Source organism: Lactuca serriola, chromosome 4, assembly GCF_051521515.1.
Source record: "Lactuca serriola cultivar US96UC23 chromosome 4, Lser_US96UC23_V15, whole genome shotgun sequence".
Lineage (NCBI taxonomy): Eukaryota > Viridiplantae > Streptophyta > Magnoliopsida > Asterales > Asteraceae > Lactuca > Lactuca serriola.
Window position 1 is genome coordinate 7,689,120 of NC_136411.1, and position 144,179 is coordinate 7,833,298.

The 144,179-nt window shown below is 36.6% G+C and overlaps 1 long non-coding RNA gene across 1 annotated transcript; it reads left to right on the forward strand.

The window, feature by feature from the left end:
- The first annotated feature begins 117,334 nt into the window (after positions 1–117,334).
- Positions 117,335–118,604, forward strand: LOC145099928 (uncharacterized). Its single transcript, XR_013704699.1, has 3 exons — positions 117,335–117,935; positions 118,050–118,408; positions 118,500–118,604. It is a non-coding gene; the product is annotated as an uncharacterized LOC145099928 (long non-coding RNA).
- The last annotated feature ends 25,575 nt before the right edge of the window (positions 118,605–144,179 follow it).

A 144,179-nucleotide genomic window follows, 5' to 3' on the forward strand; every position in this document is an offset into this window, starting at 1 on the left:
GGAATGTTCTTTGAATCTGAGACTTCATTTCCATGGAATTGTCTTGTAACAATCTCCAAAGGAACATATTGTAAAATCATTGGTCAATTCTCTGTGACTTATGGTACCTAGACATTATTGAAGAATCATTGCATGATAGTTTAGAATCTAACACTTCCTAGCAGTGACAAGAATTTGAAATTCTTACACTTGCAATAAAGATTTGGAAATTGTGAAATGAGCATCATTGAAATGTTTTCCAATTGATCTATTTCACAAAATCAAGACCATAGACAAACATAGTGTGCATGCTTGGAGCATGGCATAGCTATTGTTCTAATTCAAGTATTAACTTGATTATTCGAAACATTAGACAATGAATAATAAGTAATCAATATGACACTCAAAGGTTTTGGGGCCATATAGGATTAGTATTATTCTTGTGTTTCACTTTGCTTGTTTTGACTTCCCGAATAACTAGGTTATTCAAACCATCCACAGTCGATCATACTTTGGAAGTAGCTATTGAGGTAAGACTGTCGTGAATGGGTCTGTAGATTGTCTAAAGGCGTTTAGACATAGCACAAGTTTGCTACAGTGTTCATGAGTACTCCTGGAATAAGATTCGAGTATTAGATTCAACCCACGCTCATTTGAATCACTTCATGGATTTTATCATGAGTGATCATGAGACGATAATATTTTATATTCTTGAAACCAAGACGTGTGAGTTGTAGTTGCAATTCTGTTGCACATTGACATATGTAAACGCACCAGTAACTTGGTGTTATAAAACATATTGTTGTGTGTAATTTGATGAGTAAGTACAAGAAATCATTTGGGTCGAAGTTTATGCGTTCCTTTTACCCCATGTGGATAAAAGCGATATATGTGGGCTCCTCGATGATTTAGTGATGACACCCGAAGTGCTTGCCCAAGCCTGAACTGATTTTATTTGTTCAATTAGTCGGTCGTCATAAATCGGAAATCGGGAAACAAAAGATGGACAGACAAAATGATTATATTCCATGTCTCAGTCCATATGATATCTAGAATGGAGGAATATATGATCCCTTATCTAATGGACGCATCATTGACTATGTCAGAGTTCAACATCGGCTTTTAAGAGCTACGATTTCTAGTCGAGTTGTGGAGTCGTACTAGCAATAATAGTTATTAGACTTATCCAAGTGGGAGACTGTTGGATTAGGTGTCTAAGCCCATAACTATAATTAGTATGTACCTGACCCGAGAGTAGCATGATCTATTTGGGTTGCATATCACCAGGACAATTTGATAGGTTGGACTTTTGAGAAGAGGTTATTTATGATTTGCTAATATATTATAAGTTCTAATATATTAATATGAAATCATATTATTTAATTAGTATTGATCAAGAATTAGTTTGGAATTAATTTTGTGACCAAAAGAGACTTATTAAATATAAGGGGTTGATTTGGTAAATCATTCATTCTTATGGTGTAGGCCAATGATCCATGATTCCTTAGGTTGGGCTAAACCCATGTGACAATCCATGGATGATCCATAGAGGTTTAAACCCATGGAGCCTAAGTAATATGGAAGGTCACGCCCATTAGGGTTTACATGGTGTAACCCTAATCATGCCACACTATATAAGAAGTCCCTTAGTATCCATAATAAAACACTAGTGTTCTTGGAGTCACTATAGCTGATTTGAATGGAAGAAACTCTCTCAAAATTCATCCTTTGTCCTAGGTGTGTTGTGATTCCATTTGAGGTGCAACACTTGGGGTACTAAGTTCTTAAAGGCCAAACTCAAGAAGTTATACAAGCTACAACAAAGAGGTAATTCTACAACTCAATTCCATGTTGATCATATCATTTGCATGATAGTTGTAGGCTTAATGCTTTGGAAACAATATTGCATGTATAATTAGAGAAAACATAGATCCAAAGCATTTAGGGTTGTATGTTCACCATAGGAAGTTGTAGTATACTAAAACTCATCACCTATATCTGAAACACATGGGATACGATTCATAATGTCTTACATAAAGACACTTGCGAGGTGAGTCTTCTCACTATACATACCTTGAGTGGTGATTTGTGTGACCGGAGGGTATTATGTGCTTATATTGAGTATTGTGATATCCTGCATTATGTCTTTGTGATTTATGTTGTGTGTTATGCTGAGCTTTATTGAGTTAGGACTGGAGGGTCCACCCGATTTGTGGGACCGGAGGGTCCTACTGAGACACATTGACCGGAGGGTATTATCTGAGTTATAGCCATGAGATGCTAATGGGATATGTGTGGTATTTTGGGGAACTCACTAAGCTTCGTGCTTACCGTGTTATGTGTTATGTGTTTCAGGTTCTTATCAGGATCGCGGGAAGGCGCCGACTTGATTGTACACACATTTGAGTTGGAGATATGTCTTTGGAGGATCCTGGAGTTGTGATAAACAATTTTGAAATGTGTTGATAATTTGATACTTGTGATTTTGAGAAAATGTGACATGTGGTTTATTGTGTTTTAAAATGAAAATTTTGGTTTGAAATTTACGGTGTACAAGTTGGTATCAGAGCCTCGGATTGAGGGATTCGGATACACCTTCGGGTATGTCTGGACTCAAACTAAGGATTTGAGAAAGATTTTCAAAAGAGATAATTTTTTCTAAAATGAGAAAGAGTTAAGAGAAAACGAGTTGGAGCAATGTGTACAATCAGCCAGAGCCCGAACGGTGATTTCCCAAAATACCATTACTTTTGTGCTATGAGGTATTTATGATATATTATGCATGCAAGAGATAGGCTAGGTATTTCATATTTTAGGACTAGAGTTGCCTGATTTGTGATGCCTTAGCCTAGGAGTTGCTGCTATCTGTGATGTGCTTTTGAGTATGTGATGAGTAAGAGTATCTAGCAGGAATCACCTAGAGAGAGAGAGAGTTTTGAGTCGAGAGATAATCTAGGAGAGATACCTAGATGATCATTTAAGGAGTCTACAGAGAAGAGTAGTTAGATACCTCAAGATGTAGGATTTCCTGAGTCAGCGATGTCTTTTGAGTTGTGAATAGAGCAAGAGGAGTTATATGCCAGATTGGTCTTTTGTTTTAGTGGAGGTTATTCGATGCCTGAATGTTGCTTGATTCGTGCTTTGTGGAAATCTTGATGATGGGAGTCAGCTACTAACTGGATATGACGATATTAATTAGGTAGATGGTTGGCATCATGAGCAGTTCCTCAGTAGCTGATGGCAGAGGAGTGTGAGAACCTAGGAAGAGCCTAGGGAGTGACTTTAGTCAGATGAGTACGCTGATAAGAGGGGAGTTTTCGCTGGAGAGCGACCAAGTATAACGGGATTAGTGATCGGGAAGGTTAATCAACTACTTAGGAAATCTGGGACGATCTGTGTGGAAAGTATGGATAGATATGGCAGGTAGTATGGGTCCGTACTACTGAAAGCAAAGGACCAATACTCAATATAAGGAGAATGCTAGAGGTTCTAAGTAGCAGATTGGGAAGAGAGATAACATGGTTCGAGTACCATGATTCGTAGCAGATTGAGAGGAGATAACATGGTTTGGTTACCATGATTCGTAGCAGATTGAGAGTTGATCACATGGTTCGAGTACCATGATTTGTGGCGGTTAGTGCTTCTGGTTTTACCAGCTATCCTGTTGTGATTTATTAGACCGAGATCAGATGTGATAGCGTGTGGGGCCCGAGGGCCATGACGAGCGAGTTTTTAATGGAGCCTACCTTGAGAGGGAAATCGAGTTAATTTTTGGAAGATTTAATTGGTGAGATGCCAGTTGGAGTCGCAAAACTCAGGGATAAGTAGGGGTGATGCTTATTGGAGGATCGCGGTCTGAGTTGAGCAATCGACCGATAGATGAGACGTCACCTTCTGAGACAAGAGTTGCGTTGTCTCCATTTCTGGGAGAAGCAAAGGAGATAAGAGTTTCCGGTTTCAGGGTTGGTGGTAAACCCCGTGGGGTAGCATAAGGTTGCAACCTTTCACCAGAGTATTTGGGCAGTATGTTTGTTGCGAGGTAGTCCTTAGGCCACGAGAGAACTATTAGTGGAGACTTAGATGAGGACAAAGAGATCCCTCGTCGTTATGTTGTGTATCGGCCGTGAGAGTGAGGTCTCGTGCTTTGATGATGATTCTCGTATTAGGAGGCTGGTCGAGGAGTCAGATATGAGGTGGGTAATAGTGCATTATTTCCGGACCGAGAGTGAGGATTATTTCGGAACAGTTTGGGTATCCGGCTGTGTGTCGGTCTGAGGCTTTGAGATGACTAGAGACAGTCACATCGAGAGGATTCTAAGATTTTTATCTGAGTTACGGGATATTTGGAGTTGCTTGGTTTCCATCGGGAAGATCATTGATGTGACTACGTGGTACGTTCCAAGAGTTAAGTATGATGTACCCGGTGAGACAGTCTGTGGAATAGACTGTTGGTATGCCAATTGGTGATGGTTCAAACCCTGAGTGGGGAGAACTGAATACTTTATTGAGAGTATCAAAGATTTTTTCAAGAGCAGTTAGAGGACTGGATATTGTGACCTACGGTATGGATACACGAGATCAGGGTTATTAGTGGTCGAGGCGAGGTGCAGAGCGAGATAATGCATGTTGTACGTGTTCAGGAAGGGATGAGTGTCTCCACGGAAGGTGGCCGTTGGTCAAAAACCTTGTGGAGGTTATGGATTCTTCAAGGTTGTAATGGTAAATTCGAGGTGGTTGGCTCGTAAGGATAGTTTCAGCATTTGCGAATTTTCGGTTCAATGTATGGGTTGTGATTGGACAGCCAAATTCAGGGTCAGTATGTGTATTCTTGCATGGGTTTTGAGCAATAGAGGAGGGAGTTTCGGATTTTCGTCAACATGTTCTGAGTCATTGACGATTCCTCCGTGTTTCAATTGAGAGTCGGAATAATCCGAAGTTACGAGTTGTGCGAGAGGAAGGTCGGTGGTGGAGTCGAGATATTGTGAGATTCTGGATGGATACATTGTGGTATCCGAGTATGATGCCATGGGTGGTGGATCAGTGGTTGAGGAAAGACATCGTGAGATGCTGTGATGGTGTACCGAGGTACCTGAGTGATTTATTGTTCCAGTGGGAACCCAACAGTTAATTGCCGTCGGAGTAGGACTGTCTAAGGGTGTATATGTGCTGGGAAGAGTGCCTTGCCTACGAGAACTTACATCAGGAGTGGTGGTGCATAAACTGAGTGGGTGTGTGCACTTATCTATGTTGGGTTGTGAGGCATGACATAGTGAACTCAGTGTTGTGATGACTTGATGATGAGATTTTGAGGTGATAAGAGAACGAGTGGATCCGAGTGGGGGGAGGGGTAGTCACTTAGGATTATCGGGGAAAACCATGGAGTGAGCCCATGGCGATTCAATGACTAAGAGAGTGTTGTAAGTCTACGGGGAGCCGTAACATCCATGAGTCAGTGAGAGAAAGAGTATTATGTGACTGCGGAGAGCCGCAACATACATGAGTCAGAGAGAGGGGTATCGTAATACTGCGAGGAGCCGTGGTATTCACTAGCCAGCGAGAGAGTATCGTGATACTGCAGGGAGCCGTGGTATTCACTAGTCAGCGGGAGAGTGTCGTGATACTGCGGGGGGCGTAGTATTCACTGGTTAAAGGGAGAGTGTTGTGATACTGCGGGGAGCCGTAGTATTCACGAGTCAGTGAGAAAGTGTCATAGGCCTGCGGGGAGCCGTAGTATTCACGGGATAGTGAGAAGGAATGTTATCATACTACGGGGAGTCGTATTATTTGCTAGTCAGAGTATGACGCAGAAAAGTTTTAAGCTTGGGTAGCCTTATCTTTGAGTTTTAGGAAACCTGGAGGTCAAACCAGGGTCGAGACTGGGGTCTCCATATATTTCGGGAATCGTTATATTCTGAATTGAGTTGTGGTTATCGCAACCAAAGGAAATTGGAGAAGTAGTATACGCGTGAAGTGCTGGTTATGACTCATGAGTTGAGTGATTCATTGGGATGAGTGGTCCCAATTTTGGGTCGGACTAGACTCTTGAGTTTGAGTTTGGCGTTAGTGGTACATCGAGTTAGCGAAATGAGACTCCGGATTCTGAGAGGGGTCCCATTTTGAGGAGTACTGTTTGCCATCCAAAGTTTTAGACCTGAGTGGGGTCAATTCGTTGGTGCGGGAGGTACCACGAGGTGCATGGATCTAATGAGTAGTAGACGACGGAGGTCGAGGGTGAAACAAATTCCGTATTCGCTTGAGGTAAAGAGAAATTCGTGACTTGTATGTCACACTGGGCCGAGATAGTTGTTGTGAGAAGAAAGTCAGTGACACGCAATGGGTAACCTTTGGAGGTTCAACCGCTGGGTCGGGAGATGACCTGCTGCTCAGTCTTGAAAGGTATGTTGAGAAGGGAGCCGAGATTTATGTTTGTTAGACGTCGGAGGACGCTTCTGAACAAGCATGATCATTTTCCGTGCCTGAGGTCGGAGTATTGAGGGTTCGTTGTTCATATGGGTTTTGATTTCAGTACAGTGGATGGGTCCCTAGTGTGATGTGATCCTTTCATCCCTTAGTATATGATCTGGATTGTTTATTATATCTAGGATGAGTGATCGGTAGCTAGTTTTGGGCATGAACTTGTTTTATCGGCCCCAACTAGAGAATCAGAGGGGCAGTGAGTTATCGGGGTTTGTTATTCGAGGAGCGAATAACGTGGCGATATCTTGAGAGGGCGGTCTGGCTATGTGGCAGGCCACTAGAGTTCCCAGATTCTGGAGAGTCAGAAGGGGTAGCGTAGCGGCGGATGGGTATGTCCTCTTCTAGGTTTGGGAGTTCACGTTAGTTTCAGGTGTCTATGGAGGAATTTAGTTGTGTGGCATGAGATACTTCGGTAGTACTTTTTGGGTTGTTGGGTTCAACCTATTTGGCATTGAGAAGCGATTTCGAGGGTGGAATCTAATTCAAGTGGGGGAGAATTGTAACATCCGCATTTTCAGGGATATTATTGTATATGTTAACCTTGAGGTTGAAGAAGAGACTCGACGAGTTAAGGGTCCAACTCGCCGAGTCGAGTCGAGATTGCCCGCGTGGATTTAATGAGTGGACTCGACGAGTTAGAGGAGGGACTCGCCGAGTAGGCGCTGGGTAGAGAAACCCTAATTTTCCAGACTTGTGACCTATTTAAATGGTCCTAAGCCCTTATTTCCGCCTCCTTATCTCCAGAGAGCCCTGTGGGAAACCCTAGATCCGTTCCATCCATTGTGAGAGAGAGAGAGAGGGAGGCTAAATTGGGTGTTCTTGTGCAATTTTGAGAGGGGTTTGGAGAGCATCTTGGCTTGGATCAAGAGAAGGCTTTGGATCAAGAGATTCTTCAGAGTTCTACTTCAGTTGGAGGTAAAAAGATGCTATCTTGATCATTTCATTATGAGATCTTGTTTTAAGGGAACTTTTAGGGCTTTCTTCCATTTATCTTGTGTCATGGAGTGATTAGTGTATGGTTTGAGGTTGGGACCTCAGATCTAGACTATGAGTGGCCTTGTGAGTCTAGAAACCCGAGCTTTATTAAGTTGGAAGCAAGCTCTTGTACATCTAGCCCTTATTAGAGCATGTTTTCGCATTATGAGCCTTATATGCCATGCATGAATGTAAAGCTTCAGCTTTACGTGCTATTTGAGCCTTAGAATAGTAGATCTAGTGGTTGGAGTGATAGATCTGCCTTAAATCGTCTGAATGAGAAATTAGATCAAAGGGACTCGCCGAGTCCTTGAACTGACTCGACAAGTCGGCGAGGGTTTGTCCCGATGGATTGATTGTGTGATAACTCGTTGAGTTGAGGGTCAACTCGACGAGTTAAGTTGGGCTTTTGAGACTTCTGAGGATATGAGGGGACTCGACGAGTCGCAGGAGTGCACTCGACGAGTCGGGTCAAACATGGACTGTTGACTCGAGTTGACTTCTGTTGACTTTGGGGTTTTCGTCAACATGAGTAATAGAGATCATGGAGGGGTAAAATGGTCTTTTATCCACTTCAAAAGAGGATTAATTAGAGATATCCATCCTTTGTATTAGGCGGATGCTAGTTCGAGATCTGAGTGCGAGGTTACCTGCTCACCTACTTGCGTGGTGAGTCTTTTCACTATACATACATTGATTGGTGATTTGTGTGACCGGAGGGTCTTATGTGCTTATATTGAGTATTCTAATATCATGCATTATGTCTTTGTGGTTTATGATGTGTTTTACATTGAGCTTTATTGAGTTAGGACCGGAGGGTCCACCCGAGTTGTGGGACCGGAGGGTCCCACTGAGACACATTGACCGGAGGGTCTTATCTGAGTTATAGCCATGAGAAGCTAATGAGATATGTGTGGTATTTTGGGAAACTCACTAAGCTTCATGCTTACCGTGTTAAGTGTTATCTGTTTCAGGTTCTGATCAGGATCGCGGGAAGGCGTCGGCTTGATTGTACACACATCTGAGTTGGAGATATGTCTTTGGAGGATCCTGGAGTTGTGATAAACAATTTTGAAATGTGTTGATAATTTGATACTTTTGATTTTGAGAAAATGTGACATGTGGTTTATTGTGTTTTAAAATGAAAATTTTGGTTTTAAATTCACGGTGTTACACTGAACTTGTTCAATCTTAATTTATTGTCATCTAGTAGCACAAGGGCCTACCATTGCTTCCAAGTTGTTGTGTAGCTCACCCTTATCAATCAATGTACTTTCATTGACCAAGGTTCTTTGCCTTATGCAATCAAATGAGAACTCGTAGAACTCACATGACTAGTCAACTCAACTGGAATAGCACATAAACAAGAATATGTCAACACGATAGGTTGCAAACTTCAAGTTGTGTGCTAGTGATAAACAATAGGTTTTTTTTTCTTGATTGGTTCTTGAAACTTCTCAAGATATTTTAAGACTCCCACTGACCTCTTGACATATGAGATTCTTTTTTCAAGAAACGCTCTTAGACAAACAAATATTCAAGAGTCAGTGTGGGTTCTTATCAAGACAAACACTACATATAATTGGTCTTAGTTGGTCTTTGTCTTATCCAATACATCACAACTTACCAATTCCAAATGTACATGAGTAAGAAAACTTTTCTACTCTACATTTTATGATGTGTTTATAAACCTACTTAGGATATGCCACTCAAGATACAATCTCTGAGTATGACTCTAAGACTTGATTTTGGAATGAAGTATGACTCATCTTCTTGATTTAACCATTTCAACAATTCCCGATTCCTCTTCTTAGCCATACAAGTGCACTAAGGTGTCCTTAGAGGATCAATTGTGATATGGTTTCATAATGACTAAGATGGTCATAAAACACAACACTAAAGTACTCTCCTTGCCTTTCAGATTGGAGAAACTTTTATCTGTCTACCTAATTGATTCTTCTTATTCGTTCTCTATACTTTGAAACTTTTCAAGGTATTAGAATTATACTTAATCTTTTAAGTATAACCATATTTACTAAACTTTTAGTAAATCATGACGAATAGTTTTATCGTTCTTTGTGGTGGATCTGACCAGTTCGCATCAATGTGTACTAGATCTTTTAGTCCTTCACATACATATGCGAACAGGGAATTAGTCTCAATTTTCCCAAGTACCAAGATTTTCATACATCATATCATTCAAGTCACATGATTCCAAGTTTCTATGCAATTGAAACTTGGGCGATGTGAATCTTTCTTTACTTAGAAAATTTCGACGCTACCACAATCGATATAACTAAGAATCAAACATTCTCAACATTGCTATAAATAGAAACATACAAACAACAATTTTTATAAATGTGGCAAGGTAATATAAAATAAGACAAAATCAAAATTTTCTTTTATTTATAAAATGCAGAAAGCTTGTCCTTACAATGCAAACACATATGAAAACTATGTTTCTAAATATTCCTAAGCAATCTATCATAACTCTTAAGTAGTAGCTTCAAAAATCTGATCATCGAACCATGCGATCGAAATCCATCTCTTCGCGACCAGACTCAACTTGCTCTTCCATTAAGCTTCCATTCTCTTCTTTGATCCTACAAAACATCAAACTGCAATCTTATCACATCATGTATTAATAATCTATAAATAGGAACTTAATAGAGTTAGATAGTGGACTTACCTGAAGAGGAACCGTACAGTTAGATCTTACCATCTCTTAGATCTGTCAGGTAGTCAAGGCAGTTTCGCTTCCAATGTCCTTTCAAATAGCAGTAGAAACAAGTGGACTTTTTGGCATTCGCACATGGAGTTATCTCAGTCTCAGAGCTAGCTTTTCTCTTATGGTCAAACCTTTTGACCATGGCCAATTCCCTTCCCATAGGAGAAGGGATTATTTCTGGACTATCTATGTCATTGCCTATGTCCATGGCAGCTTGGGAATTAGATCTTCCAATCAATTTTTCTTTACCATTGCGCCAAATCATTTCTGATTCAGCAGTAATTAGCAAATAGGTAAGATCGATAAGGGTCACGTCGTGATCTTTCATATAGTAATCTTTAATGAACTCACTATATATCTCTGGAAGTGACTGAAGAACCAAGTCAACAACTAGCTTCCTTGGGAAAATGACACCCAACATTCCTAGTCTATCAATATGTAACTTCATCTCCAAGACGTAAGCACATACAGACTTTCCATCTTCGTGTTTACTTGCCAATAGGGCTTGAGTGATCTTGAACTTTTCAATTCGACGAACATGTGGGCCAGGGAGAATTATTGGAGGACGTAGAGGAAGTGAAGTTCCACCAACACACAAGGAAGGGATTGATCTTTCACCTTGATCGTCACGTGGAAAATCATCTTCATTAGGAAAGCTTTTTCGAAAAGATTCGGAAAGACCATAGTTGTTAGAATTAGACATCTACAAGGGAGAAATTTAAGTTAGTTGATTCAATCCTTAATATAACACCCAAATGAAATATTAAGGCTAGGACCCAACACAATATTCTGCAATTCGGAAGAGGGATGTCGTAATCCAATTGATAAATATTTGAAGGTAGGTAAATGACGATTTACCAATTTCACCATGAAAAACGAAAACGAACATTAGGTTTTAAATGAATTCAAATTCCTAGATTCTTTGAGATTCATTGAACTTTTCAATGGCATGTTTAATCTCGATTATGCCTTCAAGTTTGTGACTGGGATACCAAGGATCACAAACAAGGAGTGAATAACCATGCAAATTAGTTTGGTACTATCAAAGTCATTTATCACCTAATCAATGTGTCGGTTAGCCACACACGCTCTATTAGTCTATGATAACCTACGAGCTACCCATTTCCATCCTTAATTAGTCTCATATTAGTGTGCCAAATAACCACACACGCTCCACTAACGACCAATAAGGTGCAATGTGCAATTTCATGGGTTAGCATCAAATTCACATTTTTTTCTTAAGTAACTAAGATTGGGAATTTATAAGAGGTTTAGTTACTTGTATTTTCATTATACTTATTAATGAGAATGTCCTATCCTACCTGTTCGGCTAACGGCCATCCACTAGTCAAGAGTGCGGTGGGTAAGAGTGTATACCCATTAGCGGTCATTTTACAGGCAGCTTCCTTAAACACCCCTTATAGACTAGTTTCGTGAATGAGGCCTACTAACGGTAAGACGGACCTTTTACTTATACATATATAATATATTAAACATTTAATTTTATATAGTATAAAGGTGTATTTTTCACTTTTAAAATACTAGGTGGTTTAATATATTAATAAATCAGACTTTTAATTTAATTAAATTTAAACCATATAATTATGGGTTTATTAATTCTCTCTTTTAATTAAACACTTAATTAATTTAATAAAATCCATAAGGGTGTAATTTAAACTATTCAAAATATCAAGGTTGTAAATTTAAGACTTCAAAATTAAAGCTATTTAATCAAATCTTAAATTTCAAAACCATGAGGTGCATTGTTGAGACTTTTCAAATTACTAGGGTTTACGATTTAATGTTTCATAAATGAGACTTTTCAAATCCCAAAATTTGAGGGCAAGTTTTGAAACTTTTCAAAACCTCTTAGATCAATTTGAAAAAAAAATAATTTAATTAATCATATAGTTAACTATATCACAAAATTAACATAGTCTAATTTCATATATTAAAATGATTCAAATCAAATTTTACAAATAATTAGTTTTTCACAAAATCAAGTAATTATCTTAAAATATGACAATCATCATTCAATTGGATGAGAATAATCATTACCACATCATACAAATCGAATTTTAACAGTCAAAAAAGTTTGTGGTAATGATCCTAATCCAAAACTGGCCAAAAAACTCGAAAAACTGCAAGCAGACGATCCTACTCATCGAGTTCATGGCATGGACTCAACGAGTTCATCACATATGATCTAACTCGTCAAGTTCCCATATGGGACTCGACGAGTCTAGCAGTCAGTAGCCAAAAATGACATTTTTTCAGCTTTGAAAATCAAACAATTGTGTCAATATAACAGAAAACACCCTAGGATCTGATACCACTAATGGGTTTTAAGCACTATAACAATCCTATGGTGCACATACAACCCTAAATGCTTTGGATCTAAGTTTTCTCAAGTTATACATGCAATTTCATTTTTATCCAAAACATATACCCTCGCTAGCATGCAATTAGAGATATACAACATAAAAACTAATTAGATGAATACCTCTTGGTGTAGCATGTAATCCATGGCCTTTCAAGAGCTTAGTACCTCAAGTGTGATACCTCTAATAAGTTACAAACACCATAAGCAAACGGAGGATTATAAGAGAGAGAGGCTACAAGGCACCAAAAACGGCTATGGTTCTTATTGGAACTCTTGGGGGGGGGGGGATTTTGGTGATGCTAGGGGTTACATTTGTAGTGTGGAATTCATAGGGTTTTACTTGGAAATCCTAATTCACTTCCTTGGGATTTTAATCCAATAATCCATATGATAGACCCTTTAGACTAACTCTTCATGGACTCTCACATAGATTTAGTACATCCCTAATCAACATGGATCAATAGCCCAAACTATAAGTATTACTGAATTACTTAATCAGTCCCCGTTAATTTAATCAGTCTCTTTTGATCACTAAATTAATTCCAAATTATTTCTTGATCAATACCAATTAAATAATATGATTTCTAAATTAATATATTATTCATATAACATATTATTAAATCACAAATAACCTCTTTCTCAAATATCCATCCTGTCAAATTGCTCCGGTGAAGGCAACCCAAAAGGACCATGCTACTATCGGGTTAAGTACATGCCAATTATAGTTATGGGCTTAGACACCTAATCCAGCAGATCATTATAGCATTAGATCCTCTTTTCTTGGGTATTGGGGCCATTCCTAGTATATTGGTGAAGCATTTCGGGATGTTGGGTAAGATCTGGAGTTGCAACTTCAGATCTGGACTCCTCTAAGTCCTTGAAGTTATAAAGTTGCTGAATTTATCAAGCTTGGTCCTTTTCTTTGACTAAAACCCCTCTCTTAGCTTGGTTTTGGAAATTAAGAGCTTGCATGCGCGTAAAGTTTGCAACTTTACGTGGAAACTGTGCCTTAGGAGGCTAGATCTACAATCTGGATCTTCGGAGTAGCTTAAAAACGTCTGAACAAGAAAAGGACTGTAGGAACTCGTTAAGTCCCTTAGTCGACTCGATGATTCGGGTAGGATTTACCCGTTTTCGAGATTCAGAATGAGTAAAGTGAAGGATTAGAGTTTTGGCCGCATGAACTTTTGCTCTTCTGGACATTTGATGAACTCGACGAGTCACTTAGTGACTCGGCGAGTTGACTCGAGATTTAGTGGAATGGACTCGGGAGGAATTCGACAAGTTACATAGGTAACTCGGCGAGCTGACGAGTTATTCAGTTAACTCGACGAGTTGTTGGATGCACTCGATGAGTTGAGGTCAACATGGACTGTTGACCTTGACTTTGACCACGGTTGACTTTGAGGATAATTATGGTATTTCGGGATTTTGACAAGTTAATCACATGATTATAGGCAGTTGATTTGGAGCAGCGCACGGGAATTATCTGATCTTAGCTTGTCAGTTCAGCATTCGAGAGGTGAGTCTTCTCATCATACCAATGGGTCTAAGGCACCAAGGCCGGCCCATTTTATGATATGTGGATTGTCGATTGATTATGCGTTTTGTTAGTATGACATTTGCATGGAAGACCCCGGGGGGTTCTCGTGGCAGTAGATTGAGACCACATGGGGGTTCCCGTGGCATTGGGTGTAATACCTAGGAGGGTTTCCATGGCATCCTAGTATATTTGCATGTTTAGTTTGTATGATATTTGCTTGGTAGTGAAGATCATGTAGGGGTTCCCATAGCAGTTAGAGAAGACCATGTGGGGGTTCCCATGGCAGGAAGACCATGTGGGGGGTTCTTATGGCATGTACATAAGACCACGTGGATGTTCAAGTGGCACTAGGTGTAAGACCCTAGGGGGTTTGCATGGCTTCCTTATCTATTTGTATGCATGGCTTATGTGATATATGTAGCTTCTATAGCTAATATGATATGTTTTATGTGGATTGTGTATGGGGTATGCTCTGGGGGACTTGCTAAGCATTAGCTTATAGTTTGTGGATTTGTTTCAGGTACATCTGACCCTAATGGCAAGGGCAAGGTCTGATGATGCGGCGTGCACTCTCTCTCAGGTGTTTTTATGGGACACTGATGATTTGAAATAAAATTGTTATTGTTATGAATTTGAAAACAATTGTATTTGGGATTTCATGGTTTGTGGAAAATATTTTGGTTAACTAAAACTGAAAATTTTCTTTCAAAAAATGGGTCGTTACACTTTAATGATCGACATGCAATAGACAAGAGTCGTGAAAATAACTTGACCCATAAGCTTGTAGAGGGTGTGTTTGGTTCTTTTTAAAAGGTATGATAACTAGTCCCCAAAACATCATTATTATTACTTCATGGCTTGTAGAGGGCATGTTTGGTTCTTTTCATTTGTTGTATTTTCAGATTTTAAGGTTGTTGATTACGTGATTAATATTTTTTTTTGTTTCAGCTAATGCTTCAAGCCCTTACTTGCCATCCACGCTCGGTGGACAACTGCCCATGACACCAAGTTCAACATTTTTTACCTGGTGTACCAGGTGGCAAACCAATCACATAAAGGATTTACATGATATGTGAAACAAGAAGGTGTCCCTTAATAGCAATGTAGTATCAGGTTATATAGTTAGGGAAAACCCCTTAATAACAATGTACTATCTGATCACCTTAATATCAGTGTATTACAATTTTTTGATAACTTAATTGACTTGATATTGGATGAAATTGATTGTTGTGGTATATATTTGTTTCCATATTTTTGTATTATGTGTAAATGAATATCGTAAAGGCACTTCGTAAATGGTTGCTGAATTTTATGACACGCAAATGTGTGTCATCTTCATTTATGACAGGGGGTTTAATGATACGCAATGCCTGTCGTAAATATGTCTCGTAAGATTATGACATGCAAATGTGTGTCATCTTCTGTTGGGATTAAAACCCTAATTGAGATTTGATGAACAAGATGCGGAAAATAAGAACAAACACAAATATGAAGATTATGTCGAATGATCACTCGATTTATTCAAATATGATGAATAAATTACACTTTCAGTATAGACTAAAGAATCTAACACTACTTAAGAAACCTCACGTGGCGGCTACATTTTGCCTCCCTCTTAACCCTAATTGTGAATAATATATGACTATTTATAGGGAAAAGACAAGTCTTGGGCTTTTAACCTAGAATTCATCAAAGGGGCCCATTGTCATCATCCATGGAGTGCTTTGAAACCCTACAATCTCCCCCTCAAAGTATGGAATGGATGACAATGCTTTAACTTCCAAAACAAGCATCTAGCAAATTAAAAGATCTGCAACGAGGAACATATGAAGCAATCCACGAATCTTGATTCTTCAATAGTCTTTAAACACGGGCTCTAGGATATATAAACCAAGCACTGAAGTAATGTCTTTAAACTTCATTTTCGAATGTAATCCCAAAGAATCTTCATGAAAACCAAACCTGCCATAAAAACCCATTTCAGAACAAAGAAACCGAATCACTTCTTGTCTTTGAAGAGCTCCCCCTCCAAGTCACAATAATCTTCAAATAAGCTAATGATATAAGCCATCAAAAAAATATCATGTAACAACCCAAACTTTAAGATTCGTAACGCCACTTGATCAAGAAAATATTAGAAGTCGGAGATATAACAAGTCCTTAGCAGAGCTCGATAAAGAACTTCCGCTGTAAAGGATACTTCTCTGTAAAAGCTTTAGCAGAGCTCGATGAAGAACTTCCACTATAAAAGCTACCTTCATAATTCTACCACAAGCTTTATAAAAAATCTTCAACTTTGAAAAGTCACAAATCCAATTTCGAATGACCAAACCAAATTCTCCCCCGATTTATAATCAAAAACATGATTATAAAGCCTTTAAATGGTCATGAGAATGATCTTGAATGGATACAAATTTACTAAGCTCCCCCGTGACAAAATGATATTAACGATGAAGTATAAAATCCGAAAAAGTCGTGAAAACTTGACGTTATCACGAAAAACGACTTTCCGAACCGCCAAGACTTGATGGAATCTATAATTTTCTGTTCACGAAAAAATATGAGCGTTGAAAAATCCAAAACTGTTCACCGGCCCTCAAAGTAGTAAACTTTTCTGAATATTGGGCCGAAACTGTCACTTGCTAAAAGACAGGGGTTGAATGGTAATTCTGCATCAATATACCCCTTTATTTGTAACAATTTCTGAGATTGGTCCAAAAATATTAAACTATGAAAAAAACAGGGACCAAAAGTGTCAATTTGCTGAAGCTACAGGGAGTAAAAATGAAACTTTACTATCTTCTTCCCAATTTGTTTGATGAACGTGAGACACGACAAAAGTTTCAGTACCGATTCCTTCATTTTGATTCAAAACAGATCATTCGAAAAGTCATGCCAAAAGTTCCGATTACGAAACCAAATAATTTCGATTGCGAGCCCCATTACATTCGTTCTGATTGTAATTACCAAATCACGATTCCAATTCCGAGCGGCAATTCTAATTCTGAAATCATGTGCGAAGATTGATTCTGTACAAGATCAGATTAATTCCTTCTATTCCGATCAATACCAAACACGATTCAAGATCCGACTTTGATGCCTTATTTCCTTAGATCTGATTTCTATTCCAACGAAGTGATTTTACACTTCCAATTTCAACTTTAAACCTTTTGATCTGATTTTGACTTTCGGTTTTGACCAGCCAAATCGAGATTCAATTATTTTCATCTGTTCATCATCGGTTCTTTAAACTCAAATAATCAATTTATCAATGAGAATCCCCAATTAACATCGAATAACAATTATGTACCCAAAATCACAATTGAACATAATGATAACAAGAGATGATTCACTTTCAAAAAAATCATTATCAATCTTCAATTAAAAACGATGTTAAGAACAAAACGCGAGAACAAGAACAAAAAGAGAATCAAACAGAAATCGAGAATAATGAAATCCAACAGCACTTAAGAACGCATAATCGACATGAATTGAATGCTTAATTTGAACGAAAGACTTTGACTTACGATGAACAGGAAACGAACACAATGGGCAGCGAATGAACAGTAATCAATAAAAGATGGGCAGAATCAATAGTGATTAAAAAAATAAGATTCGATGATTTGGCTTAGAGTTCCAAAACAAATCAGATCCAAAAACAAATAATAAATAAAAAGAGAATAGGATCGAAATCACCATGATGAACAGTAACAAAATATATAAGTCTTTATGAACAATTGCTTGAACAGAATTTTGATTCCAATGCGCCAAAACACCAATAATCTTCAATAACTTGTGCAGAAAATCATCAAATCAAGAACCGATATTTCAAAAATCAATAGATCTTTAAAGACCCGCTCTGATACCACTTGTTGGGATTAAAACCCTAATTGAGATTTGATGAACAAGATGCGGAAAATAAGAACAAACACAAATATGAAGATTATGTCGAATGATCACTCGATTTATTCAAATATGAGGAATAAATTACACTTTCAGTATAGACTAAAGAATCTAACACTACTTAAGAAACCTCACGTGGCGGCTACATTTTGCCTCCCTCTTAACCCTAATTGTGAATAATACATGACTATTTATAGGGAAAAGACAAGTCTTGGGCTTTTAACCTAGAATTCATCAAAGGGGCCCATTGTCATCATCCATGGAGTGCTTTGAAACCCTACATCTTCCTTTATGACAGGGCCTTCCTTGACACACAATGTGTGTCGTAAATAAGTGTCGTAAATGCGCATCGTAAGTTTACGACACGCAAAAGCGTGTCATCTTCCTTTATGACAGGGCCTTCCTTGACATGCATTTGCGTGTCATCTATGGCTTTTACGACACACAATGTGTGTCATTAAAATGAGATGATTTTTGAAAACAGAATCTAAAATGGAAGGTTTTTCAAAGCAAAATGCACAGACGAGAAAAAAAAAGTTTGATGTTTCAATGATGTTACATATAGAAAAAGTTAAAGTACAGTGCTAAAAATGGGATGATTTATGAAATATGAATGTAAAATGGAAGTTTTTCAAAGTACAATGTTTTAATTGTATGTTTTTTCAAAGTAAAATGCATATATAAAGAAAAAGTTGAAGTGCAATGCTAAAAATGAGATGATTTTTGAAAATTGAATGTAAAATAAAGAAAGAGTTAAAGTACAATGATAAAAATGTGATGATTTTTGAAAATTAAATGTAAAATGGAAGTTTTGAAAGAAGAATGTTTTAATTGGAAATTTTTTTAAAGTAAAATGCATAGATGAAAAAAATAAGTTTGAAGTTTCAATGAGGTTACATACAGAAAAAGTTAAAGTGTAATGGTAAAAATGGGATGATTTTTTAAAATTTTAATGTAAAATTGAAGTTTTTGAAAGAAGAATGTTTTAATTGGAAATTTTTTTAATGTAAAATGCATAGATGAAAAAAAGAAGTTTGAAGTTTCAATGAGGTTACATACAGAAAAAGTTAAAGTGCAATGGTAAAAATGGGACGATTTTTTAAAATTTGAATGTAAAATGGCAGTTTTTGAAAGTACAATGCTTTAATTGTAAGTTTTTTCAAAGAAAAATGCATATATGAGAAAAGGTTAACATACAATGCTAAAAAATATCATGATTTTTGAACATTAAATATGCTAACAATAACATAAAGAAAATTTTTAAGTGCAATGCAAAAAATGGGATGATTTTTTAAAATTGAATATAAGTTGGAAGTTTTTTGAAAGTAGAATGCTTTAATTGTAGGTTTTGTGTTGGATTAGTGTCTAAGTCCATAACTATTTTGGTATGTACTTGACTCGATTGTGCATGGTCCTTTTGGGTTGCCTTCACCAAAGCAACTTGATAGGATGAATTATGGAGAGAAAGGATTAAATATGATTTATTAATATATTATGAGAATAATATATTAAAGGAGAAATCATATTGTTTAAATTAATATTAGTCAAGAATTAATTGGTAATTAGTTTTGTAACTAAAAGAGATTAATTAAACTTAAGGGACTGGAATTGTATTTATAAGATAATTTCAATTTGGGCTATGGATTGCCTTATATTAAGGAGTGGACGAATTCTATGGGAAAGCCAATGAGGAAATCGTCCAAGGCCTTAAGGAAAGGAATCTATGGGTTCCTTAGGGCTTAAGCATCCAATTTAGGGTTTCCTTGTTAGATAACCCTAATAGCCTCCTATATATATAGATCCCTTATGACCCAAAAACATGGCTAAGCATCCTTCTAGGGTTTCACACGTTTTAGGGCAGCCTCCATCCTCTTTCTCTTGGTGTTTGTGAACCATTAGAGGAGTGACATTTGTGACTCTAAGCTTTCTAAAGTCAATACAAGGAGGAATTGGATTGTTATTGCTACATAACAATCAAGGTAATGTCTTAAACTCATTCTTATGTTAATATGATTACTTGTATGCTAGAATTAGGGTTTATAGTCTTGGATAACTTGCATGTACAATAGAGAAACCTAGATCCAAGCATTAGGGTTTGTATGAGCACATAGGATGTTCTTATGACTAAAACCCATCAGTGGTATCAGAGCCTAGATTGGTTTCTATTGTATTGATGCCTTGTATGTTGAAAAAAAATTCGATTTTTGTGGTTCTGCATCATGGACTCGGTGAGTCCCACTATGGACTCGGTGAGTTACCCCCTACTCGGCGAGTCCATGGGAGTACTCGGCGAGTTCGAGCGTCAGATGGAGCTATTTTCGGGATTTCTTGCTGTTTATCTTTGAGATACTTGCCTTTATCATATTAGACCAATATAAATCCGATTTTATGATATATATGAGTATATTCTTGATCTAATTGAAGATATTTATCAATTAATAAAATATTTATTTCCTTATGTGATAATTGATTAATTATTTTGATTAAATTGGTAAATTGTTTTGCAAGAAATCATTAAATAAATCAAATATGGATAATTATGTGATTAAATGTTAATTTAGATTATTTGTTATTTGATCCTTGTTGTTATGAAAAATTTCATATTTTCCCCTTTAGGTTTTATAGTTTAAATTTGAACCCAAAAGTTTTGTTGTTTTAAAATTTAAATAGTTGAAACCCTAATGTTTTGAAAAAGGTTTCAAAACTTGCCCTCAAGTTTTGGAATTTAAATTTTGATTAATAGTTTAATTTTGATGAATATTTAAATTCTAAACCCTTATGTTTTGAAATGTTTCAAAACTTGCCCTAAAGTTTTGGAATTTAAAAGTTGATTAAAAGTTTAATTAGGAATGTTAAATTCTAAGACCCTAGTATTGTTTTGAAAAAGTTCAAATCACACCCTTATTGTTTTATTAATTAATTAAGGAGTATAATTAAAAGAGGTTTAATAAATCCATAATAGTTTTGGTTTACAATTTAATTGAATTAAAGGTATAATTATTAAATTTGACCACCTAGTATTTTCAAAGTGTAAAATACACCCTATACTATATATAACATTAAAAGTCTAACATTATATATATATATATATATATATATATATATATATATATATGAGTAAAAGTCAGTCTTACCTTTAGTAGGCCTCATTCACGAAGCTGGTCTATAAGGGGTGTTTAAGGAAATTGCCTATAAAATGGTGATTGAATGGGTATCCACTCTTACCCACCGCACTCTTGACTAGTGGAGGGTCATTAGCTGAACGGGTATGATAGGACGAAACCTTCCATTATAAGTATAATGAAATACAAAAGTAACTAAATGCTTCACAAATCCCCAATCTTAGTTACTTAGGCAAAGTGAATTGATGCAATTCCATGAAATTACACTTTGTGCCCTTGCGAAGACGTTAGTGGAGCGTGTGTGGTTTACCGGCACACTAAATGGCTCTAAGCAAAGGTAGCAAAGGGTGACTCAATGTTTGTCATAGTTCGGTGGAGCGTGTGTGGTTTACCGACACATCGAATAGGTGATTGTAACATGTGAGGGCACCATGTAAGTTTGCATGGTTATTCACACCCGCTTTGTGATCCTCGGCATCCCAGTCACAAACAAGAGGGGCATATCAAGATTTAAACATGCCATTGAAATGTTCAATGAATCTCAAAGGATCTAGTAATTTTCATAAATTTAAAACTTAAATTTGTTTTTCGTTTTTTTGTGGTGGAAATTAGTGAATCGTCATTCACTTACCTTCAAATGTTCTGCAATTTGGGTTACGACATCCCTCTCCCGAGTTGTAGAATATTGTGTTGGGTCCTAGCCTTAGTATCTTATTTGGGTGATTTACTAAGGACTCAATCAATCAACTAACTTGAATTTGTTTCTCCCGTTTTGTAGATGTCTAAGTTCGACAACTATGGTCTTCTCAAATCCTGTGGAACAAGCATTCCACGTGAAGATGGTATTCCACGATTCGATCGAGGAACAAGAAATCATGCTTCACTTCCTCCACCTCCTCCAATTGTTCTCCCTAACCCACAAGATCGAAGAATTGAAAGGTTCAATATCACTAAAGCCCTATTGGAAATGAAACATGAAGATGGTAAACCCGTGTGTGCCCACGTTCTAGGAATGAAATCACACATTGATAGGTTGATAATGGTGGGTGTGTCATTCCCAGATGAGTTGGTTGTGAATTGGGTTTTGCAGTCACTTCCTGAATCATATAATGAGTTTAAAAGAAAGTATTATATGATGGATCATGACGACAACCTCATTGACCTAACTTACATGCTCATTGCTGCTGAATTAGAAATGATTTAGCGAAGCAATGGAGCGTATTTGTTGGGAAAGTCAACCGACCATGCTTCCGAGGACGTTCTAGGAGAACCGACCTGCGTTTGCTGCCAAAAGAAAGGGCATTGGATACAAGTCTGCCCAAAGAGCCTAAAGAGTCCAGAAGATGGGAGAGTCAAAGAGTATGGCTGCGCTTCAGGTAAAATCCACTATCTAACTTCGTTAAGTTCCTATTCATTGATTCTTAATACATGATGTGATAAGATTACATTTGAATGTTTTGCAGGATCGGTGAAAAGAAAGGAAGCTTGGTGATAGAGCAAAATGAATCTAATCACAAGGAATGGATCGTGATCGCATGGACTTGAAGATTAGATTTTGAGCTTAGATAGTTATGATAGAGTTGTTGGAAATTTTCCTTTTGAAATACATAGTTTTCAATGGATTTTGCATTGTAAGGACAAATGTCTTCCGCTGCTTTTATAAATAATATAAATTTTCGTTTATTTCCATGCAATGAAATCGTTATGAAAATTTGTGTTTGCATATCTCTACAACAAATGGATATGATTCTTATTTATGGTGTTTATGGAAAAGTCGAGAATTTACCAAATAGGGAGAGTTTCTCATCGCCCAAGTTTCAATTGGACAGAAATTTGGAATCATGCAACATGGTTGCACGATGAATGAGAAATTTCATATTTGGAAATTAGACTAATTCGTTGACAAAATGTCAAGTGAAGGACTAGGAGATCAAGTACACAAAGTTGTGTGTTGATTAAGTCCACCATAAGAGTAACAAGATATTCGTCATGGTTTACTAAAAGTTTAGTAAATATGATTATACTCATAAGATTAAGTGTAATTCTGAATTGATTGAAAAAGTTTAAATCAATAGCAAAATGAATAAGAAGAATCAAGTAGGCAGAAAGATAAAAGTTTTTCCATTCTAAGAAGAAGGGAGAGTACCTTTTATGCTTTATGATAGGTCTAAATGATTAAGAACCATATCTCAATTGATCCTCTAAGTGAGTCTTAGTACAATTGTATGTCTAAGAAGAGGTATCAAGAATTGAAGAAATTGTTAAATCAAAAAGTCAATCGTACTTCGTTCCAATAACAAGTCTTAAAGTTAAGATTGTGGCAATAAGTGACAAGTATTAAGAAGGTATTTAACATTCATCAAATGTTGAAAGTTGTGATGCCTTGAATAAGACAAAGACCAACTAGGACCATTTTATGAAGTGTTATGTTTTGATAAAAACTACACTAACTCTTGAATATTTGGTTGTCAAGAAATGTTTATTGACAAGAGAATCTTATATGTCAAGGAGTTAGTGGGAGTCTTAATGGTCTTGAAAGGTTTCAAGAACAAATCAAATAAACTTTATCGATCATCACTAGCACACGAGTTGAGGTTTACAACCTATCGTGTTGACACTATTTTGTTTTCTATGCCATTCCAATTGAGTTAATTGTGCATATGAGTCCTATGAGTTCTCGTTTAAATGCATAAAAGGCAAGGACCTTGATCAATGGAAAGTACTTTGATAGGCAAAGGTGAACTGCTTAACTAATTGGAAGACATGGTGGGCAGCTGTGCTACCATAAGGTAGGAAATCAAGATTAAGGAAGTTCGGTCCATATGAGTTTGAATTTGTCGTAAACTTTTGTTTTGATAAATTCACATGGATAAGAACACATACACCATTAAAATCTAAGTGTCATAAGATTCCATCCTTCATGAAAATGACTGTGAGGAAATGCTTTCACTAAGAAAGATTTTAAAAGGATAGTGATTGTAAAATTGCATTCTTAAATTCGATTATGGTTACGGTATCCCTTTCCATGATTTGAGTTGTGAGGTTTGGCAATTAGTCTTAATTGTTTAGACACACATATGAACTATCTAAGGCAAAGGTGTATAAGTTCAAGAAGCTTTGATAAAAGATTATCAAAGCACTAAGTATTAGAAACATGGACTTAAGAAATTCAATAGGTATTGTTTTTCTGAAAGTTAAGATGTTTATGAATACATGTCGAAGCTAGTGGGAGCATAAGTGTTATGTTTTATAATAATCATCATGATAGTGGGAGCATAAATGTTATGATTGTATGATTATTAAGGAAAGTATTGCAAGTTGGCAATATTAATTATAGAAAACAAGAGTCATTCTTTGCAAAGTTGTAAGGATGGAATAGTTGTTTTGCTATAATTAAGGGAGAGAATATTATGCTTCATTTCAAATATAAAGGCTTAGGTTGTGGAATGTTAATAAATTTAGTCAAAAGTACATAGTGTGTTCTTAAAATTTCGATTATGATTGCGGCATTCCTCTTCACAATTCGAATTTTGAGAACATAGCAAATAAAACATTATGGCAAAAGATTGATAAAGTATCAAATCTTTATGTAAGACATTTTGCATCGTGTCCCATACGCTTCGGGTACAGGATCGATTGCAAATGCTATAATATTTGACCATTCTAAAATTTTCCAAATGTTTAGCGCATTTAGGGGGAAAAAGGACTAGAATCGGTTTTTGACCAAAATAATTAAACAACTATCAAAGGACAATCCAAAGTTCGTCGAGGATTGATCGCTTGTGAGTAGTTGGAAGTATAGTATTGGAAAATATGGAAATGTTTCCATATTGGATGGACCATATCGACATTATTATGAATAGATAAGATTCTATTAAGAATGAGTTGTCATATGGAAAATATGGAAACATGTCCATATTGGGAATTGAATATTGAAAATCTATATCTAGATTAGAAACTTTTATGCAAAAGGATGTTCAAAGGAATGTACTTTGAGTGAGAGACATCACATCTATGGAATTGTCTTGTAACAATCTCCGATAGAGGACTTTGTAATTTCATTGGCAATAGTCTTTGTGACTTTGGTGCAGTGATATTACAAAAGGATCGTTGCATAAAATGTTAGAATCTAGCATATTCTATAAATTGATATTCTTACATTTATAAAATGGATTAGGGGTTATGAAATGAGAATGATTGGAAATGTGTTCAATTTGATCTATTTCACAAAGTAAGAACCATAAGTAAACATTGTGTGCATGCTAAGAGCATGGGACAAGTGTGATAATTCAAGTAAGAAGTTGATTACCCGAAACGACAAATAATGAGTAATCGATATGGTGATAAATAAAAGGTGTTTTATTTATGCTCAAAGGGTTGAGGCCATATGGGATTAGTATTATTCTTGTGTTTCACTTTGCATGTTTGACTTCCTGAATAATTTAATTAATTAAGAACAGTCAAATTATTCGAACGGGCCACAGTCTTTCATATGTTGGAAGTAGGTATGAGTGAAGACTGTCGTGAATTGGTGTGTGGATTGTATAAAAGAGTATTAGACATAAGCAAATGTTTGCTGCAACGTTCATGAGTGCTTATGAATATGAATTTGAGCATTGGATCAAACCCACGCTTACTTGGATCACTCCATGGATTGTATCACGAGTGATTGGCGAGAGGATAACATCTTATATTCTTGAAACCGAGATGTGTGAGTTGTATCTTGTTAATCGGTTGCAAATTGATAATATGAAAACGCACTAGTAACTTGGTGTCATAAAACATATTGTTGTGTGTGATTCGGTGAGTGAGTGCAAGCGAACATTGAATCAAAGTTTATCCGTTCCTTTTATTCAAAGTAGGATAAAAGCGATATCTTTGGGCCCCTCGATGATTTAGTGATGACAAACGTAAGTGTTCGGCCGGGCTAGGGCTAATTTGATTTGTTCAATTAGTCAGTCGTCATAAATCGGAAGTCGAGAAATAATACAAAGAGAATGATTTGAAATCATATCTCATACGATATCTAGAATGGAGGAATATATGATCCCTTATCTAAAGGACACGCGTATCTGATAGGATCAGAGTTGACGGCGGCTTTGGAAAGCTACGATTGCAGATCAGGATCTGAAGTCATACACATAATAGTTATTAGACTTATCCAAGTGGGAGACTGTTGGATTAGTGTCTAAGTCCCTAACTATTTTGGTGTGTACTTGACCCGATTGTGCATGGTCCTTTTGGGTTGTCTTCACCAAAGCAACTTGATAGGATGAATTATAGAGAGAAAGGATTAAATATGATTTATTAATATATTATGAGAATAATATATTAAAGGAGAAATCATATTGTTTAAATTAATATTAGTCAAGAATTAATTGGTAATTAGTTTTGTGACTAAAACAAATTAATTAAACTTAAGGGACTGGAATTGTATTTATAAGATAATTGCAATTTGGGCTATGGATAGCCTTATATTAAGGAGTGGACGAATTCTATGAGAAAGCCCATGAGGAAATCGTCCACGGCCTTAAGGAAAGGAATCTATGGGTTGCTTAGGGCTTAAGCATCCAATTTAGGGTTTCCTTGTTAGATAACCCTAATAGCCTCCTATACATATAGATCCCTTATGACCCAAAAACGTGGCTAAGCATCCTTCTAGGGTTTCACACGTTTTAGGGCAGCCTTCATCCTCTCTCTCTTCATCCTCTTGCTCTTGGTGTTTGTGAACCATTAAAGGAGTGACATTAGGGTTTGTATGAGCACATAGGATGTTCTTATGACTAAAACACATCATTTTGTTCAAAGTAAAATGCATATATGATAAAAAAAATTTGATGTTTCAATGATGTTATAGAAAGATAAAGTTAAAGTGCAATGCTAAAACTGGGATGATTTATGAAAATTGAATGTAAAATGGAGGTTTTTTAAAGTACATTGCTTTAATTGTAAGTTTTTTTCAAAATAAAATGTTTACATGAGAAAAAAGCTAAAGTGCAATTCTAAAAATGGGACGATTTTTTGAAAACTGAATATAACATGGAAATTTTTTAAAATAAAATGCTTTGATTTTTTTTAAAAGTAAAAAATGCATAGATGAGAAATGAAACGTTTGATGTTTCAATGATGTTACATAAAAAGAAAGTTCAAGTGCAAGGCTAAAATTTAGATAATTTTTGAAAATTGAATGTAAAATGGAAGTTTTTCAAAGTAAAATGCATAGTTGAGAAAAAAAAGGCCTAGACAATGTAGCATATTGACTTTCCATGTTTAATCTAAGTACAATAGAGTTCCTAAGTTACAGCTACTTATAGTGCGGATAAAAGGGTGGAAAATGTAACATCCTATTTCGAGAAATTTCTTATTTCGGGATTGTGGACAATAAATGGGTCAAGTAAAGGCATTAGGCTTCAAGGGAATAGGGTTTAGACCGTATTCGATGTTCATAATATTGGTTATGCGATCCAAGCCCTTGGTTTGTGTTGAAGTCAAAGGGGCAAAATGGGAAAAATGATGTTTCAGACTTCTTGCATGAAATTGTTAGGGTGCAAAGTCATGCTTGGATGTAGTGTTTTAGGCTTTCCTCTTTGTATGTGTAAATGGGTTGAATCTTTCCTATAAATAGGAAGTGAGTGACTCCCATTATGTAAGAGTCCATTTTGGAGTGTTAGACTAGAGAGAGAAATTGTATACAAACCCATTTGTATAATCTTTCTAGATCTAATAAGAGCTTTGTAACAACGGAAATTTTAAAACAAAATTTTCATTTCTAAAAATGTATTTCATCCAAAACAAGGCATAAATATCCAACGTATCATGTCATAATAAAAATCATAAAAATCCCAAGATCATAAGTCCTCCATCAGTGTGTACGGATCACGCCGACGCCTTCCCACGATCCTCGCTAGTACCTGACACATACACAATAACTGTAAGCATAAATGCTTAGTGAGTTCCCCAAAATACAACTTACGCACATACGCCTTTCCAGGCCCTGACCTTCCGGTCCATGTGTCTCAGGGGACTTCCGTCCCAGCTGGGTAAACCTTCCGGTCCTACCCACGCCAACCTTACGGTCTACATTACAACGCCTTCCGGCCCATAACATATTCGCCTTCCGGCCCATAACATAATACCTTCCGGCCCATATCAAGCATTTCATACATAGCACATATAGCAATTAACTTATCACATGTAGCACATATGTCTCATACCATATCTGACCTTCCGGTCACACAGTCAAAACCCTTCCGGGTACAGTATAGTGAGAAGACTCACCTCGTGAATATCGATAGCTAGCAAATCGCGGAATCACTCGTGCTCGATCCTCCGAGCTACAATCCCCCTATAACATCATACGTCTCTTATTAACACTTTTACCACTAAGGTTGACTACCCTTTTCAAGTCAACACTAGTCAACTCTTGGTCAACGGTCAACTTTGACCGGACTCGGCGAGTGCACTAGGGCGACTCGGCGAGTCTAGACGTTTTCACCAACTCTCTAGGATTCTCTTTTGACACATCGAGTACTCCCCCTGACTCGACGAGTTCCACCTGGAAGAATCGGGGGGCCACCCCGACTTAACTCGCCGAGTCTCAAGAACAACTCGGCGAGTCCCAGTTCGACTCAGTCCCCCTGTCAACCCTCTCTAACTTGCCCTGACTCACTGAGTCAACCTATAAATCGGCAGGAACACTCACTGAGCGATCTAAGGGCAATCTTCAAGCTACTCGCCGAGTCTGTTCGTCGGACTCGGCGAGTCCATGCCATGCAACCACTCAAACTTGCTTCTAATGTCAGATCTGCTCCAACAATTCATAGATCTGGCCTTCCTAGACTGATTCATCACGTAAAGTCCTTATCTTGGTGTTCATAACACACCTCATGGCTCATAAATGGTATTTTGACCTAAGGCATAAGGATTCCAATCCAAAACCTCCATTGATTCACAAAAAGCTTGGGCAAAGGGACACTTTGGACCTCCAAGGGTCCAGATCTATAATCTAAATCGCTTAAGGGACCAAGGAGGCACTAGATCTAGCCACAAAAAGGTCCTATAAACCCTAAATCAATATAAACATCAACATAGCAGAGGATAGCTCGAAGATAGTACCTCAAATGTGATGTTCTGGACTCCAAACTCTCAGAAAGTGGCTCCTCTTGCTTTCCCTTAGTTGATCCTCCCTTTCCCTTGCAAGATGACACTTCCAAGATCAATAATGGCCTCCTTCTTTGCTCCAAATGCTCACACTCGATTAGGGTTTCACTCAAGGGACTGGTGAGTACAAATGACGACCATAAGGCCCTTTAAATAGGTCCTAAACCCGAGAAATTAGGGTTTCATTAAACAGCGCGGACTCGCCGAGTCCAGGCGCGAACCCGCGTCCAGAATCGCGATCCTACTCGGCGAGTCTGAGCTCCAACTCGCCGAGTCCCCTCACAAAACATCAAAATTTAAAAGCATAAAAATACCTGGAAATCCGGGCTGCTACAACTCTCCCCCACTAGAACTAGACTTCGCCCTCGAAGTCTCGCTCTAAAAATAGCTCCGGATGTTGCTCACGCATCTCACGCTCCGGCTCCCAGGTCATCTCTGATCCCTTCCGATGTTGCCACTGAACCAACACCAAGGGTACCTCCTTGTTCCTCAGAACCTTGATCTTCCGATCTCTGATGGCCAGCGGCCTCTCAGGATAATTCAGGCTCGCATCCACCTAAATATCCTCTAATGGAACCACTGCCGACTCATCGGCTATACACTTCCTCAGCTGCGGCACATGAAAAGTGTCGTGAATCTGCCCCAACTCTGCTGGCAAATCCAAACGATAGGCTACCCGGCCTACCCTCGCAACCACACGGAATGGACCAATATATCGGGGCCCCAATTTGCCCCTCTTCCTGAATCGAATCACTCCTTTTCAAGGAGAGACCTTTAGGAGAACGAGATCGCCGACCTGAAACTCAAGCTCGGATCGACGTCTGTCCGCATAACTCTTATGTCGGCTCTGGGCGGTCAACAACCTCTGTCTGACCTACTGAATCTGCTCTGTCGTCTAAAGCACAATCTTTGTACCGCCCATCACTCTCTGCCCAACCTCTCCCCAGCAAATGGGGGTCCGACACCTCCTCCCATACAACAGTTCAAAGGGTGGCATACCAATGCTCGAATGATGGCTGTTGTTGTAGGAAAACTCTGCCAAGTGTAAATACGCATCCCAACTACCCCCGAAGTCCAATACACATGCGCGGAGCATGTCCTCAAGCGTCTGAATCGTGCGCTCACTCTGACCGTCCGTCTGGGGATGATATGCGGTACAAAAATGCAGTTTAGTACCCAACTCCTCATGAAATTTCTTCCAGAATCTGGAAGTGAAACGCACATCACAGTCCGAAACAATCGAGATCGGCACCCCATGCCGAGATACCACTTCTCTCACATACACCTCCGCTAATTTCTCCGCTGAAGAACTCTCACTGATGGCAAGGAAGTGAGCGCTCTTCGCCAACCTGTCCACAATCACCCAAATTGCATCAACTCCTCTGGCAGTCCTCGGCAATTTGGTGATGAAATCCATAGTGATATGTTCCCACTTCCACTCGGAAACCTCCAATGGCTGCAACTTGCCATGCGGCCTCTGGTGCTCGGCCTTAACCCTACGGCAGGTCAAGCACCTCTCAACAAACCATGCGACGTCTCTCTTCATACAGGGCCACCAATACTCCTTTCTCAAATCCAAATACATCTTCATAGCCCCGGGATGAATCGAGAACTTTGATCGATGTGCTTCCTCCTTCAAAATAGTACGCGTACCGCCCACAAACGGTACCCAAATCCTACCCTGAAAAGTCATCAGCCCTCTACCATCCGTAACGAATCCGGATACCAAACCAACGACCCGTTCCTTCTTCTGCATCTCTGGTTGCACAGCCTCGGCCTGTGCCCCACGAATGGCATCCAATACCGGAGTCATCACGGTCAATCTCAAACATACATCCCGCAGTGGAGTGCTCTCCGCCCTGCGGCTCAACGCATCGGCTACCACATTAGCCTTGCCTGGGTGGTACAGGATCTCACAATCATAATCCTTGACCACATCCAACCATCTCCTCTGCCGCATATTTAGGTTGGGCTGATCCATCAAGTACCTCAAACTCTTATGGTCCGTGTATATCGTACACCGAACCCCATACAAGTAGTGACGCCAAATCTTGAGGGCGAACACTACTGCCCCCAACTCTAGATCATGGGTGGGATATATCGTCTCATGAGGCTTCAGCTGCCTCGATGCATATGTTACCACATGCCCCCTCTGCATCAGCACCGCACCCAGCCCCAAAATCGATGCATCACAATATACTACAAAATCCTCCATCCCTTCCGGGAGAGCTAATACCGGGGCTTCGCACAACCTTTGGCGAAGTGTCTCAAAGGAGGTCTGCTGCTCGGGACCCCATGAAAAAACACCCTTCCGGGTCAATCTGGTGAGTGGCACTGCGATCTTGGAGAAATCCTTGATAAATCTCCGATAATACCCTGCCAACCCAAGGAAACTCCTGATCTCAGAGGGTAACTTCGGCACCTCCCAACTCATCACCGCCTCAACCTTGGCCGGATCGACCAATATCCCTTCCTGGTTAACAAGATGTCCTAAGAACTAGACCTCCCGCAACCAGAAATCACACTTGGAGAACTTTGCATAAAGCTTCTCCGATCTCAGGACCTCAAGGACCTCCCTCAAATGCTCCTCATGCTGCTCTCTAGATCTCAAATATATCAGAATGTTGTCGATAAATACAATCACTGACCGATCCAACATCGGTCTACATACACGGTTCATGAGATCCATGAACACAGCCGGGGGATTGGTGAGCCCAAAAGGCATCACCACAACCTCATAATGCCCATAACGCGTCCTGAACGCTGTCTTCTAGACGTCCTCATCCCGCACTCACCTGATGGTATCCAGACCTCAAATCGATCTTGAAGAACCAAGATGCTCCCTGTAACTGATCGAACAAATCGTCGATCCTCGGTAATGGGTAACGGTTCTTGACCGTCAGCTTGTTCAACTCCCGGTAATCAATGCACATCCGGTGTGAACCATCCTTCTTCTTGACGAACAGGATAGGCGCTCCCCACAGTGAGCTGCTCGGCCGAATAAACCCCTTCCGCAGCAGCTCCTGAAGCTGCGAGGATAACTCTTGCATCTCTGGAGGTGCAAGACGATAAGGCACCTTAGCGATAGGCGTGGCCCCCGGAACCAAATCAATACTGAACTCCACTTGCCTCACAGGAGGCACACCCGGTAACTCCTCGGGAAAAACATCTGGAAACTCACGCACCACCGGAACCTCCTCAACTGAACTCGGTCTCTCAGAAGCCACTCGCGTATCCATCATATACGCCACAAAACCCTTACAGCCCTGCTGTAGACACTGCCTCGCCCTAGCGGCCGAACAAAAAGCCGATCCCGAACGTGTACCCTCGCCGTACACCGAAAGAACTCCCCCACTAGGGTCTCGTATAGTCACCAACTGACGCTCGTAGTTGATAACTGCGCCGAATCTGCTCAACCAGTCCATGCCCACAATGACACAGACATCACCCATCACAATAGGAACCAGATCAATCGGGAACTCAACATCGAAAATCTCTAACACGCATCCCCGAAGAACCTCCGTGGCATAAATCACTCTCTCGTCAGCTATGGAAACTCTCAAGGGCCGACTCAACTCCTCACGACTATCACTGATATGCTGACTAAAAGCCAAAGATACAAAAGACCGACTCGCACCCGAGTCAAATAACACTAAAGTAGGTACAGAGTTCACAAGGAAAGTACCTACGCATAACATAATATAAGCATAATATCTCAACATCAAAATAAATACATGAAAGAAAACATACCCGCCACAACATCGGGCGCAGCGCGGACCTCCTCCGCAGTTAGCTGAAAGGCTCTCCCACGAGCCCTCGGGGCCTCGGCCTTCACTGGTCGAGTCTCAGTTGCCCTGGCAGCAGGTGCAGATCCCTGATGAAGCTGAGGGCACTCGGCCTTCCGATGGCCGGTCTGGTTGCAATGGAAGCAAACCATAAACCCCTTGGGGCAATCCCTAACAATGTGCCCCTCCTTGCCACACTTGTAGCAAGCACCTGATCGACAGGTCCCCTCGTGACCCTTGCCACACTTTCCGCAAGTGCGGCCCTTCGGATCTCCCGTCCTCGAATCGGCGGACTTAGTCCGCTTGGCTGTCGGCTGAGACTGAGCCGGCCGCCGATCCACCCGTTGAGACTCGGCCTCCTCCCTGGCCTGGGTCTCCAACTCGATCTCACGCTTCCTGGCATTCGCCTGAAGCTCAGCGAAGGTATGATATGTTGAGTTCGACACGAACTCCCGGATATCCCTCCTCAACACACCCAAATACTGGCTCATCCGAGCCTGCTCTGTGGACACCTGCTCGGGGCAGAACATCGCCCTCTCATGAAACTTCCACGTGATCACCGTAACTAAATCATTACCCTGCTTGAGGGTCAAGAACTCCTAAACCAACCGTTCCCTCTCCACCAGGGGAACGTACTCGTCTCTGAACATAGAGGTAAACCTCTCCCACGTCACAGCTGAAATCTCTGCCAAAGTGAAGTTCGCCGTCACGAACTTCCACCAATCCTTCGCTCCCAGACGGAGCTGGTTCAAGGCGAACCGTACTCTCAGATGCTCTAGACATGAACAAGTGTGAAAGCATCCCTCGATATCAGCAATCCATCTCATCGTAGCGATCGGATCCTGCGTCCCGTCAAACTCAGGTGGCTTCGTGTTGCTGAACTCCCGAAACAGCAACGAGTCACCTCCTTGTGGTCTGGCAGCGGCCACAGCTGCGGTAGCTGCAGCGGCTGCAGCCTCAGTCAACGCGGCGTACCGCTCATCAAAGGTCTCCATCAAAGTGGTCTTAATAGACCCAAACATCTCCGGAATCTCAGCCCGGATCGCTGCAGCCACCTCCTCATGAATCATCTGACGAATCTCCTCGTCACTCACACTGCTCGTACTAGGTCTGTGGCGTGGTCCAACCATGATGCCTCTGAAATACAACATAGAACTATCAGAGACTCTATCGAGCATAATCGCACTCGATAACACAACCCTACTCAGTCTCCGATACCCATGGATTCTTACTTGGGTCGCCCACTGACCCGGTGTCTTCGGTAGTACGGACCCAATACTACCGACTACACCGCATCAACATTCATCTCAAGTCCTCCTCCCCAAACCCCGGATCCTGAGTACTCTACTCTTGCCATGCATTATCTACCCGCTCGCTCTCAAAGCATCTCATAGCAGCAGATTTCCCTAGACTAAGGCATCACAAATCAGGCCACTCTAGTCCTATTATGAATACCTAGTCTTCTAGCATGCATATCATATCATATCATATCATATCATATCATATCATATCATATCATATCATATCATATCATATCATATCATATCTCTTAACACAACATTGTAAGGGTATTTTGGGGATCTTTACCGTTCGGGCGCTGGCTGATCGTACACACTGCTTCATTCTTGTTTACCACAAAATCCTTTATAAAAATTTTATGCCTTTGTTTTTAAAAGTTTTCCTCAAATCCTAGGTTTGAGTTCAGTTACGCCCGAAGGTGTACCCGAATCCCTCAAACCAAGGCTCTGATACCAAATTGTAACAACGGAAATTTTAAAACAAAATTTTCATTTCTAAAAATGTATTTCATCCAAAACAAGGCATAAATATCCAACGTATCATGTCATAATACAAATCATATAAATCCCAAGATCATAAGTCCTCCATCAGTGTGTACGGATCACGTCGGCGCCTTCCCACGATCCTCGCTAGTACCTGACACATACACAACAACTGTAAGCATAAATGCTTAGTGAGTTCCCCAAAATACAACTTACGCACATACGCCTTTCCAGGCTCTGACCTTCCGGTCCATGTGTCTCAGGGGACTTCCGTCCCAGCTGGGTAAACCTTCCGGTCCTACCCACGCCAACCTTACGGTCCACATTACAACGCCTTCCGGCCCATAACATATTCGCCTTCCGGCCCATAACATAATGCCTTCCGGCCCATATCAAGCATTTCATTCATAGCACATATAGCAATTAACTTATCACATGTAGCACATATGTCTCATACCATATCCGACCTTCCGGTCACACAGTCAAAACCCTTCCGGGTACAGTATAGTGAGAAGACTCACCTCGTGAATATCGATAGCTAGCAAATCCCGGAATCACTCGTGCTCGATCCTCCGAGCTACAATCCCCCTATAACATCATACGTCTCTTATTAACACTTTTACCACTAAGGTTGACTACCCTTTTCAAGTCAACACTAGTCAACTCTTGGTCAACGGTCAACTTTGACCGGACTCGGCGAGTGCACTAGGGCGACTCGGCGAGTCTAGACGTTTTCACCAACTCTCTAGGATTCCCTTTTGACACATCGAGTACTCCCCCTGACTCGACGAGTTCCACCTGGAAGAATCGCGGGGCCACCCCGACTCAACTCGTCGAGTCTCAAGAACAACTCGGCGAGTCCCAGTTCGACTCAGTCCCCCTGCCAACCCTCTCTAACTCGCCCTGACTCACTGAGTCAACCTATAAATCGGCAGGAACACTCACTGAGCGATCTAAGGGCAATCTTCAAGCTACTCGCCGAGTCTGTTCGTCGGACTCGGCGAGTCCATGCCATGCAACCACTCAAACTTGCTTCTAAGGTCAGATCTGCTCCAACAATTCATAGATCTGGCCTTCCTAGACTGATTCATCACGTAAAGTCCTTATCTTGGTGTTCATAACACACCTCATGGCTCATAAATGGTATTTTGACCTAAGGCATAAGGATTCCAATCCAAAACCTCCATTGATTCACAAAAAGCTTGGGCAAAGGGACACTTTGGACCTCCAAGGGTCCAGATCTATAATCTAAATCGCTTAAGGGACCAAGGAGGCACTAGATCTAGCCACAAAAAGGTCCTATAAACCCTAAATCAATATAAACATCAACATAGCAGAGGATAGCTCGAAGATAGTACCTCAAATGTGATGTTCTGGACTCCAAACTCTCAGAAAGTGGCTCCTCTTGCTTTCCCTTAGCTGATCCTCCCTTTCCCTTGCAAGATGACACTTCCAAGATCAATAATGGCCTCCTTTTTTGCTCCAAACGCTCACACTCGATTAGGGTTTCACTCAAGGGACTGGTGAGTACAAATGACGGCCATAAGGCCCTTTAAATAGGTCCCAAACCCGAGAAATTAGGGTTTCATTAAACAGCGCGGACTCGCCGAGTCCATACCTTGGACTCGCCGAGTCCAAGCGCGAACCCGCGTCCAGAATCGCGATCCTACTCGGCGAGTCTGAGCTCCAACTCGCCGAGTCCCCTGACAAAACATCAAAATTTAAAAGCATAAAAGATACCTGGAAATCCGGGCTGTTACAAGCTTACAAAGATTTATTTACTCCACGTGTTCTTGAATTTGTATGATGAATTACTAGATCTTTCTAATTCCGCACATGCCATCATAATCAACACCACATCAATTGGTATCAGAGCGGGTGTTCTTGATTTTCATCAAGAATTGATCCTTGATGGCTATTTTGATTTGGTGATTCTTATTGTTCATTGATCTTCGTGTTTAGAGAGTGTTTTTGTATTCTAGAAGTCGAATTTTTCCTTCATTTGATCCATAATTTGACTTTCTCTCTCTAGAATACTTGTTTGTATCACTTTCTCCTTCTAGAAAACCCATTCAAAATCACTTTCTCTTTCTAGAATTCTTCAAATTTTTGTGATCATGGTGGGTTTGCCATATGATTCTTGGATTGTGATCGTTAAAGATGTGAAATACAAAGTCAATGAAGTTCAATTTTATGGGTTGTTGTTAAGCAAATTGATTTCATGGGGTAATTTGGGTTCTTATGGAGGTTTGAAGGATGATCATGGAAGCTTGGTATTTCAACCAATTTGTAAGATTGCATGGTTGAATAAAATTGTCTTGTCCATATTAGTTCGTAGTAGAAATCAAAAGGAAGGAGAAGAAAGAGATTTGTTCAATAAGAAATATGTTTCTCTTATTGAAGACTCAAATGATCTTCATGATCTTAAGTTTGTTGAAGTTCTTGACAATGGAGTTCAATGTGATGTTTTTGATGTTCAAGAAAAAGGAGTTCAAGTTGATTCTCAAGATGAAAAAGTTTTTTGCTCGATTGGAGTTCAAACCGATGATATTTTGTGTTCTTGTGATTCGTTTGAAGGAATGATTCCTTATCGGAAGTCGGTGGTTCAAGAAATTCACAAATATCAAACTCCAAAAGATTTGATTCAAACTCACAAAGTTGATGTTGTGGAAAGTGGGTTTGTTCATGAGATTAAGTCTTCAAGATGCAAAAAGATGAGAAAGAAAAAGAAGAAGAAGATCAATCGGAAAAATAAGCGGGTTTACTCACAAAAATCGTCAAATGTTGTGAAGCCAAAATCTGTGAAGCAAATTTGGGTTCCAAAGCAACAATCTCCAAAGGTTGCATGGAATTTGAAGTCAAAACCCAAATGTGTTGGTGGTTCTTTTGAAGATGTTCTTGGATCGTTGAAGAACATGAAGAACACGAAGAACGAGTTGTACATCTCGCATGGTGGGTGGTACAATGTTCGATTTGGAGATTTTCTCATTCCGACAAAAGAACCAAGATCTTCCAAATTTGATTTGTTCATTGAAAATGGATCTCGATTCGTGAAAAAGGTAACTCAAATTCTCAAATGGATTCCAAAACGTCCATGATTTCGATTCGCATTTTACGTTTTTCATTGATTGATCCAATTATCTTTTGTTTAGGTCAATTCAAAATCAAAATCTTATTCTAATTTTTTTTACTGTTCATCACGTGCCCAATCAATTTCAATAAATTCATTTTGTTCAATTGATTTACTGTTCATCCGATTAGAAGCCCATTTAATTGAATTGTTACTGTTCATATCGAATCATTGAGCCCAAAAATCATTTACATCGTTCCAGATCTTGTTTCACGCATCAACTACTTGTACCATTGAATCATCGGATATCTTAATCTTCTCTTGATCTTGATGATTTTGATTTGTAAGCCCAGTGTATCAAGTCCAATACACTTCTCGAGTTCATTGTTGAGCCCAAGATTGATTAAATCAGTTTGTTATATAAGCTGCGTCCGTTTTTCATCATACGCACCTTCAACTCATCTGTTGTGTGACTGTTTCTGAATCCTCAATCTTGTTATCTCATTTTTTTTTGTTAATCGGTTGAATGATATTTGTATGTTGATCGAAATCATTTTGGAGGTTTGGTTTGATTTTGAATACGAATCATATTCGGATTGAAGAGCATTAGAGCACAGTTGGTTTAAATTGACTTTTTAAAGTCAAAATCGATGTTCTTAAGAAATCAGAACTGGAATCGATTGAAAATCTAAAATCGCATTCATTTTTCCCTTGAATTTTTGAGTCGCGTTTTCCTCTCATCACTCTAAACAATCGATGAGTTTTGATTTTTGTGATGTTCTTGTGAATCGGTTATGATTTCTTCAATTTCATACCGATGAGGATCAAATTTTGGCTAAGAAATCAACAAACAAATCTTTGATTTTGATGAATGAATCGAGAACAACTGGAATCGAAATGTGATTGTGATTTAAAGTCGATTAATGTCGACTGGTTTCGACCTAATGAAAGAACGACTGGGAATTGGACGCTTTGGAGTCTGGGTTCGATTTTGGATGTTGATAATCGGGTTTGAGATGATATCGATTTATGATGTTGACGTCGTTTTTGATCGATTGTCAAGGATCGATTATGCGAAGTAAAGGCTTAAGAACGAACTGAGATCGATGGTCGATGATTAAGAACTGAAAGGAAAGGCCTTGGAAGTTGATTGATAACAAAGGCTGCGAAAATAATTTCTATAGTTTGAGGATTAGTTCACAAATTATTGATAACGAACAGATGAAGCAAGTTCGATTGTTGAAATGCGAATGAGAAAATTTTATGATTGATTTGTGCAAGTTCACATCTGGGTTTCAGTTCGCATATGAAATTTTGTGGTACACATTCTGTTATGGGTTGGAATGTGTTCGCATCTGGAAATGTAAAGTCTTGGTGAATGAAATGTGAATAATGGAAAATTTTGTGGTTGATGTTCAAGATTCGGATTTGGTTATAGAGATTGTGTTCGCATATTTGGTTACTTGGGATAAAGATGCGAAGTTTTCTTATACATCGTTCGCATTCATGATTCACAAACATGCGAAGAGTTAAAGATGCGAAGTAAGGAACGTGCGAAGTCTTTCACTGCATATGGTGATTTGGGGAAGAACACAAAAAGTTTCAGTTTGCACCCCTGATCTTTTCACAAAATGACAGTTTATACCCAACTTCGCAAAATGGGTAATATAAGCTGAAAAATGCAGAATTTTCAGTTTTGGTCCTTGCAGTTTGTGCGAATTTACGCTTTATGCCCGGTTTCGCAAATCGGCTAGAGTTTCGCATATTTGGTTGTTTTTGGCATAATGGGTCCCTACAAGTTTCAGAAAGTGACAATATCTACCCGGTTTTTGAAAAATCTTGCAACTATCACCCAAAAAGTCAAAATTTTTCATAAATTGGAAATTTTTGTGGCTTTTTCGTGATTGTTTTTCCGTGCAAGATTTTTGGTGATTCATTTTTGGTACACATCAAGGGGGAGTATCGTGAAGTTTGTTCCTCGGGCGCTTCTCATCCTTAGTGGGTTTTATAATCATTTTTTGATTATAAAAAGGGGGATAATGATGGGTATTCAAAGCTTCTCGGGTTTATCAAATATTCATTTGCGGATTTGAAGACCGGTGTTACTTCGAGGGGGAGTTTGGTCTTGATCACGCTAGCTCGTTGGAGATTAAAGTCGGACATCCAATCCTAACTTTGAGGGGGAGAATGTTAAGGTGCAAAGTCATGCTTGGATGTAGTGTTTTAGGCTTTCCTCTTTGTATGTGTAAATGGGTTGAGTCTTTCCTATAAATAGGAAGTGAGTGACTCCCATTATGTAAGAGTCCATTTTGGAGTGTTAGACTAGAGAGAGAAATTGTATACAAACCCATTTCTATAATATTTCTAGATCTAATAAGAACTTACAAAGATTTATTTACTCCATGTGTTCTTGAATTTGTATGATGAATTACTAGATCTTTCTAATTCCGCACATGCCATCATAATCAACACCACATCAAAAATATGTATTTTTGTTCGAGAAGTTTCTAGTACAAGATATTTAGATAATATTGTGGGGCTCCTCAACACGTTTATGTGGATATAAAATCATCGAAATAGGAGATGAAACGAAGAAGTTATGATCATTTGAAGTTAGGACGGTTTTTGGGTTAAGTCGCGTACGTTGGGCGTATAAGGGAAATACATTGGGCGTACTAGGGCATCCCTGAGTACGTTGGGTGAATCAAGAGTACGTTGGGCGTACGCGATCAGTGCCCAAACCCTATTTTTCGTGGTTTGGGCCCTATTTAGTATCCTTAACTTCTCCAAACCCATTCCATTCTTAGCCTCCACCTCTCCAACACCCTCCCTTAAAAACCCTAACCCTAGTTTGAGATTTTTGAGCAAAAGAAGGCGTACTTGAGTGCTTTGGAGTGTTCTTGGTGCATCTTGGAGAAGAAGGATCTCTTTGGAAAAGTTTTGGTTGCATTGGAGCTTGTATATCCAGACTTTGTTCACCTTGATCTTTCTTCTAGAGGTATAAAGTTTGAATCTTGATGATGCATTTGATAGATCTATCTAGTCTTGGGTGTTATGAACTTTTGGTCACTTTAGCGCATAAATTTTAGATCTTGAAAGTTTATGACCTTGTTATGGATAAACTTGAAAACTTTATCCATCTAAACATCATATTGATTTAGATCTACATGCTTGAGACTTGGACTTAATAGATTAAGTTGGAAAAGATGCACTTTTGGTCCCTTTGAGACTTAAAGACTAAATCTTGGTTGGTTGGAACATTCTAATGGATAAAGTTGGAAACTTTATCCATTATCCATTATGGAGTTATTAGGAACCATAAAAATGTAATCTTGGTTCTTATATCCCTTCCATGCAAGAGTCATGATGTCTTAATGGATTATTAAGTTAGTGTAACATGCCTAAAATACGGTCCAAAAATTTCGTTTTTAAATCATTAAATAAACCATAGTTATCAAAATCATCTCATCAAAACATGTCAAGAATCCAAAAACATCACAATCAGTGTATCATATCAAAACACATATCAAAAATATCAGAGTATCATCCCAGGATGAAATGTCATTGTGTGTGCAATGTAGTCATCTCGAGCTCTTCCCCTTGCTACCGGAAGTACTTGAAACCAAAACTGAAAATTGTAAGCACGAATCTTAGTGAGTCTCCCCAAACTACCTCATACCAAACACATAATCACATAATCACATATAAACATAATGTGGGCCTTGCCCCTTCATCGGGCCCCGGCCGCATCGGACAATGTCTGGCATTGGGCCCCACCCGGCATCGAGCAAAGCTCGGTATACATAATAACATATCAACAAATACACATAAAACATTCACATAACATAAACATAATCCGGAACATACTAACATTCCTCGGTCATTGCCCGACATTGGACCGTAATCCGGAAACATACAACTACAGACACAAGCACGAATCACGAAGATATCTAGCATACAAACATTCCTCGGGCATTGCTCGACGTCGAACCATAGTCCGAAAAACATATAAACATTCATCGAGCACCGCCCGACATTGGACCTTAGTTTGGAAAATACTAACATACATATGTCGAATGATAGCTGAAACGTCTCTGTCACATAATCAGCTCTACTCACTCCCTGAATCAAAACAATCCCTTACCTGCCATTTCATACTCATAACTCTTAAGGTCAACCATGGTCAAGGTTAAGTCAAAGTCAACGCTCCGAGTTGACTCAACTCGTAGAGTTTACCCTTCAACTCGCTGAGTTCCCAAAGTCACAAAACTGTGAAATCGCGATCCAACTTGTCGAGTTTTCCTTCAACTCGCCCAATTCTTCCCTTTAACAGAATCGAGATTCCTCAACCCAACTCGTCGAGTTCCTCCATAAACTTCCCGAGTTCTTCGGTCTGTTAGCCTTTCTTAATGCATTAAGCCCTTATTCTCTGGAAAATACTAACATACATATACGGGCCGACATTGATGCCTTCGACCCGTTCCTACAAGAGGAAAACTCACCTCAAATGTCGAATGATAGCTGAAACGTCTCTGTCACATAATCAGCTCTACTCACTCCCTGAATCAAAACAATCCCTTACCTGCCATTTCATACTCATAACTCTTAAGGTCAACCATGGTCAAGGTTAAGTCAAAGTCAACGCTCCGAGTTGACTCAACTCGTAGAGTTTACCCTTCAACTCGCTGAGTTCCCAAAATCACAAAACTGTGAAATCGCGATCCAACTTGTCGAGTTTTCCTTCAACTCGCCCAATTCTTCCCTTTAACAGAATCGAGATTCCTCAACCCAACTCGTCGAGTTCCTCCATAAACTTCCCGAGTTCTTCGGTCTGTTAGCCTTTCTTAATGCATTAAGCCCTTATTCTTTAGATTTACACTCTATACTCCGAATCTAGACTGAAAATCCTTCTAGAAGGATAAAGTTTCCAACTTTACCCATTAATACCTTCCCTAAATGGATTAAGCTCAAACCCTAATCCAAAAAGGCTAAACTCTTAATCAAAACATCACCAAAACTACAAGATAGACCATGGGCTTATAGATTTGGACTTTATGGATAAGAAGATCACATAAAGCTTCAAGCTTTATCCACATGCATAGCCATTTGGAGCTAGAAAGGCTAAAATAGAAGCTTATAGGTTGCATGTGACTTCCATGGCCGTAAAGTTGGCACCTTTATGCCATGAAAACCCCTCAAAACCTTGGATCTGAAGTGTAATCCATTTGGGACGTTCAAGTCCAAAGAATCATAGCATTTGAACCAAAACAAGCAAAATAACCCCAACAAAGAGATCTAATAAACTACAAGGCAAGGTTTAAGCTTTATACCAGCAAAATGTCGTGGATGAAACAGGGTTTCTGGATCTACAAACTCCTTCTTGTGTCCTCAATCTTCTCATTCTTCCAATGGGTTCAAAACACACACTAAAACACTTGAAATAACTCACAACCACTCACAATAGCATTAGGGTTTCGAGATCTAGGGTTTGGGACTTGGAGGCTGGAAATGAGGCCAACATGGAGGGTTTAAGATGCTTAAATAAGGTGCAAACCCCGGAAATTAAGGTTTCTCCTCTGCCAGCCTACTCGTCGAGTTGAGGCCTCTCAACTCGTCGGGTAGGTTACTTAAATCACGCAGCCCATATGATCTCTAATCGACGAATTTGGGGCTTCCAACTCGCCGAGTTTCTCTTATAAATTGAATAGTTACTAAATGAAATACGTACCAGGAACCAGGCGTTACAGTTAGGGTTTTAGATTTTGGGTAGCCATAGAAAGTCATAAAGGTGGAAACTTTATTATTGAGAATGATGTTATGGGTATAGATCTGAGTTTGGACGAGAGGTCTTTAAGGAATAAATCATCGGACTGGATTGCCAATCTGCAACGGGTCCAATTGTAACGTCTGGTTCCTGGTATGTATTTAAAATCATAAATTAGTTACTTTTGTAGAGGAACTCGACGAGTTGGGAGCCCTCGACTCGTCGAGTAGAGATGATTTGGGACGCCGGTTAAGAAACCTACTCGACGAGTTGGGAGGCCTCAACTCGACAAGTAGGCTGGCAGAAGTGAAACCCTAATTTTCAGGATTTTGTACCCTATTTAAAGGCCTTAATGTTTCATTGTGGCCTCCCTCACCATTTGTAACGACCAAAAAATCAAGGGTAAAAATTTCATTTTTAATATAGCCAAAACATAGATATCATTTATTCCAAACATTCCAAAACATCGTTAGTTAAAAAATTTATCAGAGTTCATCCAAAAATCATTCATTGCGGAAAATATGGGTGTGTGCACTGTGATCAAGTCGGGCCCTTTCATTCCGAACTGATGATACCTGAAACAATAAACAAAATTGTAAGTACGAAGCTTAATGAGTTCCCCAGAGCATACCCCACATAGTCCACATAATCACATAATCCATATTAGCTATAAAAGCTACATAAACCATATAAGACATGCATACAACATATAGAGATGTCATGGCTCGTCCCCAGGGTCTTACTCCAGGATGTCATGGGCTCCACACATGGTCTTACACCTAAGTGTCATGGGCTCTCCCATGGTCTTTAATAGGAAAGTCATGGGCTCTCCACATGTCTTACATCCGGGTGCCATGGGCTCTCCCATGGTCTTTGATAGGAAAGCCATGGGCTCTCCACATGGTATTACATCCAGATGCCATGGGCTCCCCCATGGTCTTCCATGCAAGTATCACAAAGACAACTAGCATACCACATAATCACTAGCATACCACCTATACATGCATACAAGACATATCAGTAGCGAATCTACAATAAACACTACAACATAATAGGAAAGCCATGGGCTCTTCACATGGTCTTACATCCAGGTGTCATGGGCTCTCCCATGGTCTTTCATAAAAGCACACTACATATACCACTAGCATACTTCCTAGCACATAACCAGCTAAGATGTCACATAATACAACTTCAGCTAGTATATCACATATCATAAAATGGGTCGGCCTTGGTGCCTTAGACCCATTGGTATGGTGAGGAGACTCACCTCGAATGCAGAAGCTTCCTGAAAGAAATCCTTAACTGCTGTCATGTCCACTTCCTGAGTTATATATCAATACCGATCAATATACCCAATTAGAAATGGGGTCCCATACCATAATCCTTAATCCATGCATTGGGTAAAAAGACCATTCTACCCTTGGCCTAGTATGATCCAAAACTAAGGCCCAAACCCAAACAAAAGCCCAGCACTATAATGTCCATAAATCCATCAATGGCCCAGTTTTCCAAATTGGGCCCAATCTCTACATAGGTCTTGCCATGAGGCCCAATCATTCTTTTCAGTCCAACACACTTAGCATTCCAATGGTCTAATAATAATTCTCCGATGGCCCAAGGACCAATCCTATTGGGCCCACTAAAGATAAACACTCCTACAAGGCCCAATATATGGCCGGATTTCCAATTGGGCCCAATACCTTCACATGGGCCTCAATCTAAGGCCCAATAATGCTTCTTTAGTCCATAATCCTGTTTCGAATAGGCCCAAGAAGGCCCACAACAACCTAGTCCAAGAATTGGCCCAACCCGAGGCCCACAAATGCGAAGTCCATTGCTATATTGGGCTACAAGGCCCAATAGGCCCAACTATTCCAATATTGGCCCAAAGATGCATTCAGGCATAGCTATCAGCAAATCTAAGCCCAAAACCATTAGGGCCCAAAAGTCCTAAGTCCACTAAAGCCCAAGTTCTTCTGAGAGCGTACACCCAGCGTACCTCTTCTGTACGCTTAGCGTACTAAGCGAAAGGTTGTACGTGTAGTATTACATAGTACGCCCAGCGTACAACCAACTTATGCACAAAATCCCTTAAGTGCTTAATACTTGAAGACTTTTCGTCCCAAACTCAGATCTAGGTCGTTTGATGAGCCCTAAGGCCTATAAAGTTGGCAACTTTATGCCTTTGCATGCTCCAAAAAGACTAAATAGCATTCTACTACCATAAGAATGGTCTTAACTCTTGCATGAACCCATTAAGACCTTCAAGATGGCAACTTTCTGTCTTAGGGACTCAATTAGCACAAAGGGTGGCAACCCTAAGCCTAAGAATCGGATTTTAACCATAAAGCTTCATCCTTGGGACCAAAATGAACTAAAACCCACAAATGAGGGATCTAAGATATCAATGGTCAAGTTCAGAGCTTTAAACCTTCATCAAGCTGACAATGAGTCACAAAAGCCAGATCCATAAGCTTCTTCTTGATCTCCATCTTTGCATAAAACTCCACCTTCTTGAAAATGGGCCAAACACTCCAAAAATGGACTCCATAAGCTCAAAATGCCGCCATGAATGGTTAAGGACGATTTCTAGGATTTTAGAGGGTGGAGGATGAAGATATTAGGGTTAGGTTATGAGATAAAGGGAGCTTAAATAGGGTCCAAGACCCTAAAATAAGGTTCTGATCTGACTAGCGTACGCCAAGCGTAAATATGGTACGCCTAACGTACTCCGTAGAACATTCGCGACCATCCTGGTCAATACGCCCAGCGTACTCCAAGGTACGCCCTAGGGATGAGCAAAAGGACCAAACTGGCCGGAACCAGCCCGAACCGGACCGGACCGGGGAACCGGCTTCGGCCAAAATCAAGAACCGAACCGGCCCGGCGGTTCTACCGGTTCCCGGTTCCTACCGGTTCTTGTCGTGTCTTCAAATGTTGGAACCGCTCCTTGAAAAATAGCATCATACGGTTCCGGTTTTTGCCGGTTCTACTGGTTCCGGTTAAATCGGTTCCGGTTCCTACCGGTTCCCGGTTCCAAAAATCTACAAAAATAACGTCCCGGTCCCGGCCCGACCGGTTCCATCGGGTTCCGGTTTCGGTTCCGGTTTCGGTGCCGGTTCCGGTTCCGGTACCGGTTCCAGCCGGTTCTCCGGTCCATATGCTCATCCCTAGTACGCCCCGTGTACTGTCTTTTTCACTAGTACGCCCCGCGTACTCTTTGTGTATGCCCCGTGTACTCGGCTAAGCCTAAAAACCACGAAACTTCCGAAGGCCATAACTTCTTCGTTATAAGCCTGATTCCGACGATCTTTATATCCACAGAAAGGTAACGAGAAGCCCTACACTTCTAACAACTCAAACCTTTCTTAATACCTTCCAAACAAAAATCCATTTTCCACAAAAGCCCAAATTGACACTTCACCGAAATACCCCTACGCTCCAAAATACAAACCGAACACCTGTATCACTTCTAATGCATCACCCGCACCTAAAGGGCCTAGATATTACCTTTTCAAAATCCCTAATCCTTCTGATGACCAATCTTCGGGCCACAACCTTAGACTAGGAATCGATTCGGAACAGGATGTTACAACTCTCCCCCACTTGAATTAGATTTCATCCTCGAAATCTGTCCTTACCTTCCCAACGCATCCAACAATCTGGTCCATATTTCCAAAATCTGGAATAAATACAGCCTTCCCAAGGAAACTTGATACAATCTGGTCCAACTTCTACGTGAAGAAACAGACCTGTTTTCACTGTGGAACACCTGGACACATTGCCAGAAATTGTCCAAATCGTGCATATGTTCCCTACTACGCACAAGGTTGGCAGAACGCGCAAAGAGGGAGACCCTCCAAAAGAAACCCTTCGAGGTTACAATCGAACAATGGTGACTGCAATGCGAAAAAGGCCAAGAATCAAACTCCTAAGGACAAGAAGGGAATGTCTGACAAGATGCCAAGTTCAAGAGATGGTTATGTTAGATCAGATCAGTTAGGTTGAAGTCATCTCAACGATCTGTTTCAGGTTCTAAAGCAAGTGATAAGGCATCCATCCGATCAAACAAGAAATGGGTTAAACCTGATTACAGATAGGTACCAAAGGTTCATACTCCTAAATCATCTAATGATTCTAACATTTTTCATCTTCTGTGTGTGATAAACAAGATATGTCATGGGAGAGAGTACCTTGTGTAGATGATAATGGTCAACCCAGCTTCAAAATGGACTGGGCTCCAAAGACCATTTAATACCGCACTCTGTGTTGGAGCAGCTATGGAGGAATATCAACAGACTTCGGTTTGTTGATAGTGGTTGTTCCAGGCACATGATAAGATACATCTCTCAACTGTATAACATTCAGAACTTAAATTGAGAGAATGTTTCCTTTACGGGAAAGGAAGAAGGAAAGGATCACAAATGGAGATTGTACTTAACGATGTGAAGAATTTTTGAATTTGTTCCGGAATTGAAACACAACTGAGGTTGAACATGTTATTACATCTGCTTGTTGTTCTCAGATCATCTGGATGCGTCTTTAATTGTTGAATTACGGTTTGAATTATTTCGATACTCCTGAGTTTTACACAAATGATTCGTTTCAAAGACAAATTTTTATTTTTGTTTGTTTAAATTTGTGCATTTATTCTATTTCTTCATCATGCATAAATTTAGGGGGAGAAATAAAAAATTTTAAAAAAAATAAAATAAAAAAATAAAAAAAATGTTTTTTTAAGTGTTTGGGAAGTGATGTGAGATTTAGTGGTAAATGACAAGTTAAATTGTCTGACAACTTTGATCCCAAAAGTTCTTGTTTTGTACATTTTGCATTTTATTTCTGATTTTCTTAAATTTGTTCATATTATCTTATATGCACAAATTTAAGGGGAAATTTAAAAAATAAAAAAATCATAAAATTTAAAAATCCAAAAATATATTTATATCAATTTTATTTCCTTTTTCAGAAAAAATCAAAATCCAAAAATATATTATTTTTATTTTGAGTGTATTTTTCATTTTGTTTTTATTTCTTAGTTATTTTTATTGTGTGCTAAGTTTATTTTTACTTTTTTATCTTAAAATTTCTTTTGTCTTGAAATGTGAATTCTTAAGAAAAAGAGACTCAAGGAGATTGTATCGAAATTTTCTGAGGAAGGAGAAGAAACTTGGAAAGTAATTGACGGAGGATTCAGATGCGAGTGGTAGACTCTGTCATATTGAGACATATACCATTCTTCATAGGAGTCTTCACATCAAATGTTAATGATCAACAGTTCACCATGACTAATGTGAAACACTCAACTACTTACTCTTTACCCATATCTAAATTTTCTCCATTTAAACCATTTCCACGTACCGGTACCCCTTGAGGTTCGAGTATAAAACAACTCGGCTGACGGTTACCAAAAATTATGTGTTCATGATCTTAGAAGTCATTGTCACCATGATTCTAAGTGAAACCCAAAATCCTAAATCCATCCATTTCTGAATTGACGGTGAACATTTTAATGTTATAGATATTTTCACCCATGAAGTTGATGGATAATGGTTCATACCTGGTGCGACACTATACAAAATGTCAGTTAGGCAGTTTCTTTATAAGAACTGTCGTATTTAAGGAGTTGAAAGTCTGGAACTGTACAAATTGTCAAATTGGTCTTGTCAGCTTTCTTTACCTAAGAACTGTCACGGTACCAGGGCGATTCACCCAACAGGGAAACAGATATCATTGAACGTCTTGCCAAGGGCCAAGTTAACTTGTTTAAATTGAAAAAAACAACATTTAGATCTTCGATCTAGGATATACAGGGGATGACATCAAAATAGCCATGAGTAGTTCTCCAATACTCAACAAATCGCTATGCGTTCCTCCGTGTTCACACAAATATTGCGACTAGTCTCCTTTTAAGCCAAGGCTGGGTCCTTGAACAACTGTGGTGAGAAGGGTCTTTATAATTCTGTGATCCACAAGGACTTTTTAGTCATGATTACTTTTCAAGGCGCAACGGTGATCGTTAAAGAATACTCATTCGAACGAACAAGAAGTGAATATTATTTTTCAACATTCAATTTTTCAGCCCCAGAAGCAAGGTGAAGCTGTATTTGAAATTATGTGACAGATTGCATTAAAGCCCCCTCAATCAATTTGCTGCTATCTATGAACTTGCTGAAGTGATCCAGAAAAATCGGTCTCTCTGTTATTATCTTTGAAGTATTTCAAAGCTGAAAGTGCTGATTTTTAAGAACATTTACAAGGAGCCTCTACACCCAATGTGCGTTCAAGTTAAAATCTTTGAAGGAAGTCCAATTGTTTAAGATAAAGTCATTAATGCAGAAATTCATATGTTCATCTTGAATTTGTGAAGAAATCGAAGATTAGAGCTAAAAGCCGAAGATCACATGTGACTTTGGTTAGAAATCAAGGACAACTGAAAAGAAAAAAGAGCAATAAACCAAGGGGGAGATTGTTAGGACTAAATTATGGTTTATTGTAAGTGAAAAGAAAGTTTTAAACCAATGGGGAGATTGTTAGGTCATAAATTGTGGTTTATACTTTGCTTTTCATAAGTTATTAGAGTTCTCGGTCTAGAACCGAAAACACCATGTTTTGGTGTTGTTTGGACCAAAATCACATGTGATTTTGGTTAGGCTTAATATTGTTTTGTATGGGTTTTGGGCTTGGGCTTGGTTATTAGGTCTAGGTATAAATAGTGTTATTTTAACCTAGATAGGTGTGTTGGACGTTCTTGGGGGCAGCCACATGTAGAGAACACGTTTTAGAGAAAACTAGAGAGAAAACAAATTGTAATCGAGAATCTTATGTACCCGACTATTCAATAATAGTGTGCATTGAAAATTAATTATCTTGTTCTTATTCATCTTTATCTTGCATTATACACTTTGATTGGGATTTCGCACCATCAAAGTGAATCCAATTGATTCGTAGGAGAATTCGGGACTTACACTCACCGAAACTTCCGTCTAAACTCGAGAATCACACACTCAATGTGAGTCTTTATGGCCCCGTTTTACATTTTTTTCAATTGTCTTGGGGGAGATACATACTTAAGTATTTTGACATAAGTTGATGACTAAAATATTTACATTTTACATGCATGCAAAGTTGATGTCACATACTAAAACTATTTAATAGTTATATATGCTACAAATACTATTTTTACCAATAAAGTTTGTTAAAAATATTGTGATTAGTATTTGATAAACAAAAGAGTTTTATTAAAATGTTAGACATCTTTATAAGTAATTGCGGAAATAAAAATGATAGAAAAGAATAAGTTAATGAAAATAGTGTTATAACACTTGTAGGAACGAATAAAAGTGTCGTTAAGAACTTATGTCGTAATTTTTGATAGTTGAACATTTTATTACCAATATCTTGTCAACTTTATTGATATGATATGTATAATCACATGTATATATAGGGTATAAGCTTAATTGTCATAAAGTCTTAATATGAAAGAGTTAAACGATATATTAAAATAAAAATATAAAAACGAATTATAAACTCTTATCTAGAGTATGAAAATAACCCACAAGTGTGTGTATATATATATATATATATATATATATATATATATATAATGGTAAAATACGAAATCTCGTCGATAAATCATGTGTATGTATTTTTAAGACTAAGCTTACTTACGAACGGAAACATTATATTTTCAACAATAAGTAAAAGTTAAAAATACAATAATAATGGATTTAGGCAACAAACGGTCAACTGACATAATACCGGCATACATGAGTTATTCAACTACGCCAACGGAACATCCTCTTTATCGGATTATAGTATGAAACTGCTCAAGTTATTACCGTCACATTATTTGAATGCTAAGTTAAATTCAATAAGATTTAAAAATCTTAATAATTTAAAATTCGCGTTAGTGATCATCGAAAGTGACGAATTTATGGGCCGAAAATTTGTTGTCATGGAATTTATGGATTTTTTTATCCTGTGTGTATTTGTGTGAGGAATTATCGAAAGGGGTGAAAATGGAATTTTATGATAGGGTATTTTTCTTTTATTAGGATCAAAATCCTAGAATTGAAACCTAGCTCTATAACCGTTAATCTAGGAGGGGTCTTATATTGTAGGTCTATGTACACGACATAGATTTATAATAAAGAACGTTGTGTAGATCTATTTCATAAGGAATAATTTATGCGGGTTGCTCTTTTTCCCCGTCTGTGGTTGCTTGCTACAACTTCTTCTGACGAGGCAGAAGGCGTCAATTGTTTCTTTCTTTGTTACTATACGACTATTTGAAATGTTAGTAATGATCTTGATTCCTCCTTTTTGTTGTGCCTGTGTGGATTGTGGAACGCCTATAATATCGGTTATAAGCTAATTGTTAGAATGAATATTTATATTCGGAGAAGTATAGGTCTAGGATGAATCAATCCTCCCAAATCCTCCCAAATAGGGTCGAAAGTGTAATATTGTTTAGGTTGTTAACTACCTCTCTTTACGACATAACTCTCCGTAAGCGGATACGGTGCAAATAATAAAATCGTCACGAGAATAACTACTCCTTGTAGTTAAAATTATTTGAGTAGTAATAATATGCGTTATAATTTACTGGTCGTTGAAAAATATTTTGAATTATTGAAACGCTCGGAGTCAAAAGAAAACCTTGAAAAATATTTTGAATTATTGAAACGCTCGGAGTCAAAAGAAAACCTATAAAGCACATCAACATTATTGTTGACGTATTTTCAAAATGTATGTATCTCTAGGTGTTCTAAGTGACCAGAAGAACGCTCACCTAATGTGAGAACGAAGAATTGACGTTGGGAATAAATAGACGACTCTATTGTAGCCTTTTGTTCTATTATTATCTTGCAGGATGTTGCATTCCACGTTTATCACTTTTGGGTTTATTAAGCAATGTATTTCTTCGCATTCGAATTTTGGGAGAATGTAATGTTGTGTAAATCATGGTATTATTTCAATATATATTGTTGACTGTGATCCAAAATGTTTAGTCTCAACCCCGACGTTTCCGCTGTTGGTCGGGGTTAGGGCACGGGTCGATGTGTTCGACGGAGACATCGAACCTTATAATGGGGTTGAAGGTGGGTTGCACCTGATCTTACATCGGCTGGGAAAGAGAACTAAACATTCCTTATAAGGGTGTGCCAACCATCCCTATTACAACGTTTTAAAGTCGTGAGGGCGGCAGATCTAAAAAAAAAAAAAAAACTTTGCAGTTAAGCAACAATCCAGTGATGGGTGACCCCCTGGGAAGTTTTCGCGGCGGGAGCTCAAAACGGAAAATATTGTGATACGTGTCAGAGGGGCATGTTACAGTTAACCATAAATAAATGAAGAAGGCTATAATGTGATGATTTTTCCAAAGTAAACTACATAGATGATAAAAAAAAGGCTGATGTTTCAATGTTGCAACAGAAATGAAAGTGAGTAGTAAAATTTAAAAATGAGACGATTTAAAAAAATGCAATGTGCGAAAAAGTATGAAAACTGAAATTACAACGCTAGAAATGGAATGGTTTTTGAAAAGTCAATATGCTAATAATAAGTTGGAATAATATTATAAAAGCCGTAAATTTTTAACCCGTAATTAGAAAAACCCTAATATTTTTTTTATTATTACTATGGCCACAACTTTCTCGCAGAATAATCACTCTAGCCCATTTAACGAGTTTCATGGTGAACTTGGTTAATTTTTTTGCAAAATCAATCCCAAAAGTTCAAATTTGGTCCCTGAGGTTTGCAAAAATTACACCACATTATGTTTTAATTTTATTTTTCGTTTTTTGTACACTTTATTTATTTTCGATTTTTTTATAAATATATATACATTTTTTATTTTCGTTTTTGTATATACTTTATTTATTTTCATTTTTTAACTTTATTTTTTATCAATTTGATTTTTTTTTACCTTTTTTTTTTTCTATTTTATAGTGTATATATATAATATATTAGAGTTTTTTTTCTTAGTTTTTTTTCATATTTCTTTTCGTATTATATTTTAATTTTTTCATCTTTTTTTTATTATTTTTTTTATTTGTTTTCCAATTATTTGTTTTTTTTTTGTATTTTTAACTTTTTGTTGACCATTATCAAAAAATATAAAATGTACAATTTATATAATTTATAGTTTTTGTAAATTTTTTTATTTTTATTCAAGTAAATAAATTTGTTATGTTTATATTTGTAATTTCGGTCCAACTTATTTTCTTTTTACTTTTTTTTTCTTTAGTGCTATTATATTTATGTTATGAAAAAATGAAAATTAAAAAAAAATTAGCTTGTTTATTGAGAATTAGTGTTTCAATGTGTTATATAACTTGGAAATTTAATCATATTTTTATATGTGATATCAATAGTTTAAATTCAATATAATATTTTTCAATTTGATAATAGACTAAAAGAAAATAATAATAATAATAATAATAATAATAATAATAATAATAATAATCGGTCTCTATAAAAAAAACTTGTTATAGTAAATTATATTAAATTCGAGTTCGTTTACTTGAATCAAAATAAATAAAAACATTAGAAAAACCATAAATAACTAAGATAGGAAAAAAAATAGAAAACAAAAGGTATAAAAGATAAAAAAATCAAATTGCTGAAAAATAAAGTTAAAAAATGAAAATAAATAAAGTATATAAAAAAAAGAAAATAAAAAATGTATATATATTTATAAAAAAACCAAAAATAAATAAAGTATACAAAAATAAAAAATAAAGTTAAAAAAACCATGTGGTGTAATTTTTGCAAACGTTAGGGACTAAATTTGAACTTTTTAGGACTGATTTTGGAAAAAAATTTAACTAAGTTAACCATGAAACTCGTTAAGTGGGCTAGAGTAATAATCCTGCGAGAAAGTTGTGGCCATAGCAATAATAAAAAAAATATTAGGGTTTTTTCCAATTAAACCTTAAAATTTTAGGACTTTTATAATATTAGTCCTAATAAGTTTCATAATTGGATGATTTTCAAAGTAAAATACATAGATGAGAAAAAAAAAGTTTCATGTTTCAATATTGTTATAGAAAGTAGCCCTGTCGAAAAATACCCGATACCCGAATTACCCGTTCGATTTTTTCAGGTATCGGGTAAATCGGGTCGGGTAAATCGGGTATTGGGTAAATTTTTCCGGGTAATCGGGTTACCCGATTTTTTTTCGGGTCGGGTAAAGGGTAAATTTTTTGGGTTTCGGGTATACCCGAATTACCCAAATTATATTAAAAATTCCTTTTTTTTAAAAAAAGAGCTTGTACTATATAACAAGTATTTGATCACGCTTAAACTAACTATCATTATTGTAAAACATAAATATATTTATTATGACAATACGACACTAACAATATTAAAAGTAATTTTTATATATCATCACGTTCTTTAAAACTTAACTGTTTTCTAGATTATAGTTTTTATTGCAACTAACAAACTCATTATCTTGACAAAACTTCAGAACATGACAAAACTTATGGCTACATTTATCTTAAACATTTTAAACTTTTAAATTAAGATCTTTAGGTATTTGTTTTTTTTAACATCTTATTAGATTAGATTAAGTTGTTAAAAAATTACTTGATATCTCATGTATTATTGACTAAAAAATCTCAATGTTCAAAGCTTGAGTAACTTCGTTTATATCTCGTTTGTTTATATAAACAAGACTAATAAAGCACGACATATTTATTTCATTAAATTTATTTTCAGGTGAAATTCAAAAAAAAAAATTATATATTTCGGGTAATACCCGAATTACCCAAACCCGACCCGATACCCGAATTACCCAAACCCGAATTACCCGAATTTAGTTTGGGTAGGGTAACGGGTAATTTTTCTAACATGAAAAACCCGAATTACCCGACCCGAATTACCCGAAACCCGAAAAAATTACCCGTTCAACACCCCTAATAGAAAGACTAGCAAAAAGTAAAATGCTAAAAATGGAATGATTTTTCAAAATGCAATATACTAAGAACAAGAAAACCAAAATTCATCATATTCTTAAATCATTACCAGATAAAGTCTAAAATTAACATCTTTTAACCTCATCATACTTGATCATATCCTCAAAGCACATATACATATATGATACAAAAAAATTCAAATGATACTTATTAGTACGTGAATCTATTTACTATGTTTTATCATAATGATAAAACATAATGGAGGGATCATTAAAACATTGATCATTTAACATGTAATAATGATGGAACAAAATCATGAGATCCGTAAAACATAGAACGTGATCATATTTCATCTTTTCATGTCATCATTTCAATCCTAATGTATTCTTCCATTAACGTTATGCTCCTTATTCTTACACTAAAAGTTCACTCATAAAAATTTCTAAATATATATTTAGACCGGTTCATGTTTCTTTCAAGTTAAAGTACATACATGAGAAAAAGAAGTTTGATGTTTCAATGTTGTAACATAAAGAATAGAGAAAGTACAATGCTAAATATTAAATGATTTAAAAAATGCAATGTGAAAATAATAGGAAGATTTTTCAAACTTTGATGTTACAATGTTGTAAAACAAAGAAAAGTAAAAGTACAATGGAGGTTTTTGAAAATTGAATATAAATTGGAAGTTTTTTGAAAGTAAAATGCTTTAATTGTAGGTTTTGTTCAAAGTAAAATGCATAGATGATAAAAAAAAGTTTGATGTTTCAATGATGTTATAGAAAGATAAAGTTAAAGTGCAATGCTAAAACTGGGATGATTTATGAAAATTGAATGTAAAATGGAGGTTTTTTAAACTACATTGCTTTAATTGTAAGTTTTTTTCAAAATAAAATGTTTACATGAGAAAAAAGTTAAAGTGCAATCCTAAAAATGGGACTATTTTTTGAAAATCGAATATAAAATAGAAATTTTTTGAAATAAAATGCTTTGATTGAAAGTTTTTTCAAATTAAAAAATGCATAGATGAGAAATGAGACATTTGATGTTTCAATGATCTTACATAAAAAGAAAGTTCAAGTGCAATGTTAAAAATGAGATGATTTTTGAAAATTTAAAGTAGAATGCTATAACTGGAAGCTTTTTCAAAGTAAAATGCATAGATGAGAGAAAGAGAGGTTTGATGATTTAATGATGTTACATAAAGAAAAAGTTAAATTACAATGCTAAAAATGTGATGATTTTAAAAAACCCAATGTAAAATGGAAAGTTTTTGAAAGTAGAATGCTATAATTGAAAGTTTTTTCAAAGTAAAATGCATAGCTAAGAAAAAAATGAAGTTTGATGTTTCAATGAGGTTGCAAAAAGAAAAAATTAAACTACAATGGTAAAAATGGGATGATTTTTGAAAATCGAATGTAAAATGGAAGTTTTTGAAAATAAAATGCTTTGATTGGAAGTTTTTTCAAAATAAATGCATAGATGAAAAATTAGAAGTTTGATATTTCAAAGATGTTACATAAAAGTTAAAGTGCAATGCAAAAATGGGATGATTTTTGAAAATTGAATGTGAACCGGAGGTTTTGAAAGTGCAATACTTTAGTTGTAAGTTTTTTTCAAAGTAAAATGCATACATGAGAAGAAGTTAAAGTACAATGCGAAAAATGGTATGATTTTTGAAGATGCAATACGCTAATAATAACATAAGGAAAAAGTTTAAGTGCAATGCTAAAAATGGAATATTTTTGAAAATTGAATATAGGATGGAAGTTTTCAATGAGGTTAAAGAAACAAAAGTGAAAGTACAATGCTAAAAATGGAATTATTTTTTAAAATGCATCGTAAAATGAATGTTTTTGAAAGTAGAAGAATGCTTGAATTGGAAGTTTTTCAAAGAAAAATGCGTAGATAAGAAACAGAGAAGTGGGATGATTTATGAAATATGAATGTAAAATGGAAGTTTTTCAAAGTACATTGCTTTAATTGTAAGTTTTTCAAAGTAAAATGCATATATAAAGAAAAAGTTGAAGTGCAATGCTAAAAATGAGATGGTTTTTGAAAACCGAATGTAAAATAAAGAAAGAGTTAAAGTACAATGATAAAAATGTGATGATTTTTGAAAATTAAATGTAAAATGGAAGTTTTTGAAAGAAGAATAATTAATTGGAAATTTTTTTAAAGTAAAATGCATAGATGAAAAAAATAAGTTTGAAGTTACAATGAGGTTACATACAAAAAAAAAAGTTAAAGTGCAATGGTAAAAATGGGATGATTTTTTAAAATTTTAATGTAATATGGAAGTTTTTGAAAGAAGAATGTTTTAATTGGAAAATTTTTTAAAGTAAAATGCATAGATGAAAAAAATAAGTTTGAAGTTTCAATGAGGTTACATACAGAAGAAGTTAAAGTGCAATGGTAAAAATGGGATGATTTTTTAAAATTTGAATGTAAAATGGAAGTTTTTGAAAGTACAATGCTTTAATTGTAAGTTTTTTTCAAAGCAAAATGCATATATTAGAAAAGGTTAACATACAATGCTAAAAATATCATGATTTTTGAAAATGAAATATGCTAATAATAACATAAAGAAAAACTTAAACTGCAATGCAAAAAATGGGATGATTTTTTAAAATTGAATATAAGTTGGAAGTTTTTTGAAAGTAGAATGCTTTAATTGTAGGTTTTGTTCAAAGTAAAATACATAGATGATAAAAAAAAAAGTTTGATGTTTCAATGATGTTATAGAAAGATAAAGTTAAAGTGCAATGCTAAAACTTAGATGATTTATGAAAATTGAATGTAAAATGGAGGTTTTTTAAAGTACATTGCTTTAATTGTAAGTTTTTTCAAAATAAAATGTTTACATGAGAAAAAAGTTAAAGTGCAATCTTAAAATTGGGACGATTTTTTGAAAATCGAATATAAAATGGAAATTTTTTAAAATAAAATGCTTTGATTGAAAGTTTTTCCAAAGTAAAAAATGCATAGATGAGAAATGAGACATTTTATGTTTCAATGATGTTACATAAAAAGAAAGTTCAAGTGCAATGCTAAAAATGAGATGATTTTTGAAATTTTAATGCAAAATGGAAGTTTTTGCAAGTAGAATGCTTTAATTGGAAGTTTTTCAAAGTAAAATGCATAGCTAAGAAAAAAAATATTTAATGTTTCAATGATGTTATATAAAGAACAAGATAAAGTACATTGCTAAAACTAGGATATTTTTGAAAGTAGAATGCTATAATTGGAAGCTTTTTCAAAGTAAAATGCACATATGAGAAAAAAAGAGGTTTGATGATTTAATGATGTTACATAAAGAAAAAAATTAAAGTACAATGCTAAAAATGTGATGATTAAAAAAAACTCAATGTAAAATGGAAAGTTTTTGAAAGTAGAATGCTATAATTGGAAGTTTTTTCAAAGCAAAATGCATAGCTAAGAAAAAAAGAAGTTTGATGTTTCAATGAGGTTACATAAAGAAAAAATTAAACTACAATGGTAAAAATGGAATGATTTTTGAAAATCGAATGTAAAATGGAAGTTTTTTAAAATAAAATGCTTTGATTGGAAGTTTTTTCAAAGTAAAATGCATAGATGAAAAATTAGAAGTTTGATATTTCAAAGATGTTACATAAAAGTTAAACTGCAATGCAAAAAAAGGGATGATTTTTGAAAATTGAATGTGAACCGGAGGTTTTGAAAGTGCAATACTTTAATAGTAAGTTTTTTTCAAAGTAAATTGTATAGATGATAAAAAGTTTAAGTACAACACCAAAATGGGATGGTTTTTGAATAAAATGAAAGTTTTTGAAAATAAAATGCATTGATTGAAAGTTTTTTCAAAGTAAAATGTCTAGATGAGAAATGAAAAGTTTGATGTATCAAAGGTATTACATAAAGAAAAAATTAAAGTGCAATGCTAAAAATGGGATGATCTATGAAACTTGAATTTAAAATGGAGGTTTTTGAAAGTGCATTGCTTTAATTGTAAGTCTTTTTCAAAGTAAAATGCTTACATGAAAAAAGAGTTAAAGTACAATCCTAAAAATGGGAGATTTTTTGAAAATCGAATGTAAAAAGGTAATTTTTGAAAATAAACTGCTTTGATTGGAAGTTTTTAAAAGTAAAATTCGTAGATGAGAAGTTTGATGTTTCAAAGACGTTAAATAAAGAAAAAGTTAAAATGCGATGCTAAAAATGGGATGATTAATGAAAATTGAATGTAAAATGCATAGATGAGAAAAAGTTAAAGTACAATGCTAAAAATGGGATGACTTTTGAAGATGCAATATGCTAATAATAACATAAAGAAAAACTTTTAAGCGTAATTCAAAAAATGGGATGATTTTTGAAAATTGAATAAATGTTAGAAGTTTTTTGAAAGTAGAATGCTTTAATTATAAGTTTTTTCAAAGTAAAATGCATCGATCAAAAGAAAAAAAAAAGTTTGATGTTTCAATGAGGTTACAAAAAAGAAAAAGTTAAAAGTGGAGTGCTAAAAATGGGATGATTTTTGGAAATTGAATGTAAAATGGAGGTTTTTGAAAGTAGATTGCTTTAATTATAAAGTTTTTTCAAAGTAAAATGCATACATGAGAAAAAGTTAAAGTACAATTCTAAAAATGGGATGATTTTTGAAAATCGAATGTAAAATGGACGTTTTTGAAAATAAAATGCTTTGATTGGAAATTTTTCAAATTAAAATGCATAGATGAGAAATTAGAAGTTTGATGTTTCAAAGATGTTACATAATGAAAAAGTTAAAGTGCAGTGCAAAAAATGGGATGATTTTTGAAAATTGAATGTGAAATGGAGGTTTTTGAAAGTGCAATACTTTAATTGTAAGTTTTTTTTTCAAAGTAAAATGCATACATGAGAAAAAGTTAAAGTACAATGCTAAAAATGGTATGATTTTTGAAGATGCAATATGCTAATAATAACATAAAGAAAAAGTTATAGTGCAATGCTAAAAATGGAATTATTATATAAAAAAGCAACGTAAAGTGGAAACTTCTGAAAGTAGAATGTTTTAGTTGGAAATGTTTTCAAAATAAAATGTATAGATGACAAAAAGAGAAGATTGATGTTTCAATGATGTTACAGAAAGAAACAAGTTAGAGCACAATGCTGAAATGGGATGATTTTAGAAAATTCAGTGTAAAATGAAAGTTTTTGAAAGTAGAATACTTAAATTGGAAGTTTTTTCAAAGTAAAATGCATAGATGAGAAAAAGAGAAGTGTGATGTTTCAATGATGTTACATAAAGAAAAAACTAAAATGCAATGCTAAAAATGAGATGATTTTTGAAAATAAAATGTAAAATGGAACTTTTTCAAAGTACCATGCTTTACTTGTATGTTTTTTTCAAAGTAAAATACATAAATGAGAAGACGAAAATGCCCTTACAGATTCAGTCCCTAACGGTTGAATACTAACAGAGTTGGTAATAAGGGCCATTTGTGCAAGTTTTGCAAACCACAAGGACCATTTGCATAAAAAAAAACTAGCAGGGACTGACTTTGTGACTTTTGGCAAACCACAGGAACCATTTTGTAATTTAGGGTTAAAGTACTTTTTAAATTAGCAAGGATTGACTTTGTGACTTTGTGCCTTTTACTTTTTTCAAAGTACAAGGCATACATGAGAAAAAGTTAAAGTACAATGCTAAAAACGGGATGATTTTTGAAAATCGAAAGCAAAATGGAAGTTTTTGAATATAAAATTGCTTTGATTGAAAGTATTTTCAAAGTAAAATGCATAGATGAGAAATGAGAAGTTTGATGTTTCAAAGATGTTAAACAAAGAAAGGGTAAAAGTACAATGATAAAAATGGGATGATTTTTGAAAATTGAATGTAAAATGGAAGTTTTTGAAAGTAGAATGCTTGAATTGGAAGTTTTTTCAAAGTAAAAAAGCATAGATGAGAAAAAAAGAAGTGTAATGTTTCAATGCTGTTACATAAATAAAAAGTTAAAAGTAAAATACTCAAAATGGGATAATTTTTGAAAATTGAATGTAAAATAGATGTTTTTGAAAGTAGAATGCTTTAGTTGTAAGTTTTTTTCAAAGTAAAAATCATACATGAGAAAAAGTTAAAGTACAATGCTAAAATGGGATGATTTTAAAAAAAAAATCGAATGCAAAATGGAAGTTTTTGAAACTAAAATGCTTTAAGTGAAAGCTTTTTCAAAATGAAATGCATAGATGAGAATTGAAAAGTTTGATGTTTCAATGATGTTACTTAAAGAAAAGTTAAAGTGCAATGATAAAAATGGGATGGTTTTTGAAAATTGAATTTGAAATGGAAGTTTTTGAAAGTACAATGCTTTAATTGTAAGTTTTTTTTTTCAAAGTAAACGCATATATGAGAAAAAAAGAAGTTTGATGTTTCAATGATGTTACTTAAAGAAAATTTTAAAAGTAAAATACTAAAAATGGGATAATTTTTTATAATTAAATGTGAAATAGAAGTTTTTGAAATTACAATGGTTTACATGTAAGTTTTTTTTCAACGTAAAATGTATAGATGAGAAGAAGAGAAGTTCGGTGTTTCAATGATGTTATAGAAAGAAAAAGTTAACGCTCAATGTTAAAATGGGATGATTAATGATTTTTGAAAATTCAATGTAAAATTGAAGTTTTTGAATGTAAAATGCTTTAATGAGAAGTTATTACAAAGTAAAATGCATAGATGAAAAAAAAAAAAAAAAAGTTTGATGTTTCAATGATGCTACAAAAAGAAAAGTTTAAGAACAATACTAAATATGAGATGATTTTGGAAACTTCAATATAAATGGAAGTTTTTGAATGTAGAAAGCTTTAATTGGATGTTTTTTCAAAGTAAAATGCATAGATGAGAAAAAGAGAAGTTTGATGGTTCAACGATGTTACAGAAAGAAAAAAGTTAAAATACAATGCTAAAAATGGAATGATTTTTGAAAATTAAATATAAAATGGATGTTTTTGAAGTAGAATTGGAAGTTTTTTCAAAGTAAATGCATATATGAGAAATGAAAAGGTTAGGGTGCGTTTAGTTGCGGAAAAATTTTCCAAGAAAATGAGAATTTGGAAAACGCGTTTAGCTCGTCTATTTTTCACGGAAAATGAAAATTTTCCGTTTTCTAAAATTACAAAGAAGTTGAAAATTTTTGGAAAACCGATAATCATTGTTTTCTACATTTTTCTAATTCAAAAATTTTCTAAAATATAAACACCCACTCCCACCCCATCCACGTCTACCTACCCTCACCTTAACACCCCCAACCCACCACACCCCTACCTACCTACACTCACTCTCAAGCCCACCCCACCCCCACAAACACACACACACATACACCCCCACAAACACACACACACACACCCACAAACAGACACACACACACACACCAACCCCCACAAACACACACACATACCCACACACACCAACCCCCACAAACACACACATACACACACCGACACACACACACACACCAACCCCCACAAACACACACACACACCAACACACGCAGCCACAAACACACACACACCAACCCCCACAAACTCATACCCACCCCCCCCCCCCACACACACACACACCCAACACCACTACCACAATCACCGACCTACCATCACCACCACCACCACCCCATCTCCAGCACCACCACTGCCGCTATCACCACCACTGCCACAATTGTCGCCGCCGCCACCCCCGCTTGTCATCGCCACCACCGTCGCCACCGCCGCCGTTGCCACCCACCTCACCGCTGTCCCCACCACCGCCATCGCCCCCACGCCCTCCCTACCACCGCTACCGTTTTTAAAAATGAAAACCGATAGAAAAATACATATCTAAACACGTTTTCTAATTTTCTAAAATTGAAAATGAAAAATGAATAAGTTTTAACTAAACGCGTTTTCTAAATTTTTCAATGAAAATCGAAAACAGAAAACGGAAAACGAAAACCGAAAAGGGAAAACGAAAAACAGAAAATGAAACTGTTTTTCCATAACTAAACGCAACCTTAATGTTTCAATGATAGGTCGAGGGTTGACCGACGAACCCAACAAAAACAAGTAACCCAACCCAACCAATGAAATAAACTGGTTGGCGGGTCAAAAATCTCAACCCAAACCTGTCTATTTTCGGGTTGGGTTAGTGTTGGGTTACGGGTTAGGTCGAGAGTTGCAACCCCTAATGATGTAACAGAAAGAAAAGTAAAAGTGGAATGCTAAAAATGGGATGATTTTTGAAAATTCAATGTAAAATGAATGATTTTTTAGAGTAGAATGCTTTAATTGGAAATTTTTTCAAAGTAATATGCATAGATGAGAAAATTCTAATTGTAAAAAAGTAATAACAAAATATAGAGTCGTTTAGTGGTGGAACATACCTGGAGTAAGAAATTATAGTATTTTGCTATTTCTGGATATACTTGGATCCCCACTATAAAAGTGAAATTATACAAATGTTTAGTATCAACTCAGATGTAGATGTAATTGTATCAATGAGTAAATGGAAAGTGAAAAAGAATAACAGCAGCAGGACATGACATACCTTGGACTGAATATAAATAAAGAAAGCTTATTCTCTGTCTTTCCCATAACATGTGATGACAGCTCCTAGAAACACATACCACAAAACATATGTCATACATAATCAATGTAATAGCTAAACTTTTTAAAATGAAAATTTTGCAATAAGTAAGAGTTTTGGAAGCAAATAACTTTAATAAGGGAAAAACTAAAAATGTAATGGAATAGTGCAATCTTTTTTCTTGCATATAAACCTAAGAAATTTTATCAAAATTGCTTTCTATGTATTTGGATGTAATTGGTTAACTTTTTTTAAACACCATGATAATGATTCAAGACGTTAACCTTTGGAAATGTTGGTTTCTAGATGAGGTTGGCTTTGAAGGGGCCCATCATGGTTTCAGGTGGCAACATCCTGTAAAAAGAGTAAAATATTAGTTTGTGTTGATGAAAATTAAAAAGGCAGAAACAATCTAGAATTATATTCCATAACCAAATCCCTGATCAAATAAAAAAAAGGTCAAGCCCAATAAAAGTGTAAGTTTAATGAAACGTAGGAACTTCACACCTCTAGTTAAATTAAAACCAAAAGAATTCAAAAATACCTCAAGATTCTGAAATTGGGAAACAAATGGTGGAATCAAACGAGCAAAAAAATTCCACTGTGGACATAGCCAGTGAAAAGTGGAAAGCCAGTCATAGACACCTGGTTTTACATTACAAGAATGAAATTAATAATGATTAGATTGATAAATTAAGGACTTAAAAATGAAGAATATTAAGATGAGAGAAATTATTAGGGGAGTCGGTGAAAGAGTGTTGATTAATGAATTAGTAGCTGTCATGTCAATGGTTCATAATCATCATCCTTGCTGTGCTGGCCACATAACAGGATGTTGTGTCACTCACCAAAGACTTAACAGTTAAACCGGTCAACAAGTGACCTACCTTATTGGAATGTTTTTTTTTCTAGAACATATGTAAAAAAATTATGTTGTTGCCCTTATGTGTCATATATTATAGTTAAAACCATAGTTGTGATGAATGGAATTTTAAATGGAAAAACTTGTACAGCTAAATATATTCAGAACTTCTGTTTTTAGAAGTCCTTAGCACTGATCAGACGATTATAAGCAAAGAGTAAAAGATTATAAGTTACCTACCTTTTGGACATTCATAATTAGCACATGCATCAATCAATATAAACACAGGATGCAATGCATATAACAAGATTAAAAAAAAAAACTCAAGGTTGTCATCAATAACACATTAACACGTTGCATGGCATGTTCAAGGGATTCACTTGCATTATTCAAACCCTGTAGAGATCTTAGTTTCTTATCTGAAAATAATACACAATCAATCACACATGAACAAAACAGAAAATGCTTAACAATGAACCTTGATAGTAATATAAGAGACAGATTTCAAGCTAAGTATGGATATAGTTCTCATCAGAATTTGGAGGATTCAAAAAAAAGAACTAACTTTAAAAGAAGTGTCATTGTTGTTTGAAACACTCTTCTGACAATATTTCATTAATAGCCTTATCCATTACCATTGGAAGCACCCTGAAAAAGTAAATAATATGTTTTTCAGCAAACAGTTTTTAATTATCTAGTTAGCAGTTGCAATCAAAACTGAAAAATAGAAGCATATTCATATCTTCAACATGTAGCATGTTGTCCACCAAAATAAAAGGCAGCAGCAAATCAGATAGTGAAATAGCTTGAATACTCTAAAAACAAAAACATATATAGAAAACAAACCTGGTATATAATATGTGGTAATTCACCTTGATTTACAGTATTTTGTTGAGATGAACCAACAGAAATCAGGGTTTCCTTCAATTTTCCGAACCCTGTCTTCATGTACAAATCAAGATTATTGAACAATATCTAAAAGGAAAAACCAACATGAGAATATGTACAAAATCACAATTGTACATGTGGTACACATACATAGATTCGAACATACTTCAATTGAAGACTTGATAATTGAGATTTGGCATTGCATGTAATTCAGCAAGTAATCCAAGAATCCCCGTATCCCACCTAAGTCAAGAAGATGAAAAGAAACAAAATATACCTCTATAAATAGCAATAAACGCTCTTCAGAACCTATCTGTATGAGCTCAGACCTTGGAAGAACCTATTGCATTCCCAAATAACAAATTAAAACCAACAGGGTTCAAAAATACCTCAAGATTGTGAAATTGGGAAACAAATAGTGGAATCAGACTAACACAAAGAAACCCTCCGTCCACTGTGGCCATCGTCTGCGCAGGAGCCTGTGAGAGGCGTCGATTTGGGTGAAAGCAAAGATGTCGAAGAAAAAAATGGAAAACCACGATGATAATCATTCGTTATTTCTCTGTTTTGCTTCAAGATTCTGGACGTTTGATTAGCTGAGATCAAACCAAAGAATATTTCAAGTCTTCGCTTCAGTGGGAGTGGGGCGTATAAGTTGATATTTGGGGTGAGAGGCTTCGGTTTCATGAAACAGAGGTGGTAGAGGAGAAGTTAAGTGAAGCATTGGATCAAGAAGGGAAAAAGAAGATGGAAGCAGGAGGCTAGGTGGCGTGAGATGTACAGCGAATGTTTATGTACTATTGATCATCGGATGGAAACTATGAGTATGGGTAATGTGGGTTTATACAATGGACAACTGAAGAAAAAATGGAGAGCATGGGAAGGAGAACGCTTGCTCTCTGACATCATCGTCTTCTTCCCGCTGTCACTAATTTCTTGAAATCAATTTATTTTACTCTTGGAGCGCCAAAGGAAAATGGTTAAGATCCTATTAATGTCAACAAAACAAGTGTTCTGAGGAACAAAACTGAAAAATTGGATACAAAGAAGAAAGAAACAAATACGACGAGTTCAGGCACCACTGGCACTCACTTTGTAGTCAAACGAACCGTTTGTGCCCCCAACCGCTTGAAGATCATGAATTTAATTAGAATCTTAAGCATTAATTAATTACCTATTATTAACCAGCCAAGTTAATTTTTTGAATTGTTTTTGATTTACTAATAAATATGCACTGTGGAGGATAGAGTGAAGATCACTGGATTGGAATGGAATTGGAAAAATAGTCTGAACAACACTGACCTTGCAGCTCTCTACTCTTCCTTCCTTGGGTCAATTTCAGCCAACAACAACTGGAGATAAATGGAGTTTCGAATTATCAGGTGACGGCATATATATGATTGATTGGCCTACAAATCTGGTACCTCAAGTTAAAGTTGAATGGATGAAAGAAATTCCTATTAAATTTCTTTCTTTTATATGGAGAGCAAGTCTAGGAAGGATACCGGCAGCCACTGAACTAGCTAAGAGAGGCATAACCGTAGAATCAATCCAATGTGGATATTGTATGGCAATGGATGAAAGCCCAAATCACATCCTACTCAAGTGCACCTTTGCGAAAACTGTATGGGAATGGTGCAACATGCCTCAAATTCAACTTAACACGGTGGGAGAGCCGATCGAATATGCAGCAAAACACGACACATGTAGGAAGAATATGAAGGTTATAATCAACATATGCTACGGTACATTGTGGGAGATTTGGAAGGCTAGGAATGAAAGGATATTCAAAAGACTCATCACTACCCCCACACTGGTGGCTGATAACATCCAAATGACAGTACACACTTGGATGAAATATAAGAGCTCGGCAATAGTTTGTGAGTGGGCCACTTGGTGCTCATGTCCTTTTACTAATTTAAGTCCAATTGTAACGGAATATGATACGAGAATTATGTAAACCAAAACTGTATTGCTCCCTCTAGCTCCTTGCTAGTCGGGGCCTTCTTTATTTTAGTATAATATATTTGCCGGTTTCAAAAAATAATAATAATAAATATTTATATTTAATCATATATTTTTTTCGATGAAACATGTTATTATTTTGTAAGATTATTTTTAAATTAATAATTGTTTTCTATTTTATTTTTTAATAATAAAATTAACTTTTTTGATTTTATACCATACTTGTTTAAAATTATGATATCTTTCATCACCTTGAAATATATTATTTGTGTAGATACATTAGCATAATCAATAGATACAAATATAAATATGTGATTTATAAAAACATAGATATCTTAATAGTAATAAATGATCATACATTCTCATTTAACTCATCAAACCTTAGAAAATATTATTGCCAACTCATTCTTTTTTACTTAAAAAAGTTATTTTTCAAAATATTGTGTAGTGAAAATGAAGTTTAATAGACGTCTATTTATAGTAAACGATGAGTGTAAAATAGATTATTACATAAATTATATACAACTTAAAAGACCATAAAGTAAAAATTATTATATTATTTTGATTTGATTGTAATGATATTCAATGCATACACAACATTCAATAAAAAAAAATTGGAGACGTCCGTATATAGTAAAATGTTGGGTATGAAAATGTTTAATACATAAATTGTATATATTTTAAAGGACCATAAATATAAATATAATTATGTTATTTTCATTTGATCCTATAAGAATTCAATGAACACTCAATAAAGAAATAAAGTTTAGGAGAGACGTCTATTTATAGTAAATAGGTGAATTCTCGTGCATTGCACAGAAACACCAATATAGTTGAAATATTTACAAATGTATGTTTCTTAAATATAACAATAGCGTTGTTGTTAAATTTGATATAATAATTTGTATATTAAGTTGATATAATATATTGATTATCTTGAATTATATGATAATACATACATCTATTAAAACTGTATAATCTCAATCGTTTGAATGACTTCTACCTGTGAGTTACTCATGAATGAAATGGTTTAATGTTATATAGTTATTGTTATTGTTAATTAATTTTAAAAAACTTATTAGCTTAACGTTTTAACTTCTATCATTGTAATTATTTAAAACATCAAACATTGTTTTTAAAAGTAACAATATAATCATTTATCTATAGTTATTTTTAACTATTGTTATTGTAAGTTGTTTAAGCTACTTATTTGAAAACTTTTAATGGTTATAAAAATATCTTTAGCAAATATTTTAGTTAAATTGATATTAGAATTTAGTTTTTGCATTTAGCACTACAATTCATCATTTTTAACTATTCACAAAATATTATTTGGGTTTTTTAAGTGGGACTGAAATTTATATTTAAGTTGACCATATAAAGTTGCATTTAAATTAACAATTTAGATATTTTATCCAAACTGTTCAAAAGTTGTAGCTTTAAACTGATAATGGTTTACATACAACAACATATTAAATCTAATAAATTAAATATAATATGTTAAAAGTGAAAGACATAACTTTATAAGTAGAAATAAATATATTATTTTAATATTGAAATTTAGTTTATTTATAATTGCACTTTAGGTTTTATATTTATTTAACTTTATTAACCAACTTATAATCATTAATAGAAAGACACTATAATTTATCACTTTTAACTATTTACAAAATATTCTTTGGGTTGTTTAAGTTGAACTAAAATGTTGGGTATGAAAAGGTTAGTGCATAAATTATATACAAATTAAAGGACCATAAATATAAATATAGTTATATTATTTTGATTTGATTGTAGTAGGATTCAATGAATACATTGCACTTGTACCACCATAATTTTTAAACACCATTTATTATCAGTGAAAATGTGCTTTTACAAAAACTTTTAAAACATTTATCAGACTTTACAACTTTCAGTGTCGCAAAACATGTCAATAGTTATAACATAAGAGAAAGGATTCTACAACCTTCTCTGATTTCCGTTGCAGTCCTTCTCGTAGCACATTTTATCTTCGCTTCCATACCTAAGTACATAACACAAACTACGTAAGTTCGAAAACTCGTGGGCTACATAGGTTTTGACTCAAACTTTGACAACTTTTAAAATGCTTTTCATAATGCCCCAAAAATTTATAATAAAATTTTCATTTTTTATTTAATCATACCATTCATTCAATTGCTTCAAAAGGAAATCAAGTAATAGTTTTCTCAAACATCAGAGTAAAGATCACAAATAGTCAATGCATAATAAACTCTGGGGGATGCAGTACGATCACGTCAGGCCCTTCCCTCTGGAACTAGAAGTACCTTAAACAATAAACATGAAATCTCAAGCACAAAGCTTAGTGAGTTCCTCAAAATACCTCATACCATACATAACCCCGGGCCCCACCTCATCGACTGGGCCCCATCCAACATATAATCGGGCCTCGCCTAGCGTATATAATAGGCCCCGCCTAACATACATAACGGGCCTCGCCCAACATATACATGTAAGAGTCACAAAGACAGCTAGCATCCTACATAACACAATCTAGAGGCCCTGCCTAACAAGTAAAATGGGCCCGACCCAACATACAATAAAGGGCCCAACTCATAACACACATGCAAGGGTCACAAACATAGCTAGCATCAATTCCAACACAATCCAGTGGGCCGACATTGGTGCCTTCGACCCACGAGTATAGTGAAAGAGACTCACTTAGCTCATAAAGTCGACTAAAACTCAACTCAATGTCGTGCCGACCACGGCTAACAACTCTTACAGCCAAATAATGGGTGCTAAACACCTCCTATCAATCCACATAAGGTAAACCCTAAGTCTACCTTCTAAATCCAACAATCTTGACCAAAAGTCAACCCAGGTCAATAAGTCAACGGTCAAAGTCAAAGTCAACAACCATCAATTTCAACCATCTATCCTCACATCGTGACAAGCCCTTGGTCATGTCATAAGAGTACACTCAATCTGGTTCCAACTTGACTCGCTCTAACTCAGCCAACTCAGTCACGGACAATCCTTTGGGCTAACCTCACGACGTTAACATCCTTCTGTCACGTCGTGAGTCCCATAAAACTCACAGAAACAGGATCTTTCATGGTCACGTTGTGACACACCTTGTGTCATGTCGTGACTATACTTTAAAGCATATATCCAAAATTTAAGTCCTTACATTAAGCCTTTCACTCTAAATTTTCCAGAAGCTAAAGGGGACTCCAAAGGTCCATAAAAAGGATTACTTGATGGAAATGCATGCCTCATGCATGTCCTCCATCCATTATAAGTCAAACATGAAGAAATTGCACCAAGACTCATATGTATGGACCCAACCATCAACCAACTCCTAGATCTGAACATTATAATGCTCAAGGGACCCCTATAGTGCGTAAAGTTTCCAATTTTATAAATTCCTTTCATTCAAACTTGCTCAAACATGAAAGACATGGGACAACCACTTAGATCTAACAACTTTAAGTAATAAAGTTTGAGCGTTTGACACATAAAATGGTCCAGAAACAATATGAGATCATGATAATGTTGTTTCCTTGCAAGCTTCACCAAAAAAACACATTTTTTCCTTCTTCTCTTCTTCTTTAAGCCAACAAATGCTCCAAAAGGCCAAGAATCACCAAGGGAATTAGGGTTAGGGTTTTTTCAGGTAAAAGGGTGTTGGAGGCTGGTAATGAACCTTAAAAATGACTTAGATGTGCTTAACGATGAAGGAAACCCTAAAAGATCATGGGTTTGGGTTGCAACAGGTTTCACGTCGTGAAACCTTGTGCCTCGCGTCGTGAGGATGGTCTGAACATGTTTATCATAGTTTGCCATTATCACATCATGACCATCTAATGGGCATGTCGTGACACTCGATTTTCTCCAAAAGTCAACATTTTGACTCCTTTAAATCCTAAATCGGTCCATCTTGGAAAACGGGTGTTACAACTCTCCCCCACTTAAATTAGATTTCGTCCTCGAAATCATTCCCTACAGCTTCCACTGCCACACCAGTCGACCCTATCCAACTTCCTGAATTTTGATCTTGAATTATCTTGTTGATAACTAGAAAAAAATCCCTGGCCTTTCATTGTTACCGACACCTTTCATTTGCAAACAAAGGGGACTTCCAACTAAAGAGAATTGCTATCGAGATTTAGAAAGTAATCATGATTGTCTGAATGAAAAGTATGAACACAAGAAGTAAATATTAATCAGATCTTATATTGATCAAGAACTGATAACAAAACTAAGCAGAGAAAACTTGCGAATGATGAATCACTCGTTCATCTGTCTTTCTACTTCTAACCTCAGTCCCTATTTATAGGAAACCTGAGTGTACAAAAAATATACTAAGTCCTGAACTATACGCTTCGCACAAAAGAAGACTTAGTAAAATAACTAAAAATGTGAAACTAAAGAAACAAACACTTCGACTTTTTACAACATTTAGACTCTACATTCTCCCCCTTTATAAACAGTCGAAACTATTCAATTTGTAAGATGTTGAATAGCTGAGTGCATTGTTCTTCGAATTTCAGAATACCAAGTGATTATCTTTTTAAGCTCCTTCTTATCTCCTTCATTGTTCTTCACACAGTTATTCATACGAACAATAAAGTTCGTATATTGCGAAGAGGTGTATCTTTCTATTTCTGAGACTTTGAACAAAAATTTCTTGGGCTTCCCTTTCGTATCTTTACCTGCGAAAACCATTCCAAAAGGTTTCAGGCAAATTTCTCCATCTGCATACTTCCTTAACTCTGTTTGAGGCAAAGTCGATTCCCAAGCGACTGTAAATTTTCTTCCAAGACCCACTGCAAGTTCTTCAACAGTTAACGCCAAAAAATCATAGTAGTTATCTATGAATATCTTGATATGTGCGAAACCAAATCTGAACACATTAGTATCATGTCCTTTCAGCTTGTTTTCTTGCATGTCTTTGAGAATGGATGCCACTTGAATGAGATCATTTAGATTCATTAAGGGAAAATCAGCAATGGTGAAGTCGAATGCCTTATTATCTGCTCGAACCACAAAATATTGAAAGTTTTGAAGCATGTCTTCGAACATCACATCCTTCTTAATTGTTAAAACTTTCTTGATCTTCATTAAAGACCACACCTCCTCTTGATCCTTCGCAAGTACAACATGAAATCTTATCTTCAAATAAGTGTATTCATCAACATTATCAAACTTTTCACTTATCTTGTACTGCACCGTAATAAACATCATTTCGTTTATCGGAAAATCAAGTTGGCATCTATCTGAGTTCGCAACATCATAACTCTTCCTTGGCTTTTTTCTTGAACTCATACAAGTGATTCCCCAACACTTTGGATTCAATAGTTTCATACGAATATAACTTCGCAGGATCACCTTTGTTCATTGTTGGTGGGTCACTTGCTCTTTGCCTCATGATACTTTGCACTTGTCTCAATCTTTCCATTTCAGCTTCTGCCTCTGCTTTCTTTTCTTCTTTTAATTTTTCATATACAATCCATTTTCCTTTTCCAATATTCTCAGTTGGAGGTTTCGCACTTGAACTACCTCCATCTTTTGAACCAATTGTGATTCCTTTGGAAATTGGTTTTGTTGTTGTAACTGTTGAAGAAATTGGGTTTGTGAGCACTGGCAAAGATGTTTTGATTTGAGTTGAATGAATCTTCCCAACCGTTTTCGCATCCTCTCATTTACTTCCTTTTATTTCTCCCCCTTGCACCCCTGTGAAAGCAGGTGGGGTATTCTTTGGTAATAGAGAAGTAAAGCTGGTGATTGGAAGCAATGCCTTCTGAATTGCTTGTTCCAGAGTGTTGACTTTGAGAGTTAAGAATTCGGGAGTTAGAATTGATTGATGAGAAGTTTGCAAAACCAAAGTTTTTAATTCAGTCACCAACTGAATTAGTTTATCAAACTGCTCCGTATTTTCCTTTTGTTTGGCTTCGATAACTGGAGCAGGGGATTGATAATCAATGAGAATTTTGTTAAGATCTGTAGCAACCACATCAACCCTCTTTTGCACCTCCAAAGTTTGAGAATTAAGATCTTTAAGCTCTTTCGCAATCTCCTTCTTTAATTCTTCAACCTTAAAATTAACATCTTCTCTGACCTTCTTGACATCCTTTACAAAAAGAACATGATGTTCTTTTGTAACAGTTTTCAATTCCATCAAACGATTTTCCTTGAGCCTGAATGCAAAGCTCATTGTTCTTGTCAGAATGATCAACTTTCTCAATTATTCTCTTCTCAGCAGCTTTGATCATAGATTCAACCTCCAATCCTGATATAGATGACTTTGTACCAGAATCAGCTTGTGACTGAATAATGGCATTCAACTTTCGATTTAGGATTTTGAATTGCTTTCCTGACATAATGTCACACCTCGAAACCGAAGGCGGAAACGTCTCGGGGCGGAGGTGACTTCATGTGAATATCATAACTAATGTACATAGTAAGCGAAGTAAAACACAAAACATTACATTACATATATTTCATTACATCAGTTGAAAAGTAAAGTAGTACAAGTTTCATAGATACATAAGTTTAAAACAAAAGAAAGGTGTGACTTCCATTCGCTCCGTCTTCAGCAAAAGGACGCGGGGTACCTGTCTAAGGAGAACCTGAGAATACAAGCAGTTTGAAAATCAGCATAAAGCTGGTGAGTTCATAAGCGGTTTGTTTTATGAAATGAACGAGTTCCTTTAGTTTCCTGAAAAAGTGGTTATCCAAGAAAATCCCATATTTTCTTAAAAGTTAGTTACCAAATTCGAAAAGTAATGTAAAAGATGTACATTGAAAACATGATTGTTCTTGTGAATTGTAAAGTTTAGTTATCTAAATTGTTACACGCTTCTGGTTACGTACTACTGTTACCTAGGAAAATCCTATATTTTCCTACATGTGTGTGTGTGAATTGTTACCGGTTCTGATTATGTTCAATGTTATCCCCAGGAAAATCCCATATTTTCCTGAATGTGTGTGTGAAGTCTCCTAAAAGTCTGATTATCCTTAAATGTACATTAGTTTTAACACATATATAAAACTAATAAATAAGTGCAAAGTGTTCATAATCTTGATTGCGAGTCCTTAACCATACTTCAGACTAGATATGACTCGGGTCAGGGCCAGTATCCTTTTTATGACTTTCGTCACCCTTGAACCTTTCGGTTTGGCTGTAGCTAGCAGCCAGGTGCGGGATTGTCAGTCCCATATAGATCTATACACTCAAGTCACGTTCTCCCTCCTGGAGATTCTGGTTATAGGGTTAGTCCTCCACTCTCTCGTGCCAAGGAAGTGTTACAGAGGACGTGTCTCCAATCTTTAAGATTACTCTTTACTTCTTGTGCCTAAGGGAAGTAGTATCTATGACTAACTAAGTTCTAATGGTGCATGTACTTTACACTCGAGCCTAGGTGTTTTATTAAGGACATTACAAATGTTTTATGTTTTCTAATGGTGTCTGTCTTTTACACTCGAGCCTAGGGTGTTTTATTACAGACATTACAAATGTTTTATGTTTTCTAACGGTGTCTGTCTTTTACACTTGAGCCTAGGGTGTTTTATTACAGACATTACAAATGTTTTATGATTTCTATCAATATAAGTGTGAACAATCAATTGTGAAGTATACAACATAACAGTATATATATAAGAATTAAAAATCGGTTTGAACAAACAACGTCTGCAAGTTAAAATAGTTTGTTAATAGGTTTTTAATTCTTAAAAGTGTATGAATTATGAAACCATTTAAATGAAACCATGAGTTTAAGTACAAGGTATTCTTGTACTTTTGCTTGTATTCCCCCCCTGAAAACATTGAAAAACCATTGAAAAAGGGTAGGGGTATGAACTCACCGAAAGCGGAATGTGACGACTAGGATGCTAAACGTCGAATCGAGACTTGAATACGAGCGAGGTTCCTATGTAATATTAAATAACACACAAATATATCTAATTAGATTTAAATTCACTAATTAGATACACTTAAAGATTCCAAGACGCGAAAACACTCCATATCGAGTGTTTGGAGTGACCCGGGTGACATTTCTGGACATGAATGGCTAGGATATGGTGTTTACTCTTCAAGAGTAAACTCTAAGGAGTGTTCACAGCCCTAAAAACCACATCCCCATGAGTTTACAGCTGTAAACTCATGGTGGGTGTTCTTATGTGCTAAATGGCCTTAAATCGAATGAGGGGTGTTGCTAGGTTTGGTTCTAGGACATTTGAAGGGGACTAAATCAACCATATGGACTAATTGGCAAGTTCACGGCAATAAACTAAGTGTTTACGGCTGTGAACTCTCACCCACATCATTGTTAAGTGTTTTGAAGGTCAATGATTTATCACAAATGATTCTACTAAATTTTACAAGCCAAGGGGTGAGTTTAGGGCATCAAATGACCCATATTTAGGAGTTTACGGCCCTGGAACATATGTTATGGCCGTAAACTCTCAAATGGAGGGTTTTTGTTATGTTTAAGGTCCCCAAATAATTTTTGGTTGGTTCTAGGATTTATTCCAAGGCTTATGAGGTGTGTAAGTTGCATTTTAACACCCAAAAAGGAGTTTACTACCCATGTATATGAGTTTACGGCCCAAGCATGTTCTTTGGCAGTAAAATCATGTTCACTCCTCAATTGTTGAGTTTAAGGTGTCCTAAGTCCAATCCAATAAGTCCTTAAGGCATATCTAAGCTCCAATGGTGATTTGGATGGGTTTTAAGGCTCAAAAACCCCATTTACATGTGTTCACGGCCTAAGGCTATTCCAGGGCCATAAACACATGTTTATGGTCTTATTCCATGATTTGAACACGAAAATGAAGGCTAAGGATGTTATACTAGGAGCTAGGATGATTACCTTGGTGTTTTGAAGCTTGAAATGGATGATTTTGGATCAACAAGTTGGATTTGAGGAGAAAGGTTAGAGAGAGAGAGTGAAAAGGCTCCAAATGAGTCTTAATTCACCTTAAATATGGTTTGAATTGGATACACGGTGGAATTCTACCCGATACCGACATTAACCGATGCTTTGGGTCGCACCCGATTAAGTTGTCGTTACCCGATATGGTCGAAACTAAAATTTTTCTAATTACTAGTTGGAGACATTTTCACATGTTTCCAACATGTTTGGATACTTACCAGGTCAAAATAAAAGTTTTAACTTAATTGACCTAGTTCAAAGACGAAATCGGAACAACCCGCTTAAGACGAGTTTTATTAACGAAACGGTTACGGCGAGGAAACAAAATTTCGGGTTGTTACACATAAGCATATGATCAGGTATCTCCTCCTCATCTGAATTGAAATGTAAAGCCTCAAACATTCCTCCAAACCCACCTCCTTCGGTTTCATCATCAGACATAGGTTGCGAAGGTTATGGAGTTTCGGGTGATTGTGATGGAAATAAGGTGGTAAATGGATGTTTTAAAGGATGATCAAAAATTGAGGAAGTAGTGATATTAGTGTTTGGAAGAAGAAATGGTGGTAATTAGGTAGATACATTCGCAGAGGAGATGGGTAATGAAGTAGGTACCTCCTCAGAAACTGGTTTGTTAGTGACTACTTTAAGTGGAATAGATGTGGTGGTGGAAATTTGCGAAATGATAGGAAGAGAAACAGTTACCACTGTGGAGATGGAAACAGGTGGAGTCTCCGGAACAACTTCTTCATCTGAGGATTCGTTGCGAATAATCATCTTCCGTTTCTTGTAAAGCTTTTGTGTTATATGCTTCGCAACCTCTTGAGCTCTTTTTCGCTTTGAACCAGGAGAAACAGGAGCCGGAACATTTCTAAACGCTGCCCCCTTACTACTCACCCCAGTTTTGCGAATAGTAGGAGAAGTAGTCGTTGTTTGTGAAGATTTGCGAAGCTTCTTTAATACCCCAGACTTTGAGGGTATAATTTCCTTCTTAGTTTTGTGAGAAAACTCCTCTTTCTCAACCCTTTCAGCTTGTGATACTTTGGAAGACTGAAGTTTTTCTTCCTTTTGAGTTTTCTTCTTCTTCTTTGAGGACTCTCTGCTAACTTCAAGTAACACTCCAGTTTGCACATCAGGATTGAAAGTTTTCATGTATCGAACTAAAACCTTGTGTGTAGAAGACACCTTGCGAAGCATTGCATCAGAAATTCTGGCAACACTTGTAAAAATATTTTCATCATCTTCAACAGCTTTTGGAAACTGATACAAGGAAAATTCTGCAACTTCTCCACCTTCTGGAACTTGAATACCTTCTTTTGCATACACTTTTTCTAGAATTAGACTCCAATACCTTGCACACGAGATCCCCTTCTCAGCATTAGTGTTTTCAAGGCTTTTGAGGAACTCCTTCCACAATTGAGTTCCATAATCAACACTAACATCATAGTATAAACCCATGACCATTGCATAAACTTCCATCCTTCCCCTGTCTAGACCAACAGTTCTTCCTGCTAAACACCGTAGAAAGATTCCAAATAAAAAGTTCCACATGCAAGGTAATCCTGATTTCATGAAATCACTTATCTTTTCAAGAGTGGGTTGATGTCCCATATCATAGAACATGAAGATAATTTGGGAATTGATAGGTTTAAAGAACGGTGGGTTATGGGGTATGTTCAGAAAGTCAATGAACATGTTCTTGGTCAGACGAACCCTTTTGTTGTTCATGAGATTGAAAGTAATGATATCAGTTGAATAGTTGTATGATGCAGTTGATGTCGCCATTGACAACCAGGTCATCGGAATAGGAAAAGAACTGAATATTGTGGTTGATAACGGTGACCTTTTCAATGCAACAATCAACATATTCAGTTCTTCTGGGTAAGATGAGACATTAGGATCAACAAGGTAGTTGGTGCTTTGAATTTTCATTAGAGACTGTGAAATAACTTCTTCGGTGTTGGATTGAGTAGCAGCCATTGTTAGGGTTTGAAGAAGATGAAGATTCAGAGAATTTGAGAATTTTTTAGTTTGATCGCGTAACTATTTAAGATACTCTTGAACCCCCTTTTATATGTAACCCTGAATGATTTGAATTTGAAGCGGGATGCATTTAATGATATCCGATGTGGCACCTTGAAAATCGGACCATTACTGCGAAAAGGTAGCCATGCGTCAAAAAGCAGCTGTCACTTCTCCTAGAAAACCGGGCAGAATACCAGACGTCATGGATACACAGCCTTTCATTATCCCCCTTTATTGAATTGTAACCGTTAGAACCCTTCGCGTGGAGGCTAGGCTCTTTCGCTTTTAGGATGAAAAGCGAAGTCATATGCCAGACTTGCGAAATCTTTAGCCTAAGTTGGTATTACTTAGAACCTCAAGGATTTCTTGAGTGCATGTGAGTCAAAGAAATAAGATGAGAAGCAAGTTAAATTTTTTTTTTGGAATTTTGTGATGTCAAAAATGCAATTTGACACAAAGGCAGGTAAACCCCAGGCAAAGGTTGCTTCATTAATCATCAAGAGAGATGATCAACAACTTGTGTATGTTCCCGTGAATTACAATCGAATACTTTTTGATAAGTATCAAAGGGATTATTTTAAAAGTGATTCTTGGGTTGGTTTAAAATTTCTTTACCTGTCATCCTAAACATAAGGTGATAAATTGTAACAGAAATTGTGTAGTCAATGACAAGTCAGCTTTGAAAATATTTATCATGACTAGGACATTCAAATGAAACTCACACGGAAATCATATTCATGAAAATTTTTATGTACTAGATCTTGTTGGGTAACAAACATCGTGGGTTGCGAATGTTTGATCAAGACCACTCATGCGAATTGAATATGATTTGGAGTTTCAAATTTTTGGTACTGAAACAAAAGTTTCGTCAATATCTGGAACAATGTTCCCCGTCAATTCCTTAATGTTGGAAGATGTTTGGGTTTCACCTTCATCACGGACTCATGATGTAAGATCATAAACACAAAATTTTTTTGTATATCTAAGTCTCGATGGGTTTGATCAGAGACCTCTCGGACATATGTCTTTGTGTGTGATTTGTGTGAAGAATTTTGTGATGAAAAAGATTGGTTATAAGATCTAAAGTACCTCTATTATTTGTGGACCAAACAGAAAACTCTTTACTCATATGAGAAGAGTAAGGTATCTCTTTTGACTAATGTGAATATAAGCCTAGTTGGGAAGAAATTTTCATGAGATAATTTCATTAAGGCTTTTGTTTCTCACACATTGAGTCATATGAGGCTTGTGTCAACATGCTGCAGCATGCTTCTAGGGACATCCTAACTAGTACAAAGTTGAAAGAAATGATACCTTCCCATAGAAGCATATAAGCATGACCTCTTTGCATTATGGCCTTGACTAAAACTAAATACACAACAAAATCAAAGAACAAAGTTAAAAATATTTTTGTGGTTTTTGAATTTTTCGAAAATAAAAAAAATAACAAAATAAAATCTTTTTGAATTTTTGGATCTTCAAAAATAAAAACAAAAAAATATTTTTGATTTTTCAAGTTTTTCGTAAAGCAAAAAGGAAAAAAAATTGAACCTTAGTTACCAGATAAGCGCTTGCGAAGCCATGCGAAGCCGCTTAATGAACAGTAACTTCTGAATGATTTTGATTCAGAGCTGCTGAATTGACCTTTCATTCTTGAGTTATTGATTTTGTAACTGAATTCACATCGATCATCCCCAAACCTGCTAAAATTCTTACAAATGATTTTTCATCAAGAGGTTTAGTAAAAATATCAGCAAGTTGTTCAGTGGTTTTAACAAAATGTATTTCAATGTTCCTATCTTCCACATGATCTTTGATAAAATGATATCGAAGAGCTATGTGTTTTGTCTTTGAGTGTTGTACTGAATTATGACAAATGCGAATTGCACTTTGAGAATCACAATACAAGGGAATCTTTTTCATATTTATAGCATAATCACGAAGTTGACTCTGAATCCAAATGATTTGCGAAGTGCAAGCAACAGCTGAAATATATTCAGCCTCAACAGTATATATAGCAACACAAGTTTGCTTCTTTGACTGCCAACTCACCAATTTCTCATCTAATAGTTGACACCCACCACTTGTACTTTTTCTATCCAAAGTACATCCTCCTAGATCAGAATCTGAAAAAGCTTGAATGAAAAATCCCAATTTGGAAGGATACCAAAGTCCTAACGAAATTGTCCCCTTAAGATAGCAAAAAATATTTTTCACTGCAGTTAAATGAGGTTCTCTGGGATTAGCTTGATACCTAGCACAATTACATACCGAAAACATAATATCAGCTCTACTTGTAGTTAAGTACAATAAAGACCCTATCATGTTTCGATAAAGAGTTAAATCAATTGCAGGAGTATCTAATGAAGGAGTTAGTCTTGTTCCCACTGACATAGGTACTCTTAGCTTCGTGTTGTTGTTCATTCCAAACTTTTCAAGCAAATTCTTTGTGTATTTTTCTTGATTGAATAAAATTCCATCCTTGTTTTGTCTTATATTTAAACCAAGAAAATTATTAATCTTTCCCATCATACTCATCTCAAATTGACTCTTCATTAGATTTTCAAATTCAATTGACAATGATGGGTCAGTTGAGCCAAAAATTATATCATCAACATAAATTTGAACAAGCATGAGATGATTCCCAACTTTCTTGTGAAACAATGTGGGGTCAACTGATCCTTGTTTAAATTTAGATTATTTCAAAAAAATTGTAAGTGTTGCATACCAGGCTCTTGGTGCTTGTTTTAACCCATAAACTGCTTTGTCTAGGATGTAAACATGATTAGGATGTTCCTCATTTACAAATCCTGGTGGCTGTTCAACATAAACTGTTTCTTCTAGCTCTCCATTCAAGAATGCACACTTAACATCCATTTGAAAAACGTCGAAGTCTTTGTGAGCTGCATAAGCTAAAAATATGTGAACTGCTTCAAGTCTTGCAACCAAAGCAAAGTTTCTTCATAGTCTATTCCTTCTTGTTGCGAATAGCCTTTAACAACTAGCCTAGCTTTATTACGAATAATATTGCCATCTTTGTCGGTTTTATTTTTAAAAATCCATTTTAATCCGACAATTGAAACATCAGAAGGTTTAGGAATTAATCTCCAAACCTTATTTCGTTCAAATTCAGCCACTTCAGATTGCATAGCAACAACCCAATCTGAGTGTTCCATAGCATTCTTTACTGTCTTTGGCTCTATTTTCGAAATAAAAACATTGAACATACACAATTCTTGGTTCGCATTCAGTACCTCATTTTTCGTACGAATTTGAGCTCTTGTCAACACACCATCTTGTGGATTCCCAATTACTTGTTCTTTGGGATGATTCCTTGTCCATTTCTCAAGTGGTGGAAAATCAGGATTAAATTCCAATGGTGCATCTTCATACACATCTTCATTCTCAGATCCTGCAACAGAAAAATTATCATTTAATTCATGAAATTCATCATTTTCATCAAGATTAATTGTCTCTGTTGTATCATGTTGCTCCTCAACAAGATTTTCATCTTGATGCTCCCCCTTAAAATGATGTTCCTGTTGAAATTGCAAATGCTCCCCCTCAACTTGATGATTCATATTTTCATTCTCCCCCTCGAAGGTTTGCTCTCTCTGTTCATTAGTGATCGTATGCTCCCCCTCCATACGAACTTCAGGCATACTTTCGCAAGATATTGACTCTGTAGTTATTATTGAATCAACAGTATGTTTTGAGGATTCTGAGGTTTGATTATCAGGAGCCTAAACTCATCAATTGCCCTGTCAGGAATTCCGAAAATTAAATCATAATCAAAATCATTTATTTCAGAATTATCAATTTGAGTGTCTGAATCAACAAGAATTGATTTATTTTCAAAATTACTATCCATTTGTTTGAGATAGTAATCATCAAAGGTCAAATTTAACTTTTCTTCAACTTTTCTTGTTCGCTTCTTTAACACTCTATAAGCAACTGAATTTTGCGAATATCCTAAGAATATGCCATCATCAGCTTTAGCTTGAAACTTTGTCAAAATTATCTTTTAGATTCATTATAAAACACCTGCAACCAAAAACATGGAAAAATTTTACATTATGTTTTCGATTGTTGAGGTATTTCATATGGTGTGACATTGAATCTTCTATGAATGAATGATCTATTCTGAGTAAAACATGCAGTTGATACTGCTTCAGCCCAAAGATATTGAGGTAAGTTCGCATATGTTAACATGGTTCTGGCTGCTTCGCATAGAGACCGATTTCTTCTTTCAACAACACCATTTTGTTGTGGAGTATATGGTGATGAGAAATTATGCGAAATGCCTTTGCCTGTGATAAAGCAATCCAGTGTTTGATTTTTAAACTCAGAACCATTATCACTTTTAATTCGGCGAACACTCTTTTTAAGACTGATCTCAATCTTTTTGATAAAATCAATCATCGTCTGAGCAACTTCAGATTTTAACCTGAGAAAAAATACCCATGTGAATCGAGAAAAATCATCAACAATAACTAAAATGTACCGTTTTTTATTGATTGTAGCAACAGTTGATGGGCCACATAAGTCAATGTGAAGAAGTTCCAATGGTTCCACGATTTTTGAATCTATCACAATTGGATGGCCTTTGCGATGTTTTCCTTGTTCGCAAGCTGCACACAAAGTATCATTGTCAAATTTTAGTATAGGTAAACCACGGACAAAATCTTCAGTGACAAGTTTGTTAATGTTGCGAAAGTTCAAATGCGACAATCTTCTATGCCAGAGCCAACTAACATCATTAGAGACCTTTGATAGTAAACACACTGTAGGTTTGCCCACGATTGGTTTGATGTCTAATGTAAACATGTCACCATATCTTTTGGATTTGAGAAGTACTTCATTTGTCTTTGCATTTCAAATGATACTTCCTTCTTCGTTAAACACAACCTGATTTCCAGTACCCACAACAAGCTGCGAAACACTAATCAAGTTAAGTTGAAGACCTTCAACATAAGCAACCCAGTTAACTATGAATTGTCCATTTGTTACTTTGCCATAGCCTTTCACTTGACACTTGTGATTATTTCCAAATTTGACGACTCCAGCATTTTCCAAACTTCTATAATCACGTAAGTTTTCCTTTCTTCCAGTCATGTGACGAGAGCAACCACTGTCAATATACCATTTCGCATCATATTGCTAGTCGCATATCACCTGCATTCATTTAAAAAATTTAGGAACCCAAGACTTATTGGGTCCTACATTAGTAGTTTTGAACAAATTCTTTGAATTTAAAAACCATGTTTTCACTTTGTCTGAGACAGTATCCATTAAATCAACATCATCAGATCTAGATATTGAAATATATTTGTTCAATAGTTTTGGATTTCCATTGATGTTTATCTCTTCCTTCACAACATTCGCAACTTTCAACTGGTTTCCATTTTTGTACCGAACTTGCGAATCATGAGATGATGAACTACCAGTAGTAGACTTATTCACAAACTTGTCAAATGCAGTCTTTATTTGATTCTCTGAAAACTTCCCATTGATATTGTATACCCTTCCCTTAAAGCCAACGATTGATTGTATATACATCAAATTTTCCTTTTGTATACGAGACTTTGGTCGGTTTTGAAATCGAAGGATTTGGAAAATTTGGTTGTTTAGGTGAAAATTTTGGTTTTGTTTGTGTTTTGACATTCAATGTTGATGAATTATTCGTTAATTTGCCAACATTGTGAAACTTATGATTATTTACAAATTTTTGCGAAGTCTCAAATTTTCTAATGTTGTCATATTTACGAACAAATTTATCGTTATTTTTCATTGGAACTTTGTCAACAGAATATATTGGTTTGTGAAAGCTTGTATCCTTTTGTTGATTTATTTTCTGAAATTTTGATGGTTTTGTCTTTGAAATTTGTTCTTGTTCAACTTTTGGTTTATCATTAGTCATAACTTGCCAAAAGATTGCTTTTCTTACTTTTCTTTTTGAAACATTATTTTCTGTTGAATAATTTCCAACCATCAATTTGAATTCATGAGAATTTAATTTCACTTCCATCTTTGGTTTTTCACTTCTTTCAAAAACTTTTTCTTTTTCACCTTTAACCACCCATTTTTGTGATGATTTATGACCTTGAAAAACATAAGAATTTTGAGTCAAATTGTTTTCTACTATATTTTGATTTGCAAAGAAACCTTCAGTAGTTGACTTTTGATTATCATTTTCAACCATTTTGTTAAATTCAGGTTTAATTTTCTCAACATTTCCAGTTGTGACAAAAACTTGATTTGGAAAAATGGTGTTATCCGTACATGTAAAATTTGGATAAACCACAATGTTAATTTCCAAATAATGTGCACCTTTGTCATTAAGAATTTTGTTGAGTTCTTTTGTATCACCAAACACTTGATTAACAACAACTCGTTGAGGTGTTTCATGTGAATCCTTCACATCTTCTTTGTTTTCATCAGTGTCATCAGACTTCCAGCTTTCAACTTCCACATTATCAAAATCACAATGTTGCAAAGTAGAGGGTTTATCACTTTCATCCTTTACTATTGAATCAACTATAATTTCTTTACCTTTGACCTTAGATGTGATATTAATGATTGACAATTTAGAACAATCTACCTCTTCTTCTTCTTCGATCTCACTGATTTCACTCACATTATCTGAATTGTCATCGACATCAGCATAATTGAGTTGAGAATCAAGAGTTGAAGTTTCAGTTTTCGTTAAGATTTTCACTTGTTCATTCTTTGTCAAACTTTCATTGACAATACCAACCAATTCATCAGCATTCAAGAATTCATCAATTTTGACAATACCATATGCGAATCTATCATCAGGTATTTTTTTCAAATTGAGCAATTGTGTTTTCGCAGTCATAAGAAACAACATCAACTTTTTCGCGTTCATATTCAAGAAAAGGTAAAAGTTTCCTATGTTGTTCTTTGCTTATTTCAGAAGAATGATGTAAAGCTGTTAATTTCGCATACAAACGTTTAGCAGAGTTACAATAAATGTTTCTTTGTGCTAGTAACAACCTAACTTCTTTATCTAGATTGTTCCTATCACAATTTACATTTTTCAATTGTAATTCAAGTTTATCTACTCTGCTTCGTTTTATTTCTAATTCTCTCCTTGTCTCAACTAGTTGCAAATTTAGTTTTTGAGCTTCAGTACTAGCAGACACAATAACGGAATCAAAATAAGCAACAGTATCATCAAATGAAGTTATTTCAGCATCATAAGCAGATAAAGGAATATTAAATGATTCAAGAATAGCGCGTACCTTGGTGGTCATTGGAGATTTATCAGTAGACTTGGACACAAAGCAACGTCCTGAAACATTCTCTTCGCAATTTTCTTCAAAACTTGCGAACATTGCCCCATGAGTTGGATGCCTCAGTTCTTCATCATTAGATCCTGAAGACCAGATCTGATATGTTCCACTTTCTTCTTCTTCATATTCTCCTTTCGCAACTAATGACAATCCTTTCGCCTTTGCACGCACCTCTTCAAGCTTTTCTGAATAGTAAGCTTCATCTTTGATTTTGCTTTTCTTCTCCTCTTTTTTTCTCAGCATGCAATCAGCTGCGAAGTGATTTGCACCATTACAGTAATGACAATAAATTCCTGAATCACCTTTTAATTTCTTCTCTTCCTTCGCATCGTTCTTCTTTTCTTCAACCTTTTCCACTTTCTTCTTTTCCTCACCTCCAACTTTCATAAAACCACTCTTCGCATCATTTGGCTTTCCTTTTGGATTGAACGACTTTTTGAAGAATTTCTTAACTCTGTTGTTTGAATAGAATGCAACTGCTTCATCATCAGAGTTCATTAAGAAACCTTCATTGTCAGATCCTTCTGCTTCACCAACATCAATTTCTGAAACCTTTGAAACCAAAGCCAAAGGACCTCCTAGACTTTGTTTTGATTCTTCATACATTTCTATAACCTCGCTTTCATGAGTTTTCAACTGATTGTAGAGATCATTCAATGTGGAAGAATCAAAACTTTGTTGATTCTTTATCATCATACTCACACTGCGCCATTCCTTGCGAAGTCCCATTATGAATGTAAGATTGTATTCCATGAGAGATCTTGTGATTCCATACCTGCTGCACCGATAGAGAAGTTCATTCAGACGATCATAGTAGTTTTCAAGAGTTTCAGCATCCTTTTGTCTGAATTCCTTAAGTTCAACAAGACATTGCTTAACAGAATTGATCTTCATCTTTTCGCTACCTTGATACTTCTCTTTCAGTGTGATCTAAATTTCCTTGGTTGTTTTACAACTACGAATGTAATTGTAAACCACAGGAGGTAGAGCACCTCTTAGTTCCCTCATACATCTCTTCTCATTCTTCTTTAAGCGGTTTTGTTGTTCAGCAACTTCACCTGAAGTAGCAGATTGTCCAATTGGTTGAACATTTCTCGGAGTTTGAACTGTTCCATTGATACAATTCCAAAGTTCTTCATCAATTCCATTTAAGTAATCCTCCATTCTACCAGCCACTGATCATAGTATTCAGGGATTAACATTGGAATTTTGGTTGAGGAACCAAGCAAGTGAGAGAAAAAAGTCATAGTATTCATGTTGAAGTTCGCGATTGATGAACACAAGAAATTTTTAGAAAGCTTGAAAAACTTGATGAATTTGTGAATTGATCAAATGAATTGATCACCGATTGCTAATCGATCACTCGACTAAACAATTCAAATGCAGAATCGATTCAAATATGAAGATCAAGAGAGATTTTCAGAACCAAAATGCGTGGAAAATTTTGAGTAAAGTTACTACTCAAAAACAAATGATTCTAAAATGAAAATCAGATCAATGCAGTTTGAATCCTGCTCTGATACCAATTGAAGAGAATTGTTATCAAGATTTAGAAAGCAATCATGATTGTTTGAATGAAAAGTATGAACACAAGAAGTAAATATTAATCAGATCTTATATTGATAAAGAACTTATTACAAAACTAAGTAGAGAAAACTTGCGAATGATGAATCACTCGTTCATCTGTCTTTCTACTTCTAACCTCAGCCCCTATTTATAGGAAACCTGAGTGTATAAAAAATATACTAAGTCCTGAACTATACGCTTCGCACAAAAGTAGACTTAGTAAAATAACTAAAAATGTGAAACTAAAGAAACAAACACTTCGACTTTTTACAACATTTAGACTCTACACCAATGCAAGTCTCACCCATATGTGCCAGACCCAAACATAACTCACATCTTGATAACCAAATATCTGCTTATTCGAACTATCTGTAATCTCCTAAATCAATGCTGACCTTCTACTAAATTGGGATGCAAAATCCCTAACCGTCCACTGAGATTGACATTCTCACGCACAATCACACAACAAAACTTCTCCCAAGAGTCTAACTGATAAAGGCTACCATGACCTAATTACCACACAAATCTAATTCGTTGATCACAGAGTTTCCCAACTCTAAACATGATCTAACACCTCAATTAAGCCAGTTACTACCGGGTCATACCCTTATGGGTCACACACTTATTTCTTCATGATACTCTGATGATACCGCCTAATCCGTTAGAACACTTAAGATTGTAGGTCACACTGATCTTGCCATCACTCCAACACTGGTCCGAAGACTTACGACCAACAACTCATGCTCTGAGCATATATTTGAATGTCTGAATAGTATGCTCACCCAAGTTAACCTTACCAATTGGGCCTTACCCACGGGTCTCACCCATACTATCATAACCAAACGGGCCTTGCCCAATATACATGACCAAAGGGTCTCGCTCAATCTACATGACCAAATGAGCCTCGCCTATAGGACCCACCCAATCTAACATAACCAAACGGGCCTCACCCACGGGTCTCGCCTAACTGAAAGCTATATGTAAGTCCCAAAATCTCTACGTATCAATTGGATTTCACTATGATGGTGCGGAATCCCAATCAATTGAATGATGTAAGAGATAATATGGAATAAGAACAAGATGATTAATCTTCAAAGCACATTATTATAGATGAATAGTCGGGTACATAAGGTTCTTGATTACACTTGGTTTTCTCTTTCTTTCTCTGTAAATCACGTTCTTGGCTTATGGCATCCCCCAAAAACATCCCTCGCTCTTTACAAGGCTCAAATAACACTATTTATACCTAGACCTAATAACAAAGGCCCAACCCAAAACCCAAACAAAACAATATTAAGCCTAACCGAAATCACATGTGATTTCGGTCCAAACAACACTAAAACATGGTGTTTTCGGTCCTAGTTCAAGAACTTTAATAGCTTATGAAAAGCAAAGTATAAAACACAAATTATGACATAATAATCTCCCCGTTGGTTTATAGCTTTCTTTTCTTATGTCCTAACAATCTCCCCATGGGTTTATAGCTTTCTTTTCTTTTCAATATTCGCTTTGTGCTTGGCTTCATATTTTATCTTCGATTTCTTCACAACTTCAAGATGAACATATGAATTTCTACATGAATGACTTTATCTTGAACAACTTTAATAGCTCTAATACTAATTGTAAGTCCCAAAAACTATGGATCTTATGCAATATCAATCTTAATTGCTTAAAGAATGCGGAATGTTAATCAAGCAATGATTCAAGAACACACAAAGTAGCTTCACATGCACACGATTCTATTATCAATAAATAGTCTGGTACATATGAACTCAAAGCAGCCGAAAAACTAATGAATGGAACAACTAGCACAACTATACGGCTGAATACAATATATATATATATATATATATATATATATATATATATATATATATAGAGAGAGAGAGAGAGAGAGAGAGAGTCAAAATCAAATAAGAAGGAAATTTTTGGTAGGAAGGTAAGAAGTTTTTTTTCTACATATTTTTTTCGCGAACAAACAAAATGAATCATTAGATGATTCATTTGTAAGATGATTCACAAGAAAAAATTCTCAAAAAAACATCTCGATGATTCATTTATACAATGATTTTGTTGTTATTCACTAAAATTGTCACAAAAGTGATTTTTTTCTTAATTTACTTAAAAATGAATTATAAAGATGTTTTTTTGGGAATTTTTTCTTGTGAATCATCTTACAAATGAATCATCTAGTGATTCATTTCTATTGTTCGTCAAAAAAATATGTAGAAAAAAACTTCTTACCTTCCTACCAAAAAAATTCTTACCGGATCTATATATATATATATATATATATATATATATATATATATATATATATATATATATATATATATATATATATATCTTCCAAGTACAAGACTATAAAAGCCCAAGCCCATCATGACCTATGAGATGACTTTGGGGACACAGATCTCAGTTTGACCAATTTCGGTTTCACCAAAGTATATCTTGAAGTTTGTTTCAAAATCTTTTTGTCTTAAGTTTCTTTGACAGCCTGATTTCGGTCCTTATTTGCATTCCAATCACCATCACTGGAACGTGACCTCGAGGAATTTCTTTGAGAGATCTTCCTCGTGATACGTTCTACCTACCTTGTGCATAGTATGGAACATATGCACGATTTGGGCAGTTTCTGGCAATGTGTCCTGGTGTTCCACAGTGGAAACAATTCTGTTTTTTCACATAAGGGTTATTACCGCTTATCCCTGGTTGCGTGTCCAGATTGTGTCCACAAGTACACTTACAGTTGGCATTCTGTTTGTCTTGTTTTGGTGGACTATATTTACTAACAGTAGGTCCATTAGTATTAGAATTCACAACCACATCATCCCAAATATTTGAAACAAAAGAAGTATCAATTTTCAAAGCAACATTGTTTGAACAATCAACCGAATTAACGAAAATAGCAGTATCAATTTTTAAAGCATTATTTTTAAAAGTAGTGTCATTTTTTCAAAACAAAAACACTTTCTCCATCCTCTTTCCTGTCTTGCACTAGGGATTCATCTGCATATGAGGTAGAAACGTTAGTATCATTCACCCTATCATTATTCACTGGCTCAACTATAGTAGGTTTTCCATACCGTAGGTGTGCTTCTCTTGCTATTTCTTCCTCGTTCAGAGTAGTAAAGGTGTAGTTATCATTGAATGGAGAGGGAACATTATCATACCATAGGCCCTTTTTGTCATTCCACCTAAGTTGTTCTTCAATCATTGTCTTAATTTTCTTACCTGACACATCAAATTTCTTAAAATTAAAATCTGCATTTTCAAACTTATTCTTCAATGTGTCAAGCTCGGCAGTTAGACTGGCAATATTTTCTTGAGCATAGTCATAGTGTTCACATTTATCGCTATATTCTACTTGAAGTTTTCTAAAGTCCTTGGTTTTGGCCTCTAATTGTTCTTTTAAGGGTTTTTGAGCCTTTTTTTATAGTATATCTTTCATATTTAAGATCCTCAATTTCCCTAATTAATAACTCATGTTGATCGCGATAATGTTTAATTTTATCACTACAGGCTTGAGTACATGAAGTTTCACTAACCTCTTTTATGTCGGGTGTGGTAGAGACCATGAAGGCGAATTGTAGTTCCATCATTTCTTCTTCAACTTCTTCCACCCTTGAGTTCTCATTGATCTGTGTCAAGTTTGCTGCTTCATGTCCTATCAGATTCAACGTCTGCATTTGATCCTCCCATTTGAAACTTTGTGCCACCATTACCAAGTTAGTTGTTTCATTGTTGGCTGCAGCTCCTCTGTTATTTTCTGCAAGCACCAGTGTCCTATCGGGATTATTCCTGGTATCTGGCTTGGTGCATTCACGAGCAAAATTATATGTCTCATGACAGTTGAAGCACCGGAGTTTACTCTTGTTGAATCCCTCCTTCTTTTCCACATTCATTCCCCAATTATTTTTCCTTGTGCACTGAGTAAACTTCTTTGCTCTGAAGACAACCATGGCTATTTGCCACATGATGTCCATCTCTTCCACACCCTCAAGATGAATCTGATCCAATTCTCCAACCATGACTGGAGGGGCCAAATCTCCGGCCAAGAGAGCGTTTTAGCAATTCATGAACCCAACCATTAAAGCCATGGTTTTTTTAGCTTCTTTTGGAATTGATGAAGTTTGAACTGTAGCTGTGTGTTAGGGTGCAAAGTCATGCTTGGATGTAGTGTTTAGGCTTTCCTCTTTGTATGTGTAAATGGGTTAAGTCTTTCCTATAAATAAGAAGTGAGTGACTCCCATTATGTAAGAGTCCATTTTGGAGTGTTAGACTAGAGAGAGAAATTGTATACAAACCCATTTGTATATTCTTTCTAGATCTAATAAGAGCTTACAAAGATTTATTTACTCCTTGTGTTCTTGATTTTACATGATGATTCACTAGATCTTTCTAATTCCGCACATGCCATCATAATCAACACCACAACAATTGGTATCAAAGCGGGTGTTCTTGATTTCATCAAGAATTGATCCTTGATGGCTATTTTGATTTGGTGATTCTTCATGTTCTTATGGATCTTCGTGATTAGAGAGGATTTTTCTTTGATTTGATCCATAATTCGACTTTCTCTCTCTAGAATACTTGTTTGTGTTACTTTCTCTTTCTAGAAACCCCATTCAAAATCACTTTCTCTCTCAAGAAATTTTCAAGTTTTTGTGATCATGGTGGATTGGCCATATGATTCTTGGATTGTGATTGTTGAAAATATCAAATACAAAGTCAATGAAGATCAATTTTATGGGTTGGTGTTAAACAAATTGATTTCATGGGGTAATATGGTTTCTTATGGAGGTTTGAAAGATGATAATGGAAGCTTGGTATTTCAACCAATTTGTAAGATTGCATGGTTGAATAAATTTGCCTTGACCATATTAGTTCGTAGTATAAATCAAAAGGAAGGAGAAGAAAGAGATTTGTTCAATAAGAAATACATTTCTCTTGTTGAAGACCCAAATGATCTTCGTGCTCTTAAGGTTGTTGAAGTTCTTGACAATGGAGTTCAATGTGATGTTCTTGATGTTCAAGAAAAAGGAGTTCAAGATGAAAAAGTTTTTTGCTCAATTGGAGTTCAAACTGATGATATTTTGTGTTCTTGTGATTCGTTTGAAGGAATGATTCCTTATCGGAAGTCGGTGATTCAAGAAATTCACAAATATCAAACTCCAAAAGATTTGATTCAAACTCAAAATGTTCATGTTGTTGAAAGTGGGTTTGTTCATGAAGTCAAGTCTTCAAGATGCAAAAAAGATGAGAAAGAAAAAGAGGAAGAAGATTAATCGGAAAAATAAGCGGGTTTACTCACAAAAATCGTCAAATGTTGTGAAGCCGAAATCCGTGAAACAAATTTGGGTTCCAAAGCAACAATCTCCAAAGGTTGCATTGAATTTGAAGTCAAAACCCAAATGTGTTGGTGGTTCTTTTGAAGATGTTCTTGGATCGTTGAAGAACACGAAGAACACGAAGAACGAGTTGTACATCTCGCATGGTGGGTGGTACAATGTTCGATTTGGAGATTTTCTCATTCCGACAAAAGAACCAAGATCTTCCAAATTTAATTCGTTCGTTGAAAATGGATCTTGATTCGTCAAAAAGGTAACTTAAATTCTCAAATGGATTCCAAAACGTCCATGATTTTGATTCATATCTTACGTTTTTCATTTTTGATCGATTTGCCTCATTGGATCAAAACCGTTTCAAACCCCATTGATTGATCCAATTATTTTTGTTTAGATCAAACCCAATATCACGAAATTTACTGTTCATCGAATTCAATTAAATCAATACTTCTCATAAATATTATTTGGGCCCAAATCCATTCAAATATTTTGTCTAATCCGATTATTGATCTTTTCTCGTGTTTGTGTTCAATAAGAGAACACTTCGTTTGTTCTTGTTTTCAAGTGATACATGTCAATTAATCAGTCCTGATTTGTCAATCGGTTCTTCATAGTCTCTTTCTGATTTCATTAAATTACTGATTTCATCACTGATTCGATGGATGATCAAATCTATTTTAGAGTACGAATTGAGATCGTTTTGAGATTGATGAGTCTGACAGTTCATTAGATCTTGGAATCGAAAGTTTAAGAATTCGTAACTTGATTCATCTGGAAATTGATTTGGGTCAAACAGTATCAAATTTGATGTTGAAAGTCAAACTATAATCAAAAGTCAAAATCGATTTTGGAGGTTGAATTGGGAACGATGGCAATGAAGTTAACAAAATTGATGATTTCGTTATTGGGAAGATAGATTGTGAATCGAAAGTGAAACTCAGAATGATATTGCTTGGAATAAAAATTGAACTAGGTCGAAATCAATTTTGAGAATGGGTCACTTCAATCGAAACAGATTTCAAGAGGGTTGAAGTCAATTTCGACAGGTACCTGGTATTGTTTGGATTCAATTTTGACTAATGATTGTTGTAAAATCGCTTAGAATCGAAACTGGAATCAAGGTAGTTGAAATCGATTTTGACTATTACCTGTAATCGTTTGGAAACGTTGGAATTGAGTGTTCAATTTCAATATCGAGTTGATTGGGAAGATAGATTTGATATTCAGTGCTTGGGATCGAACGAGTTACTTGGATCGTTCGCATCGAATTTTATTTCATATGGTTTGGGGCTTGGTAGTCGAACATATTGAGGTCGATATCAAGTTCGATATGTGGATAGAAATTTCCTTGTGTGTTGCTAATCTTCATTTGCTTCAACGTGTCTGATTGAGGTCAACTCCATATCGAACGCAGTTTGGGGATTGATGATTGAACACGAATAGCTTTGGGTCAATTGGTGTGAGTCGAAGACTATATCGATATGTGGTCAAAAGGATTAGTTTGACCTGTAGATTGGGATTTCAATTAGAGAGAGTGTGAATTCAATTTGTGCTGGTCGTGTTTGCTATCGGGTAACAACTGAAGAAGATGGCAAATGTTCATTTCGCATCCCTGGACTTTTACCGATTTGGCAGTTATGGTCCAGGTTCGAAATGTAGTAATTTTTTGTGAAGAATTAAAAATTTTCATTTTACATCCCTAAAGTTTCAGAGAACTGGCCGAAATTACCCAGTTTCGCAATTGGAATAAAAAATTTGAGAATTGAAGAATTTACAAGATCAGTCCCTGCAGTTTGTGCGAATTTACACATTCTACCCAGTTTCGCAAATGGGGGAGAGTTTCGCAAATGGGGGAGAATTTCGCATATTTGGCTGTTTTTGGCTCAACGGGTCCCTGCAAGTTTCAGAAAGTGACGATTTCTACCCGGTTTTTGAAAAATCTTGCAACTTTCACCCAAAAAGTCAAAAATTTCATAAATTGAAAATTTTTTGTGACTTTTTCGTGATTGTTTTTCCGTGCAAGATTTTTGGTGATTCATTTTTGGTACACATCAAGGGGGAGTATTGTATTGTCTATTCCTCGGGCGCTTCTCATCCTTAGTGGGTTTTATAATCATTTTTTGATTATAAAAAGGGGAGAATGATGGGTATTCGAAGCTTCTCGGGTTTGTCGAATATTCATTTGCGAATTTGAAGACCGGTGTCACTTTGAGGGGGAGTTTGGTCTTAATCGCGCTAGCTCGTTGGAGATTAAAGTCGGACATCCAATCCTAACTTTGAGGGGGAGAATATTAGGGTGCAAAGTCATGCTTGGATGTAGTGTTTAGGCTTTCCTCTTTGTATGTGTAAATGGGTTGAGTCTTTCCTATAAATAGGAAGTGAGTGACTCCCATTATGTAAGAGTCCATTTTGGAGTGTTAGACTAGAGAGAGAAATTGTATACAAACCCATTTGTATATTCTTTCTAGATCTAATAAAAGCTTACAAAGATTTATTTACTCCTTGTGTTCTTGATTTTACATGATGATTCACTAGATCTTTCTAATTCCACACATGCCATCATAATCAACACCACAACACTATGGTTTTAGAATTTGAGCCAGAAGAGTTTGAAAGTGCCAGATGTTGATTAGGCACAACAGGATGAACAAAATAAGTTTGTTGAGCAGAGAAGGCATTATTTGATGAGATTCCTATATTTGCAGTCAAGTAGGAATTCACATGGTTGATTTCACGTTGCTTATCATCCATGTCACATGCCTTGATTATGGTCATCACTTCAGCAAGGGTAAGCTTGCTCAGATCTCTAGTCTTCTTGATCACTGCTATATTCATGTCCCAGCTACGTGGAAGAGAATTTAGTAGCTTCTTGTTAATCTCTGAGCGTGGTAGATTAATTCCAGCTGTACTCATTTCAGTAATGAGAGTAATAAACCTTTGCAGCTGAGCTTCAAGAGACTCCCCTAGGACATGATTAAACAAGTTGAACCTCTGTCGACGCAGGTCTTGTCTGCTCTGCCTCATGTCCTCATTTCCCTCATAAACCTCAATCAAGGCTTCCCATAAATCTTTTGCAGATGTGTATTCCCTAAAGCATTGGGCAATTTCAAGAGATAAGGCCATGGTAAGAGTGGCAAGAGATATGTCATGTTCTTCAACCTTTTCAAAGTCTTCCTCCATGTAATTCTCTATCCTTTTATCAATAACTGTCTTAGCTTCATCATTCAAAGTTGTTGTAATCCTGACTGGACCTCTAAAATACTCCTCCATATCTTGGAATCTTTCATTTTAATGTAGTTCTCCATTCTGAATTTCCATTTTAGAAACCCATCAACTGACAAAAGTCGAGGAACGCGAGTGGCTGTCCCCATAATAGAATCCAACTCCTGATGCATTGAAGTGTTGGACTGAGATTCCATTTTAAATTAGTAACACCGAGAACGTAAAAAAAAATCAAAGTTTGACCGAAAACTAGGAAAGTCAATAGATGAGTTGACCGAAAACTCCAAGAACTATTGACTGAAAACTCCAAGACTTATTGATCGAAAACAGACGATTTCGATCAAGAACCAAAACTGAAAAGATTAATTTCTTGAACAAATTTCAGTCTGAGCGTTGACCGAGAACTCAAACTTTGACCAGATAACCACCGAAAACCTTGATTTGTTATTTTAAAAATATATTGAAATCCCTTAAATCTCATGATTTAAATGATAACAGTCCAAATCTAATCCCGATAAAATCTGAAGAATATATCCAAAATTCCCGATCAACATGAAGAACACCAAGAACAGTTTTACGAAGAACATAAAATTTGATCAATTTAACCAAAATTTTTGATTAAATCAATACTTCAAATCAGGAAGATATCGAACCCAAAGTCCTTGAATCGATTGATACCCTTTATTGCCCTGATACCAACTGTAAGTCCCAAAATCTCTATGTATCAATCGGATTTCACTATGATGGTGCGAAATCCCAATCAAGTGAATGATGCAAGATATAATATGGAATAAGAACAAGATGATTAATCTTCAATGCACACTATTATAGATGAATAGTCGGGTACATAATATTCTTGATTACACTTGGTTTTCTCTCTGTTTCTCTGTAAATCACGTTCTTGGCTTATGGCAGCCCCAAAAACGTCCCTCACTCTTTTCAAGGCTCAAATAACACTATTTATACCTAGACCTAATAACAAAGGCTCAGGCCAAAACCCAAACAAAACAATATTAAGCCTAACGGAAATCAGACGTGATTTCGGTCCAAACAACACCAAAACATGGTGTTTTCGGTCCTAGACCGAGAACTTTAATAGCTTATGAAAAGCAAAGTATAAACCACAATTTATGAACTAACACTATATAAGCCTAAAACACCATCACATCTCCAACAGTTCTCATTCCCAAGAAGGAGATGTCAACCAACAATAACGGTCCGACTTGACCCATGTGTGCGTTGTGATCCTCTTACAGTCCAACGACCACTCATGTGATGGTCTAACTTATCCTAAGGAATGCTACGACCCTCATCATAGACTTACAACACTTTCATAATAGCCATGACCCAACTCATGGTCTTGCCATCCATCCACCATACTAAACCATAATCATCATGAGTCAAAACCTTATCCGGCTATACACTAATCAAGCGTTCGGGTCATGATTTGAACCCCAAAGCCTTAATCAAACAAGAACAGGCAAAGAGGCTCTAACACAACCCTCAACCTGAACCTAGTCACATATACGTCATGTACCACTACCGAATACTGAACATTACCCTTGCACAACCCTCGACATATGATTCCCTGATCACAACCGAACACTGAACATTATCCCTTGCATAACCCTCGACTCATAATACAATCAGAATGGGCTATCCACTTACCCAGAATAATATTCTGCATTGCTTCACCTTCGTAAATGTTCCAATCAATCCAAACGGTTCTCCCCTACTTGGATTCAACTACAACATGCTAACCTCCTTACTTCTCTGCCCCACCACTGTCATCCTGAGCTTACTCGAACTAAGATTCCAATACTAAACAGTCTAGGGTGCCCATACTTTAAACCAGATCAACACCTTGCTATTCCTGACTAAAGATTGTTGCCTCTAAATCACCTTCCCTTGATACAATTCCAAATCCTTGAACAATCTCAACTGACAACAAAGAACGAATAACCCATAGTCGTAACATGCAGATAACTAATCCATCAACTCTCTTGCCGAGAGATCACTGCACCCGAAGCAACGTTAACTGATAGAACTCGAACACCTTCCATAATCTCAACAACCGAACTGACCCATACGAAAATGTACCACCTATACCCAAAAGTTGATAGCTCCCAACATTTCTTACCCTACTTACAATAACAATCGATCCAACGAAATCCTTGCCTAGAGGCTCTCGAACTGACGCCTACAACCGGATCAACTGACTATTTTTCAACATGATTCCCAGTATGAAAAATGGCATGTGACAGTTCCTCTAATAATCATACCCAAGTAACACAAAGGGACTATGATCCCTATGTGAAGACTCTAACTAAACTAAACATAACGTCTCACACACACAATCACATGATCATATGCGTAAATAATGAAGGCATAAGAAAGTGAATACAATGCGTACCTGCAATAACGTCTAATGGAACTCGGGCCTTATCGACATGTAACTGAAATGACCGACTTATCACTACTAGAGCCTCTGCCTTTCCCCGGCGGCCGTCAGTGATCCTCAAAGTTGTTGGGGTTGGTGCTGCAACTACTCCTACTGCCAAACTCGGGAAATCGACCTTCTTGTGGCCCCTCTGATTGCAATGGAAGAAAATCAGACTACTCGATCCCTAGAACAATCCCTGCTAAAATGTCCAGTCTTACCACACTTGAAGCAGCTATTACTCTTCTTTTGGCACGTCCACTCATGCCTTCTCCCACATCTAGCACATCAACCCTGACCCGACTGGTCTCTAAATCGATGGTTAGAAGTCTTGGGTATCTTCACAAGACCCCCAGTTGTCTGTATCTGCTTTGTCTTCCTCTTTCCCAAGGTGCTCCAAGTCAATTTCCCGTTTCTGGGCTCTGGCTATCATATCATCTAATGTATGACAAGCTGAAAAGCTAACGAAATCCCTGATATCTTCCATCAGCATGTCGTGGTACTGAGTCTTCTTCTTCTCCTTGTTTGTAGCATATTGTGGAACTAGTAGAGCCCTATTCTTAAACTTAGTGGTGATCTTTGCCACAGTCTCAGTCTTCTGGCATAGGTACTAAAATTTTGTTGCCAATTGTTGCACCTCGATAGCCAGTGCAAACACTGCTCGAAATCTGGTCATAGAATTAGGCCAGGTCATGGCCTTAATATCCGGTGCTCCCATATCATATCCAACCACCACCCACCAATCTCGGGCTCTCTCCCTCATGCACTCTGCAGCGAATCTCACCTTTGACCCCTCAGGACAAAAGCTCTTCATTTGGGCACACTCCATGTCTATTATCCACCGCCTGACGGCAATGGGGTCTTTCACCCCGAATAACTTTGGTGCCCCACATCCCCGAAAATCCTTGAATGTGAGGCTACGGCCTCTGTATTTCCTGACAGATACATCGGCCTTGTAGGCCCGAAGTGCTCATGTATCATCTCAATAATCCCTTCCTTCATCGTCCCGAACATCACTGGGGTCGCATCAAGGATACCTCGTGTAATATCCGACGCGATAAACTCCCGTAATCCCTCATGAATTGGTTAGGTACCAGAGCCCAAACCGGAACCAGATCATGAGCCTCCTGCTCCAGCATGTGTCATCACCATTCTGAAAAGCATCCATATAATGATTAGAACATACACAAAGAATCCTCATTCCACAGGCTTCCTAGAGTCTTCGTGACTTTCCTTGATTCGATTATATATCGTGTGCTTTCAGTAGTACGGGCCCAATACTACCTTCCACACCTATTCATAATTTAGTAAAAAATTATCCTAAATCCTCTAAGTCACCTTCTCAAACTGGTACTCTAGGTACCTACTAAATAGTGCATCCAAGCCCACTAAAACATTTCCTAAGCTCTCCTAGGATTCCCACCTCACCCTGCCATCAACTGTTGAAAAACTCCTACTAATGTCAATTAACTACTTCATGAATACAACTACATGAAACAAAGCTTAGATAATCATTCAACTAAAAGACTCAACCCTCCAACGGTTAGACTCAGAGTATAGCTATGTAATAGGGCCAAATCAATCACTCTACGATTATTTAACATTTGCAACATTTAACTTAACATATTCGTGTAATGATTAAACTCACATCAATATGAGTCTCGCAATGCAAAAAGCAAGCAACATTTGGACATCAAGTAATCTGAACCGATGCATCACCTATTCAGGACATTTTATCCAAAATTTGAAATCCATACTAGCATGCAGTTCTAAAAGCTCAATCAAAAGGCACATAAAAGGCATCTCTCCTAGCATTCTATCATGCAATCCCAAGTAGATCCTTAGCCCTAATCTAGCATGCAATTCTCATAACATATAACATATATCATGTATGGGTATTCTGGGAATTAATTACTTGAGCTCGGCTAATTTCACGCATCACACCCCTTTTCTTTTATATATAAAGAAAATCTTTTAGAAAATTCATTATCTTTCAAAAAGATTACCAATTCCTCCATTTGAGTTCGGACACACCCGAGAGTGTGCCCGAATCCCTCAAACCAAGGCTCTGATACCAACTTGTAACGCCCCAAAAACTCATAATAAAATTTTCATTTTTATATAATCAAGCCATTCGTTCAATTTCTTCAAAAGAAAATCAAGTAATAGTTTTCTCAAACATCAGAGTAAAGATCACAAATAGTCAATGTAGAATAAACTCTAGGGGATGCAATGAGATCACCTTGGGCCCTTCCCTATGGAGCCAGAAGTACCTGAAACAATAAACATGAAACCGTAAGCACAAATCTTAGCGAGTTCCCCAAAATACTCTATACCATACATAACCTTGGGCCCCACCCAACATATAATCGGACCCGCCAAGCGTACATAAAAGGACCCACCCAACATGCATAACGGGCCCTGCCCAACATTGTAACACCTCAAATTTTAAACGAAAATTTTTAATTTTTAAATTTCCAAAATATTGTTCATGAACCAAGTCATCCAAAAACATAAGTGTCAAATACAATCATCATCATAAAATATCAGAGTATCACAGACTGTCCCAGTAACAAATTTCCCAACGAGTGTGTACAATAAGACCTTTACCTTCCCGCGATCCTCAAAAGTACTTGAAACACATAAATCAAAACTATAAGCATGAAGCTTAGTGAGTTCCCCAAGACACCACCTACATCACATCATAAATAAACAACTATGGGTTATCAGCAACAACACGCCCTATGAGTCATCAACACGCCCTATGGGTCATCAGCAACCCTGGAGACTATCCGCAGTCTCAGTTACACATAAACAACATAATACAAAATAAAAGTTAGACCGAGCTGGTCATCACAAATATAGCTATTCTACTACACATATAGGAATAAGTGATGAGACTCACCTGATGATAGATAAATCTCACACCTGAACTGTCGGAACTAGACTCCGCCTAATAACACAATAATTAACCCTAATTAATAATTAAGGTCCATAACTCAACCCGCGAGTCCAAATTCCACAACTAAGCCCATTAATGAAAAAAACATTTTATCCCTCCCATGGTCCACAACCCTAAATCTTGACCAAAGATAAAAAGTCAGCAAAAGTCAGTTGCCCAGCACGTATGTTGTGCATACTCTCCTCCTACGCGGGGCGTACTCGAAAGACCAGGTGGAATCAGGGTCAGACCTGGCTACATTGGGTGTAGTCAGAAGTACGCGAGACACACACCATCTTACCCCAAAAATCACTCCAAAATGGTCTTAATCATTAAGACATGCATCCAAACACATATCTGACCTTCTTTGGATGTGTTAAACCATAAAGTCCAAAACTTTAAGCCTTTGCATGGCCGAAAAGAGCTTAATCCTTAAAACTCTAACTTAATCCATACTCAACACTACCAAACTCTTGCATGGCTAGAAAGGGACTATCAAGCAACCATTTTTATGAATCTACAAGACCTAAAATGCATGAAAGGACACCTAAAATACTTTGCAGTACTCCATACTCACAAAGGTACAATCTTTGGGACAAGAAGCTCATAAAAACTCATCCATGGAGATTAAAAAGGAAACACATCAAGGTATGAACTTTATACCTTCAAAATAGGCACAAGTTGAAGTATTTTTTTTGGATCCACAAGCTTACAAGCAACACAATTTTCTTCATTAGTCTTTTTCTTCAACAAAAGGCCACCAGAATCTTCACTAAGCTTCAAGATCTTCACTCACAAGGGATACACTTGACGTTAGGGTTTGGAAGGAGTGGAGGCTGATTAGGGAAGGTCCAGGGGTGAGTTAATGCCTTTAAATAGAGGTGACACCCTAAAATTTAGGGTTTTGAACCTGGGCTAGTACGCCCGACGTACCATATGTACGCCCAAAGTACTACCTTGGCTTCCACAATTCGGGCTCCTCACGAGTACGATGCATGTACCTACACGTACGCCCAACGTACGGGCTGAAATGTGGAACTTTACACCACAAGGACCAAATGTGCCAACTTTAATTAGGTCATGGGCTAAAAATGAAAGTACCTTATAATCGGATGTTACAAACATACATATGCAAGAGTTGCAAAGACAACTAGCATCCTACATAAAACAATATAGGGGACCCGCCCAACAAGCAAAGCGGGCCCAACCCAACATATAGATAAAGGGCCCACCCATCAAACACATGCAAGGGTCACAAAGACAGCTAGCATCAATTCTAACACAATCCAGTGGGCCGACATTGGTGCTTTCGACCCTTGATTATAGTAAAGAGACTCACGTGTCACACCCCAAAACCGGAACGGCGAAAACGTTCTCGGGTGGATGACGTCATGTCAAGTATCACAACACATGCATTATAGTAATCAAAGTACAACAAAACATTGCATTAATAGTAATAGTTTTACATGGTTACATTAATACATCAAAGAATACAAGTAATAGAATAAATAATGCGCGGTACTAAGCTATCTTCATCAACAGCTCCGGGATGTACCTTTCTAATGCTAAACTGAGAATACAAGTTATTTGAAAAGCGAGTATCAGTATTTTTACAAATGCTGGTGAGTTCATAAGCATTTAGTGACGTTTTCATTCAAATGACTTTAGTAAAAGTAGTAGTTTAAGTGTTTACTGTGTATTAGAGTTCTTTCCAGAAAATCCTATATTTTCTTTAATAAAAGCAGCCTTCTACCAAGACTGGTCAGTGTTATGTGGTAAAAAGTTATTTTCCCTAAATTGCTATCATTATCAAAATACTGAATTTGATTATCGAGGAAAGCAAATGACATCAGGGAATAACATATGCCTCAGCAGTGAGGACTGCTGACTAAGGCAAGGAATCATAGACTCCAGGAGAGTATCGAACGAACGACACGCTTGGTTCAGTCTAACAAATAGAGACACAGACCCCAGAAGGTACCAAATGAAAGGTACAGCTGGTAAGGTCCAAAACAGTGAATACAGACCGCAGGCAATATCAAATGAAAGATACGTCTAGCAAGGTCTAAAATAGTGAATACAGTGGATACTATGAATACATTGATACAGACCCCAGACAGCATCAAATGAGAGATACGTCTTGTAAGGTCAAAACAGAGGAGACAGACCCCAGACAGTATCAAATGAAGGATACGTCTTGTAAGGTCAAAACAGTGTGACTCTGAAAATGAATTACCAGCATACAGTGTAAATTGCTGGCGAAATACCGTTACCTTAAAGCCAATGAATTATAAGGTAACCCGGGATACCCGTAACCATACTGACTAGAGTACCAGACGCCCTACAAGCGTCTAAAATGTGACATTTGTCACCCGTTGGCTTGGTAGGCCGGGACTGTAGCTAGCAGTCTGGGTGCGGGGTTGTCAATCTCGTATAGATCTATACACACAATGTCCGTTCTCCCTACAGAAGACTCTGGTTACCAACTAGACTACGGAGAAGGCCGTGTCCTGAAGATGCATCCCAAATAGTGGGTAGAGACTTCCAACTAGTGAGTTTCTAATGTAAGTGTTGAACTAGAGGTAGAGACTCTTAACTGAATTGACTGAAGTAAACCTGTATGTCTATGCTTGTGTACATAATATATAAGTAATGAATCAAACGACCTTCGGATGGACATCCGATCCCACCAGACCACATCTCAACGAAGAAAAGGAAATAGGGCGGACAAGCCTTACTAAGTCCTTTAATCATTATTTATATGCATCTATACAAGCATAGACATACATCTAACTACGACTGAGTGTGTATCAAGTAGAAGTGATTCTTGTGAAGTAGGAGTGTCTAATAAGTGAAGTAGGAGCGCTTGCAAGTGAAGTAGGAGTGTCGAACAAGTGAAGTAGAAGCGGTCGCAAGTGAAGTAGAAGTGTCGAATAAGTATAAGCGTATCCCGAAGTAGAGACGACCATAAGTGAAGTAAGAGCGTCTATCAGGTATAAGCGACTACAAGTATAAGTGAAATAGAGACAATAACCGGTATAAACGTATCGCGAAATGAAAGCGTTATCAAGTAGGAGTTTAAAATACATGAAAGCAGAGTAGTAGTAACTAATAAGTAAAAATATACATTGTGAAAGGGAACTTTGACAAAAACCTTGGAAAAACCTTTATATTTAGGAAAATCACATTTTGTATTCTTTGGTAAAATCAGTGTGAAAACCTTTAGAAATCCTTGGAACCTTTATAAACCAGTTTGAAATGATTTTGAATAAAAACAGTATAAGTAAGAGTTTTGAAACAATTGAAAACCATTATAGTGTCCTACTCGTAAAAACAGAGTAAAGTGTGGTAAAACCTTGTGCATGCGGGTTATCAATCACATGTGATTGATATGCTAACTGGTATGTTTAACTTGTATCCCCCCCCCTATAAAACATGTAAAAACATTTAAAAGGTTCATTCAGGGGTATGAACTCACCTGGTGTAAGTAGGTCCGACGAAGGCGCCGGTTGGGTGCTCTGTGTCACGCAAGGACTTGAACACACACTGACCTATTTAACATATGATAACATATGTTCACATACAATTAGTATATTTACTACTAACTAAACAAATATACGCGCTCAAAGGAGCGGAAAACACTTTGGATAAGTGTTTGGGTGTCCCGGGTAGCGTCTAAAGGTGTGTGTGACTTAGGAATGGAGTTTACTCTCCAAGATTAAGCCCTTAATATTGTGTTTACGGCCCAGGGACTACTCACCATGAGTTTACGGCCGTAAAATCATGGTGATGGGTTCTAGGGTGTTTTAAGGCTTCTACTTGCTCATGGAATTATTCTAAGTTCTTTTCCAAAAAGGCATGAGTGGGTTTAAGGCTTCTAAGGGCATTATATTGGATTTTACGGCCTAGGGACAACTCCTAAGGGAGTTTACGGCCGTAAACTCTCATATCATGGATTTAATGAAGTTTTAAGCCCTTAACTCACTTCTAGTAATCATTCAAGGGTATTGGGGGTGTTTGGGGTTCCAAAAGGGCACTCCTTTAGAGTTTATGGTCCAAATGAACAACCTTTGAGAGTTTACGGCCGTAAGCTCCATGGCTTGGCTGTGAACTCTCATACACCCTCCAATCCTTGAGTTTAAGCCTTTATTACAATCCTAGTATTTTATGGTAAATGTCTAAGGCCATTTGGGGGGTGAAAACTAACATTTGGGCATGTTATGGGGAGTTTATGGCCTTGACACATGTCTGGGTCGTAAACTCCTTTTTATCCCTCCATTTCTTGTGTTTAATTGATCTAAGCCCAAAAGGATAAGCCCCTAATTTATGTGTGAAGCCTAAGGGTGGTTTGGGAGTGTTTTGGAGGCATTTTGACATAGATTAGAGGTGTTTCCGACCTAAGCAAGTGCTTGGGCCGTAAACTCTCTTTTATGCCCCAAAATGATTGTTTGAAATGTGCAAACACTCCTAGGCTAATTCCTCTATTTATTTCCAAGCCATTAGGGACAAGTTTGGGTCATTTTGGCCTTAAATGGAGTGTTTACGGCCTAAGGAGGATCTTAGGCCGTAAACTCCATTCTAACAACTTCTAAGTCCGAATTTTGGCCTATAAACATGAATCAATATGTTTAGAATAAGTTAGGGTAAGCGGACTTACAATTTGGAAGCGTTTGGTTGCGGATTTGGGGCGAAAACAGGTCTAGAGAGAGAGTGTAAAAAGTCTCCAATGGACTCCACTCACCTTTATATAGGTTTCCGAGTCGGGGCTCAGTGGAATTTTACCCGATACTGTCGTTAAACAGGGCTTTTGGTCGCACCCGATTTAGTAGTCGTAATAATAAAACTTAACATTTTCCAACAAAATGGAAATGTGTGTTGTGTGTTTTTATTCTCTTTCATCACGACTTAACGGCATATTAAACATAAACAAATGGAATTTTTATTAAATTGACGACCTTTAATTAACGGAACTTTTATAAACTGGAATATTCCGTTAAAAGTAACGGGGAAATGTAACAGAACAACTTGGGTTGTCACATCATCCCTCCGTTAGAGGGAATTTCGTCCCGAAATTCAGGTCTAGGCAAGGAAGTAGGTATGAATGGCCAAGTAGAGGTAAGAGAGTACTTCCTACACGGTTGTCCTCGCATTCTCAAGTGAACTCTAGCCTGTGTTTGTCATTCCGACAGACCTTCATGTACGGGAGGCGGATTCCGTCTAGTGTAGCTAGTGGGTTCCGACTGGTGTATCTATGAAGTCAAGGTTCTCAATAGTTCCTATCAAGATGAGTGAGGTACGAAGAGTGATGTTGGGAGATCACAAATCAAGTCTAAGAAGTGGATTGATCGAGTGTGAGTCTTGCGGTATATCCGAAGGTAGTAGCGGCCTGAATAGGGTTGGACCAAATCTCCATGAGAATTCTCATATGGTCCTAAGCTCTCGGAATGGTAGAGCTTTTCAGTACTCAGAACATAGTGTACTTCTATGGCAATATCATCACTGGCGTGATCGCCATTCTGAAGTTCCCAACGTTCTCACTCGTACTGTGCGTGTAGTCCTTCAGGTTGGTTCTTAGGAATCTCAAGTGGTATTTGGTTTCGTGTTTTCTGTCAACTGGCTGATAGAGACTTTCTAGATCTTCGAGTGGGTTGCGTGACTATGGCTATTGGTTTGCTGTAGAGTGTCTATATCAAGCTTGTGCAAAAGGAATCTGCACTAACGAAGCTTGAGATGCGGAAACCCTGGGGGTCGGGGAGATAGGGTTTCACCAGATGAGTGTTGGACTATCTCGGGAGGTGGTTCTACTATCTCTGCGTGAGACAGTATTCGTGGAACACCTAATAGTCCAATTAACCTCTAAGACTGTGGTTTATTCTAGCGTGGAAAGTGTATGCTCCTGCATAACCCTTCGACTAACACCAGGACTGGTGTCAAGTCTATAACCTCTTCGGGATCAGGGTCATGAGGGTTAATGCAACTACTTTCGCTCTTTGATCAAGTATTCTTGGCCGCGAAGGTTATCCTGTGGTTCTCGGTATCCTAGTGTTCACTTCGGAAAGTGTATTTCATCGTCTACAGGGCGATGACAATTTCCTCCATACGAGAGGGTGGAGGATGATAGGCACTACCTGTGTATAACAGGGTGGGCAAGGTGCCTGAGTAGTAAGAGCATCTACTGCAACTACTCTTCCGAAGGTTCTGAGTTTCCTCGGTCTAGGTCAATTCTAGTGAGTATAGGGTCTCATCACTCGGAACTTTACTAGCTCAACCCGTAGTGATTCTCTTGATTCCGGCTCCTATGTTATGGAATAGGGTGAAGGGCTTTTCTAAGAGGTTCGTGATAGAGCTCATGCTTATCCTAACTACAAATACCGGGTGTATGCAAGCAGTATATAATTGAGGTCGGCAGGATGTTCAGTTGTGCGACTCCACCCCAAACCCACAACCCAACGAGGAATAGGGAATAGGGAGGAAACACACACCTTAAATCTTTTTGATCTCAATTATATGCCACCTTTACGCATATACCTAGTTATAGTGGTCAGTCTCATGAGTTCTAATCTCTATGCTTACGAACCTGACGTGCGAGGTGCGAAGGGTCTTTTTAGGGATTCTTCTGAGTATGCTCCGGATGGTTGTTCTCTTCTGGAGTATCTACAATGTCGTTCACTTTGGTGTTCATCTGACTACGAGGGGTCGGTCGACGGCGCGTGGTACCCTCTCTTGGGTACTTCGGAAGGTTTGAGATAAGAGGGACGATTGTCGGATCACATTAGGTTTGATTATTTGTGTTAGGTTTAGGTTTGGGAGAACCTTTATTTGCCGACATGGCTATGGAGAAAGTTCTTTTTACACAGCACTAAGGATGTACACACGGTTGCACGAAGTCAAACCGTGATCAATAGAGTCGTCGAAGTTGGCACACTCCGACATGATATAAAGTGAAGATCGATAGAGTCATGTGCCGAACAAGCACACCAGTTCTAGGTGTCTCGGGTTTCGTCCTATGTATCACTACCGCGGATACTTGGACCGATAGGGTCGATGCGGAACTATAGAGAGTTTTAAGTGTTTCTGAGTAGAGTATCTTTTTCATGAGTGGATTCTCACGAGGCATTTCTATAATCGCCTCACATATACTAGTCATGTATATTTAAGGTGGGGAGGACTGTTGACTGAGCGACCCCACCCTAAATCCACAACCAAACGAGGAACAGGAAATGAGGCGGCATTCGCTCACTCTAGGTCTGTCCATCTTAAATATACATGGTTGTAACGTATATGTTTAGCCATTATAGTTTTACCTGATGAATTTTTAAATCTTTTAACAGTGTTGCGACTTTCTCCTTACTGGGAAGAATTTACATTTTGAATTAATCTTTTAATGTATTTAGTTTAGTTATCTGAGATCGAGAGACGTACCAAAATCTACCGAGTTCATTGATGCTTCTACCTAAGCATTAGAGTTAGACTCCTCATGTGCCTTTGTCTTTCCCTTCGGTTGGGCAGTCCTTCTTGAAGTGTCCCATTTTACCACATAGGTGGCAAACTGTACAGGTCGTCACATTGGTGGTTGATGTAATGAACTCAACCGGGGTTCTGCAGACACGAGCAGTATGCCCCAACATGTGGCACCTAGCACAATAGAGCTCTCGGCAGACACCATGATGATGGTAGTTGCACTTGCTACAGTGGGGAAGGTCTCCTAGGTATGGTCTTCTTGGAGTCGGGAGGGAAGGATTGACAGGGGTATAGACTGTCTCGGCTCGTAGCCCTTCGGAAGGTCCTTGAGCCGAGGTACTTCCCTCCTCAATCTTGAGTTTTCTCTTTAGTGGGTTTGAGTGAGGTTCTTGGGTGGCTGAGTATGGAAGTGTTGGTTGCTGCTGTCCATTGCCAGAATTGGAAATCCCGACAGGGCCCTTGCTAACATTGGCGGTGTTAGCATTCAGGTGAGCCATGACAGCTGCTACGGCTGCTGAGACTGCAGCTTGGAACGTAGCTTCATCGAATAAGAGAGTAGTTTTCTTGCTTTTGGATTGGTTATGCTTCTTCGGTGGCATGATTTTCCTACATGGAAAGGAATACAAGGTAATGAGAGACGATGGCTAACCCTGGACATATCTGTCCTGAATGTATTAGGCATAAATTTTTCCCGTGCCTCGGGTACTGGTTGTCTGAGTGTCGACCTACATCCCTATGATGTAGTCCTGGTAATCGAGGTAGGTGTATGAGTATTGGAAAAAGGCCATAAGATGTGAGTCGTTCCTACTAAGTTACCTTTATACTGGGAAAGGTTTCACTCTCCGGCCTGGAGAGATTTGAGAACGGTTCGGAACAAAACTGCGGAAAGAAAGGCTCACAAGGGCAAATGACTAAATTCTCTCAATAGAGATGCGGGAATCCACCCTAATCGTGTATCTGGGAACGGGAAACGACGATTTACCTAACACATAGCGTGAGTAGTGTAACCACTAACTCACTAAATTGTATTATTTTAAGGGTTTATTAGTGTGACGAACACGAGGGGAAGACAATTCCCGGGTTCCATGTACTGGCTCCCTCGGTCTGCCTCGTATCTTTGACTGGAATCGGCGTTGGTTTCCTTCGGGTAGTTACCTAGGGTTCTTTTCTGGTGAAGACATATTGAATTTCTACTCCGCCTTCCTTCTGATTCCAACTCTGGGTGTCACCACTTCATGATGGATGACTGGGAATCTCCGAAGTTTAGGCGAATCTCTCACCGATGTCCCTAAAAGAATATAGGCACCTGGTGAATTCAATAGTCTCGACCCAGTTCATTTATTTCCGAACAGGAAATCTTCCCAATGAACCTTCTCTGGGTCTGTATTAGCTCATCTGCCGAGCACTGAAGTGGATAGGGTTGTCTACAGGGTTCGTGCGAGAATGGAAATGTCTAAAGAATCCTAAGAGATTATTAACATTTCACTGTATGATCCATATCGAGTCCTGCTACGATTACACAGGGTATACAAATCATATATAACTTAGATCCGATAGGCCTTCGAATATGTGATACTACTTGGGATCCACATCCAAACAAGGAAAAGGAAGTAGAGCGAAACCACATATTCTTAGCCTATGGGATCCTTATTATATATAACCTTGGGAGTACACCCTCTATAGTTGTAGGTATATCAATAAGGATCTTTTTTTTTAGTTATTCACACAAGGTTGTTTATGGATTCTAAAATACCCCTATGGTATTTTAATTCTTGTTTGATTCTTATCTTTGGATTATGATTCTGGGATTAGTGTGAATCTTTTAGCGTTCTAAAATACTCCTATAGTATTTTAACTTTATGTTTAGCTCTAGCAATCCTAGTTGGTAAGTTTCAGACCTGTTGTACACCACTATCACTCCCAAGCACACGTTCATCGCATCTCGGATAAATGTAGTTGATCAGGTTACATTTATCCCAGCTTACGATTACATAACTGCCCAGGTTTGACTGTAGTGCTCAACATCCGAAGACTTTTATTCTTGTTCTTCTTGTGATACTTTTGTTCAAGTGCTTAGATTTTGGATGTTATTATACATTGGTAAAATATGGTTATATTTTAAAGTATAATTCTTGGTCAGAGTGTTTTATCCCTTTCTATTTATAGGTTGTATATCTTTTATGAATTGATATACTTAGCTCACCATAAACAATGCTCTGATACCAATCTGTCACACCCCAAAACCGGAACGGCGGAAACGTTCTGGGGTGGATGACGTCATGTCAAGTATCACAACACATGCATTATAGTAATCAAAGTACAACAAAACATTGCATTAATAGTAATAGTTTTACATGGTTACATTAATACATCAAAGAATACAAGTAATAGAATAAATAATGCGCGGTACTAAGCTATCTTCATCAACAGCTCCGGGATGTACCTTTCTAATGCTAACCTGAGAATACAAGTTATTTGAAAAGCGAGTATCAGTATTTTTACAAATGCTGGTGAGTTCATAAGCATTTAGTGACGTTTTCATTCAAATGACTTTAATAAAAGTAGTAGTTTAAGTGTTTACTGTGTATTAGAGTTCTTTCCAGAAAATCCTATATTTTCTTTAATAAAAGCAGCCTTCTACCAAGACTGGTCAGTGTTATGTGGTAAAAAGTTATTTTCCCTAAATTGCTATCATTATCAAAATACTGAATTTGATTATCGAGGAAAGAAAATGACATCAGGGAATAACATATGCCTCAGCAGTGAGGACTGCTGACTAAGGCAAGGAATCATAAACTCCAAGAGAGTATCGAACGAACGACACGCCTGGTTCAGTCTAACAAATAGAGACACAGACCCCAGAAGGTACCAAATGAAAGGTACAGCTGGTAAGGTCCAAAACAGTGAATACAAACCGCAGACAATATCAAATGAAAGATACGTCTAGCAAGGTTTAAAATAGTGAATACAGTGAATACAGTGGATACTGTGAATACAGTGATACAGACCCCATACAACATGAAATGAGAGATATGTCTTGTAAGTTCAAAACAGAGGAGACAGACCCTAGACAATATCAAATGAAGGATACGTCTTGTAAGGTCAAAACAGTGTGACTCTGAAAATGAATTACCAACATACAATGTAAATTGCTGGCGAAATACCGTTACCTTAAAGCCAATGAATTATAAGGTAACCCGGGATACTCGTAACCATACTGACTAGAGTACCAGACGCCCTACAAGCGTCTAAAATGTGACATTTGTCACCCGTTGGCTTGGTAGGCCAGGACTCTAGCTAGCAGTCTGGGTGCGGGGTTGTCAATCCCGTATAGATCTATACACACAATGTCCACTCTTCCTACAGGAGACTCTGGTTACCAACTAGACTACGAAGAAGGCCGTGTCCTAAAGATGCATCCCAAATAGTGGGTAGAGACTTCCAACTAGTGAGTTTCTAATGTAAGTGTTGAACTAGAGGTAGAGACTCTTAACTGAATTGACTGAAGTAAACCTGTATGTCTATGCTTGTGTACATAATATATAAGTAATGAATCAAACGACCTTCGGATGGACATCCGATCCCACCAGACCACATCTCAACGAAGAAAAGGAAATAGGGCGGACAAGCATTCCTAAGTCCTTTAATCATTATTTATATGCATCTATACAAGCATAGACATACATCTAACTACGACTGAGTGTGTATCAAGTAGAAGTGATTCTTGTGAAGTAGGAGTGTCTAATAAGTGAAGTAGGAGCGCTCGCAAGTGAAGTAGGAGTGTCGAACAAGTGAAGTAGAAGCGGTCGCAAGTGAAGTAGAAGTGTCGAATAAGTATAAGCGTATCCCGAAGTAGAGACGACCATAAGTGAAGTAAGAGCGTCTATCAGGTATAAGCGACTACAAGTATAAGTGAAATAGAGACAATAACCGGTATAAACGTATCGCAAAATGAAAGCGTTATCAAGTAGGAGTTTAAAATACATGAAAGCAAAGCAGTAGTAACTAATAAGTAAAAATATACATTGTGAAAGGGAACTTTGACGAAAACCTTGGAAAAAACTTTATATTTAGGAAAATCACATTTTGTATTCTTTGGTAAAATCAGTGTGAAAACCTTTAGAAATCCTTGGAACCTTTATAAACCAGTTTGAAATGATTTTGAATAAAAACAGTATAAGTAAGAGTTTTGAAACAATTGAAAACCATTATAGTGTCCTACTCGTAAAAACAGAGTAAAGTGTGGTAAAACCTTGTGCATGCGGGTTATCAATCACATGTGATTGATATGCTAACTGGTATGTTTAACTTGTATCCCCCCCCCCTATAAAACATGTAAAAACATTTAAAAGGTTCATTCAGGGGTATGAACTCACCTGGTGTAAGTAGGTCCGACGAAGGCGCCGGTTGGGTGCTCTGTGTCACGCAAGGACTTGAACACACACACTGACCTATTTAACATATGATAACATATGTTCACATACAATTAGTATATTTAATACTAACTAAACAAATATACGCGCTCAAAGGAGCGGAAAACACTTTGGATAAGTGTTTGGGTGTCCCGGGTAGCGTCTAAAGGTGTGTGTGACTTAGGAATGGAGTTTACTCTCCAAGATTAAGCCCTTAATATTGTGTTTATGGCCCAGGGACTACTCACCATGAGTTTACGGCCGTAAAATCATGGTGATGGGTTCTAGGTTGTTTTAAGGCTTCTACTTGCTCATGGAATTATTCTAAGTACTTTTCCAAAAAGGCATGAGTGGGTTTAAGGCTTCTAAGGGCATTATATTGGAGTTTACGGCCTAGGGACAACTCCTAAGGGAGTTTACGGCCGTAAACTCTCATATCATGGATTTAATGAAGTTTTAAGCCCTTAACTCACTTCTAGTAATCATTCAAGGGTATTGGGGGTGTTTGGGGTTCCAAAAGGGCACTCCTTTAGAGTTTATGGTCCAAATGACCAACCTTTGAGAGTTTACGGCCGTAAGATCCATGGCTTGGATGTGAACTCTCATACACCCTCCAATCCTTGAGTTTAAGCCTTTGTTACAATCCTAGTATTTATGGTAAATGTCTAAGGCCATTTAGGGGGTGAAAACTAACATTTGGGCATGTTATGGGGAGTTTACGGCCTTGACACATGTCTGGGCCATAAACTCCTTTTTATCCTTCCATTTCTTGTGTTTAATTGATCTAAGCCCAAAAGGATAAGCCCCTAATTTATGTGTGAAGCCTAAGGGTGGTTTGGGAGTGTTTTGGAGGCATTTTGACATAGATTAGAGATGTTTATGGCCTAAGCAAGTGCTTGGGCCGTAAACTCTCTTTTATGCCCCAAAATGATTGTTTGAAATGTGCAAACACTCCTAGGCTAATTCCTCTATTTATTTCCAAGCCATTAGGGACAAGTTTGGGTCATTTTGGCCTTAAATAGGGTGTTTACGGCCTAAGGAGGATCTTAGGCCGTAAACTCCATTCTAACAGCTTGTAAGTCCGAATTTTGGCCTATAAACATGAATCAATATGTTTAGAATAAGTTAGGGTAAGCGGACTTACAATTTGGAAGCGTTTGGTTGCAGATTTGGGGCGAAAACGGGTCTAGAGAGAGAGTATAGATAGAGTGTGTAAAAAGTCTCCAATGGACTCCACTCACCTTTATATAGGTTTCCGAGTCGGGCTCAGTGGAATTTTACCCGATATTGCCGTTAAACGGGGCTTTTGGTCGCACCCGATTTAGTGGTCGTAATAATAAAACTTAACATTTTCCAACAAAATGGAAATGTGTGTTGTGTGTTTTTATTCTCTTTCATCATGACTTAACGGCATATTAAACATAAACAAATGGAATGTTTATTAAATTGACGACCTCTAATTAACAGAACTTTTATAAACTGGAATATTCCGTTAACGGTAACGGGGAAATGTAATGGAACAACTTGGGTTGTCACATCACGTGGCTCACAAAGCCGACTAAAACTCAGCTCAATGTCGTATTGACCACAACTGACAACTCTCACTGCTAAACGATGGGTGTTAACCACCTCCTATCAATCCATACAAGGTAAACCCCAAGTCTACCTTCTAAATCCAACAATCTTGACTAACATGTCAACCCATGTCAACAAGTCAACGGTTAAAGTCAATTTCAATAGCCATCAATTTCAACCAACTTTCCTCACGCCGTGGCCAACCCTTAGTCACGTATTGAGAGTACACTCGACCCGATTCCAACTCGGCTCGCTCTAACTCGTCCAACTCAGTCACAGAAAATCCTTTAGGCTGACCTCACAACATGAACATCCTTCTATCACGTTGCGAGTCCCATAAAACTTAGCAAACACATGATCTTTCATGGTCACGTCGTGACACATCTTGTGTCACGTCGCGAGTACAGTCTGAAGCATAAATCTAAGATTTAAGTCGTCAATCAATTAAGCCTTTCACTCCAACTTTTCCAAAAGCTAAAGGGAACTCCAAAGGTTTATAAAAATGATTACTTGACGAACATGCATGCCTCAGGGATCCTGAGTTGTATAGGCTGAGTCTCTCAGAGTCGCACCCCAAGAGGGCACAAAGGTCGACACTGAGGATCCTATCTCGCGACGGACTATTGAGGATCCTGGTTTATCAAAATTCAGGATCTTGGGTTGCAAGACTGAGGGCGCTGCCTCATGAGGCTTGTGGATCTCCGTCCTCATTCTTTCCACTTCCTTGAGGATCATCTTGTTATCTTCCAGTTGTTTGGCGACTTGTCGCTCTAGTCTCTTTATTATGGCAAAGATCTTGTTGTTGGAAATCAATACAGTAGGATCCTGAGGTCCTAGAGTAATTGGAGAGGTATTTTTCTTCGGTGTTTCAGAGACTTTCTTGGGAGCTCCAACCGGTGGTGGTGGAAGGTTTTTAGAGGAAGTGGGAAGCATCAAAGATGAGGACATAGTCGATTAGGTAAACATGACTTTTTGAGGGATTTTGAACACCACGGCCCCACGGTGGGCACCAAATTGTTTTGGTCAAAAATCGACTAAATGGAAATCAACCAAAGTGTATGAGAGGTTGTGGTGTTGTTAGTGAAGTGATTCATGAAATTAGAACAAGATTACACAAGTGGTTTACAAGGAAAGCCCTTGATTCTTACTAGGATCTCCGACACAAAACCTTGGGAGGTGATAATGATCACCTGCCTTGAAGATTTTATTGATTGAAATGAATGATTACAGAGAAAATATAATGAGTACGAGTACAAGTGCTAGTGTACTGCCAGAAAATCGTGTGTTGTGTGATGAATACAGGTGATATATATAAACAGGTGATATATATATATATATAGTCTAAAGTTAATAACAACAATTCCAAAAATTCTGGGATCCTCCGAGATCAACTTATAATCGTTGCGTGACTTGGTCCTCCGGGTCTTTTTCATGGTTGTGACTATTTGTTGAGACTCTGACTAGTTATTTCTGCACATATGAGAAATACAAAAGAATATATAGCCGTTATAAAAAAAAAAATTAGTCAGGATCCTGGAGTATATTCGGGATCCTGAGATTTGAGAATCCCGAGCCTTTGAGGATCCTTAGACTTGAGGATCTCAAAGTAGTTCCGAGATCCTAGCCCTATATATGTTTTAGGATCCTGGTTATACTTCAAGATTCAGGATCCTGGGAATGTCTCAGGATCTTGACCCCTAAAAATATTATATTTCTATTTATGGTCCTCTAAGTTGTATATAATTTATGTAATAATCATTTTCATACCTAACATTTTACTATAAGTGGTGTCTCATAAACTTCATTTTCATTATATGATATTTTGGAAAAATATATTTTTAATTAAAAAAAAAAGAGTTGCAATAATATTTGCCATCAGTTAATTAGTTAAATGACGAGGTATGTTCGTTTATTACTATTAATATATTTATGTTTTTATAAATCACATATTTATATTTGTATGTACTGATTAGTTAATGATACACCTCAAAATGACATGCTGAAAATAGTTATTTAATGAAAATTATTAATTTAAAATAATATCACAAAATAATAATGTTTCATCAAAATAAAAATATATAATTAAAAATAAATAATTATTTGTAAATAAAAAACAATTAAACAGTAATTTGGCTGGTTAGTAATAGGCAGTTAATTAATGCGAAGATTCTAATTAATTTCATGATCTTCAGGCGGCTGGGGCACAAACGGTTCGTTTGACTACAAAGTGAGTGCCAGTCGTGCCTGAACTCTTTCATATTTCCTTCTTTCTTTCTTCTTCCTCTTCGCATCCACTTTTCCAATTTTCCAATCGTTTTCCTTGTTCCAAGAATAAAATAAATTGATTTCAAGAAATTGGTGACAGCGGAAGAAGACGATGATGTCGGAGGGCAACCGTTCTTTTTCTCATGCTCTCCTTTTTTTCTTCAGTTATCCATTCTATAAACCCACATTACCCATACTCGTAATTTCTATCCGATGATCAATAGTACATAAACATTCGCTGTACATCTCACGCCACCTAGCCTGCTGCTTCCATCTTCTTTTTCCCTTCTTGATCCAACGCTTCACTTAACTTCTCCTCTACCGCCTCTGTTTCTTGAAACCGAAGCCTCTCACCCCAAATATCAACTTATATGCCCCACTCCCACTAAAGCGAAGACTTGAAATATTCTTTGGTTTGATCTCAACTAATCAAGCGTCCAGAATCTTGAAGCAAAGCAGAGAAATAACGAATGATTATCATCGTGGTTTTCCACTTTTTTCTTCGACATCTTTGCTTTTACCCAAATCGACGCCTCTCACAGCTCCTGCGCAGGCAATGTCTTAACCAAAGGTGTGAAGTTCATATCTTCCATTAAACATACAGTTTTATTGGGTTTGACATGTTTTTTTATTAGATCAGGGACTCGGTAATGTATGACTTATGTTTCGTGGTATGTGTTTGTAGGAGCTGTCACATGTTATGGGAAAGACAGATAAAATTTTTTGTTTATATTCAGTTCTGGGTATGTTTCGTTGCTGTTATTCCTTTTCAATTTGAATTTTCTGATTGTGATTGTAAGATACAATTGAGTGATACTAAATTCTTATTGTAACTTCCCATTCTCTGTCATCTGAGTGATGGAACTACTCATGGAAGAACACACACTGAACCACAATTCTCAGGGAGGATCATCATTGCCCTCATACACAAAGAACAAAAGCTTTTATGTATATGAATGAATAATGATTCAGTCAAAAGTAGCAAAATAAACAAGAAAACAGCTGATGGAGGAAATAGTTGGAGAAACTTTTGAGAAGTGCAAGGTATTCATTGATGGATTTAAGTATGGTATATAAACCTGGAGTAATTAAAAATTGTTTACTGAAAAAACTTATTGATCCTTTACTTTTGCAGGGTGCTTGCAATGGCAATGGATAAGTCAAGGGTATCAAACAAATATATATATATATATATATATATATATATATATATATATATATATATATATATATATATATATATATATAGTTTCTACTATAAATATTGTCTAGAAGAGTGTTTCAAATTCAGTTAGTTCTTTTTTTTGAATCCTCCAAATTCTGATGAGAACTATATCCATACTACATCATTGTTCTCGTAGCTTGAAATCTTGAGGTATTTTTGAATCCTTTTGGTTTAAATTTAACATCTACTAGAGGCGTGAAGTTCATATGTTTCATTAAATTACAGTTTTATTGGGTTTTGACATGTTTTTTTTATTATATTAGGGATTTTGTTGTGTATGACTTATGTTTTATGGTATGTGTTTGTAAGAGCTGTCATCACATGTTATGGGAAAGACAGAGAAATTATTTTCTTTTACCAATTATATTCATATTTAGTCCAAAGTATGTCATCTCCTTCTGCTCTTATTCTTTTTCAATTTCAATTTTCTTATCTATGCATTTTAATTTTGAAGCATTCTACTTTTAAAAACCTCAATTTTAAATTGAATTTTTAAATTTTACATTGTACTTTGACTTTTTTTTTCAGTAACATCAAACTATTTTTTTTACTTTGAAAAAAACTTCCAGTTAAAGAATCCTACTTTCAAAAACATCCATTGTACATTGAATTTTCAAAAATCATCCCATTTTCAGCATTCTACTTTAATTTTTCTTTCTATAACATCACTGAAACATAAGAGGTAACTTTTCTCATCTATGTATTTTACTTTTAAAATTTTTCCAATGAAAGCATTTTATTTACGAAAACTTCCATTTTACATTCATTTTATAAAAATCATCCTATTTTTTGCATTTTATTTTCTTATTTTTCTTTCTATAGCATTATTAAAACATCAAAATTTCTTTTTTTCTCATCTATGCATTTTACTTTGAAAAAACTTCCAATTAAAGCATTCTACTCTAAAAAATATTCATTTTACATTAAATTTTCAGAAATCATCATATTTTAGCATTGTACTTTCACTTTTCTTTCTATAACATTATTGAAACATCAAACTTCTCTTTTTCACATCCGTGCATTTTACTTTGAAAAAGTTTCCAATTAAAGCATCCTACTTTAAAAAACATCGCTTTAACATTGAAATTTTCAAAAATCATCCTATTTATAGCATTCTACTTTCACTTTTCTTTCTGTAACATTATTGAAACATAAAACTTCTCTTTTTCTCAATTATGCATTTTACTTTGAAAAAAATTCCAATTAAAGCATTCTACTTTGCATATCATCCATTGGACTTTGAATTTTCAAAAATCATCTGATTTTTAGCATTGTACTCCAACTTCATCCATTTTACATTGAATTTTTAAAAATCATTCCATTTTTAGCAATGTACTTTAACATTTTTTATCTATAAAATCATTGAAACATGAAACTTTTTTTTGTTTTTTATTTATACGTTTTACTTTGAAAAAAACATCCAATTAAAGAATCCTACTTTCAAAAACATCCATTTTACATTGAATTTTCAAAAATCATCCAAATTTTTAGCATTGTACTTTAACTTTTCTTTCTGTAACATAATTAAAACATTAAACTATTTTTTTTATCTATGTATTTTGCTTTGAAACAACTTCTATCTAAAGCATTCTACTTTAAGAACCATCCGTTTAATGTTGAATTTTCAAAAATCATCGTATTTTTAGCATTGTAATTTAACTTTTCTTTTTGTAACGTCATTAAAACATCAAACTTCTCTTTTTCTCATCTATTCATTTGACTTTAAATTTTTTATAATTCAAGCATTCTACTTTCAAAATAATCGTTTTTACATTCAATTTTCTAAAATCATCCCATTTTTAGCATTGTATTGTAACTTCTCTTTCTTTAACGTTATTGAAACATCGAACCTTTTTTTCTCATCTATGCATTTTACTTTGAAAAATTTCCCATTAAAGCATTATACTTTCAAAATCATCCATTTTACGTTGAATTTTCAATCAGATCATTTTATTTCAAAAACTTCTATTTTACATTTGATTTTCAAAAATCATCCCGTTTTAGCATTCTACTTTAATTTTTTCTTTGTGTAACATCATTGAAACATCAAACTTCTCTTTTTCGCATCTATGCATTTTACTTTGAAAAAAACTTACAATTATAGTATTGTACTTTCAAAAATTTCCAGTTTACATTCAATTTTCAAAAATCATTCCATTTTTAGCATTGCATTTTAACTTTGTCTTTATGTAAATCATTGAAACATCAAACTTTTCATTTCTCATCTATGCATTTTACTTTGAAAAAAATTTCAAATAAAGCATTTTATTTTTAAAAACTTCCATTTTACATTTGATTTTCAAAAATCCTCTATTTTTTAGCATTATACTTTCACTTTTGTTTCTATAACCTCATTCAAATATCACACATCTCTTTTTCTTATCTATGCATATTACTTTAACAAAACTTCCTATCAAAGCATTTTATTTTCAAAAGCTTCCATTTTACACTGAATTTTCAAAAATCATTCATTTTTAGCGTTGTGCTCTAACTTGTTTCTCATTTTCTCATCTATGCATTTTACTTTGAAAAAAATTTACAAATAAATCATTGTACTTTCAAAATCTTACATTTTAGATTTAATTCTCAAAAATCATCCCATTTTTATCATTGCACTTTAATTTTTTCTTTATGTAACATCGTTAAAACATCAACCTTCTCATTTCTCATCTTTGCATTTTACTTTGAAAAAACTTTCAATCAAAGCACTTTATTTTCAAAAACTTCCATTTTACATTCGATCTTCAAAAATTATCTCATTTTTAGCATTATACTTTCACTTTTGTTTCTGTAACCTCATTGAAACACCACACATCTCTTTTTCTCCTCTATGCGTATTACTTTGAAAAAACTTCCTATCAAAGCATTTTATTTTCAAAAGCTTTCATTTGACATTGAATTTTCAAAAATATCCATTTTTAACATTGTGCTCTAACTTGTTAACTTCTCTTTTTCTCATCTATGCATTTTACTTTGAAAAATTTCCAATTAAAGCATTCTACTCTCAAAATTCTCCATTTTATATTGAGTTTTAAAAAATCATCCATTTTTTGGCATTGTACTTTAACTTTTCTTTCTGTAACAATATTGAAACATCAAGCTTCTCTTTTTCTCATCTATGCATTTTACTTTGAAAAAATTCCAATTAAAGCATTCTACTTTTAAAATCATCCATTTTACATTGAATTTTCAAAAATCATCTCATTTATAGCATTCTACTTTCACTTTTTTTATGTAACATCAAACTTCTCTTTTTCTCATCTATGCATTTTACTTTGAAAAAAAACTCATAATCAAAGCATTTTATTTTCAAAAACTTCCATTTTACTTTTAAATTTTAATAAATAATCCCATTTTTAGCATTATACTTTCACTTTTGTTTCTGCATATTAACTTTTTATTAATGTAACATCTTTGAAACATCAAACTTCTCATTTCTCATCTATGCATTTTATTTTCGAAAAAACATTCAATCAAAACATTTTTATTTTTAAAATCATCCCATTTTTAGCATTCTACTTTGAAAAAACATTCAATCAAAACACATTATTTATAAACATACATGCATTATACTTTGAAAAAATATCCAATTATAGCATTCTACTTTAAGTTTTCCTATTATTAACATATTGTATTTTAGAAAATCTTTCCATTTTTAGGATTTTACTTTCAGTTTTCTTTCCGTTACTTTATTGAAACATTAAAAAAATTATCATCTATGTATTTTACTTTGAAATTTTTTCCATACATAGCATTTTACTTTCAATTGTCTCATATTAAGAACTTTGCATTTTCAAAATTCATCCTTATATTAGCATTGTACTTTTACTCTTCTTTCTTTTACAACATTGTAACATCAAACTTTGAAAAATCTTCCTATTATTAGCACATGCCATTTTTTAATATCATTTAGTATTTAGCATTGTACTTTTACTTTTCTTTCTATCACAACATTGAAACCTCACACTTTTTTCTCATCTATGTATTAAAACATCAAAATTTCTTTTTTCTCATCTATGCATTTTCAAAAACCATCCTATTATCAACACATTGCATTTTTAAAAATCGACACGTTTTTAGCGTTGTACTTTTGTTTTTAGTTTTGTTTCAACTTACAACAAGAAACATTAAACTTCTTTTTTTCATCTACTCATTTTACTTTGAAATATCATCAAATTGAAAATTTCCACTCAATTTTTATTTTTATTTTTAACCCATTGCATTTTTAAAACTCGTCCTATATTTAGCATCGCTCTCTCACTTTTCTTTCTGATACAACATTCAAACATCAAACTTTTTTTTCTCATTTATGCAATTTACTTTGAAAATTCATTCATTTATCGCATTCTACTTTCAGTTTTCTAAATATTCACATTTTATTTTTAAAAATCAACCCATTTTTAGCGTAATGTTTTAAGTTTCCTTTGTGTTAAAACATTGAAACATATCATTATGCTTTCAAAAATTATCCATTTAAACATTGCTTTCCTTTCTATTACAACAATGAAACATCAAACTTTGAAAAATCTTCTATATATAGAGAAACTTTCAGTTTTCTGACTATTCTTAGCACATTGCAATTTAAAAAATCATCCCATTTTTAGCATTTTATTCTCACTTGTCTCTCTGTAACAACAATGAAACGTGAAACTTCTTTTTGCTCATTTATGCATTTACTTTGAAAAATCTTTCAAGTATAGCATCATACTTTTTGTTTTATTTTTTATTAGTACACTTTATTTTCAAAAATCATCCCATTTTTAGCATTGTGCTTTCATTTTCCTTTCTGTAACAACATTGAATCATCAAACTTTTTTTTTTCTCATCTATGTGTTTTGTTTTGGAAAATCATCCATTTATAGCATTCTACTTCCAATTTTCGAAGTATTAACACATTGCTTTTTTAAAAATCATCCTCTTTTTATCATTGTGCTTTCACTTTTCTTTTCTGTTACAACATTAAAACATCATTTTTTTCCGATTAAGCATTTTACTTTGAATATTCATCACATTATAGCTTTCTACTTCCAGTTTTCTAAATATTAAACACAATGCATTTTTAAAGATCATCCTGTATTAACATTGTGCTTTCACTTAGCTTTCTGTTAGAACTTAGAACATACAAACATTAAACTTTTTTTCCATCTATGCAAATTACTTTGAAAAATCATGCATTTATACCATTCTACTATTAGTTTTTTTTTTTAATATTTACACATACTTTTCAATGTGATGATTTTTCAAAGTAATTTACATAGATGAGAAAAAAAAGTTCGATGTTTCAATATTGTAATGTGTAAATGGGATATTCCATTTTGAAAATTCATCTAATTTTTAGCATTGTACTTTCATTTTTCTTTTTGTTACAACATTAAAACCTCAAAACTTCATTTTTCTCATCTATGTCATTTCATTTTGAATTAACATGAACCATTCAAGTGGATGCAAAGAATGTACGAATAATAGAAAAATAAATTTAGAAATTTTATTATTAGTGGACACTTAGTGTAAGGATATGGATAATGAGTTTGTTTAGGGATACGTTAGGATTGGAATGATGACAAAAAGTGTATTACATAGCAAAAAGATTAATGACTACAAGATTGGATATTTGTACTAATAAGTAACATTTGAATATTCAAGCATCCTATATGTATATGTGCTTTGAGGTTGAGAATATAATTAGCATGATGAGGTCAAGGATTGAGGATATGCCGGGTAGGAATGTATCATAAACTTAAGAATATTGGTAAGTCGAGGATTATGTAAGCCTTGTGTGTCATAATTTGAATGGTTAGACCAGAGGAGTATGATTTTTCTACTTTGATGTTAAATACTTCATAGAAAAAGCATGAACTAGATTTAGTCGTATGTGCATGAGATATAATGATCACTTTAGTATGAATGATAATACATGATACATATTAGGACAATGTTAAGTTTTTGTTCTCTTATTATTAGCATATTTCATTTTAGAAAATCATCCAATTTTTAACAATTTACTTTTGTCTTTCTGTCACTTTGAAACATGAAACTTCTTTTTTCTCATCTATACATTTTTTTTTGAATTTTTTTTTTGAATTTTAGCATTCTATTTTCATTTTTCTTATTAGCACATTGCATTTTTAAAAATCATCTCATTTTCATAGTTGTACTCACTTTCCTTTTTTCCTACAACATTGAATAATCAAACTTTTTTTTTTCTCATGCATATCCTTTACTTTGAAAAATCATTACATTATAACATTCTACTTTCAGTTTTCTTATAACAAAATTACAAAAATGGTCCCTGAGGTATAGTGGAAATTGCCACTTTGGTCCAAAAAGTTTAGAGTTGCGGTTTTGGTCCAAATATTTTTAAACATATTTAAAATTACAAATTTGGCCTTTGTTATTTTATTTTTTTATTTGTTTTATTAAGTTTGTAATTTCTCATTAAAAATTAAACATATTCTACATTCAATTTTCATATGAGAAAATTGCAAAAATTTGTACTTTCTCAGTTGGAGACAACGAGGAAGATGACGACCTAAACATCATCTGGAAATCATTTGAACCTAAACGTCACCCACTTCTTCTTCCGGTGAAACCCTAAACTAGACAAAGATGACAACGCCGTTTGAAACTGTAACCTTAGCATCGTCCTAAACCTGAACCCCAACGTGGTTGTCGAACGACGACCACATTCCTCTTTCTTTAGAAATTTGTTCTTTTTAAATCTTAATATTCTTCCTCGTACCTCATCAATTTTGTGATTTAGTCCACGGAAGAATTTGTAAATTCTATTAGTCTCTAATATGCGTTTTCCATCTACGTAAAAGTATTGAGAATGTCCAATTGTTTCTGGTAGCGATTTAAGGTTTAAGTTCACCTTGTCAAAGATCATGTAGGATACCTTTGATTTTGAATAAGGTGAATGTATTTCTTGGTTTGAAAATGTGTCTCGTGCTGCTTCCCAGATTTCAAAGGCTATTTCACCAACTTTAGGTGTCATAGTATTTAGGAGCCAAGATAGTACCATATTCTATTTAAATCCTGGACGTTTCTCTTTTGGTTGAACAAGATCACTTGATAGGTAATCTTATTTTCCTCTTATAAAAATCGAACCAGTGTGACCATAAATTGTAATATCACTCACTCATTCAGCTTGTAAGCTTGTAACCGGTGGTAAGAATGATATAGTCATAATTTGGATTTGACTGAATTGGAGGTGGGTTCTCCGATAAAGATTCAGAGGTTACTTTGTTGACTAGGGCAGTAGGGATATCTCCGAATCTGATTCCAGTAATGACGACGACAAAGAAAAAACACGAAGACATATTGAGTAAGGCTGGGTCAAGATGAAACCATCAAGAAACCGATAACAGTACCGAGAATAAGAACCGAATTAAAAATACATTGAACTAGAAGGATATAATTATAAAGGAATAACTAGGTGATTCGTGTTTAGAGTTGATGGTTATATGAGATTATGGAAATGTTTCCATAGTGGAAGTTGGTTATTGAAACTTACATGTGAGTCAGAAACTTTAATGCAAGGAAGGTGTTCAATGAGTGTATCTTGAATTTGAACTTCATTTCCATGAAATTGTTTTTAGTAACAAAGTTTCAATGAATTTTTTTGTGATATCATTGGTTAAGTCTCGGTGATTTTGACGCCTCCTCATCACAAAAAGACATTGCATGCAAGGTTGAACTCTAACACATTTGGTAGTAACAAAAATTTGAAATTGTGAAATGAGCATCAGTGGGATAGTATCCAATCGATTTGTTCACAAAGTAAGAACCATAGAGAAACATAGTATGCATGTTTATAACATGGCATGACTGTTGTTTAATTCAAGTGTTTAGTTGATTGCTCGAAACATTATACAATGAATAAAGTTCAATTAATATGGTGATTAAATAATAAAAGTTTTATTTATATTAAATAGTTTTGAGACCATAGTTAATTAGGTTATTATTGTGTTTCACATTGTATGTTTTACTTCCCGAATAATTGGATTATTCAAACATCCACAGTCGATCGTACTTTTGGAAGTAGCGAATTAAGACTGTCATGAACTGGATTGTAGATTGTCTATTGAGATTAGAAATAGAATTGGTTTTACTGCAATGTTTATGAGTACTTGGAAAATGAGGATTTTGAGTATTAGATAAACACACGCTCAGAGAATTATTTCATGGATTTTATCACGAGTAATTTTGAGACGATAATATATTATATTCTTGAAACAGAGATATATGAGTTGTTTACGAGTCAGTTGTGCATTGATAATACACATCAGTTTCTTGATGTTATAAAATGTATTATTGTGCATGATTTGATGAATGAATAGTACAAACATATAAGTTCAACTTTATCCGTTCCTTTTGCCTTAACGGGAAAATCGATATATGTGGGCCCCTCGATGATTTGATGTCGACATCTAAAGCGCTTGGCCAAGCCTAGACTTAATTGATGTGTTCAATTAGTAGTCTGATATCAGTCGTCATAAATCAGAGATACATGAGTTGTTGTTTACGAGTCAATTGTGCATTGATAATACATAAACGCATCAGTAACTTGAAACAGAGTTATATGAGTTGCTGTTTATGAGTCAGTTGTGCATTGATAATACGTAAACGCATCAGTAACTTGATGTTATAAAATGTATTGTTGTGCATGATTTGATGAGTGAATAGTACAGACATATAATTTGAAGTTTATCCGTTCCTTTTGCCTTAACTGGAAAATCGATATATGTGGGCCCCTCGATAATTTGATGTCGACAACTAAAGCGCTTGGTCAAGCCTAGACTGAATTGATGTGTTCAATTAGCATCCAAATCCCTTAACAGCTCAAGTGTACCTCCACCTAACAAATCACTCAAGACATTTTTATGACTCGAGATTCCATAATCGATACCCAACATTGGTACGAAACTCCTGATAAACAGCCCGCAAGCAAACGAGATTCATATCGCAAACACTCTGCAAGAGACTTCTAATGCACACCTATTGCTCCCAACAACCTTTAACTACCTACATGATCCCAACCAGCTTGTCAATGAGTCTCCCGACTCTCACAATGCACTAACACCCAAACATGTCAAAAAAACTAATGATCTGAGACCTAAGAGTCTCAATAAAAAAACTATCGGGTCCCACCCATATGAATCATACAACCACTGGTTCACGATACATCGTGACACCTACTACCCACTATACGATAAGCTCACGGTACTATGTTGATATTACCGTCATCCCATCAATGGCCTGAAGACTCACGACCAACACCACAGGGGCCCAAAGATATCCAACCATCAATCCAGCGACTTGTGGGAACCCAATGAACATCCCTCTCAGTGTTAACTGAACACAAATACGGGTCATACCCATTTATCACGCACAATTCCTTTCACAATACAAGCGGCTACCAATGCAAAATTTAGGCGAAAACATGGTCGTACACAACCAGAGAATGAAATAGGCAGTTGCACTCTTGTTCCAATTTAAGGGCTACAAACAAATTAAGAACCATGCCAATAACTCAAGCCAAGTGTTCTCATGCTATCTTATTTAACCTACAAATATCACCAAGGGAAAACACATAACCAACCCTAGATCTACTGCACTCCTTCTTCCTCACAGCCCTTACCCATTGGATGTGGTACCAGTTGATCTAACCGAAATGACGAACCTCAACCGCTAACAGAATCATCCTCATGAATGGCCGAAGGCTAAGAACCATACCTTGAGTGAAACCGAACAGATCCCATCAATACACAAATAGCTCAATAAAGCTTCCAAAGCCATGAAAAATGTTGACAAACTCTGTTCGGGTCAATCCAGATACCAACCCCACCGACACGACACGCCAAAATTGGATTATGCACAGATCCTAAGCCACACCTGAAGAACTCCACAACCTTGCCCCAATATTCGAACTTCCAATAACCAAGAACATCTGCCAAACTCGAGTCTGCTATGAATAATAATTTCACAACCAACCATTGAGGGTACCCATACCCAGAAACCAAAATGTACAATGTACAAACTTTGACGATAGGCCAACATATCCATTGAATTCCAACTGATATAGTTTGAAACTTTTGAAAAACCTCTATTATTGACGATTAACGACAAGACTAACGATCGAGAGTGCTTTGACAACTAATCCATTGATCCAATACACTACTAGACAAACCTATGAGGGACTAAACATACCAAACTCTACAACTGATTGATTGATTAGCAACTGCCCAACCTAGACTATAGATATCAATCTATACAACAAGCTGACAAATCCCTCAACAATCGATACTAAATCTGAGCGACCCAACTGTCTCTTGAACTATTCCTCGATGTTTCTGATAGGAACCCCTGGCTACAACGAGCTCCCTATCCAATAGCTTATTGCCGCAAATATGACTCTTGCATTCCTGAACACATTCATCTGATGACAACTTGCTCTGCACCCCCGTATTGACCAAATCCTGAACAAAAGTTTCACCTACCCGAACCACAAATCCCTATGACCCATTCTTCTAAAACCATAACTCGAACAGATCGTTGATCCTCTAAGCTGAATATCTAGCTCTCCCCCACTTAGGGTTCGAATCACCACCAACTAACGTTGCAAACAAACCAAAACTCAAACCGGCTCACCCAGATGCATAACATCCCTGACCCTTGGGATATATTGTCACACCCCGACCAACGGCGGAAACGTCGGGATTGCGACTTAAACATTTGGATCATAGTTAACAACATATAAGGAAATAATAACAGAATTCATTCGACATTACATTCATCTGAAGTATGAATATGACAAAACACATTGTTTAATAGTCCAAAAGCGTTATACGCGGATTTCAATTTCTTACAACATAAAAGAGACAAAAGGCTACTATAGAGCCAACAATTTATTCTCAACGTCAAACCCATCATCCTCACACATGGTGAGAGTTCTTCTGGCCACCTTGAACACCTAGAGACACATACATTTTGAAAATACGTCAACAATAATGTTGGTGAGCTTTGTAGGTTTTGTTTTGACTCCGAAGATTTTTATAATTCAAAATAATGTTTCCAAAGACCAGTAAATTATAAAGCATATTTTTCTATTCAACCACTTTTTAAACGATAAATATTAGTCATTTTCATGACGATTTTTATTCTCTGGATCTTGTCCGATACGAAAAGTTATGTCGTAAGGAGAAGTATATAACGTCCTAACACTCGACACTCCCGGTCCCAAATTGGGATAATTGACTCGATCTAGATCTATACATCTTCAAATAAAAATCTTCAATATATTAAATTGCCCATAACCGACACTATTCGTCGCTCCTCCACAAGCCGCATAGGCACAATAAACAAGCCACACAAGCACAATACAAATAAACAAGGAGGAATCGAGATCATTACTAACGTTTAAAAGCAGTCGTATAGTAACGAAGAAAGAAACACTTGACGCCTATTGCCTCGTCAGACGAAGTTGTAGCTAGCAACCACAGACGGAAAATAATCGTTCGTATAAATCTTTCCATAATAATTAGATCTACACCAAATTTCTTTATTATAAATCTATACCGTGTACATAGACCTACAATATATGATTCCTCCTAGATTAACGGTTATAGAGCTAGGTGTCGATTCCAAGGTCTGATCCTTACAAGGGAAAAACACACCATCAACAAACACTCTCCTTCACCCCTTTCGATACATTCCTCCCACAAGCACACACGGAATACACAATCCGCAAAATACATGGAAATAAAAATTTGTCGCTTCCAATGACCACCAACGCGAGTCTTAATTTATTTATGATTTTATTTTTAGCTAGTGCATTAAGTTAAATATTAAATTTAACCTAGCTTTCAAATAAAGAGACGGTAGTGACTCAAGTAATTTCAATCTACCAACCAATAGGAAAGACGTTCCGTTAGCGTAGTTGAGTACTTCATACGTGTCGGTGTTACGTCGGTTGACCGGTTGTCGCTTAAATCGAATATTTTTGTATTTTTAATATTTACTTCATGTTGAAAACATATTATTTTCGTTTGCAAGTAAACTTTAGTCTTAAAAATACATACACATTATTTTTCGATAAGATTTCGTATCATACCATAGTAAATAACTACTTGTGCGTTATTATGATACTCTTGTTATTATTATTTTATCATCTCGTTTAGTTCTTTACTATTAATACTTGGTGAATAATAAACTTATTCCCTAGTATACACAAGTCATAGAGATATGCCTATTATGACAAGTTAAAAGTGTTCTTCTATCAAGATTTCGACACAAGTTCTTAACGATGCCTTTATTTATTCCGACGATTAATATAACACTAGATTACTCTTATCTAACATTTTTGTTAACACAAGTGCTTGTAAATAAGTCTTAACATTTTATAAAATTCTTGTGTGTAACCATTACTAATCAACATCTTTTTAACAAACTTTATTTGTAAAAAAAAAAAAAGAAATTTAGTGTTTATAATAAACATTGTCTAACAGTTTTGTATCTATCACTACTGTGCATGCATGTAACACATAAATTTTAGCCATATTAATATATCAAAATACTCGGGTACGTGTCTCCCCCCAAATAAGTGTAAACTTAAAAACGGGGCCATAAAGACTCACATTTGGAGCGTGATTCTCGAGTTTAGACGGGAGGATTTGGTGAGGTTTGTGCTTCGTTCAAGACTAGATACCTTCACCGACAATAAAAAAATCTAGTTTTAGATTATTGAACTTCACTAAGGTGTTCAAAACAGCAAGTATTTCATATTTTTAAGGTGAAATAGACTCACCCAAAACAACTACAGGGGTTGTCGACAGAAAAATGGGTTGGGCAGTGGTGTTTCCGGCGGCTTCCTCGCCCCCTTTTCTTCCTGTTTTCGCAGCAGCACTTGAGGGGGGTAATTGAGCAGGAAAACAAACGACTTCAGGGGTATAATCGGCACATTTGTTGCCTGTAACAGGTGGCTGAACTCGGTGGCTGCTCCTTTTTGCTTCCCGAAATTACAGTAGAAAACACCTCCGATGGAGGTGTTGAACTTCGAACAAGAGAGAGGAGGTAGAGAGAAAAGAGGTTTGAGGCTGATCTTTTATGGGTTAAAGGTCTCTAATAGTTCCCCTTTTATACTCTCTTAAAAGCTATCTTCTATCCTCCAGGGTGTACCTTTGGCCATTTTTAGAAGTAACTCTATTCTCAAATAAAGGCATGGGTTTGAATGGATGAGAGAGATGTGAGAGAGAGAGAGAGAGAGATAGCACGTGAGTTGCAGCCTTCTCAAATAAGTAACTCTATTCTCAAAGAAGGAGTGTGCAGCCTTCTCAAAGTACTCTCTTTCCCTTCCCTCCATAATTATTGGTACTTCTTTGTTTACTCATAAAAGTTACTTTACGCCACCTTACCTATATTTGTACTATGAAGCATGATTTTTGTGGGGGAAATTAATGCATGGACAACCCATATCGAGTAAGGAGTGAGGAATGATACACATAGGTGTTGAATTTGGCTTTAGTCCCTAGTTCTAGTAGTATTATAGGTACTAGACTTTAAATGGATTGTTATATATCAAAAGGTAGGATTTGTGTATTCATGATGTCTAAATTTCGAGACTATACCCATTCATACACAAACATGTATCCTATACTTTATTTTAATTTGTTACACCATTCTCATATATTATGATAAGGTTTACTTGTAGTTTATTATTACGTATAATACTTACAAGGACTTTGATATCTTTATAGATAAGACGTATTTCACTACATATACATATTTGGATATATCTTATTGATTTTTTTTAGCATATAACCGGTCGCATTCCAATAATAATATATATTAAACGATTCTTATTGTTATAAATATATACTTATTTTTGTAAGAACATCGTACATTAAGTCCTCCATCACAATTAGTTATGGTCGTTATACGGAGAACCTCGACCTAATTTTTATGATTGTTACATACATAACACAACACAATATGATCTTCTAATTAAGGACCAAGCAAACTCCAAGCGCTTTCGAATCTCAGATGGAAACCTCAGGAACTCTCCAATCATGGCTGCCTCTAATATCAAGAATTCCATGCAGATGCACAAGCAAAAACACTGACTTCTTATCTAACAAAATGGATTACTACACTCCTCGCATGTAAACCCCAACCATCAATTCTTCGCAAGAACCATTCATAAATATAAAAGGCATTATTTTCCTAGTCGGGATACATCAGATACAACAAAAGTTGTCGCTCTCGATTCACTTCCCTGATCGTCTGAAACCCTCATCTAGCACCTGACGTGCCTATATCCCAAGAAAACAGACCCTTGATCTCATCACAAGGAAACCATGCCACACGAATCCTCTTGTGCATTCCCACATTGCCGTACTGCCACCAAAACCGCAACCATCTAGCCCCATGTTGGGTCTACATCCCAACTCTGAAAATCACATGTCTGATTTCTCTCTCCTCTAAACATGGAACCTGGAAGTACACAACCTCTATTGAAGATAGTGACATTCCAATCCATCTGCCAACGACTCAGTCTCTGGTTGCAATCCTCAAACTGATCATAATAATCACTTCTTTCTTGAGTCATGCGACTCAACTGGCACTACCATCGAGCAAGGCCCTCGAGACCTCAAAATCAACCAACTCACCTAGGTCTGCACCATTCAAACCCAAACTGACATGGCCACTAAATCCCAAACAGTCACCAGACTCATCCTCATCCTGAACAACCATAACCAAAAGATCGACAGATACAGAAACACCGTCACGAATCATGGTACCAACCATGCCATCTACCCTAAACCAGCTCCTTAGAATCCTCGTGAATTCCCTCAATTCGAGTATGGATCTGGTGATTCTATAAGTACGGGCTCAATACTACATTCCACACATATCCATACTTTCCTTAAGAATTATCCTGAGTCCTCTAAGTCACCTACTCATAATAATACTGAAACATCCCAAAAATATAGTCCAAAAATTTCTTTTTAAAATCATTTACCAAAGACCATAATCCATCAATATCATAATAAAATCATCAAACATGTCTCCAAAACATCATATCCAATTACTGTATCAAAACCATATGAAAATATCAGAGTCTAAAAACATCCCAGGCTAAAACTGTGGTATGTGCCATGTAGTCATCCCGAGCTCTTCCCCTTACTAGCGGAAGTACCTGAAACCAAAACTGAAAACTTTAAACATGAAGCTTAGTGAGTCTCCTCAACTACCACGTACCATACAAATATCACATAAACATATCTTGGGCCCCGCCCCTGCTACATCGAGTCAGGATCGACATCAGCTTTCCCAGCATCGGGCCCCGCCCGACATCAAACCCTATTCGGCATCGGTCCCCGCCCGGCATCGCGCAGATCTCGGAATACATGTGAGAATAATCAAATAATACACATAACCCTAAGCATATATCATTCACATTTAAACATTTCCTCGGGCCCCGCCCGACATCGGACTATAATCCGGAAACATACTAACATTCCTCGGGACCGCCCTGACATCAGACCGAAGTCCAGAAACATACAAGTACAAACACATGCAAGAATCACAAAGACATCAAGCATATAAGCAATCCTCGAGACCCCCCCCCCCCCCCCCCGACATCGGATCGCAATCCGGAAAAGCATATAAACCTACATCGGGCCCCGCCCGACATCAGACCATAGTCCGAAACTACTACTAGCTAAACGGGTCGGCCTTGGTGCCTTACACTCATTCCTACTAAATGAAACTCACCTCGAATGCTAGTTGTGAAATCTCATGTGGGAATCTCTGACGGCTGCTCAAACGACTCCCCGGCTATCAATTTCACATAAACACTTAATCAAAAACCTGATAACTCTTCTTAGGGTAAAATGACCATTTTACTCCTGGTTAATGTCAACGTACTGGTCAAAGTCAAAGTCAATGTCAACTTCCAGTCAACCCAACTCGTCGAGTTATCTCCCAAATCGGCGAGTTCCTGTACAACTCAAACTCGTGGTCAATCGAGTCAACTCGTCGAGTTGTATCTGGCATACAGTCGGGAGAACCCGACTTCAACTCGTCGAGTCCCTTATTGGACTCGTCGAGTTCCTCTGTCTGTTTGGGCTATCTTAATGGATTAAGCCCCTACACTTCATATCTAAGCTTCATACTTCACATAAACCCTGAAAATGTCATTTTAAGGGTAGAGTTTCTGACTTTACCCATTAATACCACTTCTTAAAGGGTTTAGCTCAAACCCTAATTCCTTGGGATCTAGAACGTGGTCCTTAAGCCTTCCATACACCTAACTCAAGTTGACAACCTCGGATCTAAACCTCTAATGCTACTTGGACACGTAAAGTCCCCACCTTTCCCACATGCATGGCCTTTTGGGGCTAAAAAGGCCAATATGACTCTCTAAGGCTTGCATGGGGGCTCCAATGACATAAAGTTTGCACCATTATGCCATAAAAGCCCTTCTAGGTACTAGATCTGGAAGAATACCCTCTTGGTTCGATCATTTCCCAAAATCTATAAATCTTGGACCAAAAACCCACATAAAGAGGACATAAATAGATCTATTGAACTAATAGCCAAGATAGAAGCTAGATTACCAGAAAAGGTATCAAATGGAGTGTAGTTTCTGGATCTACTCTTCCCTTCTTGATCCCTCTATCTTCTTCTTCTTCCACCAGCTTCAAAAGCACAAAAAGGTCACTTAAATGGCTCACACTCTCAAAGAAAGCTCTAGGGTTTCGTGGATTAGAGTTTGGGACAAAGAGGCTGTAAATGAGGCCAAGGAATGGGGGTTAAGGAGCTTAAATAGGGTGCAAAAACCCGATATTAGGGTTTCATCCTGGCCGAGCTACTCGTCGACTCGAGGGCTCCTGACTCGTCGAGTAGAAAGCTCAAACCCCATGCATAATCTGCCTTCTACTCGACGAGTTAGGGCCACCAATTTGTCGACTTCCTCTCTTAAAATGAATAAATAAATGAGTTGACTGCATACCAGGAACCATGTGTTACAAATACTCCTAATACCCACTAAACAACATAGTAACTGCACTAAATCATATCCTAGGTTTTCCTAGGATCCTCACATCATCCTATCATCAGATGTCGAAAGACCCCCATTGGTGTCAATTACCTATTTCATGAATACAATCACATGCAACATGACTTAAATAATTTTAGATTAAAAGACTCAACCTAAGGATATCAATGGGACCAAACGAGGGTGGAAATAGTTGCCCCCGCCCCCGCCCCCGTAAAAAACTGTTGCTCCCGCCCCCGGATACCTAGCCCCCGATTCCGCCCTTGAATACCTCTATTGCCCGTCGGTCCCACCCCCGTTCCCCCGTTTATGGGCTCAAAATTGATTTTTTTTTTCTAAAAAAGTGCTATATTTTGGGTTTAAAAAAACTACCTTTCATAAACTAATTCACAACAAACAAAACTTAAATCACAACAACATTATATCAAACATCAAGTTAGCAAAACTAAAAATTATCACAACAATCTTTCACATCAACTAAACTACAATAACAATTCAAAATTCAATTTACAACAACTAATTCACTACAACTTAAATCCAATTTCAATTCAGAAATCAAAAAAGAAACCAGAATCGAAATAAGCACACTGTCAATAGAAATCAATCCAGAAATCATAGTTTTAATTAAAAAAAGAAACCAGAAAATCGACAATCATACAAACTAGAAAACCGAACTGGACTAGAAATCATGGTCTCGTTTGAACTGGAACAAATAAGAAATTACCAAAAACTTCACAGAAAAAAGAGTGCTTAATGTCAGAGACAAGAAGAACGGTTGACCGGCGCTGGCAGAGGAAGGTATGTTGTTGGCAAGTAAACAACGACTGGCGGACGACGGCAGGCGAAGTCGAGTTGTACTCTGTTGTTATTCCATTTGTGGTATTTTACTCTTGTCGTTGACTCGTTCGATTGCAATAGAAGGGATGTGAGTCAGCAACTCAGTGAATGTAATTTGTGAACTGTGAAGAATGATGACGAAGATGAAGACGTGATTGCTAGAGAGTACAGACGGGAAATTATGAATTTAATAGAAAGGGGACTAGAAGTCGACATGAAGGTTGAAGTCGTATGCGTGAACGCCTTGTTCCCGAGTTTTTTTGCAAATTCATTAAAGGAAAGGGAAGGAAAATTTTGACAGAAAGAAAGGGAGGTGAAGGAAAATATTAATTATTCCGTGTTCCCGAGTTCGGAGGAAATGAAAGGAAATGAAAGGAAAATTTTAAGTTTTGTGTTCCCGAGTTAGGAGGAAAAAGAAAATAAAAGTTGAAATTTTCCTTCCCCTCACTTTCTTCCCAAATCCGTCCAATTTGGGAGGAAAATTTGGAAGGAAAATATGGCTCCAAAATCCTTCCCCTCCCCTCACTTTCCTTCCATTAATGAAACTCGGGAACACAGTTTTCCTTCGCCACCCCTCACTTTCCCTCTGTATCCTCCCATTTCTCTCCGTAAGTAGAACTCGGGAACAAGGCGGAAGTGAGATTGAGGGCGGAAAGTAGGAAATCCTAAATTGGATAATCTATTTTCTATACATATTTTATATTAAATATATATTTTTTATATCAATATACAAACGGGGCCCCCGCGGGAGTACGGGACGGAAATGCCCACTCCCGACCGCGATCTCGAAAATAAACGGGGTTTAATCCCGCTCCCATTCCCAATTTTTTTAAATTACTCTCGTACGGTATCGGTATCCCACGGGGGTTTTTGACATCCCTAACTCAACCCTACAACTGTCGGACTCAGACAATAATTGCGCAATATGACCAAATTAATTTTTTTAAAGATTATTTAACATTTGCAGCATGTGACTTAACGTATTCATTTAGTAGTTAATTCACACCCGAAAGAGTTCTACAAAGCACAAAGCAAGCAACATTCGAGCATAAAACTCCATAGGGAATAAGGCATCAAAATTAAGGCAAATTTATCATGCAATTCTTGAGGATCCCTACCCTAAAACTAGCATGCAATTCTATCATAATCATCATAAGCAAATAACAGTGTGGGTATCTTGAGGTAAACTTTCTTGTTCCGACTGATCGTACACATCTCATAATTCCTTAGTTACTTTTGAAAATAATTTGAAAACTGTTACAGATCCTTAGTTTGAGTCTGGATTCATACGAATGTTCATCCAATTCTATCAAACCAAGGCTCTAATACAAACTAGTAACATCCCGAAAATCAAGGTAAGATTTTTCATTTTTCAAGGTAATAATTGCATAGATAGAAGATGCAGAGAAACAGAATTGCATATGTTATAGTCCAGGCCGGATCTCTCGATCACGCAAAGGAAGCAACATATGACTAACAGACAGATAGAGAGAAAAAAAATTTCTACAGGCCTAATTTATTGGAATCCCCCATCAATACCGGAATTAAAGACAAAGTCCGTACATCGAGGAAGAGTTAATCCACGGTTCCAGATACAGGTTCTTTTAATGTAACCAGTAGATTCCCATATTTATCTCCCTGCTCAACCTATCCAAGCATCGTATTGTCAGACTAAACGGATCTAACTAGGTCAAAATTTGTCAAGTGTATGAATTCATTAAGTTCAACTCTGCCTAGTCACGTCCTTTTAGAATCTTTCGTGCCTACCGGTGAATCAAACACAGAGCATAGACAATTTAATTTTGGGTATGTTACGCAGACTCAGATTGCCTGTTATCACTTGATAATATCACTTCCCAGTACTATATCTACAAGCAAAATTGTAAGCGACAATATTTTTGATTTTTCTGAATTTTTTAATGTTTTTGGATTTTTAAACTTTTCTAATTTTTGTTTTGTTTTTATTTCTCCCCCTAAATTTGTGCATAGGAGATAAACGAAAGTAAATGCGCAAATTTAAACTATCCTAAAACAAAAATTTGTCTTTGAAGCGAATCAGAGTAAGATAAACTCGGGAGTATAGAGAAGAAAACGCAAACCGTAATTCACCGATTGAATTTGCATCCAGAAGGTCTGAGAACAGCACTCATAATCTCATAACAGATCCGAAAATTCTTCATGTCATTAAGCACTAACCCGATTTGTGATCTCTTCCTTTCTTCCTTTCCCGCAAAAGGACACATACTCTCAAACAATGTTCTGAGTGTTGTACAGTTGAGAGGTGTCCCCTATCATGTGCCTGGAACAACCACTACCAGCAAACCGAAGTCTGATGATATGCCTCCATAGCTGCTCCGACACAGAGCGTGATTAGTTGGTCTTTGGAACCCAGTCCATTTTGAAACTGGGTCGACCTTTGTCATCTTTGCAAGATACATTCTCCCACGACATGTCATGTTTATCACAAAAAGAAGATGTAGAAATATTAGAGTCAATAGTTGATTTGGGAGATTGAGCTTTCGGAACCCATTTGTAGTTAGGTTTAACCCGAAACATCACTTTTCCCGTTTTACCCTTTGACTCAAAAATAAGTACCAAGGGCTCAGATTACATAACCAATATTATCAACATCTGATAGGGTCTAAACCATTTTCGCTTGAAGCCTAAGGACTTTACTTCGTTTATTTATTATCCATAATCCCGAAAATAAGGAACTTCTCGAAAGAGGATGTTCGATGTTTACTTGGTTTATTTATTGTCAACAATCCCGGAATAAGGAACTTCTCGAAAGAGGATGTTAGATGTTTGGAGTTGCCACAACTTGGTGGAAGCATCACCACAACATGGCGAGAAATTTTTGGTCGCGAGTTTCATTTAACTCGCCTTGGCGTGGCGGTCTATGGGCCACGACGTGGCCGCCGCTGGTGACTTAAACCCTAATTTTTTTGGATTTGTACCATATTTAAAGGAATTAGGAGGCTAGGGTTTGTTCGCCCTCAGCCTCCATCACCCTCCTAAGCTCTGGAAAAACCCTAATCCTTTTCTTCCATTGTTGAAGCTCATTTTAGTGCTTTTGGAAGATTTTACAGGAATAAGGAAGAAGAAGTGAGCCAAGATTCTTCAAGCAAGATTCCATTTCTCATTCAAGCACACTTTGGGGCCTCTGTAAGTGTCCAAGACTCAACGTTAATGTTGTTAGGTTGCTAGATCTTTAGTTTTGTCAAATATTCTTCTTGTTCTTGTTAGTTAGGATGGTGAGATCCCATAAAGTTTGCAACTTTATGAATATCTGAGACATTTGGAGTAGTTGATGGTTTGGATCTGAAGTATGGTTGGATTTTGAACCATACATGAGGTTTTTGGTCATAATCCTCATTTTTTTTATCTAATATGAGCTCAAGACATGCATTAAACATGCATGTCTATAAAGCACCGACTTTTATATTAGTTTTAGTGTTAAAAACTCTTCTGGAATTGATGGGCTAAGAACTTTAGAGATCAGGTGCATAATGGTTAAGCCCATGTCGTGTTTTGACTTTTTGGACCTAGGGTTTGAGATCTTGATCTCTTGGGGAGTCTTAAAGGATAAAGTTGGAAACTTTATCCATATAGACCATGAGAAGAACCATATCTAAGCTTTGGAGCTTTTGGGATCATAGGAGACAACTTAACCCATTAAGCTGTTAAGAACCCAATGCCCACGACGTGGCCTTAGGTTGCCACAACGTGGCGACTGGGAAATTATCGTCTGTTTTGTCGATTGTGGGCCATGACATGGTCATGGATAGTGACGACGTAGCAATCGACTGAAGTCAACTTTGACCGTGGACTTTTTGACTTGAGTTAACTTTTGGTCAAACTCCTAGTTTTGGAATGTGGGCTAAGGGTTTACCTTGTTGACTGTATAGGTGGTGCATAACATCTGTATATTCAGCATTGAGAGCAGTAACAGTTGATTGTCGCTTGGGAGGCGAGTCTTCTCACTGTACTCGTGGGTTGAAGGCACCAATGACGACCCACTGGATTATGTTATGTAGGATGCTAGTTGTCTTTGTGATACTTGCATAGAAGATCCCAGGGGTAGCCCGTGACATTTGTATGAAAGACCGTAGGGATAGCTCATGACACTTATGTGTAAGACCTTGAGGTAGCGAAGACAGTGCAAGGGAAGACCATGGAGGCAGCCTATGGAAATGGTATGAAAGACCATGGGGTAGCCCATGACACTTGTATGCAAGACCATGGGGGTAGCCCATGACAATGTATATGCGGTATGTGGTATTTTGGGGAAGTCATTAAACTTTGTGTGTAACATCCTGTTCTGGATCGTCCATGATTTAGGGATTCGTGGGCTGCAAACCCGGCATGAGGAAGTCTCGGGGCTGCGACAGTTTGAAGATTGGGCAAGATAAGTCCTTTAATTGAAAAAGGTGGCAACAGAGTACACTAGGCGTACGTGTGTGTACGCTTAGCATACTCTTGTGCGTGACTTTTAAGCGGAGCCACCTAGTATGTTGGGCGTACCAGAGGGTACGCTGGGGGTACTAGGCATATAAGGAAACCCTAAGTAAGGGGGTGACCCTATATAAAGAATGAGATGGCCTCATTCCTGGCCACCATTCTCAGTCAACAAACCCTCCAAAACCCTAAACCTTCGTTCATAGAGCTTGTGAGTGCATTTGAGAGCCTTTGAGTGACTTTGTGTGTTCTTGGAGTGAAGAAGAACCTTTGGAGAAGGAGTGAGAGTCCAGGCCCTTGTATCTGAGCATATCTGTGTTGGGAGCTTCATATTGAGGTATAAAGCTTCAAGCTTTCTCACTCTTTTGATTTGTGCATTATAGTAGAGTATTTTAGGGTTTTTATCCCAATAGTTTGAGACTTGATGAGATATTGAGCTCCAGAGACTATGATCAACTCTTTTGAGTTCAATTAGTGGTGTAGTGTCATAAAAATCAAGCCTTGGTCATTGGAATCAAGCCATGCAAGAGAAATGAGCTTGTTGAGATGAGAGAATGTGTTTAGTGTGTTTATGACCATATCAGCCATGCAAAGACTCAAAGCCACTGACTTTATGGAGTAAGAGCTATTAGGAAGTCCAGATCTGAGAAATGAGCTAACGTCTTAACGGGTTAAGACCAAGAGAATGGGCTAAGCAAAACTGGGCGTACGCCCAACGTAATTCCAGTACGCCCTGCGTACTGGTTTGGTGTCCCCGATCAGATTTGTGCCTGCTAGAGTACGATGAGCGTACCAAGGGAGGTACACCCCGCGTAACCTCACTGTGAGTTTTTTGGGCTGAATTTTATAATGGGCCTTGAGGGTTGGGCTTGGATCTTTGGGCTTGTGTGTTAGAGACTTTGAGCAGAGAAATATTATATTATGCCTTGGGCACTTGTGTTGGGCTTGTTACTTGGACTTGAGAGTTGGGCCTCGGGAGAGCCCAATAATTATCGGGCCTTGGTGGGCCTAACGAGGTTTAGGTTATTAATGGGCTAGTTAGTGGACTACCTTTAGACCTAAAGAGTGAGGATTTGGACTTAGATCTTAATGGAGTAATTGTGGATTTTGGTCCAGCATTAGAGACTGGTTCAGCAACAACATCTATATGAGCTGTTCATCATCCGAGGTGAGTCTTCTCACTATACTTTACCTAGAGTGGTAACTTTTGTGTGACCGGAGGGTCTTATGTGCTTATATTGAGTATTGTGATATCCTGCATTATGTCTTTGTGATTTATGCTGTGTATATTTCTGAGCTTACTGAGTTACGACCGGAGGGTCTATCTGAGTTAGGACTGGAGGGTCCGCCTGAGTTGTGGGACTGGAGGGTCCCACTGAGACACAATGACCGGAGGGTCTTATTAAGCTATAGCCATGAGAGGCTAATGACATGTGTGTGGTATTTTGAGGAATTCAATAAGCTTCGTGTTTACCGTGTTATGTGTTTCAGGTTCTTTTCAGGATCGCAGGAAGGCGCCGACTTGATTGTACACACCAGAGAAAGAGTTATGCTTTGAGGATCCTGGATTGTTAATTAAATAATTATGGAGTTGTGTTTTTTGTAAATTAAATAAATGGGATTTTTGTGAAATGTGTTATGAGAATTATGTGATTTTAAATGAAAATTTTGTTTGAAAATTTACGGTGTTACATTGTTCTTATTATTTTGTGGTTTAACTTTTCAGGTATTTCTAGCTCGAAAGGTGATGGGTTTTGGCCATATGAACATTCCTATGTGCACATGCAAACCCTAATGCTTGGATCTAGGTTTCTCTAATTAAACATGCATTGGATCCAAGACTTCTAATAGCTAATAGAGTATAAGAACAATACAAAATCAGAATTAGAAGCATACCTTGAAACACTTGTTTGATCTTTTAGTTCTTGGAGCTTTAGAGTCACAAATGTCACTCCTCTAATGGCTTACAAACACCAACTAGCAAGAGGATGATTTGAGAGAGAGGAGAGGGAAGAAATCGGCTAGGGTTTCTTTGCTTTAGCAGAGGTGCCGATTTCCCTTGCCCCAAGGGTCTATTTATACTTATAAGGCTCCTAGGGTTTTACCCTTAAACCCTAGTTGGATAATCTTTTACTCAAATCAATCCAAATCCTTTCCAAGATAAGACCTTGGACGATTTGTGGCTTATCCTAAGCCCTAGAAATCGTCCAACCCTATCCATAAAGGATTTACAGCCCAAAGTGTAACTATCAAACAATTGACAGTTTATACCCTCTTATTTAATTAATCTCTTTAAGTCACCAAATTAATTCTAATTAATTTATGACTTATATTAATCAAATAACAATATTATTATTCCTTATATTATTCTCATAATATATTAATAATATTTATTCTCTCATAATAAATCATCCTGTCAAGTTGCTATGGTGAAGGCAACCCAAAAGGACCATGCACAATCGGGTCAAATACTTGCCTAATATAGTTGCAGCCTTAGACATTATTCCAACAGTCTCCCAGTTGGATAAGTCTAGTAACTATATGCACAAGTACAATTCGATTTGCAATCGTAGCTCTCAAAGACGCTGTCAAACTCTGATCTAATCAATCTTGTCCTTTAGATAAGGGATCATACAGTCCTCTGTTAGATATCATGCTGACAATTCTATGGAATAATTTGTCTAGCATTTTGGTTTCTCGATCTCCGATTCATTTGACATAGACCTTAATCGAACACATCAATTTAGTTCTGACCGGGCCCGGCACATAAGTCAAATCAAATCATCGAGCGGCCGAGATATCGCTTTTACCCTCTTGGGATAAAAGTAACAGATAAACTTCGACTTATATGCATTTACTTATTCATTAATCAACTATACACAATAATGCATTTTATAACACCGAGTTACTGATGCGTTTTCGCATTATCAATGTACAACCAATTAACAAATAACAAACCATATATCTAGGTTTTAAGACTATATGATATTATCGTCTTGCGATCACCCTTTTATATCATATTCCATAAGGTGATTCCAGCAAGCGCGGGTTTGTTCCAATGCTCAAAACCAGTTCATAAGCACCCATGAACGTTGCAGCAACCCTTTGCTATGTCTAATACCATTTAGACAATTTACACACCAATTCATGACAATCTTCATTCATATCTACTTCCAACATATGAACGATTGTGGACAATTTGAATAATTCGATTATTCTTAATAAACTCAATTATT